Here is a 136,317-nt window from a genome sequence, read left to right on the forward strand (position 1 = left end):
CAGAATTACAATGTCATCGGCGAACCTCAAAGTTTTTATTTCTTCTCCATGGATTTTAATACCTACTCCGAATTTTTCTTTTGTTTCCTTTACTGCTTGCTCAATATACAGATTGAATGACATTGGGGAGAGGCTACAACCCTGTCTCACTCCCTTCACAACCACTACTTCCCTTTCATGTCCCTCGACTCTTATAACTGCCATCTGGTTTCTGTACAAATTGCAAATAGCCTTTTGCTCCCTGTATTTTACCCTTGCCACCTTTAGAATTTTAAAGAGAGTATTCCAGTCAACATTGTCCAAAGCTTTCTCTAAGTCTACAAATGCTAGAAACGTAGGTTTGCCTTTCCTTAATCTTTCTTCTAAGAAAAGTCGTAAGGTCAGTATTGTCTCACGTGTTCCAATATTTCTATGGAATCCAAACTGATCTTCCCCGAGGTCGGCTTCAACCAGTTTTTCCATTCATCTGTAAAGAATTCGTGTTAGTATTTTGTAGCTGTGACTTATTAAACTGATAGTTCGGTAATTTTCACATCTGTCAACACCTGCTTTCTTTGGGATTGGAATTATTATATTCTTCTTGCTCACGAGATGGTAGAGTTTTGTGAGGCCTGGCTCTCCCAAGGCTGTCATTATTTCTAATGGAATGTTGTCTATTCCCGGGGCCTTGTTTCGACTTAGGTCTTTCAGTGCTCTGTCAAACTGTTCACGCAGTATCATATCTCCCATTTCATCTTCATCTACATCTACAGTCACTTCCATTTCCATAATATTGTCCTCAAGTACATCGCCCTTGTATAGACCCTCTATGTACTCCTTCCACCTTTCTGTTTTCCCTTCCATGGTTAGAACTGGGTTTACATCTGAGCTCTTGATATTCATACAAGTGGTTCTCTGTTCTCCAAAGGTCTCTTTCATTTTCCTGTAGGCAGTATCTATCTTACCTCTAGTGAGATAAGCCTCTACATCCTTACATTTGTCCTCTAGCCATTCCTGCTTAGCCATTTTGCACTTCCTGTCGATCTCATTTTTGATACGTTTGTATTCCTTTTTGCCTGCTTCATTTACTGCATTTTTATATTTTCTCCTTTCATCAATTAAATTCAATATTTCTTCTGTTACCCAAGGATTTCTACCAGCCCTCGTCTTTTTACCTACTTGATCCTCTGCTGCCTTCAATACTTCATCCCTCAGAGCTACCCATTCTTCTTCTACTGTACTTCTTTCCCCCACTGCTGTCAATTTTTCCCTTATGCTCTTCCTGAAACTCTGTTCAACCTCTGGTTTAGTTGGTTTACCCAGGTCCCATCTCCTTAAATTCCCACCTTTTTGCAGTTTCTTCTGTTTTAATCTACATTACATAACCAATAGATTGTGGTCAGAGTCCACATCTGCCACTGGAAATGTCTTACAATTTAAAACCTCGTTCCTAAATCTCTGTCTTACCTTTATATAATCTATCTGATACCTTTTAGGATCTCTGGGATTCTTCCATGTATACAACCTTCTTTTATGATTCTTGAACCAAGTGTTAGCTATGATTAAGTTATGCTCTGTACAAAATTGTACCAGACAGCTTCCTCTTTCATTTCTTACCCCCAATCCATATTCACCTACTATGTTTCCTTCTCTCCCTTTTCCTACTCTCGAATTCCAGTCACCCACGACTGTTAAATTTTCGTCTCCCTTCACTACCTGAATAATTTCTTTTATCTCATCATACATTTAATCAATTTCTTCGTCATCTGCAGAGCTAGTTGGCATATAAACTTGTAATACTTAAGCAATAGCATGCCTAAAATGATTGTCTTCGTAAGTATTACTCTGAATCGTGTTCAACCGATGATGTGTGAAGTTTAATTTTTTTTCTAAGCCAAATTCTTTTAGATTTTGTTATTATTCCTTAGTAGTTTACTTACTTAACTTAGCCTCCTATTCCTGCAAGTTTCTAAAAAATGCATATGCAGGGGGAACTGCATATACCGTGGGCGTGGGGGGGGGGGGGGAATGGCATACGGGGGGGGGGGATGGCAACTGTGGGGGCGAGTGGCATACGGGGGGCGAGTGGCATACGGGAGGGGGGGGGAAATGGCATACGGGGGGTGAAATGGCATACGGGGGGGTGAAATGGCATACGGGGGGGTGAAATGGCATATGGGGGGGTGAAATGGCATACGGGGGGAAATGGCATGGGGGGGAAATGGCATACAGGGGTTGGCATACGGGGGGGGGGGGAATGGCACACGGGTGGGGGGAAATGGCATACGGGTGGGGGGAAATGGCATACGGGTGGGGGGAAATGGCATACGGGTGGGGGGAAATGGCATACAGGGGGCGGGGAATGGCATACAGGGGGCGGGGAATGGCATACAGGGGGCGGGGAATGGCATACAGGGGGCGGGGAATGGCATACAGGGGGGGGAATGGCATACAGGGGGGGGAATGGCATACAGGGTGGGGGAATGGCATACAGGGGGGGAATGGCATACAGGGGGGGGAATGGCATACAGGGGGGGAATGGCATACAGGGGGGCGGAATGGCATACAGGGGAGGAATGGCATACAGGGGGGGGAATGGCATACAGGGGGGGGAATGGCATACAGGGGGAATGGCATACAGGGGGGAATGGCATACAGGGGGGGTATGGCGTACAGTGGGGGGGGGGGGAATGGCATACGGGGGGGAATGGCATACGGGGGGGGAATGGCATACAGGGGGAAAATCGCATATGGGAGAAAAAGGAAGCCACAGAATGCATCCAGGAATCTAACAGTTCCTCTAAAGCAGCAGTTCCCAATCTTTCTCTTACTGTTACACCTGAATGCAATCAGACATTAGCTAGTACCTCCACACTCCTCTGCCTATCCCACCCAACCCTGACTCCCCTACATTATCACCTACCTAAACTGTTGAATGAAATACTTTTCTTGGAACACTTATTTTTAAAATGTTGAAAGACGGATACTCTGTGTGTGTGTGTGTGTGTGTGTGTGTGAGAGTGAGAGTGAGAGAGAGAGAGAGAGAGAGAGAGAGAGAGAGAAATATGTGGTGCATCCTAACTACTACTACTCAGGTAGACCTCTCCATTGTGGCACTTGTTTGACATGCACACTGCAACCCCATTTAAACTCAACCAAATTAAAATGTGTGCTCTGTACTTATTGTTTGTAATTCACTTGACTTCTGCACTCCTTACTTCTGAATTGGCAAAAATTGGTATACTTCAGGTTGTGAATGCTTTGCGTCTGACCACAGCTGCTAATAGTAGTAGTAGTAGTAGTAGTAGTAGTAGTAGTAGTAGTAACAACATGCATGTAACTACAGTAGCCTTTATGTAGTTACTGTTGTGTCGTGCTGTCAGTTATTTCATTTATTTGTTTTGAAGCAAGTAATGAAGCAGTGTATGGACTACTCCAGGCACTATCTACAACTTGGAGACGATATTTTCTTGAGAAATGTAGCATTTGTTACGTGTACTTCTCAATTTTATGATGAGCGATGTATGGAACAAAGAACAACAGGTGTGTCTAGTGGGTGGACTATGTGAGGAACCTGTAATCTCTATCCCATTTATGCTACTATTAGAGAAAAAGAAATTATTGATAAATTTTTGTTGTTGTGGTCTTCAGTGCAAAGACTAGTTTGATGCAGCTCTCCATGCTACTCTATCCTTTGCAAGCCTCTTCATCTCCAAGTAACTACTGCACCCAACATCCTTCTGAATCCGCTTAGTGTATTTGTCTCTTGGTCTCCCTCTACAATTTTTACCGTCCACGCTTACCTCCAGCACTAAATTGGCGATCCCTTGATATCTCAGAAAGAGTCCTACCAACTGGTCCTTTCTTCTAGTCAAGTTGTGCCACAAACTCCTCTTCTCCCCAGTTCTATTCAGTACCTCCTCATTAGGTACGTGATCTACTCATCTACCCTTCAGCATTCTTCTGTAGCACCACATTTCAAAGGCTACTATTCTCTTCTTGTCTAAACTGTTTATCGTCCATGTTTCACATCCATGGATGGCTACACTCCATACAAATACTTTCAGAAAAGACTCTATGTTAACAAACTTCTCTCCTTCAGGAAAGCTTTCATTGCCACTGCCATTGTACATTTTATATCCTCTCTATATCAACCATCATCAGTTATTTTGCTCCCCAAATTGCAAAACTGATCTACTACTTTAAGTGTCTCGTTTCCTAATCTACTTACCTCAGCATGACCTGACTTAATTTGACTGCATTCCATTATCATTTTGCTTTTGTTGATACTGATCTTGTATCCTCCTTTAAAGATATTGTCTATTCCATTCAACTCTTCTCCCAAACCCTTTGCTGTCTGACAGAATTACAATGTCATCGGCAAATCTCAAAGTTTCTATTTCTTCTCCCTAGATTTTAATACCTACTCCGAATTTTTCTTTGGTTTCCTTTACTGCTTGTTCAGTGTACATATTGAATAACATCAGGGAGGGATAGGTTACAACCCTGTATCACTCGGTTCTCAACCATTACTGCCCTTTTGTGCCCCCCCTCAAGTCTTGTAACACTGCCTTCTGGTTTCTGTACAAATTGTAAATAGCCTTTCACTCCCTGCATTTTACCCCTGCCAACTTCAGAATTTGAAAGAGCATTCCAGTCAACATTGTTAAAAACTTAAAGAAAGTCTACAAATGCTATGAACATAGGTTTGTCTTTCCTTAACCTAGTTTCTAAGATAGGGTCAGTACTACATCAGGTGTCCCTCCGCCACACACCGTTGGGTGACTTGCGGAGTATAAATGTAGATGTAGATGTAGATGTAGGTGTTCCTACATTCCTGCGGAATCCATACTGATCTTCCCAGAGGTGAGCTGCTACCAGTTTTTCCATTCACCTGTAAAGAATTTGTGTTAGTATTTTACAACTGTGACTTATTAAGCTGATAATTTTCACACCTGTCAGCACCTGCTTTCTTTTGAATCGGAATTTTTGTTTTTTTTTTTTGTTTTGGTTTTAGGGCGCAAAACTGCTGCGGTCATTAGCGCCCAGCCCGTGACTTAGGAAACAGTAAAAAAACGAAATTGAAAACCAGCAGCAATGGGAACAAAGTCATAAAATTGGAGAAACTAAAAGCAGAAGGAATGCTTAAAAATCCACTACAGAAAGGGGTTGGTTGTCCCCAAAAAAGGCTTCAAATGACTGACGTCATTTCACTGTCACTAATAAACTGGAGAACGCGGTTGGCTGAGCGCGTGTCATCCGCTAAAATCGACGATAAATCAGGCGATAGCTGTAGACGGGAGCGTAACGGATTAAAATAGGGGCATTCAATTAAAAGGTGTCTTACCGTCCACAGCTGAGAGAATTGGGGACAGAGTGGGGGAGGATCGCCGCTTAAAAGATGTCGATGGCTAAAAAGACAGTGCCCTATCCGGAGTCTGGCTAAAATTACCTCCTCCCGACGACGCGTTCGGGAGGAAGAGGTCCAAGCGCAAGGAAGGGCTTTCACTTCCCGCAATTTATTATGGGGAAGTGTTGACCAATGCGCATGCCATAAATGAGCAACTTTTCGACATAAACCGCTCCATAGATCGGTAAAGGGAAGCGACTGAATAGCTGGCCGAGGAAGAGAGACTGCAGCCTTGGCCGCTATATCGGCCGCCTCATTCCCACAGATACCAGCGTGTCCCGGGAGCCAGAGGAACGCCACCGAGACGCCCCCCAGGTGGAGCAAGCGCAGACAGTCCTGAATCCGGTGGACCAGAGGGTGCACAGGGTAAAGAGCTTGGAGACTGAGGAGAGAGCTGAGAGAATCTGAGCAGATGACGTACTGTATCCGCCGATGGCGGCGGATGTAGTGGGCAGCCTGGAGAACAGCGTAAAGCTCCGCAGTATACACCGGACACTGGTCGGGAAGCCGAAATTGATTTGGGGTGTCGCCAACAATATAGGCACTCCCTACACCTAACGATGTTTTCGAGCCGTCGGTGTAAATAAATGTGGCGTCCGTCATTTGTGCACATGGAGCAGCAAATGCCCGACGATAAACAAGTGTAGGGGTACCATCCTTGGGAAATCGACAAAGGTCATGGAGCAGGCAGATCCGGGGACGGAGCCAAGGCGGTGCTGTACCCCAAGTTGTCAAGAAGGTTTTATGAAAGCGGAAGGAAAGAGAATGGAGCAGTTGACGGAAGCGGACTCCCGGGGGTAGTAGGGAGGAGGAGCGGCCTGCATACTTTACATCAAAGGAGGCGTCGAAAAAAAGGTCATGGGCCGGATTAGCAGGCATGGAAGATAGATGGATAGCGTAACGACTTAGAAGGACTGCTCGCCGATTGGACAACGGAGGTTCAGCAGTCTCAGCATAAAGGCTTTCCACAGGGCTAGTGTAAAAAGCTCCAGACACTAAACGTAATCCACGGTGGTGGATAGAGTCGAGACGCCGAAGAACAGACGGCCGAGCAGAGGAGTAGACTATGCTTCCATAATCCAATTTCGAGCGCACTAAGGCGCGATAGAGGCGGAGAAGGACCACTCGGTCCGCTCCCCAGGAGGTACCATTCAGGACACGGAGGGTGTTAAGCGATCGCAGACAGCGAGCCGAAAGATAGGAAACGTGGGAGGACCAGCACAGTTTTCTGTCAAACATAAGACCCAAGAATTTAGCGACGTCTGAAAACGGAAGGTGGACGGGTCCTAGATGTAAGGAGAGCGGAAGAAACTCCTTACGTCGCCAAAAATTAACACAAACGGTCTTACTGGGAGAGAAACGGAAGCCTGTTTCGATGCTCCAAGAGTGGAGGCGATCGAGACATCCTTGAAGACGGCGTTCAAGAAGGCTGGTCCGTTGAGAGCTGTAGTAGATCGCAAAATCATCCACAAAGAGGGAGCCCGAGACATCAGGAAGGAGACAATCCATAATTGGATTTATAGCGATGGCAAACAGTACAACACTCAGCACGGAGCCCTGGGGTAGCCCGTTTTCTTGGGAGAAAGTGCGGGAGAGGGTAGTGTTCACCCGCACCCTAAATGTGCGCTCTGCCATAAATTCGCGAGGAAAAAGGTGCAGCCGACCCCGAAATCCCCAAGAGAACAGTGTGCGGAGGATGCCTGTCCTCCAACAGGTATCGTATGCTCTCTCCAGATCAAAAAATATTGCTACCGTTTGGCGTTTCCGGAGAAAATTGTTCATGATAGAAGTGGAGAGAGCAACAAGATGGTCAACTGCAGAACGATGCTTTCGGAATCCGCATTGGGCAGGTGTTAAAAGACTGCGGGATTCCAGCCACCACGCTAAACGGTAATTCACCATACGCTCCAAAACCTTACAGACACTACTCGTGAGAGAAATGGGGCGATAGCTAGAGGGGAGATGTTTGTCCTTTCCAGGTTTCGGAACAGGAACGACGATAGCTTCCCGCCATCGTCTGGGAAAAGTACTGTCGGTCCAAATTCGATTATAAAGACGAAGGAGGTAACGCAGACTATGGGTTGATAAATGCAGCAACATTTGGACGTGGATACCATCCGGTCCTGGGGCGGAGGAGCGAGAAGAAGAGAGTGCATGTTGGAGTTCCCGCAAGGAGAAAAAAGTATTGTAGCTTTCGCGATTTTGAGAGGAGAAAGCAAGATGTCGCACTTCCGCTGCACGTTTCTTCGGGAGAAACGCTGGCGGGTAATTTGAAGAGCTCGAAATCTCGGCAAAGTGCTGACCCAACGAGTTAGAAATTGCGACGGGGTCCACTAAAGTGTCATGCGCGAAAGTGAGCCCAGAGACCGGGGAGAAACTAGGCGCGCCTGAGAACCGTCGAAGCCGACTCCAAACTTCCGAGGAGGGAGTGAAGGTGTTAAATGAGCTAATAAAGAATTTCCAGCTTGCCTTCTTGCTATCGCGGATGACACGACGGCATCGCGCTCGGAGCTGCTTATAGCGGATACAGTTGGCCAAAGTAGGATGGTGGCGGAAAACGCGGAGAGCACGTCGCCGCTCACGTAGTGCATCACGGCATGCCTCGTTCCACCAAGGAACTGGGGGGCGCCGGGGCAATTCGGAGGTGCGTGGTATTGAATGTTCCGCAGCTGCAAGAATAACGTCGGTAATATGTGTGACCTCATCGTCGACGCTGGGAAAGGGACGGTTATCGAATGTCGCTAGAGACGAAAAAAGTGTCCAATCGGCTTGGGCAAACTTCCAGCGTCGCGGGCGCATATATGGCTGTTGAGGGTGCAGTCTAAGGACACATGGAAAGTCGTCACTCGAGTGTGTATCATCAAGGACGAACCATTCGAAGCGCCGAGCTAGCGGAACAGTACCGACCGCAAGGTCCAAATGAGATAAATTTGTCGTGGAGGCAGACAAAAACGTAGGGACCCCAGTGTTGAGGCAAACTAGATCTGCTTGGTGGAAGACGTCTAGCAATAGTGAGCCACGTGGACAAGGATGTGGAGATCCCCAAAGCGGGTGGTGGGCATTGAAGTCCCCAACCAGCAAATATGGGGGTGGAAGCTGACCAAGAAGATGAAGGAGATCAGCTCGTGCCATTGGTGTGGACGATGGAATGTATACAGTACAAAGAGAGAACGTGTATCCGGAAAGGGAAAGACGGACGGCGACAGCTTGGAAGGAAGTGTTTAAATGGATTGGGTGATAATGGAGAGTTTCATGGAGAAGAATCATGAGTCCTCCATGTGCTGGAGTGCCTTCAACAGAGGGGAGATCATATCGGACGGACTGAAAATGAGGGAGAACAAAGCGGTCGTGGGGACGCAGCTTTGTTTCCTGAAGACAGAAGATGACCGGCGAGTAGGATTGTAAGAGGATCGACAATTCATCCCGATTAGCTCGAATACTGCGGATATTCCAGTGGATAATGGACATAGGGTGAACAGAAAATGGAGGAATGTGACCAACGTCGCTGTCAACTCAACGACTGCTCTGAGCTTGCGACCGACAGCATGGAATGGCAGTCAGCCGAAGGCAGAAGATCCTGATCCATAGGTTGGTCAGGAGCAGCTCCTGCCACCAGCGACCGGCCGGTTGATCGGCCGCCAGCAGTGCGCCTCGGCGACACAGAAGACGGCCGAGGGCGACTTCCGCCAGGTGGTGCTGTAGATGGGACACGCCTTGGCGGAGAAGGAGAGGAAGTGGGTTTCTTTGTAGCCTTCTTCGAAGTATGATGTTTAGAGGAAGGAGGAACCGATGGTTGGGAAGTTGCCGTACGTAAAAACTCTTCACGAGTATGCTCTTTTTTCGAAGACTTGGCGTCCGACTTTTGGGCTCGAGATTTAGCAGAACCCGACGAAGGGTGAGCCATAGAGTGGGCAGGCGAAAGTGGTGAGGTTGAACGGGCGATCTTTGCGCTGGCCGATCTGACGACCGTGGTACTAAAGGTGAGGTCGCAAGTCTGGGTGGCCGCCTCCTTTGTTGGCCGATGAGAAGCAAGGACAGCGCTGTATTTTCCTTTCTGAGGCACGGTGGGCTGTCGACTGGCGAATAATTTTCGAGCAGCAAAGGTCGACACCTTTTCCTTCACTCTTATTTCCTGGATGAGTTTTTCGTCCTTAAAAACGGGGCAATCTCGAGAGGAAGCAGCGTGGTCACCCATACAGTTGATGCAGCGAGGGGATGGAGGTGGACAAGCACCCTCATGGGCATCCTTGCCACACGTAACACATTTGGCCGGATTGGAACAGGACTGGCTGGTGTGATTGAACCGCTTGCATCGATAGCAACGCGTAGGGTTTGGGACGTAAGGGCGAACGGAAATTATCTCATAGCCTGCTTTGATTTTCGATGGGAGTTGAACTTTGTCAAATGTCAAGAAGACAGTGCGGGTTGGAATGATGTTCGTGTCAACCCTTTTCATAACTCTATGAACAGCCGTTACGCCCTGGTCAGACAGGTAATGCTGAATTTCTTCATCAGACAATCCATCGAGGGAGCGTGTATAAACGACTCCGCGCGAGGAATTTAAGGTACGGTGCGGTTCCACCCGGACAGGGAAGGTGTGGAGCAGAGAAGTACGCAGCAATTTTTGTGCCTGGAGGGCACTGTGTGTTTCTAACAACAGGGTGCCATTCCGTAATCTGGAACAAGACTTTACTGGACCTGCAATTGCGTCGACACCTTTCTGAATAATGAAAGGGTTGACCGTGGAGAAGTCGTGACCTTCGTCAGACCGAGAAACAACAAGGAACTGTGGCAACGATGGAAGAACCGTCTGTGGCTGAGACTCAGTGAACTTACGTTTGTGAGCAGACATAGTGGAAGGTGAGGAAACCATTGCGGAAGAATCCCCCATGATTACCGGCGTCTCCGATGGCGCGCTCCTCCCTTGTGGGGGCCCTCACTGAGGGCACACCCGCCTTAGGTGATTGTTCACACCTCAGGTCACACCTCCCGACAAACGGATGGAGGGACCAATCGGCACTTTCGGAAGGTATCAGCTCGGGTAATCACCCCTCCCTGGGCCTGGCCGTTACCAAGGGGTACGTACATGTCCTACCTGTCTACCCGGGGCGGGGAATTACGCGTTACCCCGTCACCGGCTACGCATGGAAGTGCGTGGGTCGGCCTCCAGACACGCACAGGGAGGAAAAAAGAGAAAGGAAAAGGAAAGAAGAGAGGTCTCAAACGCCGCAGCGGAGAAAAGGGTAGAGAGAAGAGGTAAGGAAAAGAGAAGGACAAGGAAGGATGAAGACTTACAAGTAAGGAAGGTGAAGAATGTAGTATATTTACAAGCGTCCGTCTCCGGACGTAGGCACAAACCAGAACCCCAGAAGGGGAGAAAGGGAAAGAAAGAGCCAGAGGTGGGGGGGGGGGGGGGGGGCGAAGATGGGGGATGGGGAAGGATGCGGAAAGGGAAGGTATGCAGCCGGGAAAGGAAGGAAGGCCACATCAGCTCGGGGTCCCGTGCTCGCTACGCACGTATCCACACAAGAGTTGTGGATCCCCTGGGGAAAGAATCGGGATTATTACATTCTTCTTGAAATCTGAGGGTATTTCACATGTCTCATACATCTTGCTCACAAGATGGAAGAGTTTGGTCATGGCTGGCTCTCCCAAGGCTATCAGTAGATCTAACAAATGTTTCTACTCCTGGGGCCTTGTTTCCACTTAGGTCTTTCAGTCAAATTACAAGTAGTATCGTATCTCCCATCTCATCTTCATCCTCTTCCATTTCCATAATATTGCCCTCAAGTACATTGCCCTTGTATAGACCCTCTATATACCCCTTCCACCTTTCTGCTTCCCCACCTTTGTTTAGGACTGGCTTACCATCCGAGTTCGTTATGTTCATACAAGTGGTTCACTTTTCTCCAAAGGTCTCCAATTTTCTGTAGGCAGTATCTATCTTACCCCTGGTGATAGATGCTTCTACATCCTTAAATTTGTCCTGTAGCCATTCCTACTTAGCCATTTTACACTTCCTGTCGATCTCATTTTTGAGAGTTTTGTATTTCTTTTTGCCTGCTTCATTTACTGCATTTTTATATTTTCTCCTCTCATCAATTAAATTCAATACCTCTTGTGTTACCCGAGGATTTCTACTAACCCTCGTCTTTTTACCTGCTTGATTCTCTGCTGCCTTCATTATTTCATCCCTCAAAGCTACCCATTCTTCTTCTACTGTACTTCTTTCCCCCTTTCTTGTCAGTCGTTCCCTATTGCTCCCTCTGAAACTCCCTACAACCTCTAGTTCTTATCCAGGTCCCCTTTCCTTAAATTCCTACCTTTCTGCAGTTTTAATCTACAGTTCAAACCAATAAACTGTGATTAGAGACCACATCTACCCCTGGAAATGTCTTACACTTTCAAACCTGGTTCCTAAATCGCTGTCTTACCATTTTATAATCTATCTGAAACCTTCCAGTGTCTCCAGGTCTCTTCCACTTAGACAACTTCCTTTCATGATTCTGAAACCAAGTGTTAGTTATGATTAAGTTATGCTCTGTGCAAAATTCTACCAGGCCACTTCCTCTTTCATTCCTTACTCCCAGTCCATATTCACCCACTACTTTCCTTCTCTTCCTTTTCCTACTATCGAATTCCAGTTCCCCACGACTATTAGATTTTCACCTCCATTAACTATTTGAATCATTTCCTTTATCTCATCGTACATTTCTTCAATCTCTTCATCGGTAGAGCTAGTCGGCATATAAACTTTTACAACTGTGGTAGGCATGGGCTTTGTGTCGCTCTTGGCTACAATAATGTGTTCTCTATGCTATTTGTAATAGCTTATCCATGTTCCTATTTTCTTTACTCATTATTGAACCTACTCCTTTATTACTCCTATTTGATATTTTATTTATCACCCTATATGCACCTGACCAGAAGTCTTGTTCCTCCTGCCACTGAACTTCAATAATTCCCACTATATCCAACTTTAACCTTTCCATTTCCCTTTTCAAATTTTCCAACCTACCTGTCCAATTAAGGGATCTGAAATTCCACACACTGATACGTAGAACATCAGTTTTGTTTCTCCTGATAATGACGTCGTCATGAGTAGTCCCCACCCAGAGATCCAAATGGGGGACTATTTTACCTCCGGAATATTTTACCCACAAGGATGCCATCATCATTTAAACTACAATAAAGCTGCATGCCCTCGGAAAAAATTACAGCTGTAGTTTCCCCTTGCTTTCAGTCATTCGGAGTACCAGCACAGCAAGGCTGTTTTGGTTGATGTTACAAGGCCAGATCAGTCAATCATTCAGACTGTTGGCCCTGCAACTACTGAAAGGGCTGCTGCCCCTCTTCAGGAACCACACGTTTGTGTGGCCTCTCAACAGATACCCCTCTATTGTGGTTGCACCTATGGTACAGCTATTTGCATCCCTGAGGCATGCAAGCATCCCCACCAACAGCTAAGTTATACAATCAAAATTGCGGTAATAGCAATGAAGTAACATAGTTTCGTGACAGACAGAATCGAATCATTTAAATTTTACCTCTCAGAAGATTTAATTTTACCCCTCAGGTGGTTAATTACCCCCAGGTTGGGAACTACGGCTGTACAGTATTCCACAACCAGATGCCTTGGCCGCTATGCCTGTGCCGCTTTCATTGAACACTGATACTGTTCTCTATTATCTATTGACCGCATCAATTCTGAGGCGATTGCATGTCATAAGCTTTAGGTAGCTTTTTATTTTATTTTTTTAATTTTTTCCAAAAACGGCGAGGTGTGGAGCCAGAATATCTTAAAGAGTCCTCCATTTTAGGTTGCACACATGTGAGGCGAATCAACTGGCCGTGCCTGGGGCTTTCCCTACAAAAGAATTTCCTCAGCGTGCTCACAGCTGCAACCATGCAAGAGTATGACCATGTGACAGTAAGCACTGTTAGAGAAGTGTGTTTCACAGGGAGGCCCTTACAGCACTTTCAGCCTAGTGCCTGACAGGAGTTTCCTGGAGCAGTATGATGCAGTTCCCAAAAGAACTTCTAACAAAGCGCCTTTAAAGATTTCTGAGCACATCAAGTACAAAACTTGCAGTTTATAAGCAAATTTATCAGCAGCTGATTGTGTAGCCTAGTAGGATTGAAATTATTAAGTCGTGTATTCGAATCACTGCCAGCAAGCTTCTTATTACCATTTTTGAATTGCATATTTACTAACAGGCAGAAATGTTATTTAACAAAGACTGTAGCACAATTTAAGGAATCAATTTTCATTATTGGTAGTATGAAAGTAAAATTTGGAACCGACGTGTGAAATGCCTTTTAAGGCACACACACTAGGCCAACGAACCGCAGCCAGCTGCTTGGTTGGCCGAGATTTATTTAGTGTGTACGGGTGGCAAATCAACCAGCCAGATACAATATTAGTGTCAGTTGGTCTCATACCATTGATGATAATACACGAGACTGCTTAGCCTTTGGCTCGGGTTCGATCCTTACTACCGTCCCATCTCGAAGTTTTGTATCACTCCCTCATTCAGTTTTCTGAAGGAAAACGGAGCACATGATTGGTGACATGGTCTGGCAGGCTGCTTGAACTTGCGCGCACGACGGCATGATTGGCGAATATCAACATTAATTAATTTGGAGACTTATTCAATTCTTTTTTTAACAATTATTTCTCAGCACAACAGACCTTGCAACTTTTCGGGTTCATATTAATACCGTTAAATTTCTAGAAATAAAAAGTGTTCTATTTCCTATTTGATTTTTCACATTTTTGTGCAAAATTTTGATGTGCTGTGAATATTTGCGTTTTCATGCTGTTTCAGGAGAAATACTTGAAAATAACTCTGCTACAATTTTTGAGTAACTCATTTTTATCTTATGAACATTTACATACTTTATTCACCATTTTAAACTTCCGCAAAGGAAATGTTTGACACTTAACATAGTAGTGGCATAAAATGAATAATGAAGGAGAGAACCAAAAGTTAAACAAGGAAATTAGTTTTTCACAAAAGATCTCAGTCTTATTTTAGAGTGTACACACATGACCTGCCAAATATGAGCCAAATCTGTTGGCCATGTTTCACGCCTCCACTTGTTAGCATTGAATAATGCCACCTTGAAAAGGGCAAGACAATTAAATAGTTGAGCACCGCAAATGGGAAAACCTTGTAAAGCTTTGCAACTAGTAATTAAATATATGATTATCTCCCTAAGGCATACGAGTCTAGGACAGGACTAACATGAAATTAACCTAAATAAAACCTTTTAAAAGAAAATCAAGAACACTGTTGGTGAAAAGTGTTAGCAAAATACTTGAAACAGAATTATTTGACATAACTAGTGTTAACATGGTATTTTAAAACAAACTGTATTCTATAGGTTTGTAATGATGTATCCTTGTAATTTAAGAGAATAAGCCCATCCCATCATATATGATCCATGGCAAATAGAGATTATTTGCTTCCCAGTTTGTCACACAGTTTCAATATGTCGCACACCATTCAAAGCAGTGTACACACGCAGAGAATAAAACAACTCATTCTCAAGGTAAATATAACACCTCTTTATTTATAATGTACAGAAAGTTCTGTTTGAAAATTATAAATTATTTAGTACACACACACACACACACACACACACACACACACACACACACACACACACACACACACGACTGCCAACTCCAGCATCTCGGGCCGGAATGCTTTTTCTGGTTTTGGTGGAAAGGTAAACATTAGTTTTACAGGAATGTTTGGCTCCAGATTTGGTGGAGGGTTGATAAGGAGTTTTGAGGGTTAGGGCAAGTTGAAAAGGTCAGCTAGGTGGGGTTTAGCTGCTATGAATGGTGGATGAAGAGGAACGCTGTGGGTACGATACAGGTTGGTTGGTGGTGTTCGGAGGCAGCAGTAGGATGTCAGCAGGCTGGATAATTTATGGAGGTGGTGCCTGGACTGCTCCTCCAGGTGCTGGAGAGCAAGGTATTCAATTTCAGAGATATGAGTAGGGATTGCAGAGTAGTAGTATCTTGTGAAGGAAGCAGAGGTTGTTCTGGGATGCCTGTGCCATGGAGATGTGTTTTTGCAGTACCAGGTTTGTGAGGGACAGGGATTGATGGAATCTGAAAAAGTATAGGTCATCGTGAAAGAAGGGATGGGATCAAGAGAAAGGAATCTTTACAGTTAGACCATTTGGGGGTAATTCCATGGTTTAGACAGCATTTGAGAAACAGGATGTGGGACTGCGTTATGGCCAGGAAAACTGATACTTTACTGAACTGGTGCAGGAAGATGGAGCAAGGGTCCATTGTTGCAGGAATAGTGCAAAGGAAATGGGAATGACTCAGATATGTGCATAATAGGTGTTGGTGGCCACTAGAGGAGCTATATAAGTGATAAGATGTGTAGAAATGAAGAAATGAATAAAAAACACAGAGAGGCAAGCAGAAACATGCACAGATATGCACAGATATGTGAAACCACGTAAAACTATGGACAAACACGTTCGTGACAAAGAACGATTAGGTATGGGAGTGTGTTTGTGCGTGCTACGGTAAGCTAAGAGAGATGGACAGGGGATAGGTTAGGTCAAGGATCAGAAGAGTTCATGTGGTATGGACAGGTACTGAAAACAAAACTTTAAAGTACACCAGAATGAGGGCTGAAGTGGGATCAATAGGAATACATGTAATCATAACAATCTGAGGAAAGAATCTGGAGCATGAGATGCTGCATTAACACTCCACGCGATCATGAAGTCTGTTTTGTACGTGGTCAGTCATTGAAAGTGTGGCTCAGTAGATGCAGTTTGAAAGGTGGTAAATAAACATGGGAAAGAGGAGAAAGAACGGACACTGAGAATAATAATACTATAGAGAAGAGTAAGAAAGGAAAATATCACAGGGTTGTAGAATGGAAGAAAGCTGTTCATCAAAAATTTAGGAAAAGACAGATTGCTACTTACCATAAAGACACGTCAAGATGCGAACACACACACACACACACACACACACACACACACACACACACACACACACACACAAAATTGCTATACTCTCTGCAAACCATTGAAGTGTATGGCAGAGGCTATGTCCCATTATACCTGTTACCAGGCTCTCTTCCCATTTCATTCACGCACAGAGCACAGAAAACTAGCTGTTTAAATGCCTGTGTGTGTGCTGTAATTGATCTAATTTTGCTCTCGTGATTCTTACGGCAACAATACACAGGGAGCTGTTGAATAGTCCTACTTATCATTTAAAGCCGGTTCTTGAAACTTTGTAAATATCCTTTCTAGGGATAGTTTACATCTATCCTCAGGAGGCTCCACAAGTTCAGTTTCTGCATTTCTGTGACGCACCCACATATCAAACAAACCCCTGACCATCCATGCTCCCCTTCTCTGTATACACTGAATATCACCTGTTACTCCTATTTGATACAGGTCTCGTAAACTTTACCAGTATTCTAGGATGGGTTGCAAGAGTTATTTTTAAGCAATCTTCTTTGTAGATCAATTTTATTTCTCCAATATTCTACAAATAAACAAAAGTCTACTACCTGCTCTACCCAGGAATGAGTCTGTATGATTATTCCATCTCACATCCAGATGAACTGTTACACCAAGGTGTTCGTACAAGCTGATTGGTACCAACTCTATATTGTAGTCATAGGATATTGTGTATTTCTTATTTTGTGAAGAGCACAATTTTACATTTCTGGCCATTTAAAGCATATTGCCAATTTATGCACCACTTTGAAATCTTATCCAGATCCGACAATATTTATGCAGCTCTTTTCAGACAGTATTTCATTACAGATAACTGCCATATGCAAAAGGTGTGAGGTTATTATTAATACTGTCCACAATGTCATAAATTTACAACATGAACAGCAAGGGTACACCCCCCCCCCCCCCGCCCCTCCCATCTTTCGATGAGTCTCCATGCAAGATGACATGCTGCGTCCTCACTAAGTACTGTTTGGTAGTTTGGTACTTAATATTGAAATGAAGTACGATACAGCATGTATTTGAAATCACTCTGCACTGTGATTACCACAATGGGACCAGGGTTTATACGCGGACAAGGAAAAAAAAATTCCCAGATTTCCCAGTTAAAATTACACTTTCTCCTGGGTGAAAATACACTTTTTCCGTGTTAAGTGACAGTATACTTTTCCTTGGAACTGTAAAACTTATCAGTCCTTTGAATGGTTATGGTTTTATACACTGGTGTAGTACTTCTCGGCTCTTTAGAAAACCAAACTCAGCTTTTTAAAAAAAAAAGTTTTGGAAAGATCTTTGATGTGCAGCAACATGTATGCTGCATATCTTCGTATCACGAAAGTCTAAATTCTACCGCACGCCGCATGTTACTTTCCGAAGCATTGAAATCAAGATTGCAATGCGATTTGTAGCCAGTCATAGCTAATGTCACGTGATCTCGCCAGCCGATGACAGAGGACATTCGAGCATAGGACAAATGATGTAGTCAGCCAATAGTGTTATCTCTGTTAAGTTGGGCGTGCACACAAATAGGAAATGTTAATGATTTAAATTATTATATATACTGTTACTACAAGAGAAGCTAAGCTTTCACATATAATGTTGTCTTATGAGTGTATTACAATTTAAGATATATCACACAAACGTGGCAGTAAACTTTTTAATAACGACATAAATGTCTGATCTTCTGGGCTCGAAATTTTTCTAAATGTTTGTACTCTAAGACTTGATTTTTAAACAAGAGTCAAACGCTCTGTGATTTAAGTAATTCGTCGTACGTTCTCACACACAGTTCATCTTACGTAAAAGGAAATTTACTTTGAAAATAACGGTTTTCAAATAAGCATTCGCAATATTTTCCCGCGACCTGTTAGAATTAGGTTCGTTTCAGTAGTTACCAGAGAGTGCCAGATAACAGGCATCACCGCGTTTGCGCAGCTACTAGGATGCTGGAAGCGCGTATTTTCGTAGGTGTAAGACATTAAAAGATCATACATTATGTCATGAAAGAAACAAGACATCAGAGGATAGTCCAAGAGCATCGGAATTTTGTGGACCATACTAAAATGCGTAATTCGGCTTAAAGTGCACATTCGTACGTGCAGATTTGGATGTAAATTTTCTTGGAGTACCAGTACTGTATTATCTAATGTTTGGTCCTTCATTATGGCATAATGTCATATGTGCTAGAAATGAAAACATGCACTTTTGAAATGCAGCGAGCAGTTGAAACTATCCAATAGTGTGGAATGAAACACTTTGTTTCAAATAAATTGACTGCCTCATCGGAAAAGATTAATAAAAGCCAAATTTCTTTAGCAAATTGACAAAAAAAATGGCTCTGAGCACAATGGGACTTAACATCTATGGTCATCAGTCCCCTAGAACTTCGAACTACTTAAACCTAACTAACCTAAGGACATCACACACATCCATGCCTGAGGCAGGATTCGAACCTGCAACCATAGCGGTCACGCGGTTCCAGACTGAAGCGCCTAGAACCGCACGGCCACACCGGCCGGCAAATCGACAGAAATAACTTCATTGTTCTGCGAGGTGATTAATATTTGGCCGTCAGAAAGGTTGAAATAAAATAAAATCTGAAACTAATAACATATTTTAGCCTTTCGTACTCGTGTCAGTGCAGTGTATTTTAATTCACTTGATAGCTCCCGGCCACAGAAATCCATTTTTTTTTTTTCACTTGACACGACAGCAATAAACGAAGAGGAAACAGCAAAATCACTTAATGTAAATGCCGGTCATGTGGAGGTTATCCACTTTCCAACTAACTCAGACTGCTCTGTGCATCAGAAAAAAAAACTCGCAATCAATATTGGATGGGATGATTTGTAAGCGGGAGAACAAGAACTCTTCAGAAAATTTGCATTCTTTATTGCCTATAGCTACTAACTTGATTTTTTGTGTGACATAAAATTAAATATAAGATACATGAAACCAGTAGAAGAGACAAGCAAGACAGTACACATTTCTTCAGTCCGTAAGTCCTAGCATTTTTTCTCTCCAACCTTGTTACAGCTATACATGGCGTGCTTTCCTTTCTGGGAAAGGAAGCTATTACCTCATCAAAGGTCGTCAAATGTTTTGCTACATGGAAAAAAGAAATGTCGTCGTCTAATACTGAAAAAGCTGTTAGTACAAACAGTACCCAAGACTGGTGTGGTTTTTCGACCTGATTATGTGTATTTTGTCACTGTCTGCTAGATAAAATGATATAGGCCTGTCTAATATTGCAGCTACTGTAACACACACCAAATAAACGAGACTGTTTTGGCACAAATTGTCATTTTTATAACACGAGAAAATATAATTCACAAAGTACCAATATCAAATGCCTATTAGGCGTACTACAAGCAAAAAGTTTTATGTTCGGAAATAGTTTCACATTTCATTCATGCGCTCCAGCTTCTCAAGCATGAGATCGAAAAGTAGTAGTATTAAATTTTCATATAAATTTGGAATCATGTTATTCTTCCATAATTTGTGTGATGTCCCCGTTTCTGCTCCTTCCTCGTTCAACCAAACAATCTTGTTATCACTAATTCTGTAACTTACTCTCTGGTTAACTTCGCTAGCCCTGCCGCAATCAATGGTTTAGTTAACCCGCGTTTATTCTCCGGTTAGGCGTTATTACGTGTTCATACAACGCGTTTTCCACGCTACTCAGGCGGCTGCTACCGGGGACAAGTACAACTGGTCCTTACTAGTGTAGCGCTCTGGCCAAAAATTTTCTGTCAAAATTTAATTTTCTTGGATACACCAAGAAGAAAATACGTAATATTTCTTACCTATGATTCCTGTTAGTCGTTTATTTCCACTCTGGTAGTCTGAATCTATGGATTTCGCTGGCAATTATAACAACACTGATCATTCGCAAACAAAGTCAACCACATAAACAAACACTGTTTGCCATTCACCCGTTCAGCTTTATTCCGCTCAGCTCGTAGCCCCATCCCCTTCTGCCTGCAGGAAAGTTTATTTGTAGATGCGACGGGATTCCCCTGGCAGATACATGACTTACACTATACACCCATTCAAAATTCAACTTATGATTCATTCAGAAATAAACTTAGAATATGTTCTAAAATGTTCAAAAACTAACAGGGATGCGTTTCAAAATCATATGAATAATCAACAGACTAACGTGCGCTGGATACTAGGCACTTTGTGAAACAAGGTTTTTTCCTCAAGAAAATGAATTTGGCGGCCCCTTCCCATTTCCCTGAAATTTCCACCCGGGGTAGATACCCCAGTTTGCCCCCAGTTAATCTGGCAACTTGCACGCGCCAGTAAAATTTTTCCGGGTAGCATTTTGCTGCAGCATCAGCTGCTGCTTCTTAGAGCGCTGACAGTCACATTTCTGTAGCCAGAAGCGGGAGAAGGTACTACACATGCGCGACTCAGCTGCGGGTGCGCATGAGCCCGCCCTGCTCAAACGAATCTAAAGTACACAGTTGTGACGTCACGCTTATCGGAGACCGAGTCAATTTGTTGTTATGAAGCACTGAAAATCTTCCTAAGGCCTTTAACAAATTTTGCTGTTGGCAGATGCTTGTACGAGCACTGTGTTTAGTTGTTGTATATAGCGCATTTCCTTTGGAACTTAAGTTTTATTTTCGTTTGTTTGTTTGTTTGTTTGTTTGTTTGTCCCCCCCCCCCCCTCTCTCTCTCTCTCTCTCTCTCTCTCTCTCTCTCTCTCTAGTTCATGTTTTATTGCTGCAGTATTATTCTGCAGTAGTGGGATACATAATATCCTTTGTTAGAATATTGTTTATTACCAGTCAAAATTACAAAAAATTTAACTGAAAGCTAAAACGAAAAAATTCCCGGAATTCCAAAAAATTCTCGGATTTATCCTAGTTTTCTCCTGGATGAAAAAATTCCCGGGTTTTTCCCACATCTCCCGGGTTGTAGATACCCTGTGGCACTGATGCAGAAACTGTAATAGATCTTTAGAACAGAAAAAAGCTTTGGATGCACAAATATACATATCTTGTGCAACAAAGACTGTTTTTCTGTTCTAAATACAACATGTATTGTCGTGCAGGTTTCAAGTTTGTGCGAGAGCATAATAATGTCTAGCAAAATAAGGCTAATAGAAAACTGGGATGTATATTCCAATTAAAATATGGCTTGGGGTGTAGTGCTCACTTAATAACATTTCACTCAGCATGTCATATTTCAGAGTCCAGAACAAGTGAATGTACAATTTTATAAAGCATGATGAAGGCTTCAGAGAATTAATTTATATCAAAGACATAATAGGCATCCACTGTCACTCCAGTTTAAATAGCAGGACAATACACACTCAACAGTCAAACTGGGGTTCAGATGGCGAGCCCACTTAAGCGCCATCTCTACAAGCAACTGACAGTGACAACTAGCTTCTCTGTCCAAATTTTGGGTATAAAACGACGAATCTGATGATGAACCTCCTTCCCCAATCAAGGTATCTCCACTGTAACACAGTATTCTGCACTACCAAGAAATAGGTAGCAATCTTTTCAATAAAAATCAACTGATGCTGAATGAAGCTGGACATTCGTTTTGTTTTGTTTTCAGGCCCAAAACAAACTAAGGTCATACACGCGCATGTCAGAACCTTAGAAAACAAAAACAAAAAAAAACAGGAGTTAAAAGTGACAACATGTTAAGCCCAATCAATGGAAGGAAAGAAAGCTAAGAATGACTTCCTCTTTGAGAAAGAGCTGGACATCTAGAGGACTGCACCCAGTTCTCAGAAACAAGTGGAGTAAGATTTGCTCAGCTGGATGTGTTCTAAAAATTTTTCATGTTCTATGGTGACACACATCAAATCAAAACTAACAGCTATGCCAAAATCATTTATGAAAAACTGAAGATAAGATCAAAGCTGAAGCCACACAGTGTTTGGCAATCACAGACAGGGGTGAAGCTTCACAAAAGTTATTCAGGTACACTGAGGTGCCAAGTCATGGGATACCTCCTAGTACCATGTCTGACCTTTTGCATAGCATAATGCAGCAACTCTTTGTGACATGGACAGAATCATCATGCCTCTATAGCCATCCATAACTGCAAAAGTGTTGCCAATGTAGAATTTTGTGCATAAATTGACTTCTTGATTATGTTCCACAAGTGCTCAATGGGATTCAAGCTGGGTGATATGGGTGGGCAAATCATTTGCTCAAATGGTCCAGAATGCTCTCCAAACCAATAGCGAACTATTTTAGCCCAGTGATAATGGTGCTCTGCCATGTACAAAAATTCCAACGTTATTTGGGAACATGAATTCCATGAATGGATGCCAGTGGTATACAAGTAGATGAACATAATTTCCATTCAATGATCGATTCAGTTGGACTATAGGACCCAGTCCATTCTATGTAAACACCACCTACACCAATATGGGGCTACCACCAGCTTCCACAATGCTTTGTTGACAACTTGGGTCCATGGCCTCATGGGGTCTGCATCACACTAACTCTACCATTACCAACTGAAATCGGGACTCGTCTGACCAGGCCAGGGTTTTCCTGTCACTTAGGATACAACCAATATTGTAACAAGCCCAGGAAAAGCACTGCAGGCAATGTCATACTGTTAGCAAAGGCACTCACATTACTCGTCTACTGCCATTGGTAATTAACACCAAATTTCACCAAACTGTCCTACTGGATATGTTCATCACAAGTCAGACACTGATTTCTGCAGATATTTTAGGCAGTGTTGCTTGTCTGTTAGGAATGACAGCTCTATGCAAACACTGCTACTGCATGGTGTATACGCGGACAAGGAAAACAAATTCCAGGATTTCTCCCGGATTTCCCGGTTAAAAATACACTTTCACCCAGGTGCAAACATACCTTTTCCCTGTTAACTGACAGTATACTTTATCTCTGAACTGTATAACTTATCAGTCCTTTGAATGGTTATGGTTTTCTACACAGGCGAAGAATTTCCCAGCACTTTAGAAACCTAAACACAAGGAAAAAACACGTTTTGGAAAGATCTTTGACATGCAGCAACATGTATGCTGCATATTTTCGTATTACAAAAGTATGAATTCGAATTCCACGAAACACCACATCTTACTTTCCGAAGCACTGAAATCGAGATTGTGATGCACTTTTGTAAGCCAGTCATACCTCATGTCACATGATCTCGCCACCCGATGATAGCGGGTATTCCAAGCTTAGGACACGTGATGTAGTCAGCCAATAGCAACATCACTGTTAAGTAGTGCGAACACACAAACAGAAAAAGTTGATGGTTTAAATTAATATACATAGTGTTGCTACACAAAAAGCAAAGCTTTCACATATAATAATGGTTAGTAAAATTAATACGCTGCAAGAGAAGCTAAGCTTTCACATATAACGTCTTTTATGGGCGTATTACAATTTAAGATATATCACACAAACGTGGCAGTAAAATTTTTAATAACGACAAATGTCTGATCTTCTAGGCTCGAAATTCATCTAAATGGCTCGTCATCAAAGAGTTGATTCTTAAATGATAGTCAAACGCTCTGTGATTTAAGAAATTCATCGTACATTCTCACACATAGTTCAACTTGCGTAAAAGAAAATTTACTTTGATGGTAACACTTTTCAAACCACCATTCGGAATATTTTCCTGCGACCTGTTAGAAATTGGTTCGTTTTTACAGTTGCCAGAGAGCGCCAGATGACAGGCGGCACCGCGCTTGCGCTGCTACGATTTCGTAGGGAGCCCATATGTTCATACGTGTAAAACATTAAAAGATCTTACATTAAGTCATAAAAGAAACAAGACATCAGAGAAAACTCCAAGAGCATCGGAATTTCGTGACCCATACTAAAATGTGCACATTTAAAGTGCACATTCGTTATGTCCAGAATCCCAGTGAAGTAGGCCACAACCTGATATTAAGTTTTCAATGTGGTTTTCAGAATGTAAATATTCTTGGAGTACCAGTACTGTGTTCTCATGTTTGGTTCTTTATTGTGACAATGCCATATGTGCTAGAACTTGAAAACTTGCACTTGAAATGCAGCGAACAGTGTGGGAATTAAGCACTTCGTTTAGAATATATTGTCTGTCTCAGAGGAAAAGATTAATAAAAGAAAATTTATTTAGCAAACCGACCAAATTAACTTCATTGTTCTGCAAGGTAATTAATGCTTGACTGTCAAAGGTGGAAATAAAATCTGCAACTAATAACACATATTAGCCTCCCGTAATTATGTAAATGTATTTTAATTCACTCGATAGCTCCTGGCCACAGTAATCTGTTTTGTTTTCATTTGATGCGAGAGCAGTAAACAAAGAGGAAACAGCAAAATCACTGAATGTAAACACGGGTCACATGGAAACTACCCACTTCCCCACAATAACTCAAGACTGCTCTGAGCATCAGTCCCGGATCTATGATATTTCTGAACCACTCCCTTGAGCATTTGAGATATGACGTCAAAAATTAAAAACCCGAATTTTCAAAAATATGTTCATTTTGTAGCGCGCATCTTTTTGAAGAGTCTTATGCATAAAACATACATGTTCGAAGAAATGTAAGACATGTTATATGATCGTAAGTGTGTCAAAGTGCAGTGACACACCTCTTCACACAGCATTCTCCTATGGCACGTCACTGTATTTCGCTCTGTGGAATCTAAACGTGTGTATTTTGTAATCAATGCCATCAAACCATATTCGTAACAGTGGAAATTGAAATGTCCTGTGGTGCCTCTCCTGCTTACAGTCGGCCAGTTTGACATCTAAAAAAAAAACAGGAAAGAGAGAGAGAGAGAGAGAGAGAGAGGGAGAGAGAGAGAGAGAGAGAGAGAGGGAGAGAGAAACTCTTCAGAATACACTCCTGGAAATTGAAATAAGAACACCGTGAATTCATTGTCCCAGGAAGGGGAAACTTTATTGACACATTCCTGGGGTCAGATACATCACATGATCACACTGACAGAACCACAGGCACATAGACACAGGCAACAGAGCATGCACAATGTCGGCACTAGTACAGTGTATATCCACCTTTTGCAGCAATGCAGGCTGCTATTCTCCCATGGAGACGATCGTAGAGATGCTGGATGTAGTCCTGTGGAACGGCTTGCCATGCCATTTCCACCTGGCGCCTCAGTTGGACCAGCGTTCGTGCTGGACGTGCAGACCGCGTGAGACGACTCTTCATCCAGTCCCAAACATGCTCAATGGGGGACAGATCCGGAGATCTTGCTGGCCAGGGTAGTTGACTTACACCTTCTAGAGCACGTTGGGTGGCACGGGATACATGCGGATGTGCATTGTCCTGTTGGAACAGCAAGTTCCTTTGCCGGTCTAGGAATGGTAGAACGATGGGTTCGATGACGGTTTGGATGTACCGTGCACTATTTAGTGTCCCCTCGACGATCACCAGTGGTGTACGGCCAGTGTAGGAGATCGCTCCCCACACCATGATGCCGGGTGTTGGCTCTGTGTGCCTCGGTCGTATGCAGTCCTGATTTTGGCGCTCACCTGCACGGCGCCAAACACGCATACGACCATCATTGGCACCAAGGCAGAAGCGATTCTCATCGCTGAAGACGACACGTCTCCATTCGTCCCTCCATTCACGCCTGTCGCGACACCACTGGAGGCGGGCTGCACGATGTTGGGGCGTGAGCGGAAGACGGCCTAACGGTGTGCGGGACCGTAGCCCAGCTTCATGGAGACGGTTGCGAATGGTCCTCGCCGATACCCCAGGAGCAACAGTGTCCCTAATTTGCTGGGAAGTGGCGGTGCGGTCCCATACGGCACTGCGTAGGATCCTACGGTCTTGGCGTGCATCCGTGCGTCGCTGCGGTCCGGATCCAGGTCGACGGGCACGTGCACCTTCCGCCGACCACTGGCGACAACATCGATGTACTGTGGAGACCTCACGCCCCACGTGTTGAGCAATTAGGCGGTACGTCCACCCGGCCTCCCGCATGCCCACTATACGCCCTCGCTCAAAGTCCGTCAACTGCACATACGGTTCACGTCCACGCTGTCGCGGCATGCTACCAGTGTTAAAGACTGCGATGGAGCTCCGTATGCCACGGCAAACTGGCTGACACTGACGGCGGCGGTGCACAAATGCTGCGCAGCTAGCGCCATTCGACGGCCAACACCGCAGTTCCTGGTGTGTCCGCTGTGCCGTGCGTGTGATCATTGCTTGTACAGCCCTCTCACAGTGTCCGGAGCAAGTATGGTGGGTCTGACACACCGGTGTCAATGTGTTCTTTTTTCCATTTCCAGGAGTGTATTTGCACTCTTTATTCCCCATCAGCTAACAACGTGCAGCTTTGTGCGACAAAATTAAATATAGGTTACATAAACCTAGTAAAGACACGAGACAAGCAAGACAATGCACATTTCTTCAATCCTTAGCTCCTAGAATTTTTTTCTCTCTAATCTTGCTACAGCTTTACCTGGCGGGCTTTCCTTTTATTACCTCATGGAAGTTCGTCAAACGTTTTGCTACAGGAAAAATCGAAACGTCGTTGTCTAACACTGAAAAAGCTGTTAATACAAATAGGACCCAAGACTGGTGTGGTTTCGCGATCCGATTTCACCTGTTTAGTCACTGTCTGCTAGATAAAACAAGAGGCTTTTCTAATACCGCAACAATTTCAACACACACCAAATAAACGAGACTGTTTTGTCACAAACAGTCTTTTTTGTACCGACAGAATATAATTCACAAAGTACCAATATCAAATGCCTATTACGCCCTACTACAAGCAAAAAGCTTTATGTTAGGAAATAGTTTCACACTTCATTCATACACTCCAGTTTCTCAAGCATGAGATCGATAAGTAGTAGTACGAAATTTTTATACAACCTTGGAATCATCATATTGTTCCATAATTTGTGTGATGTCCCCGGTTCTTGTTATCACTAATTCTGTAACTATTTATGCCAATGTCAAAGCTTATTCGCAGGTTAACTTCACTAACTGCCAGAATCACCGGTTTAGTTACTCGCAATTATTCTCCGGTTAGGCGTTGTTACATGTTGGTACAACAAGTTTTCTGTGCTTCTTTCAGAATAGAACTTTAAACGGCTGCTAGCCGGGGACTGTTCAACGGGCCCTTACTAGTATTTTCTGTCAAAATTTCATTTTCTTGGATACACTAAGAAGGTAACACGTAGTCTTTCTTACCTCTTATTCGTTTATTTCCACTCCTGTAGTCTGAATCTATGGATTTCGCTATTAATTATAATAAAGCTCATCATTCACAAACCCAATCAACCACACAATCGGACAGCGTTTGGCATTCATCCGTTCGACCTTACTCCACTCAGCTCGTATAGCCCCTTTTGATTGTAGGAAAGTTTGTTTCCACATGCGACAAGGATTCCCCTGACAGAGACAACCAACAGCCACATTTCTGTAGCCAGAAACGGGAGAACATACTACTAAACTGCGCGTGCGCATGATCCCATTCTTAACTGCTAAAACAAATCTAATGTAAACAGTTGTGACGTCACGCTCATCAGAGGCAATTTGTTGTTACGAAGCAGTGCATAGTCTTCCTAAAGACTTTGAAACATTTTGCTGTTGGCAGACGCTTGTATGAGCACTTTGTTTTTTGCTTATGTGGCACATTTCCTTTGCAATTTAAGTTTTATTTTCATTTTTTGTCTCGTTCATGTTTTATTTCTGCAGTAGCGGGAAACAGTAATATCCTTTGTTAGAGTATCTATTCTTACCAGTCAAAATTACAAAAATTTAACTGAAAATGAAAACAAAGAAAAATTCCCGGAATTCTAAAAAAATTCTCGGGTTTTCCCGGTTTTCTCCCGGATGAAAAAATTCCCGGGTTTTACCCGGATCTCCCGGTTCGTATACACGCTGTACTATCTGTCGTTAAGTAAAGACAGATACATTGTCCATGGTGAGAGAGGCAATGCCTGAAATTTGGTATTCTTGGCACAGTCTTGACACTGTGGATCTTGGAATACTGAATTCCCTAATTATTTCTGAAATGCAGTGCCCCATATGTCTAGCTCCAACTACCCTTTTTCGTTCAATGTCTGTTCATTCCCATTGTGTGGTCAATCATGTCCGACACCTATTCACATGAATCACTTGAGTACAAATGACAGCTCCATCAATGCACTATTCTTTTATACCTTGTCATGATACTACTTCCATCTGCATATGTGCATATCACTGTCACAACTTGTCTCTTAAATGAATGTCTTGTGAAGAAACCAATATACTTTTATCTTGACTCCTTCCCCAGGATCCATAACAAGCAGAAATTATCCAAGGGCATTCTTTCAAATTTATATCTGAATGATAATTCTACCTACACTCCCAGACATCAGCCTCAGCCTGATGCTATGCTCAAAAATGATCTGGCCTTTTTTCAGTGAATTTAAAAAGTGTTTTATCCATACCAATAACTCATTATTGACAACAGCATTTGTGTATTTGACTGATTACTTGTCTACACAGAACAAACCAGACAAGTACAGGGTGACACACGGGAGACAGACGGTTTTGAACTGCATAGTACTGAGGGCGCGGTGGTGGGAGATGGTCATAGTGGGGATAGTTCTGATCGACACAAGACGCCATTTCATTTACTCAGTCACTTTGGAGCAGTGGGACTTGCAATGTCTAATGTTTGTCCATGACATTTCGTGGAAACTGGTGAGTCTATTATTGCTACGCAGCAATTGTTTCGTACGCGGTTTAATGTCTGTCGACATGGAGCTGTTCCGAGCCATAACACAATCCTCAGATGGGTGGAAAACTTCATATCAACTGGAAACATGCTGGATAAGACGCATTCTGGCCCGAGACACAGAGTAACGACACCAGAAAATGTTGAAAGGGTAAGGCAAGCTGCAGTCAGAAGCCCAGGACGGTCAGCTAGACGTCATGCTAGTGAGTTACGAATCAATCATGAATCAGTTAGACGAATTTTGCATAAAAAAATTAAAATTCCATCCCCACAAAATGCTCATTGTCCAACAACTTAACGAAACTGATTTTGCTGTACGAGAAGACTTCGCTTACAGAATGCAAGTGATTTTGGGATCGAATGAAAATGAAATTTTATTGATGAGCGATGAAGCTCATTTTCATTTAAACGGGACTGTGAATAAGCAAAACATACATTACTGGGATCCAGAGTATCCACATCTTATCCACCAGCATCATCTACACTCAGAAAAAGTAACAGTCTGGTGTGCTCTTGGCTCTGTTGGCATTATTGGACCTTATTTTTTTGAAGACAATGGGGCCACAGTTACTATTAATTCAGTTCGTTACATTTGTATGCTTGAAACATTCTTGAAACCAGAACTACGAAGACGAAGAATCCCTTTAAAACGTATTTGGTTCCAGCAGGATGGGGCAACATCGCACATCGCAAACACTTCAATGACAGTTCTTAGACACACGCTTCCTGGCCGGATTATCTCACGTTTTGGCAATGTTGCCTGGCCTCCCAGGTCTCCCGACTTGGCAGTATGTTACTTTTTTTTCTGTGGGTGTACCTTAAGAACTGTGTCTATAACCACAAACCACAAAATTTGGACAAGTTGAAGAATGAAATCATTCAAGAAATTGCTGCCATCCCTGCAGAGATTTTAGTCTATGTGATGGAGGATTTTGAGAAGAGACTTGAGTCCTGCATTTGAAATGATAGACATCACCTTGACAACATTTTTCACAAATAACTTTGTAAACTAAAATGGCAAATGATGAGCTTTGATTTTGTGTGAATAAACATGCATTAATTTCAAATTTGGCTGAGTATTATTTCATTAAAAACCGCCTGTCTCCCGTGTGTCGCCCTGTATGTAATTAAGAGGTTTATTGTGTGCGATTCTAATACTGGTCATATTCTTGGATTTGAAGTATACGCCAGAAAAAGAATTGAGGTGGGTAAATGTAATGCTGTTTATGTGGATACGTTTTGTAGTTTGCCATTAGTTTTATTTTATTTTATGGCAAAATAAAACTGAAGTTTTATGATCATGCATGTCTAATCTGAAGGAGCTGTCAAAAGAAAATGTTTCATTGAAACTCAGAGGCATCAGGTGTGTCAATAAGAAATAAGCTGCTTTGTCCGAAGGCAAGCAGGCAGGAAACACACACACACACACACACACACACACACACACACACACACACACACACACACAGCAACTCTGTATGCCAGAATGCTTGACTTTTTTATGCAAAAGCCAATTATGTGTGAAGTTGCTCAAGAACGCAACTCTCACATTCTTTTAAGAATATTATACCCACAGAATAAAAAAAAGATGAAAAAGAAACCCTAAAGTTTTTTATCTTTTTTAGAGTATATTGGCCTTTAAGACCTATCAATCGTAGGTGTACCACTTACCACTTGAAATAATGACAAATGGCTGGTTTTCTAAACCTGGATGTTTTGGAAGGGACTTGACCTCACAGTGTTAAAAAAAACAGCCATTATAAAAATTTTAAACAGCCAAATGTGGCAAAACGGTTAGTACTCTGAAAACTTTTACTGTGGCTGTAAACCAAACCTAGATAAACTTCACAGTTGTCTATTGATCTTCCTTTAAAATAAATTTTAATATGATACAATGGGTGAATCACAAATAATGGCAGAAATAAAGGTAACCAATCACTCACCATACAGTTCAGACACTGAATTGTCAATTAGCAATGTTCAATGTGTCCATCCTTTACACACTTCCCAAAATACACTGACCTAACCACTCAGGACTCCACATAGTAGTTGATTACTTTGCTCTAATCAAAAGAACCTCTGTCCTCATTGGCCAATATCTGCAACCTAGTTTCCCCACTGGCTCTTAATCATCCCCACCCCATTAACACCTCAAAGCCTTTTCATCACTGATAGCACTACTTCCATACAAACGAACATCCCATTCCCACAGCCTTCTACTGTCCAATACTACTTCTCCTGATATCCAACAAACCCCAAAACATCCACCTGAGTTCTTGTGCACCTGACCAGCTATACCCTTACCCATACCCACTGTTCCTTTGAGGAAAGCTCCACAAACAAATCTGTGGCATGACCATAGGCACCTGCATGGCACACACTAGTACCAACATGTTTATGGGCTATCTTGAGGAATCTTACCTTGCTATCGAAGGTCCTAAAACCCCTCTCCTCATTCATATTCACTACTGGCTTTGTGATCTAGTCGCAGTTCCAAAAAACTATATCCTTATTCCCAATTTAGTCTGCAAATGATATGTGTGTGTGTGTGTGTGTGTGTGTGTGTGTGTGTGTGTGTGTGTGTGTGTGTGTGTGTGTGGATGGATATGTGTGTGTGTGCGCGCGCACCTGTCCTTTTTTCCCCCCTAAGGTAAGTCTTTCCGCTCCTGGGATTAGAATGACTCCTTACCCTCTCCCTTAAAACCCACATCCTTTCGTCTTTCCCTCTCCTTCCCTCTTTCCTGATGAGGCAACAGTTTGTTGCGAAAGCTTGAATTTTGTGTGTGTGTTTGTGTGTCTATCGACCTGCCAGCGCTTTCGTTCGGTAAGTCACATCATCTTTGTTTTTAGATATATTTTTCCCACTTGGAATGTTTCCCTATATAAACAAAGATGATGTGACTTACCAAACGAAAGCGCTGGCAGGTCGATAGACACACAAACATACACACAAAATTCAAGCTTTCGCAGCAAACTGTTGCCTCATCAGGAAAGAGGGAAGGAGAGGGAAAGACGAAAGGATGTGGGTTTTAAGGGAGAGGGTAAGGAGTCATTCCAATCCCGGGAGCGGAAAGACTTACCTTAGGGGAAAAAAGGACCGGTATACACTCGCATGCGCGCGCGCGCGCCCACACACACACACACACACACACACACACACACACACACACACACATATATAGACACAAGCAGACATTTGTAAAGGCAAAGATTTTGGGCAGAGATGTCAGTCGAGGCGGAAGTACAGAGGCAAAGATGTTGTTGAAAGACAGGTGAGGTATGAGCGGCGGCAACTTGAAATTAGCAGAGGTTGAGGCCTGGCGGATAACGAGAAGAGAGAATATACTCAAGGGCAAGTTCCCATCTCCGGAGTTCTGACAGGTTGGTGTTAGTGGGAAGTATCCAGATAACCCGGACTATGTAACACTGTGCCAAGATGTGCTGGCCATACACCAAGGCATGTTTAGCATGGCTGTGTCTTTACCCGCCAGTTGTTGCGCAAGGCGTGTGACCTTGAAACGAGTTCCACTGGCTGCCGCTAGGGCTCAGAGGATCGCGCTCAAGTTTTAACTGAGCGCGATCCGCTGCTAAAAAGCATTTCCGGTGCGGCGCCGCCCTTCCGGCGTGCGCTGATTGGCTGTCTGCGCTCTTATCAGCGGCCACAACTGCTGGGGGCCCAGTCTCGCTCGTGAGGCAACAGCATGCTCATTCGACTCGAGGCAGCCGCACAGTACACACAGCCATGCCTTACCGCAGCAGCAGCAGCAGCAGCAGCAGCAGAAGATACAGAAGGAGAATGAGATTACCAGTTTACAAGAATGTAGATACATTTGATCTTACACCAAAGCCAACAGGACAACAGCAACTAATTGGAGGACCAATAACTTTCGTAGGATGTAAGATTAATTTTTCTTGCACAACTACAGAGGTTATGAGTGGTAATTCGTGGTTGACAATTGCTATACTACGAGGAGGTGATTCACCACTTGGAGGACTTGAGAGCTATAATGAGAGATATTATAGTATTTCGTACATTTTCTATTGGTGTAATTCCAAACAAGAGTTATGGTACCTGTGTTGTAACAACAGATAAACCATTTTCAATGTATACTAAGAACAGGAGGAAGATTAACGCGAATGAGAGACTTAATGTATGGTCTAAAATAAGTGGTGCTTTAGAAGGAGTAATAGATGTACAAGATGTTATTGTATATTACCATGCTTAATACCTCATTACCAACAAACACTGTCTGCCTGTGTCCATTCATGCGAATGGACAGTTTATTGTTGGTCATTCCCACATAGAAAGCTTCACAGTGTAGGCAGGTCAGTTGGTAAATCACGTGGGTGCTTTAATACGTGGCTCTGCCTTTGGTCGTGTACACCTTCCGGGTTACAGGACTGGAGTAGGTGGTGGTGGGAGGGTGCATGGGACAGGTTTTACACCAGGGGCGGTTACAAGGGTAGGAGCCAGAGGGTAGGGAAGGTGGTATGGGGATTTCATAGGGATGAACTAAGAGGTTACGAAGGTTAGGTGGACGGCGGAAAGACACTCTTGGTGGAGTGGGGAGGATTTCATGAAGGATGGATCTCATTGCAGGGCAGGATTTGAGGAAGTCGTATCCCTGCTGGAGAGCCACATTCAGAGTCTGATCCAGTCCCGGAAAGTATCCTGTCACAAGTGGGGCACTTTTGGGGTTCTTCCTTGGGAGGTTCTGGGTTTGAGGAGATGAAGTGGCTCTGGTTATTTGCTTCTGTACCAGGTCGGGAGGGTAGTTGCGGGATGCGAAAGCTGTTTTCAGGTTGTTGGTGTAATGGTTCAGGGATTCCTGACTGGAGCAGATTCGTTTGCCATGAAGACCTAGGCTGTAGGGAAGGGACCGTTTGATGTGGAATGGGTGGCAGCTGTCATAATGGAGGTACTGTTGCTTGTTGGTGGGTTTGATGTGGACGGACGTGTGAAGCTGGCCATTGGACGGATGGAGGTCAACATCAAGTAAAGTGGCATGGGATTTGGAGTAGGACCAGGTGAATCTGATGGAACCAAAGGAGTTGAGGTTGGAGAGGAAATTCTGGAGTTCTTCTTCACTGTGAGTCCAGATCATGAAGATGTCATCAATAAATCTGTACCAAACTTTGGGTTGGCAGGCCTGGGTAACCAAGAAGGCTTCCTCTAAGCAACCCATGAACAGGTTGGCCTACGAGGGGGCCATCCTGGTACCCATGGCTGTTCCCTTTAATTGTTGGTATGTCTGGCCTTCAAAAGTAAAGAAGTTGTGGGTCAGGATGAAGCTGGCTAAGGTAATGAGGAAAGAGGTTTTAGGTAGGGTGGCAGGTGATCGGCGTGAAAGGAAGTGCTCCATCGCAGCGAGACCCTGGACGTGAGGAATATTTGTGTATAAGGAAGTGACATCAATGATTACAAGGATGGTTTCCGGGAGTAACAGATTGGGTAAGGATTCCAGGCATTCGAGAAAGTGGTTGGTGTCTTTGATGAAGGATGGGAGACTGCATGTAATGGGTTGAAGGTGTTGATCTACATAGGCAGAGATATGTTCTGTGGGGGCTTGGTAACCAGCTACAATGGGGCAGCCGGGATGATAGGGTTTGTGGATTTTAGGAAGAAGGTAGATAGTAGGGGTGCGGGGTGTTGGTGGGGTCAGGAGGTTGATGGAGTCAAGTGAAAGGTTTTGTAGGGGGCCTAAGGTTCTGAGGATTCCTTGAAGCTCCGCCTGGACATCAGAAATGGGATTGCCTTGGCAAACTTTGTATGTGGTGTTGTCTGAAAGCTGATGCAGTCACTCAGCCACATACTCCCGACGATCAAGTACCACGGTCGTGGAACCCTTGTCCGCCGGAAGAATGACAATGCATCGGTCAGCCTTCAGATCACGGATAGCTTGGGCTTCAGCAGTGGTGATGTTGGGAGTAGGATTAAGGTTTTTTTAAGAAGGATTGAGAAGCAAGGCTGGAAGTCAGAAATTCCTTCCTTTCACGCCGATCACCTGCCACCCTACCTAAAACCTCTTGCATCATTACCTTAGCCAGCTTCATCCTGACCCACAACTTCTTCACTCTTGAAGGCCAGACATACCAACAATTAAAGGGAACAGCCATGGTTACCAGGATGGCCCCCTCGTAGGCCAACCTGTTCATGGGTCGCTTAGAGGAAGCCTCCCACAGAAGATCCCCAAAAGTGCCCCACTTGTGACAGGATACTTTCTGGGACTGGATCAGACTCCGAATGTGGCTCTCCAGCAGGGATACGACTTCCTCAAATCCTGCCCTGCAATGAGATCCATCCTTCATGAAATCCTCCCCACTCCACCAAGAGTGTCTTTCCGCCGTCCACCTAACCTTCGTAACCTCTTAGTTCATCCCTATGAAATCCCCAAACCACCTTCCCTACCCTCTGGCTCCTACTCTTGTAACCGCCCCTGGTGTAAAACCTGTCCCATGCACCCTCCCACCACCACCTACTCCAGTCCTGTAACCCGGAAGGTGTACACGATCAAAGGCAGAGCCGCGTGTTAAAGCACCCACATGATTTACCAACTGACCTGCCTACACTGTGAAGCTTTCTATGTGGGAATGACCAGCAACAAACTGTCCATTCGCATGAATGGACACAGGCAGACAGTGTTTGTTGGTAATGAGGATCACCCTGTGGCTAAACATGCCTTGGTGCACGGCCAGCACATCTTGGCACAGTGTTACACCGTCCGGGTTATCTGGATACTTCCCACTAACACCAACCTGTCAGAACTCCGGAGATGGGAACTTGCCCTCGAGTATATCCTCTCTTCTCGTTATCCGCCAGGCCTCAACCTCCGCTAATTTCAAGTTGCCGCCGCTCATACCTCACCTGTCTTTCAACAACATCTTTGCCTCTGTACTTCCGCCTCGACTGACATCTCTGCCCAAACTCTCTGCCTTTACAAATGTGCATGTGCGTGCGCGCGCGCGTGAGTGTATACCGGTCTTTTTTTCCCCCTAAGGTAAGTCTTTCTGCTCCCGGGATTGGAATGACTCCTTACCCTCTCCCTTAAAACACACATCTTTTCGTCTTTCCCTCTCCTTCCCTCTTTCCTGATGAAGCAACCGTTGGTTGCTAAAGCTTGAATTTTGTGTGTATGTTTGTTTGTGTGTCTATCAACCTGCCAGCGCTTTCGTATGGTAAGTCACATCATCTTTGTTTTTTTTATGTATATATCCCCCAAATCCTCCAACCACCATAGTAATTAGGTACAGTATCACCCATCACCGAAAAATTTAACCACACATTAGCAGATATTCGACTGGCTGTCGTCAGAAAGCCCAGAAATGACAACCATCCTACCCAAAATCTGTCCCACCCTCCTCAAGTGGTAGTCCCCCTCAATAAATTAAACTGCCTGGCTCACCACTGTACCATAAACACTCTCAAGTCCTTAATAATTGACCATATCCTTGGGGAAGACACAGGTCTAACCCTTGCAGTGTGCTAGAAGTCCAGCACATTCCACCCTAGCAGAAGCCACCTGTAAAACCAGTCATGCATAACAGTTCTGTATAGTTTCCACAGAGCCTTTTCCAAGGGGGCATGACCACTACCAAATGGTGGCCAAAAGCAGAGAACACCTGTCAGTGACATCACACTGTTGAGCACAACACATACTACTTCAATGGCTGCTCTACAAACCATGCCACTTTGGTGTCTGGATACCCCCATTACCACATTCTCTGAATTACGTGGATGGGAATTGTTTTTACGAAGCGTTTGTCCTTCAATTTCACATCTGTGATAGCACTTTGTATTACATAAGTTTGAAGAATGACATGTTCAACAGCTCGGCAACATTCTCTACCTTGTATATGAGCCTGTCAACCATCAAACACCTTAACTCTACAGTGAATGATTACGTTTCTCTCCTCCTGTATTTTTCAAGGTGGTTTACTGTCTCAGTAACAACTTAGTAACACACTACACTATTCACTCATTTCTATAGTGTAATACTGTTGCAAAAAGACTTTTCTGTACAGTAAAATAAAGACAGTAAAATGAAAACAATAGAAAATATTTATTCTTTATAAACCAATAAACTTCAGGTATACGAAAAATCCTGCAGTACAATACAGAGATTTGCTTCATGCATGCTATTTAGTCCATATGTAACTTGGAATTATTAAATGCAAAATATCTGCATATGATTTAAGATATGAGTGGAACAGCTGCAAATCGCCACTACCAAATTAGGTAAATTTAACTGTCCAAATTAGGAAACAGCATTTATACAGTAGCAATTACACAGTTACGATAAGGCAGCATAACTTTTACATTCAAACAATTTTAAATGTTACTCATATAAAACTATATGTCTTTGTAAATCTCTTAACAAAAATTTACACTTACAGTAAACACTATTGTGTGGGATCTACAAACAAGAACTAGTCATTTCTCTGCAACCACAAAATACCCAAAAACCATAATCATGAACCTGACATTTAGGCATAATCACTCTGGAATAAGGTTACAAGAACCTGTAACGGTATGCTATTGCTCCTAGGAGAACAACTGCAACACTGCTGCACGCTATGCCCCAAGTTCGATAAGAAATCTGCAACAAAGTAAAATAAAAATCAGCACAGGTGTGAAAATTCATATTATGTGTGTATTTCTTTTACCCAGCTATTTTTATTGCTACATTAGTTGTTAAAAAGAAAAAAAATGCATGTGTGCACTGGGTTCTAGTACTTTTAAGTATTTACTGAAATTATTTATCGGGAGGGCAGCCTTGTAAGGAAGTGATAAAAAGCAGTTTAGATGAAGAGAACAGAAGCTTTTGAAATATAGTTTTACCAACAAAAGCTGAAGGTTATATGGGGGATGTTAAACACATAATGACTAACACAGGACAGTATTAAAGTGACACAAGCTGAAATAACATGAATATTTGGATCCAGGTGTTCTCTTTTCACCTAACTTTACTTTATATGTTGACAATGTTACAAGCAAATGTCAAAAACTATTTCCAAAACACTACAATAAGCAATACCAGATAAAGTGCTCTTTGAAGAGGATAATGATTTTAGCTCAAACAAAAGATTATCTGCAACAAGGCTGTACTTGCTTTTGAAAAGACAAACAAGAATATGCAATAAATATTCACAAAAAATGAAAAATGCTGATGTGCTTTGCAAGATCCCAAGTGAAATGGTCCTCACTGATGTGGAATACGTCAAATTTTGAACATACTGTCATTTGAAAGTTAATACACTTGTCACAAAACATGTAAATATTCAATATACTGAGACAATTCTTAGGCATCATCAATTAGAAAAAATCACTTCCTAAAATATTTACACTGATTACATTACTACACTGAAGTTTTACAGAAGTCAAATTTTACACTGATGTTATTAATTACATACACGCATTGGTCAGTTCTGCTAGGAAACGTGTCAGTTGAGTAGAAGGAGGTTGCCACCAATAAATCCTATTTGCTCCTCTTAAATTAAACTTTATTAATAGTTAAATTTTTAAAGCTCCTGGTAAGCTATTGAAAATGTATGCTCTTTAATAATGGACACCTTTCTGTAACAAAGTCAGTGGTTTTAAATATTTGTGAGTATTACACTTAATTCTGGTACTGATTTCATGAAGTGAGCCATTACTTTGGTGTGGTGTGTTGGGGCTTATGGGCGCTCAACATCGAGGTCATCAGCACCCGCCATTACTTTGAACGAGATTTTTAATGGCAAATTTCACTGAGAAATAAATACTTTTATTGTAAAGCAATAGTTACTATCCCCAGTTCCTTAAAAAAGTCTGAGCAGGGCATTCGAGAGTTTACACCACTACTAATTCATATTACACATTTTTTGACTGAGAACTAGTTTGGCTCGAGTTCCCACAAAAAATAACTATGTACAACATTATGATACAATAGCAAAGTATGCCAACTTTTTTATTTTTGCATCACCTATGTCTGACAACACCTGTAGTCTGTGGTATCCTCCTCCCAGCTGAACTTATAATAAAAGCTGTAATTTCATGTATCTGACACTATCAAACCCTATCTGCTTGTCATATTTTAGGCATATACTGGGGGGAAATTTCTTACCAGTTCTAATCTGCATATAGGATGTTTTTCGATGTTTGGTTCCTAGCCACTTCTTGTCATTAATGTCAATAAAAATTACATTAACTGATCTTTGTAAGGCTATACATGATTTGCTATTTATAGCAATGTTTGTATCAACTATGAACTAAACAAACGTGGCATCTGCTCATGTTACTGATGAAATGCCATTGATTTGCACACGCAACTAATGAAAATGAGCCTTCCCATGCCAAGTGGTCTAATTTTGGATAAAGCTCCCACAAGACCATCATTGACTTTGATGAATTTTTTTTATGAACTTTCACAATGTTCTCTATGAACACTAATAAAGTTTTACTTTCACTGATTCAGCAATTGCAGTAATATAATCATTTGTTTGACACCATAGTGTAGCTTTTGACAGTGCACCACTGATTGTGAGACATAAAATTTTTTCTTGGCAGAAACTACAGTATTCAGTCTTATTATTTTCTTTGCACTCTCTTACATGGAATAGTAAAAAACCATTTCATGAGAAAATTCCTCATATATAATTTGAAGCAATGCCACTAAAAAAACAGACAGTTTTAAAAATGAAGTTTACCTTTTTGTAACTCTGAAGTGTGTCTATAATATGTCTATAATAAACATGAAACTCTGCATGTGATAACTTACCAACACAAGGCATTTCTACTGCTTCCCAGTACTTTACAAATTGAGAGCAAAGGAAGATTTTTGTAAAAACGCAAAAAATGGGCACTTATAGCCCATTTTTGTTCAAAAAAAGTACTCTGCAAAATGTTTTATAGAATTTTGTAAACCACCTAAACTCTAATGACAAGACAAAAATATAGTGAAACCATGCCTGTACTATGTTGGTACTCCAATCTGACTTTTTATTGAGTTTTTCAATTGTTTAGTAGTGCCTGGGGAAAGCAAAATCAGAAGTCCTAATGAAATGTAAGTGAGCTTGAATCTGAAAACTCCAAAAAATGCAAAACGTTTTTTAAACATCTCTGAATTGTAAAAGACTTCTCTATTTAAGAAGGAAAGGGCATAAAAAAATCAAATAAGGATAGTGAAGTGTCGGCAGAAGTGCCAACACCGTGTTGTTTGAGGAAGCCAAAATGCACGCTATAAGCTCACGCAGGCTGGCGCGAGGTCTGAAACAGGATACGTAATGAATGCTATAAAGAAAAGTACGTAGCTGCTGGAATACTTAACTTTAATCCACAATTGGTGAACATTGGTCTTGTTGATACAGTATTATCATCTCAATATAACTTGGTGATGGCGCCTTGCTAGGTCGTAGCAATTGACTTAGCTGAAGGCTATGCTAACTATCGTCTCGGCTAATGAGAGCATAATTCTCAGTGAACCTTTCCTAGCAACGTCGGCTGTACAACTGGGCGAGTGCTAGTAAGTCTCTCGAGACCTGCCGTGTGGTGGCGCTCGGTCTGCGATCACTGACAGTGGCGACACGCGGGTCCGACATGTACTAATGGACCGCGGCCGATTTAAAGCTACCACCTAGCAAGTGTGGTGTCTGGCGGTGACACCACAGATAGTTTTGTATAATATGTATACTAAGTTGATCAAATTACTGTAGCTTCACAAGCATGGCAGTTTGCAGCCTGCTATTAAAGAATGTGTGTCCTGGACCAGAAGCTATAGAATCTGCAGTTGCTAGCTATTTCATACTGTATGATTCACAGGAAATAATTGTGTATAAGCAATATGGGACAGTGGAGCTACACAGTCTTTACAAAGTGCTGTCATTACACTGCCAGACATCAAAGTTTGTATCTTAAAGCCCTTAAATTTTATCTAAAGTAAGATGAGTTGATTATCATAATAGATTTTTCTAAAAATTATTCAAGGGAAAGTAGTCAAATATCAACCCCACCATTTGTCTATTTTACCAAAATCAGAAGATGGAATCTACAGATTTTTGCTATGTCAGTGACTGGCATGGCATAAATATTGCTCACGTTTTATCAAGGAGCTGATCAAATACATAAAAACATAGTTTGCTCCGATTTCCCACATCAATTACTTCAGTGGTGGCTCGAGTGTCCAACAAAACTTTCAGAAAGTTTCTCAATTTGTACTACCACAAAAGAGACTACAAAGGCAAAATAATGTACTTTCTTTTTTGATCTACCTATGGAAAGTCACCTTGCTATGGGACTGGAGATACAACAAAGTTATAAGCAGCAAGATCAAGTTTTCAACGGCCAGTTAATAGGCAGATTCTTATGACTGTAGATCTGTTTCTCTTCTGCACTGAAAGCATTAATTAGTTGGTTGGTTTAAGAGGGGAGGAAAAGGGACCAAACTGCTTGGTCATCGGTCCCTTGTCCTGATAAACAATTCCACAAGGGAAAGAATAAAACAAAAGACACGTACAACACAATATCGAAAGGAGGGAAAAACCACAAGAATGAAGGAAGGGAACAAACACTAAAAGGAACAAAAGAGGACACGAAAACGGAGGCGCAAGAAATTAAAACAAGAAAGCAGATTACCGTGGCTGGCCGATCACGTAAATATAAAGGAGAAGCCAGCCACTGGCTGGCAACACATTAAAACCTCCAACCTAACAGCAGAAGGGGAGAGAAAATAAAGGAACAAATGACAAGCACTAAAACCTATATAGAAGGATAAACTCATCCCTAATGCATAAAATCTTAAACAAGATCAACCGTTAAGGTGTTGTCTGCTAAAATTAACTGTAACAAGTCCGGTAAACAAAGTTTATGATGCAGGGCAGCCAAAGAAGGACAGCTTAAAAGTATGTGGGCCACTGTCAACCGCACGCCGCACCAGCTCTGAGGTGGATCTTCACGGTGCAGGAGATAGGCGTGGGACGCCAAAACGTGGCCAATGCGGAGCCGCCAGAGAACCAAAGGGCCTCTGTGAGAGGCCCACATAGAGCACTTCCACACATTCATAGTTTCCTTAATGGCACGCTGTTTATTGTGAGTACTGAGATTATGCCATGCCACCTCCCAAAGCTGAATAACCTTGCAGTGTGATAATGAATGCTGGTCGATAATGGGGATGTCTATCTCCAGAAGCGGTTTCCGTGTAGCCTGTTTGGCCAGCCTCTCAGCAAGTTCATTTCCTGGAAATCCGACGTGATCTGGGGTCCACACAAACACCACTGAATGGCTGGATCGTTCTAGGGCATAGACGGACTCCTGGATGGTCGCTACCAAAGTATGGCGAGGTAGCACTGGTAAATAGCTTGGAGGCTACTCAAGCAGTCAGTTCAGAGAAGAAATGACTCACCAGGGCATCAGCAGAGATACTCAAGAGCACGAGAATGGCCGCCAGCTCTGCAGTGATAACACTGCAGCCATCTGGCAAGGAGTGCTGTTCACGATGTCCTCTATGAACATACACGAAGCCAATGTGATCAGCCAGTGAGCCATTGGTGTAAACAACTTCATTGCCCCGGTACATGTCAAGAATCGAGAGGAAGTGACAGCAGAGAGCCGCAGGGTTTACTGAGCCCTTAGGGCCATGGGAAAGGTCCAGACAAAGCTTCGGCCTAGGTTTACCTCATGGAAGTGTACGTGAATGGACCTCAAGTAGAGGTGGTGAAGGGGAGGACTCCAGTCCAGACAGAAGGGACCGGATGCGAACTGCAATCTGAAGCCCTGACCTGGGCTGCCGAGGCGGGAGTTGAATCGGCATGGTTGGGAAAAGGAGACGGTAATTTGGATGCTCAGGATACCTAAGAATGTGTGCAACGTAACTGGCGAGCTGAAGAGCTCCCACTCTGTAAATGGGGCATTATAGGGTTTACTGTGGCAAGCAGTGAACGAAAGGACTTTCCCTTCCATCCGCCGTTTGAGGGTGCGAAAGGCTGGGCGGTAGTTCTCAGACACAGAGGCTCGAGCAAAGTGCTCTGCTATTGCGTTGGCAGATAATACACCATGTATGTTAACAACATGGGCACCTGTAGGGGTCTGGTAACCAAAAACACATCTGATCTATGTCCAGACTTGGGAAGGTGATGTATGACACCCAATGGTTGAGACATACCTCTCCCAACACTCCTGTTTCTGTCTTTTTATAAGCTGGCGAATGCACGCATGGAGTCGTTTAAAAGCTGTTACGTGCTCCAGAGAAGGGTGCCGTTTATGTCACTGTAGAGCCAGCCTATGCTCTTTAATGGCCTCAGCAATTTCCGGCGACCACCAAGGCACTGTCTTTCGCCGGGTGCACCCTGAGGAACAAGGGACTGAGTTTTCCGCCGCAGACGCGATCGTTCTAGTGACCCTCTCAACCACTACATCGATGGTATCTTGTGGGGGAGATTTAATGATGACAGCAGAGGTGAAAGCTTCCCAGTCTGCCTTGTTTAAAGCCCATCTGGGTAGGTGGCCATGAGCATGACGCCGGGGGAGTGACAAGAAGATGAGGAAGTGGTCACTACCACACGAGTTGTCATGGGCACTCCAGTGGACAGATGAGAGAAGTTCTGGGCTGCAAAGTTATAAATCAATGGCCAAGTAAGTACCATGAGCCACACTTAAATGTGTGGGGGCCCCTGTATTTAAGAGGCAGAGGTCAAGCTGAGACAGTACATTTTTGACACCTCTAACTCTGCCAGTAAGCTTGGTACCACCCCACAAGGGGTTATGGGCCTTAAAATCTCCCAGAAGTAGGAAAGGTTTAGGAAGTTGATGAATCAGTGCAGCCAGTAAGTTCACGGGTACTGCACCATCTGGAGGACAATATACATTGCAGACAGTTATTTCCTGTGTCATCCTTATCCTGATAGCCACAGCTTCAGGAGGAGTTTGAAGGGGCTCAGGTTCACTAGATACCGAGTTCAGGATATACACAAACTCCACCTGACACACTATTATATTTGCTACAGTTCTTGTAATATCCTCTATAGCCGCAGAGGGCAGGGGTCTGCATTGTTGGGAACCTAGTTTCCTGGAGGGCAATGCATAAAGCAGGTGTGAAGCTTAACATTTGGCGTAGCTCAGTCAGGTGGTGAAAAAACCGCAGCAATTCCACTCGAAGATGACATTATCGTGAGGCTGGGAAAGCATGAAGCACTCAAGGAGGCATATTACATTGCAGGGACACCTGCTGCCACCAATTGAGTACCGTTCTATCAACATCCTTTGTGTCTGAGGGTCCAGCGAGATCTAGGTCCTCATGGGACACTACAATCTCCACCTAACCCTCAGACACAGAGCTTGTAGGTAGTGGTGGTATTGGTGCCACCATATGTCTGGGTTCTTCAGAAATCATCTTCTTTTAGGGTTTCTCTCGCTGCTCCTTTGGTTTTTGCTAGCTGGGAGGGCTTCACTCTCACCTGACTCGCTGCTTCAGCCACTGGCAGGAGTCCACTTTGCCACTGGTAGGAACCTTGGAAGGGAGTGACCAAGGGACCCCTTTCTAGCGAGAAGATCTGTAGAAAATTTACCCTTCTCCGACTAAGAAGTGGGGACTGATGTCCCTGATGGTTGGTGTGGTGAGAGGGGGGGGGGGGGGGGGGGGGTGCTTCTCCCGAAATAGGTGGTGCAGGAGCAACAGGGAGGGAAGTGCCCCCAACCATCAAGGGGCCCAGTGTAGTCTTATGGCGCCGAGGGCTGACTGGAATTGGTGCAACGGATGGGGCTGGAAACAGTATTAGAAGTGGTGTAAGATAATGTCATGTGCATGGGATGGAGCCTTTCAAATTTCCTTTTAGACTCAGTGTAGGTCAGTCGGTCCAGGGTCTTTTATTCCAAGATTTTCCTCTCTTTCTGTAAAATCCTGCATTCTGGTGAGTAAGGTGAATGATGCTCTCCGCAGCTGACACAGATTGGAAGCAGGGCACATGGAGTATTGGGATGCCAAGGACATCCACAATTTCAGCAGGTGACGCTGGAAGTACAGCGGGAAGGACTTCCAGCACTTAAAGCACCAAATCATGGGAGGGATATACGGTATGACATCACATTGGTATACCATCACCTTGACCTTCTCGGGTAATGTGTCACCCTCAAAGGCCAAGATGAAGGCACTGGTGGCTACCGGATTATCGTTTGAACCCCTATGTACGTGCCAGATGAAATGAACACCTCGCCACTAAATTGGTGCTCAGCTCAGACTGCAAAAGAAGGTCCATGTGGAATATAATATCCTGGACCATATTTAAGTTCTTATGGGGCATGATAGTAACAGAAACATCCCCCAACTAGTCACAAGCAAGTAATTTCCGTGACTGAGCAGAGGATGCTGTTTTTATCAAGACTGACCCTGACCACATTTTGGACAATCCCTCCAGCCCCCCAACTTGTCCCGTAAATGCTCTACAGAAAACTGAGGCTTCATTGACACAAAGGATTCCCCATCAGCTCTCGTACATACTAGGTACCAGGGCAAATAAGATTCGCTGCCATCGTTAGCCTGGCGTTCCTCCCATGGTGTGGCCAGGGAGGGAAATGATTTGGGGGTCATACTTCCGTGCGTTAAATTGAGCCCTTGAATGCTTAGACTGCTGGTGGTTGAGATGATGTACTACACTTCATGGCATGTGATCCACCCTGATGCCACACACTCTGACCAGGGGCCCCTCCCACGGGCACCACCCAGCCACAGCAAAGACCACCTGGCAGGATGGTCATTGCTGGGAGTCCCAATGCCCCAGAGTGACTGGCATCTACTCCTTGGCATACATGGGGAGTTAACAGTGCGGGCATCAGCAGAGTGATCCCAGTGTGGTCAGGGAGCTACAATCAACACAGTACATGGCAGCCACATCATGACGGACTGGGTACCATGCTGGATATGAAGTGCAAAAGAAGTCCACGGTCATCGACGGCACAGAAAATGATACTGCATATTGGATGGGGAAAACGCACCCAGGAAGGTGTCCTCGCCCAAGAGATGGAGAATGAGCAGAACAACAAAGCCACAATGATAAAGGATGTGGAAGGTCTCAGTGCAGCATGGACGCGAAGCACCATGTAAGGTGCCTTCCCCAATTGGCTCGCTCTTCGGGAATGCCATCACATAAAGGCCGAAACGTGTGCGACTCCTTTTAGTCGCTTCTTACTACAGGCAGGAATACCTCAGGCCTATTCTAATCCCTAGACCCAAAGGGTGGAAAAGCATTAATTCCATTAAAGTGGCTTTCATCAGAAATTGAAGAAAATAAATCACCACAAGAAAAGAGGTTTAAACATGGATATACTCGTGCAGGAACTTCAGATGATCTCCATGTTTTGCCAACTGATTGAACATCAATTCAGGTGGGCAGAGTTTGAAAGGATTCATCCTCTTTTTCTGGGCAAAATTAGTGTGACAGTGGAGTGAGTATATTTACACAAGACCTCAAGCCAGAACAATATCATATATTTCTTTATCTCCATTCTCACACAAAGCCTTAACTTCAGCATATTTCAACCAAAAATAGAAGTAGAAATCTACATAAAATCTACTACTTATCTGGAATAATCAATTGTTATTTTAAAAATAACAAAAGATATATTGTTTAAACTATACAAAGTAATGGCAGTACTAACACTGCTGTGTGGAAATGGTGTACACTTACTAAATGATACATCAAAAGCATAGAAAGTTCAGAAATAATTCTTATTTATGTGTCTATAGCTGGTGTAAACTTTTTAGTCAGTCTTCTCCTGCATAGACTGTTTCTTTTATTTTTGAAAAAAGTCTTATTTCAATATTCAACAACTAATTCGTTTCACCTCCTAGAATGTTACGATCAAGCTACAGCGTGACAATTATTGAACTATATGAAATAAAATAGTCTTAACTTATTAACGGTTTTCATTAGGATGTTCAAACTGCACGGTTGGCCGTGGGGCATGATGGGAATTAGTATAAGCCATATGGTTTGGTTTATATATGAAGTCCACTTTCATTTGAATAGGCTTGTCAATAAGCAAAATTGGCATATTTGGGAGACAGAGATTCTGTATTTCACAATCAAGAAGTCTGTTCATCCTTGACTGTGCGATGTTCAGTCACAGAATAATCAGTGTGATTTCCCTTGATGGCACAGTGGCTACCGAATGGTATGTGAAGCTTTTTGAAGACTATTTCATTCCCATTATCCCAACTGAGCCTGATTTTGACAAGATGTGCTTCATGCAAGATGGAGTTCGATCCCATCAAAGCAGGAGAACGTTTGGTATTCTGGAGGAGCACTTTGGGGACGCACTCTGGCTCTGGGGTACCCAGAGGCCACTGGCATGCGCATCAATTGGTCACCATGTTCTCCAGACCTGAACACATGCAACTTCTTTTTGTGGGTCTATATTAAGGAAAAGGTGTACACAAATAACCCCAAAACCATTGCTGAGCTGAGTCATTTAGGAGGTCATCGATAGCACTGATGTTCCGACACTTCAACAGATCATGCAGAGTTTCACGATTTGTTTGTGCGACATTATCGTCAATGATGGCAGGCCCATCAAACATGTCAGACATTTAGATGTTGAATAAAGTGAAGGCAGGCCATACTAAGAAATTTCAGTTTTTTTTATTCATACAGTTCAATAATTGTTACACTGTACATTTTGATGGTAGTTTGAAAAAGTCTAAGGACAGAATATAAAGAAATGACTTACTTCAGAGGAACTTTTTTTATATTTCAGTGTGGTCACCCTGTACATTAACATACTTGGTCCAGCAATGTTCCACTGCCTAGAGGCCATCCCGGAAATTAGATTCCTCCAGGCCTTCAAAGTACCTGTCAATTCTAGCTGTCAGTTACTTCATTTTAAAAGAATCTCTATCCAGCAAAGAAAATTTTGAGCTTGTTGGGGAAAAAGACTGAAGTCTTAAGGAGCCAAATGAGGTGAATACAACACATATGGCAACAATTCATATCTTCGTTCATGTATTTTTGCCAAGGTAATGATGCTTGTGTGTGAGTGCACAATATCTTGAAACCTGAATTTCTTCCTTGCCAAATCTGGCATTTTTGTGTATCTTTTGCTGTTGTTGGTGCAGGAGGTTAGAGTGGAATTGTCTCAAAATTGTTTAACAAGTGGGAAGATGACCGATCACCAGAGTATCTTATGCATCCTAGAAAACGACACCACAACCTTTGCAGTTCATTGTGTTGCTTTTGCTTTCTCTGATGGTGGTGGTCCAAAGGATGACCCTTTATTACACAGTAACCTCACTACGCTAGCACTGACATGGTTTTTTTTTTTTTTTTTTTTTTTTGCGCAAAACTGCTATGGTCATTAGCGCCCGGTCCGTGACTTAGGAAACAGTAAAAACCGAAAATGGAAACAGACAGAAATGGGAACGAAAATGAAAAAATCAGAGAAACTAAAAGCAGAAGGAAGGCTTAAAAAACCACTACAGAAAGGGGTTGGTTGTCCCCAAAAAAAGCTTCAAATGACAGACGTCATCTCACTGGCACTAATAAACTCGAGAACGCGATCGGCCGAGTGCGTGTCATCTGCTAAAATGGACGATATATCAGGCGACAGCTGTAGATGAACGCGTAACGGAGTAAAATAGGGGCACTCAATTAAAAGGTGTCTTACCGTCCACGGCTGAGAGCAGTGGGGACACAGTGGGGGAGGATCGCCACTTAAAAGATGTCTATGGCTACAAAGACAGTGCCCTATCCGGAGTCTAGCTAAAATTACCTCCTCCCGACAATGCATTCGGGAGGAAGAAGTCCAAGCACAAGGAAGAGCTTTCACGTCCCGCAATTTATTATGGGGAAGTGTCGACCAATGTGCGTGCCATAAAAGAACAACTCGACGACATAAAACGCTCCGTAGATCTGTGAAGGGAATCGATTGAATAGCTGGCCAAAGATGATAGACTGCAGCCTTGGCCGCTATATCGGCCGCCTCATTTCCACAGATACCAACGTGTCCCGGGATCCAGAGGAACGCCACCGAGATGCCCCCCAGGTGGAGCAGGTGCAGACAGTCCTGAATCCGGTGGACCAGAGGGTGGACAGGGTAAAGAGCTTGGAGACTGAGGAGAGAGCTGAGAGAATCTGAGCAGATAACATACTGTACCCACTGATGGCGGCAGATGTATTGGACAGCCTGGAGAACAGCGTAAAGCTCCGCAGTATAAATCGAACACTGGTCGGGAAGCCAAAATTGATTTCGGGTGTCGCTAACAATATAGGCACTCCCTACACCTAACGATGTTTTCGAGCCATCAGTGTAAATAAATGTGGCTTCCTTCATTTGTGCACATGGAGCAGCAAATGCCCGACGATAAACAAGTGAAGGGGTACCATCCTTGGGAAATTGACAAAGGTCACGGAGCAGGCAGATCCGGGGACGGAGCCAAGGCGGTGCTGTACCCCAAGTTGTCAAGAAGGTTTTAGGAAAGCGGAAAGAAAGAGAATGGAGCAGTTGACGGAAGCGGACTCCCGGTGGTAGTAGGGAGGAGGGGCGGCCTGCATACCCTACATCAAAGCAGGCGACGAAAAAAATGTCATGGGCTGTATTAGCAGGCATGGAAGACAGATGGCTAGCATAACGACTCAGAAGGACTGCTCGCCGATTGGACAGCGGAGGTTCAGCAGTTTCAGCATAAAGGCTTTCCACAGGGCTAGTGTAAAAAGCTCCAGACACTAAACGTAATCCACGGTGGTGGATAGAGTCGAGACGACGAAGAATAGACGGCCGAGCAGAGGAGTAGACTATGCTTCCATAGTCCAATTTCGAGTGCACTAAGGTGCGATAGAGGCGGAGAAGGACCACTCGGTCCGATCCCCAGGAGGTACCATTCAGGACACGGAGGGTGTTGAGAGATCGCAGACAGCGAGCCGAAAGATAGGAAATGTGGGAGGACCAGCACAGTTTTCTGTCAAACATAAGACCCAAGAATTTAGCAACGTCCGAAAACGGAAGGTTGACAGGTCCTAGATGTAAGGAGGGAGGAAGAAACTCCTTACGTCACCAAAAATTAACACAAACGGTCTTACTGGGAGAAAAACAGAAGCCGGTTTCGATGCTCCAAGAGTGGAGGCGATCGAGACATCCTTGAAGACGTCTTTCAAGAAGGCTGGTCCGTTTAGAGCTGTAGTAGATCGCAAAATCATCCACAAAGAGGGAGCCCGAGACATCAGGAAGGAGACAATCCATAACTGGATTTATGGCAATGGCAAACAGTACAACACTTAGCACAGAGTCCTGGGGTAGCCCATTTTCTGGGGAGAAAGTACGGGAGAGAATAGTGTTCGCCCGCACTCTAAATGTGCGCTCTGCCATAAATTCGCAAAGAAAAAGGGGCAGCCGACCCCGAAATCCCCAAGAGAACAGTGTGCGGAGGATGACTGTCCTCCAACAGGTATCGTATGCTCTCTCCAGATCAAAAAATATTGCTACTGTTTGGTGTTTCCAGAGAAAATTGTTCATGATATAAGTGGAGAGAGCAACAAGATGGTCAACTGCAGAACAATGCTTTCGGAAACCGCATTGGGCAGGTGTTAAAAGACTGCGGGACTACAGCCACCAAGCTAAACGGCAATTCACCATACGCTCCAAAACCTTACATACACTACTCGTGAGAGAAATGGGGCAATAGCTAGAGGGGAGATGTTTGTCCTTTCCAGGTTTCGGAACAGTAACGACGATAGCTTCCTGCCATTGTCTGGGAAAAGTACTGTCGGTCCAAATTCGATAACAAGGGCGAAGGAGGTAACGCAAACTATGGGTTGATAAATGCAGCAACATTTGGATGTGGATACCATCCGGTCCTGGGGCGGAGGAGCGAGAAGAAGAGAGGGCATGTTGGAGTTCCCGCATGGAGAAAACAGTATTATAGCTTTCGCGATTTTGAGAGAAGAAAGCAAGAGGTTGCACTTCCGCTGCAAGTTTCTTTGGGAGAAACGCTGGCGGGTAATTTGAAGAGCTCGAAATCCCAGAAAAGTGTTGACCCAATGAGTTAGAAATTGTGATGGGGTCCACTAATGTATCATGCGCGACAGTGAGCCCAGAGACCGGGGAGAAACTAGGCGCGCCAGATAACCGTCGAATCCGACTCCAAACTTCCGAGGAGGGAGTGAAGGTGTTAAATGAGCTAGTAAAGAATTTCCAGCTTGCCTTCTTGCTATTGGGGATGACACGACGGCATCGTGCACGGAACTGCTTATAGCGGATACAGGTGGCCAAGGTAGGATGGTGGCGGAAAACGCGAAGAGCACATCACCACTCACGTATTGCGTCACGGCATGCCTCATTCCACCAAGGAACTGGGGGGGCGCCGGGGCAATTTGGAGGTGCGTGGTATTGAACGTTCCGCAGCTGTAAGAATAATGTCTGTATTATGTGTGACCTCATCGTCGACACTAGGAAAGTGACGGTCATCGAATGTCACTAGAGACAAAAAAAGTGTCCAATCGGCTTGGGCAAACTTCCAGCATCGCGGGCGCATATATGGGAGTTGAGGCTGCAGTCTAAGGACACATGGAAAGTGGTCACTGGAGTGTGTATCATCAAGGGCGAACCATTCGAAACGCCGAGCTAGTGGAACAGTACCGACCGAAGGGTCCAAATGAGAGAAATTTGTCGTGGAGGCAGACAAAAATGTAGGGACCCCAGTGCTGAGGCAAACTAGATCCGCTTGGTGGAAGACATCTAGCAATAGTGAGCCACGTGGACAAGGATGTGGAGATCCCCAAAGCAGGTGGTGGGCATTGAAGTCCCCAACCAGCAAATAGGGGGGTGAAAGCTGACCAAGAAGATGAAGGAGATCGGCTCGTGCCATTGGTGTGGACGATGGAATGTATACAGTACAAAGAGAAAAGGTATATCCAGAAAGGAAAAGATGGACAGCGACAGCTTGGAAGGAAGTGTTTAAGGGGATTGGGTGATAATGGAGAGTATCATGGAGAAGAAGCAAGAGTCCTCCATGGGCTGGAGTGCCTTCAACGGAGGGGAGATCAAATCGGACGGACTGAAAAATGGGGGAGAACAAAGCGGTCATGGGGACGCAGCTTTGTTTCCTGAAGACATAAGATGACCAGTGAGTAGGATCGTAAGAGGATCGACAATTCATCCCGATTGGCTCGAATGCTGCGGAGATTCCAGTGGATAATGGACATAGGGTGAACAGAAAATGGAGGAATGTGACCAAGGTTGTCGTCAACTCAACGACTGCTCAGAGCTTGCGACCGACAGCATGGAATGGCATTCAGCCGAAGGCAGAAGATCCTGATCCGTAGGTTGTTCAGGAGCAGCTACTGCCACCAGCGATCAGCCGGTTGATCGGCCGCCAGCAGTGCGCCTCGACAACACAGAAGACGGCGATTTCCACCAGGTGGTGCTGTAGATGAGACACACCTTGGCGGAGAAGGAGATGAACTGGGTTTCTTACTAGCCTTCTTGGTAACATGATGTTTAGATGGAGGAGGAACCGATGGTTGTGAAGTTGGGGTATGTAAAAAATCTTCACGAGTATGCTCTTTTTCGAAGTCTTGGTGTCTGACTTTTGGGCTCGAGATTTAGCAGAACCCCATGAAGGGTGAGCCATAGAGTGATCAGGCGAAAGTGGTGAGGTTGAACGGGCGATCTTTGCGCTGGCCGATCTGACGACCGTGGCACTAAAGGTGAGGTCGCAAGTCTGCGTGGCTGCCTGCTTTGTTGGCTGAGGAGAAGGAAGTTCAGTGCTGTATTTTCCTGTCTGAGGCACAGTGGGCTGTCGTCTGGCGAATAATTTTCGAGCAGCGAAGGTCGACACCTTTTCCTTCACTCTGATTTCCTGAATGAGCTTTTCGTCTTTAAAAATGGGGCAATCTCGAGAGGAAGCAGTGTGGTCACCCATACAGTTGATGCAATGAGGGGATGGAGGTGGACAAGCACCCTCATGGGCATCCTTGCCACACGTAACACATTTGGCCGGATTGGAACAGGACTGGCTGGTGTGACTGAACCGCTGACACCGATAGCAATGCGTAGGGTTTGGGACGTAAGGGCGAACGGAAATTATCTCATAGCCTGCTTTGATTTTCGATGGGAGTTGAACTTTGTCAAATGTCAAGAAGACAGTGCGGGTTAGAATAATGTTCGTGTCAACCCTTTTCATAACTCTATGAACAGCCGTTACGCCCTGGTCAGACAGGTAGTGCTGAATTTCTTTGTCAGACAATCCGTCGAAGGAGCGTGTATAAACGACTCCACGTGAGGAATTTAAAGTGCGGTGCACTTCAACCCGGACAAGGAACGTGTGGAGCAGTGAAGTACACAGCAATTTTGGTGCCTGGAGGGCACCGACTGTTTCTAACAACAAGGTGCCATTCCGTAATCTGGAACAAGACTTTACAGTACCTGCAATTGCGTCGACACCTTTCTGAATAATGAAAGGGTTGACTGTGGAGAAGTCGTGACCTTCGTCAGACCGAGAAACAACAAGGAACTGTGGCAACGATGGAAGAACTGTCTGTGGCTGAGACTAAGTGAATTTACGCTTGTGAGCAGACATAGTGGAAGATGAGGAAACCATTGCAGAAGAATCCCTCATGATTACCGGCGTATCCGATGGCGCGCTCCTCCCTTGTGGGGGCCCTCTCTGAGGGCACTCCCGCCTTAGGTGATTGTTCACACCTCAGGTAATCGTCCCTCCCTGGGCCTGGCCGGTACCAGGGGGTACATACGTGTCCTACCTGTCTACCCAGGGCAGGGAATTACGCGTTACCCCGTCACCGGCTACACACGAAAATGCGTGGGTCGGCCCTCAGACACGCACAGGGAGGAAGAAAGAGAAAGGGAAAAACAAAGAAAGGGAAAGGAAAGAAGAGAAGTCTGAAATGCCGCAGCGGAGAAAAGGGTAAAGAGAAGAGGTAAGGAAAAGAGAAGGACAAAGGAAGGATGAAGACACAAGCAGAGAAGGCGAAGAATGAATTACATTTACGAGCGTCCGTCTCCGGACGTAGGCACAAACCATACTCCCAGAGGGGGAGAAAGGGAAGGAAAGAGCCAGTGGTGAGGGGAGGGGGGGGGGCGAAGATGGGGGATAGGGAAGGATGTGGAAAAGGAAGGTATGCAGCCCGGAAAGGAAGGAGGGCCACATTAGCTCGGGGTCCTGTGCTCGCTAAGCACGTATCCACAAAAGAGTTGTGGACCCCCTGGGGGGGACATATGGTGGTGACTACGGCAGCTTTTCAAACTAACGTCATACATTGAAAATTCTTATGCTTACTGCATGTTATATTACATGCAATATTGATAGCATCCTTAATAAAGGTTCACACAACCATAGCAGGTATGGACGCAACCATCCCAGAGGTAAAGACAGTATGTAAAACAGGATAAGTGAAAGCCTTATGGGGGTTATGCCATTACACTATCATACATAATATTTTGAAATATGTTAGCAAAGCTATTGAACTGAAATCTCGCACAGTGTAATCAGCATCTTACAATCTAAATATGATGCACATCGACCAACCAATTAGGCATGCTACTGTACACAGTGGTACCCCCTATTTTATGTTTCCGTGTGGTCCAGACTTAAAAAACGCAAAATTTAGGAAAATGCTGAGTTGAAGAAAATGTTAAACCCCAAAAATACGAAGAAAAACGCATGTAATTGGCATATATGATTTGAAATCACAATCTCCTCCAATACCTTGTATAGAATCTAAGTGAAGGAAATTAAATACAGAACAATGTTTTTACAATCATTTGTGGTGATGAATTTCATCAGTTATTAAAGACTCAGATGTGATATAACAAGTAAAAACTCACTAAAAAATTGAAATCGGTATCTGGGTACATGGTAATCTAGCTGTTTTCCTCACACAGAAAAAGCAAAAACTGATGAACATGTTGAATTAAACCAAGAACATCACAGCAGCTAAGTGGATAAACCATAAGCATAAATGCGGACATCTGATTAATGACAAACTTTGTCACTATTGCTGTTACTGTTTAATGCTATTCTTACAAGCTACACTTCACAAGCTCACCACCATTAAAGTGTTATTTTAGGCTTGATGAGAGAAAAATAGTTTGCTTCCCCCATTGATGTTACAAGCTTATTAGAAGTCAGCTCAGTGAACTTCAGTACACTGAGTAAAGTTTGAAATAGAGCTCAGGTGCTACAGTTTCACTTCATGCACTATCACTGCTGCCCATCTTTACAGCCTACAGTGTGTGGTGCAAAGTATGTACCCCATATGATTGTACTTTTGACAATAAGCGTATGTGTGGTATTGAGTCAAATGCTTTTTGGAAATCAAGAAATACTGCATCTTAACATCTTGCCTCGAGCCAAAGCTTTCTGTATGTCATGTGAGAAAAATATGAATTGGGTTAACAGCCTTGACATACAACCTGAATTTATTTGGAAATTGTGAAATGTCATTTGACAATATTCTGCTGTGGTAGGCATTGAAGGTACAACACATTATTCTCTTGACAGCCAAACGTATTTTATTCAGCATGTTTCTACTTATGGCCCTATGCTTTGTTTAACAACTATTATGCAGTAATCTGTTTCTTTGGAAGTGTCTTTACAGTGACTGTTTACCTCAGAGGTTTCTCCCCTTATGAACTGTTCTACTGGGCACACATCTATCCAGTGCATGGTCAACTATTCTTTTAAACTGAGCTATAGTTCCTCCACTGCTCCTACTCTGTGCTGAAAGTTTCAAGTTGCTCACTGCGATAAGACACTAATGTTTTTATCTAATTTCCTGAACATATAAATATCTTTCTGGTTGTTTTAGTTGTCCTTTGCACTTTAGTAATCATTGTTGCCACAACTGTGTCATGGTCATTGATACCAGTTTCGATGTGGACATCCTCAAAGAGGTCAGGTCTATTTGTTGCCATTCGATCCAATGTATTACCATCATTACTTGGCTTCCTAACTACCTGTTCGAGCTAGTTTTCCAAATATATACAAAATGCAGTTAAATTTTCTCTTAACTTCTCATTGCTATCAATTTCTGGTTTCAACCAGCTTTCTGTACCTACAATTATGTGAGCCTCACTGCTTTTCAGGAGCAGTTCAAACTCTGGGACTTTGTTGAAAATGCTTCAGCAATTTACCATTAGGATTCTCACCTGGGGGAGCCATTTCTTTCGATCTTACACTGATACTTCTGCGTTTCCCACAGCTATCATTATCTGGACTGAATGGAGAGTCACTTAATTTAAATAAACCTTGTGTCCACCACACACAGTCAGCTACATGAGTAGTAACATCTGATGGGTAGTGCACACCTGACCTATTTATGGGGACCCCACAGCTCTCAACCCTATGAAGTCCAGGATGTCACAGCCTAACTTATCACAGAACCTTTGAAGTCTCTGGTTCAGGACTTCCACTCAACTCAGAACAAAGGGCCATGATCCATTCTGGAGACAACACTGCAAACTGTGAGCTTCCTTTAAACTCAACACACAAGGCTGGTCTTCTCAACTTTCTCTGGCATTTGCTGAAATGATACAAGATAGATTGATTGATTGATTGATTGACTGATTACCGTATTTACTCGAATTTAAGCCGCACTCGAATCTAAGCCGCACCTGAAAAATGAGACTCGAAATCGAGGAAAAAAATTTTCTTGAATCTAAGCCGCACCTGAAATCTGAGACTCTAAATTCAAGGGGAGAGAAAAGTTTTAGGCCACACTTCCAAATCGAAACAAAGTTGGTCCATTGCAATATGAGACACAATTTAGGTTGAATGAACGACGATACAGCTGTAGTAGTTTGGTTCGAGTCATAAGCTTAGCAGTTAAGCTTTACCAGGTAGCCGTTGTTATGCGTCAGGCGCTCCGTCCGTATTTATACAGGTACCCTTCCTTTTTCACATGCTTCATCTGGTTTGAATTGATCGCTTATTTTTCTTTGATCTGACAAGTGCAGTTCTCTTTGTTATAGGTGTTTCCGTCACTCAAAGCTGAAAATGCATTACTGTACTGTGTCATGCATTGTTTGTCGCATTCCGAAAATGAGGGTTTACGGCCTGTCGCCGCTTGCAGCATGGCTTGCTTTTGTGCACGCTACTGCCACTTACAATTAAAAAAAAACAAAGTGAGAAATCGTCTCATTAGCGAAACAATGGCAAGAGACTGCTGTTCGTTGCTACTTACACTGCTGCTTTCTTTGATAATGATCAACAAGAACCAAATAATAGACTGCGTATGATAGAAGATGTTCTGAACGAGAATTTAGCGAAAATTTTTTCCGTTTGAAAATCTTTGCAGACGCCTCTTTAGTACATTACATTATGCACAGAAATTAGAGTCATCTTAGATTTAAAAATCTAGTCAATTGCCATGCTTCATTTCTGACTATCACTATTAGGCATAAGAATAGGATTTAAATGAGATAGCAGCAAACACGAAAGAATACATGGCAAAATGTTTATATTCGTATTATTCTTATGGTGAAGAGAATACTGCATGTGATTCAAAACTCATAAAAGTTCCTATTAGCAACCATTTCTTCTCACAGTTAGGAAAAAATTCAGAAAGCAGAGTTGGCCATATTGACAAATATCCCAAACAGTCTTGCCAGTCGGATTTTCGTAGTACATTGAAATGCTGCTACGTTCGAAGAGGAACAATACGGAATTTGTATTTACTTCGTTGGATAATGTATGAAAATGCAGTGGTCGAAACTCGGGGCGGAGAAAAAAAAGCTCGTCTTCCACCTTTTTTTTATTTATTTACTGACGCAGAGGTTTTGGTGCCAGTATTTGGCTTTGTGCCTGTGAAGCATGTCTGTGTAGCGCTACATATATTCGACAACAGAAGTTAGTTGTGGCGGCACCTACCAACATTTTTCAGAACTTCCGCTTACTTTGCACTCGATTCTAAGCCGCAGGCGGTTTTTTGGATTACAAAAACCGGAAAAAAAGTGCGGCTTAGATTAGAGTAAATACGGTAATTGAGAGGGGTTATGGAACCCAATGGCGAGGCTATCAGTTCCGCGATGTGAGTCACAGAAAAAAGAGGGTCTACTAAATGTGGATGGATCCACTCACAGGGGTCAGATTATAAAATAAGGAACATTGAACATGCACAGTCAAGGCATAAAAGGTGAGACCAAATCTACGAACTGGAAAAAAGGGGAGCAGTCATGGGGTCACAGACCGAGAAGAGTCCTAACCACAACCAACCTGTCCCTGCTCCAAGACTAAAGGAGAACCTTATGTCTGGAAATAAAAACCACTTTCGCCGAGGAAACCGAGGACCAGTTCACCCATCCATGGATCGTCTGCTAATATTAAATTTAAGGAATCAGGAAGACAAAACACATAGGGCCGAAAGAAGGAGACATTCCACCAATATGTGAGATATTGTCAGTCTGGTGCCACAATCACATTGTGGGGGTGGATCGTTACGTAGGAGAAAACAATTGATGAACCGGATGACCAATGTGTAAACGGCATAAAACAGTCGACTACTCCTGAGACAAGCAGAAGGAATAGTGCCAAACTGCAGTAGAGACTCCTTGATTGCGCGGAGTTTATTACTATGAGCAGTAGTACTCCAGATGGCACTGCTCTTTTGGGCAAAGAGATTTGACATAGATCCACATATCCGCAGCTGGAATCATGAAAGGAAATGGGGCTAAGCTAAGTATCTGCTTCTCTAGCCAAACCGTCAGTTAGTTCATTCCCTGGGATGCCCACATGACTTGGAACCCAGAGAAAGACGACTGAACAGGCGGTATGCTCAAGGGCACAGAGGTCATTGATAGCAGAGACCAAAGGGTGATGAGAGTAGCACCAGTCAATACCATGCAGGCTGCTCATGGAGTCTGAACAAATTAAAATACTGTGGAGGGAGGCTGGTTGATTGGTTGGTTGGTTTAAAAGAGGAGGGAAGGGACCAAACTACAATGCCAACAGTCCCTTGTTCCTAATAAAACAATGCCACAAGTTTGAGAATAAAACGGATGAGACATAACACAAAACGGTAAGAAAGGAAAAACCACAAGAACAAAGGAAAGGCAACGAACCCTAAAAGGAACAAAAGAGGACAAGAAAACACCAGAAATCCTAGAAACGCAAGAGAGTAAAACAAGAAAGCAGATTACAGTGGCTGGCCGATCACGAGAATAAAAAGGAGAAGCCAGACACACTGAGAAACATTAAAACTTGCACCCTAATAGCACTAGGGTGGAGGACACAGAGGGACAAAGGACATGCACTAAAACCTACATAGAAGTATAAAACCCACTCTCACGGATAAAACTTAAAACTAGAACTGCTGCTGAGGCATCGTCGCCCAACATCGAAGGTAGGGAGCTGGGAAAGTTAAAAGTCCGTCCAAGAGCGGCTAAAAGTGGGCAGTCCAGCAAGAGGTGGACAACTGTTATTTGGGAGTCACAGCAACACAGAGGTGGGCCCTCACGACAGAGTAGGTGACTATGCTTTAGCCATGTGTGGCCAATGCGGAGCCAGCAGAGGGTAACTGATTCCCTGCATGAGGACCACATGGAACACTTCCAAACATTCGTCATTTCCTTAATGATATGCAGCTTGTTGTGCATACTGTTATGCCATTCCGTCTCCCAAAGCCTGAAAACCCTGCGGCATAAGACAGAACGCAGGTCAGATTCAGAGACAACCATCTCCAGAAGCGGTTTCCGTGTCGCCTGTTTGGTCAACCTGTCGGTTTGTTGGTTTGTGGGATTAAAGGGACCAGACTGCAACGGTCATCGGTCCCTTTGTCCAAAAAATTAAAACCACCCAAAGGGAATAAAAACGAACAGCAGGAAAGACATCAGACGACACGGGACAAGAAATATGCCGACAGATCAGACAAAACAAATTAAAATCACACAGAGTGTGACGGTGGTTGGCCGACCATAGAGAAAAATCGGAGGCCAAAAGCCAGAATCAACACTAAAAAACCGAAACACTCAGATTAAATGATAATGCCCGAATAAAACGTTAAACTAAGCCAGCCATAGCAGGGTTATCAGTTAAAAGAGCAGGGAGCGTGTCAGGCAGTGCGAACGTCTGTCTGAGCACAGCTAAAAGCGGACACTCCAAGAAAATGTGGACCACAGATAAAATGGAGCCGCAGCGACATAGAGGTGGGTCCTCACAGCGCAGTAAGTGGCCGTGGGTCATCCGTGTGTGCCCAATGCGCAGTCGGCATAGGACGACAGACTCCTTGCGAGAGACGCGCAAGGAGGAGTGCCACACAGTCGTCGTCTCCTTGACGGCACGGAGTTTGTTACGGGTTGTCAGACCGCGCCATTCATCGTCCCAGAGCGAGATAACTTTGTGGCGTAAGACCGCCCTCAGATCAGTCTCCGGAAGGCCAATGTCTAGAGTGGGTTCACTGGTGGCCTGTTTGGCCAGGCGGTCAACACGTTCATTGCCCGGGATACCGACATGACCGGGGGTCCACACAAAGACCACAGAGCGGCCGCAACGGGCAAGAGTATGCAGGGACTCATGGATAGCCATCACCAGACGATGAACGAGGGAAACACTGGTCGAGAGCTCGTAAACCGCTCAGGGAATCGCTACAGATAACGAAGGACTCACCTGAGCAGGAGCGGATATACTCTAGGGCACGAAAGATGGCAACCAGCTCAGCAGTGTTAACGCTGCAGCCATCCTGCAAGGAACGTTGTTCGGAATGGTCCCCTACAGTTAGCGCATACCCGACACGACCAGCAACCATCGAACCGTCAGTGTAAACAATGCCAGAGCCCTGATACGTGGCCAGGATGGAATAAAAGCGGCGGCAGAAGGCATCTGGAGGGACGGAGTCCTTCGGGTCCAGTGCCAAGTCGAGCCGAAGGCAAGGGCGAGGAACACACCATGGGGGAGTACGCAAAGTGGCCCGGAAAGGAGGTGGAACAGTGAAAACCCTAAGCCCGGAGAGAAGCTCTTTGACACGGACCGCGATCGTACAACCAGACCGGGGCCGACGTTCTGGCAGATGGACGACAGATTGCGGGAACAGGAGACGATAGTTTGGATGCCCGGGCAAGCTAAAAACATGGGCAGCATAAGCGGCCAGCAAACGTTGGCGCCGTAACCGCAGGGAAGGACACCTGCCTCCACTAGTACGCTGTCCACAGGGCTGGTGCGGAAGGCACCAGTGGCAAGTCGTATCCCGCTGTGTAGTATTGGGTCCAGTACCCGCAACGCAGATGGGGAAGCGGAGCCATAAGCCAGGCTCCCATAATCCAGACGGGACTGGATTAATGCCTGGTAGAGCCGTAACAAGGTAGATCGGTCGGCGCCCCAGCTGGTGTGGCTCAAGCATCGCAGAGCATTGAGATGCCGCCAACACGCCTGTTTAAGCTGCTGAATATGAGGCAGCCAAGTCAACCGGGCATCAAAAAGTACACCCAAAAACCTGTGGGTCTCCACCACAGCAAGAAGTTCGCCGTCAAGATAAAGCCGCGGTGCAGGATGGACCGTTCGGCGCCGGCAGAAATGCATAACGCGGGTCTTGGCAGCCGAAAACTGAAAACCACGCGCTACAGCCCAAGACTGCGCCTTGTGGATTGCAACCTGTAGCTGACATTCAGCAGCTGCAATGCCAATAGAGCTATAGTAAAGGCAGAAGTCGTCAGCATACAGGGAAGCGGAGACAGAATTGCCCACGGCCGCAGCGAGCCCGTTAATGGCTATTAAAAACAGGCAGACACTTAAAACAGAACCCTGTGGCACACCGTTCTTCTGGACATGGGAGGAACTATATGAGGCCGCGACTTGCACGCAGAAGGTACTATACGACAGAAAATTGCGGATAAAAAGCGGCAGAGGACCCCGAAGACCCCATCCATGAAGCGTAGAAAGGATGTGATGACGCCATGTTGTATCGTACGCCTTCCGCATGTCGAAAAAGACAGTGACCAGGTGCTGACGGCGGGCAAAGGCAGTACAGATGGCAGACTCCAGGCTCACCAGATTGTCGGTTGCGGAGCGGCCTTTACGGAACCCACCCTGAGACGGAGCCAGAAGGCCCCGAGACTCCAGTACCCAATTCAAGCGCCGGCTCACCATCCGTTCAAGCAACTTGCAAAGAACGTTGGTGAGGCTAATGGGACGGTAGCTGTCCACCTCCAGAGGGTTCTTTCCAGGTTTCAAAACGGGGATGACAATGCTTTCCCGCCATTGCGACGGAAACTCCCCCTCGACCCAAAGACGGTTGTAAAGATCGAGGAGGCGCCGCTGGCAGTCCACTGAAAGGTGTTTCAGCATCTGACAGTGGATGCCATCTGGCCCAGGAACGGTATCAGGGCAAGCAGCTAGGGCACTGCGAAATTCCCACTTACTGATTGGAGCATTGTAAGATTCTGGGTGGTGGGTGCGAAACGAAAGGCTCCGACATTCCATCCGCTCTTTAATGGAGCGGAAGGCCAGTGGGGAATTGGAAGAAGCGGAACTAAGAGTAAAATGCTCTGCCAAGCTGTTGGCAATTGAACCAGAGTCTGTACAAACTGCTCCATTCAGTGAGAGCGCAGGGACGCTGACAGGGGTCCGATAGCCATAGAGGCGTCGGATCTTGGCCCAGACCTGCGATAGAGAGACATGGAGGCCAATGGTGGACACATACCGCTCCCAGCACTCCTGCTTGCTCTGGCGGATAAGGCGGCGGGCCCGCGCACGCAGCCGTTTGAAGGTGATGAGGTGTTCAATGCAGGGATGTCGCTTGTGACGCTGTAGCGCCCGCCGGCGATCTTTAATCGCTGCAGCGATCTCAGGCGACCACCAAGGCACAGTCCGCCGCCGAGGGGACCCAGAGGACCGGGGAATGGCAGATTCGGCGGCAGTAACGATGCCGGTTGTGACCGATTGAACCACCGCATCAATGTCATCATTAGAGAGAGGCTCAATAGCGGCAGTGGAGGAGAACAAGTCCCCGTCAGCCTTATTCATAACCCATCTGCTAGGGCGCCCAAAAGAGTGACGCCGTGGTAGTGACAGAAAGATCGGAAAGTGGTCACTACCACACAGGTCGTCATGCACACTCCATTGGACAGACGGTAAAAGGCTAGGGCTACAGATTGAAAGGTCAATGGCGGAGTATGTGCCATGTGCCACACTGAAGTGTGTGAAGGCACCATCATTTAAAATCGAGAGATCGAGCTGCGACAATAAATGCTCAACGGTGGCGCCTCGACCTGTTGCCACTGACCCACCCCACAGAGGGTTATGGGTGTTGAAGTCGTCCAATAGCAAGAAAGGTGGCGGCAATTGGGCTATCAGCGCAGCCAGGACATGCTGCGAGACAGCACCATCCGGTGGAAGGTAAAGACTGCAGACGGTAACAGCCTGTGGCGTCCACACCCGAACAGCGACAGCCTCTAAAGGTGTTTGGAGAGGGACAGACTCGCTGTGCAGAGTGTGAAGGACATAGAGGCAGACGCCACCAGACACCCTTTCATATGCTGCCCGGTTCTTATAATAACCCCGATAGCCAGAGGGCGGGGGTTCGCATTGCTGGAAACCAAGTTTCCTGAAGAGCAATGCAGAAGAAAGGGTGAAGGCTGATAAGTTGGCGGAGTTCAGCTAGATGGTGGAAGAAACCGCTGCAGTTCCACTGGAGGATGGTATTGTCCATTGCAGAGAAAGGCGTGACGGGACTGGGAAGGCAGATTACGCCGCTGGGTCACCTGCTGCCTCCGATGGAGCACCCGTGCAAGTGCTATCCATTGCGTCTGAGGGATCGGTGAGATCGAGGTCCTCAGCGGACGCAAGGATCTCCACCTCATCCTCAGACGCAGAGCTTTTAGGTAGCGGTGGAGTAGGTGCCACCGCAGGTGTCTTGGACTTACGGGTCTTCAAAGTCGTTTTCTCTCGCTGTTCCTTTGGTTGCCGTTGTTGAGAGGGCTTATCGGAGTCAGTCTCAGGGACCGAAGAGGATCGCGAAGCCCGTCGACCAGCGACCTGTGGCTTCTTCAGCCACTGGTTGGTGTCTGCTGTGCCGCTGGTAGGAACCTGGGAAGGGAGTGACCCACGGGATCCCTTCCGAGCGAGAGAAGCCGAAGAAGACTTACGCTTCTCTGGCTTAGAAGTGGGGACTGGTGTCCCCGGTGGTTTAGTGGGTGCTGCTCCCGAGGTAGATGGTGTGGGAGCAACAGCGAGAGAAGGGGCCCCCATCATCAAGGGGGCAGGTGAGGTCCTCTGACTCTGAGAGCTGACTGTATATCTTGCAGCTGAAGGAGCTGGAGCAGGAGTGACAGTAGAGGCATAAGATGACATCATGCGCACGGGATGTAGCTGTTCAAATTTCCGCTTAGCCTCAGTGTAAGTCAGTCGGTCCAGGGTCTTATATTCCATGATTTTGCGTTCTTTCTGTAAGATACTGCAGTCCGGCAAGCAAGGGGAATGAGGCTCTCCACAGTTGACACAGATGGGAGACGGAGCACATGGAGTGTCGGGATGAGATGGGCATCCACAATCTCGACATGTGAGGCTAGAAGTACAGCGAGAGGACATGTGACCGAACTTCCAGCACTTAAAGCACCGCATCGGGGGAGGGATATAGGGTTTGACGTCACACCGGTAGACCATCACCTTGACCTTCTCTGGTAAGGTATCACCTTCGAAGGCCAAGATGAAGACACCGGTAGCTACCTGATTGTCCCTCGGACCCCGATGAACACGCCGGACGAAATGTACACCTCGGCGCTCTAAATTGGCGCGCAGCTCGTCATCAGACTGCAAAAGGAGGTCCCTATGGAAAATAACACCCTGGACCATATTTAAACTCTTATGTGGGGTGATGGTAACGTGAACATCCCCCAACTCGTCACAAGCAAGTAACCTGCGTGACTGGGCAGAGGATGCCGTTTTTATCAAAACTGACCCAGAGCGCATTTTGGACAAGCCCTCCACCTCCCCAAACTTGTCCTCTAAATGCTCTACAAAGAACTGAGGCTTCACGGATAGAAACGAGTCACCATCAGCTCTGGTACAGACGAGATACCTGGGCGAATACAAGTCACTGTCATTCATTGCCTTTCGTTCCTCCCATGGAGTGGCCAGGGATGGGAATGATTTGGGGTCAAACGTTAGCTTTAAAATGAGCCCTCGAACGCTTAGAGACTGCTGGTGGCTGGCCGCCAGCGAGAGATGATGTACCACGCTTCATTGGGGGTCATCCGCCCTGATGCCACCTACTCTGACCAAGGGCCCTCCCCACGGGCGCCACCCAGCCGCAGCAATAGCCACCTGGCAGGATGGCCATTGCCGGGAGTCCTGATGCCCCAGGGAGATGGGCATCTACTCCTTGGCATACGTTGGGAGTTAACGGTGCAGGCATCAGTAGAGCGATCCCTGTGTTGTCAGGGGGCTACAACCAACAGGGTACATGGAGGCCCCACCACAACGGACTGGCTACCGTGCTGGATCTTAGGTGCAAAAACGTCCAAGGTCGTCGTCGCAGTTAAAAGCAACACTGCAGAGTGCAGCGTGGTAATCGCACCCAGGGACGTATCCTAGCCCAAGAGATGGAAAACGAGCGGGACACCATTGCAACGACGAAAAAGCCGGCTAAAGGTCTCAATACACGACGGATACAGTGCACCATGTAAGGCGCCCTTCCCCAATTGGCTTGCTCTTCGGAATAATTTAGAAAGATGGAGGTCAAACCCGAGAGGGGACCATCACAGAAGGCCGAAACATTTGAGACTTCTTTTAGTCGCCTCTTACGACAGGCAGGAATACCGCGGGCCTATTCTAACCCCCGAACCCGCAGGGGGGGGACAGCGAAGAGCTGCACGGTTAACGGAGTACTTAGGGCCACATGAAAGGTCCAGACGAATCTGTGGCCGAGGCGTACACCCTGGAGGCGTACGTGATCTGACCACAAGTAAAGGTGGTAAAGGGAAGGACTCCAGTTCTGAGAGAAGGGACCAAACACAAATCATTAGCCCCAACCTGGGCCGCCGATGCGGGAGTTGGACTGCCGCAGGCGGGAAAACGAGACGATAATTCGGATGCTCAGGACAACTACGAATGTGTGTAACGTAACTGGGGAGCAATTGTGCATGTCTGATCTGCAATGGAGGGACCCAAGCCTCCACCAGTATGCTAGTCACCAGACTCGTCCTAAAAGCTCCTGTCGTTAGTTGAACCCCCCAGTGCACAGGGTTGAGTAAATGCAACAATGAGGGTGCTGCCAAACCGTAGCCCACACTCCCATAGCCAATTCGGGATTGGACAAGGGCTCTGTAGAGACGCAGCAGCGCAGAGCGATCGGCACCCCAGCTGGTGTTGCTCAGGCAACGGAGGGAATTGAGGTACTGCCAGCACTTCTACGTAAGCTGATGAAGTTGAGGTAGCCAAGTCAATCAAGAGTCGAAAACCAGTCCTAAGAATCTATAGGTACAGTTCTGGGTCCGGATGAACAGTACGACACCGACAGAAGTGCACGACACACGACTTTGCAGCTGAAAACTAAAAGACGTAGGCTAGAGCCCATGACTGTGCCTTGTGGGTGGCTCCCTGTAGGCGACACTATGCAACACCACTACTGGAGCAGCAGTACGAAATGCAGAAGTCGTCTGCATACAGAGAAGGTGAGACGGAGGGCTTGACAGCTTCTGCTAGATCGTTAATGGACAGTAAAAATAGAGAGAGACTCGATACAGAGTCCTGCGGGACTCCATTCTCCTGGATATGGATGAAACTATGGGAGGCACCAACTTGGACATGGAAAGTACAAAGTGACAAAGTTTTGGATAAAAATTGGGAGCGGGCCACAGAGACCCTACTCATACAATGTGGCAAGGTTATGATGTCGTCAGGTCATGTTGTATGTTTGACGTAAGTCAAAAAAGATGGCAACCAGGTGTTGCTGTCTGGAAAAGGCTGTTCAGATGGCAGACTTGAGGGACAGATTCTTGTCAGTGGTAGAGCAACCCTGGCAGAAGCCGCCCTAACATGGAACCAGTAGGCCACGTGACTCCTGGACCCGACCCAACCCAACCATCGACATACCATACGTTCCAGCAGCTTACAAAGAATGTTGGTGAGGCTGATGGGCCGATAGCTATCCACATCAAACAGGTTTTTACAGGGTTTGAGCACCGGAATGATGCAGCTCTTCCATCATTTCAATGGAAAGATGCCATTGCACCAGATCTGGTTGAAGACAAAGAGGAGATGTCACTTGTAGTCAGATGAAAGCTGTTTAATCATCTGGCTCTGGATCCGATCACGCCCAGGAGCTGTGTGGGGGCAATGTGCAAGGACACTGAGGAGCTCCCACACTGTAAATGGGGTGTTATATGATTCATTGTGGCATGTAGTGAATGAGAGGACATTCCCTTCCAGCCACCGTTTGAGAGTGCGAAAGGCTGGGGGTAATTCTCCGACACAGAGGCTCGAGCGAAGTGCTCACCAAAGTGCTCGGCAATCGCATTTGCATCGGTAGGTAACATGCCATTTATGGTAACACCAGGAACATGTGCTAAGGTGTGGTACCAAAAAAATGTTTGATCTTTGCTCAGACTTGGGATGGCGACGTATGGCACCCAATGGCTGAGACGTATCTCTCTCAACACTCCTGCTTCTGTCGTTTGGTAATTGCTTCAGTGACTTCCGGCAACCACCACTGGACTGCCTTTACACCTCAGGCACCTTAAAGAGGGAGGGATCGCGCTTTCTGCCACAGAAACAACCGTTCTAATCACCTGCTCAACCATCACACCAATGTTACCGTGTGGGGGAGATTCAATGCCGACAGCAGAGGTTGAAGTTTCCCAGTCCGCACTGTTTAAAGCCCATCTGGGTAGGCATCCTTGGGCCTGACACTGGGTCAGTGACAGGAAGATGGGGGATGTGGTCACTACCACACAAGTTGTCATGTGCTCTCCAGTGGATAGATGGGAGAAGTCCTGGGATGTGAACTGAAAAATCAATGGCCAAGTAACTACAACGAGCCACACTGAAATGCGTGGCAGCCCCAATTTTTATGAGGTAGAGGTCGAACTGAGACAGTAAAGTTTCGACATCTCTACATCGACCAGTAACAGTACCACCCCACAAGGGGTTATGGGTGTTAAAATCTCCCAAAGTAAGAAAGGTTTAGGGACTTGATCAATCAGTGCAGCTAATACAGTCAGGGGTACTGCACCATCTGGAGGAAGATATACATAGCAGACATATTTCTGAGTCATCCACTTTCTGACAGCCACAGCTTCAAGAGGGGTTTGAAGGGGCACAGTTTCACTATGACAGTTTCGAACATAAACGCAAACTCCAACTGACACTCGATTACAGTCGTTATGGTTCCAGTAATATCCCTTATAGCCGCAGAGGGCAGGGGTCCGCATTGCCGGGAACCAGGTTTCCTGGAGATCCTGGAGAGCAATGAAGATATCAGGTCAGGTTTAACAGTCGCCGTAAATCATGCAGGCAGTGGAAAAAACCACCGCAATTCTACTGGAGGATGACGTCATAGTGAGACTGGGAAGGCATGGAACATTCAATGAGGTAGTTTATGACTCAGAGTCACCTGCTGCCACCGACTTATTGCCTGAGCAGTCTATGTCCACTGTGTGTGATGGTCTGGCAAGATTTAGGTCCTCGACAGACACCAGAATCTCCAGGTCCTCAGCAGACGCCAAACACTCCACCCCATCCTCAGATATACAGCTTGTTGGTAGTGGTGGTGTGGGTGCCACTGCAATTTCCTTGGTCTTAGGGGTTTTCTTTTTGGATTTCTCTTGTGCTCCTTGGGTTTCCCTAGTTCAGTCTGGGACTGAGGACGAGCGTGAAGCACTACAACCAGCTGCTTTTGGGCTCTTCAGCCACTGGCGGGTGTCATTTTTCACACAAACAGAAACCTGCGAAGGGAGAGACCCAAGGGACCCCTTCCTAGCGAGAGAAGCCAAAGACGACTTGCACTACTCTGGCTTAGAAGTGGGGAAGGACGCCCCCGACGGTTGGGGGGGGGGGGGGGGGGGGGTGTAGTCTTCCAGATCAGAGGTGACTGGGGTTGTCTGAGTTGATGGTGCCAGAAAAGCTGTAGCGGCAGCATAAGACTGGCGTACACACACAATGCAATCCAGCCTGATAGGTAGCATATGTTTCATAGATTTCTGTTCTTCGTAATGTCGCTACTATATCTAAGACTGGATTGTGTTTGTTTGACAGGACAATCACAGTTGGCAATGCATGCATTTTTTTCTATTACAATTTACTTCTGAGCTCTAATCATGAGCTTTTTGACTTCAAATTAAAGTACTGACTAGGAAACAATCCCACTGTGCAGAAACCAACAAGAGTCAAGCAGTAACTGCAAAATTTGATCCAACATGAAGTCTAAAGTGCCTCAATTAGAATCCAGAAATCAATTTTAATGGAAAACAACAATGACATTGTCAACAGCTAGTGAGTTCCTTGTCCACTGGTATACATACCATTACTATTTTCTGTTTTGTCACAGCAAATTTTGGACTTACATTTTCCAGTGATAAGGTATGGCAATAAATTATCAGATAGACGTTTATCTTCTTCACCACTACGGGGAGTCACATCCATCACTGTCTCAGCAGTGCACAACTTACTAATAGTAAATACCTGCTGCCTGATAAAGGAAAACAATCGATACAGTTTGTTGAATTAGGACTGAAAGGTGATTTCTAAGAAACTTACCCTCGATCCTCTTGCAGTCTTTTCTGTACTCTTATTCTGCCCCAACATTTTCTTATAGAGGCTTTTCTCTTGCTTTGTGTCACGTTTAATTACATCCAAAAGGCGCTGCACTTCCTGCTTTATCACCTTTGATTCAGGTTCCAACTGACTTGCATTTCGCAAGACTGATAACGCTGCTGTTGTATCTCCTTTTGCAGCTAGGATCTGAAATGTAAATTATTGAACATTGTATTCAAGCTTTCATATCTTTGTTTCTCATCAGAATATACTCAAGCAAAGAAGAATAAGTTGGGCCGGACATGTACAGAGAATGCCAGAAACTAAGCATTACGAAATCATTATAAGAAAGCTCTAAGGGAGAAGAAGACGTAGATCCACTAAAGGGAGCTTGAAGAAATGGAGGATGATTTCAAAGCAATGAGAGTCACGACTTGGAAAAGGAAATTGATTTACAGAAGAAAGGGCGCAGGTAACAAAGCAGGCCAAGTTTCTACAAGGACTGTAGCGCCTACCAGTAAGTAAGTTATTCATATTCACAACTGCGAATGTATTTCATGGAATACTGTTCAAATTGAAAATGTTACCCAGCCAAATTGTAGCAATATTTTCAAATACTTTGACCAGGCACATAACAGTACAACTGGCCTATACCTTTCTGTGGTTTTTCATCTTTTATAAAAACAATAAGAGGCATACATACATATTCTTATAATATTTTCTATTTCTGTTGCTTTTATTGGAGAGGGAAAAGAGTGCACACAGTGCATACTGAAACATTAAAGATTCTGTGTCATTTCTGAGAAGTATCTATTCAATTCACTGTATCTCATATGCAGTTCCTGTTACTTTCACATTTATACTCAATGTTATGTCTCTGATTATTTTTCTTTTTCTCCTGTCTTGTCATTGCAATGGCCCACACACTTTTTTTTGATCTTATCACTACCAAGACAGTATTAATGTAAGAGAAGAATACTTAAGCATTTCTCTCTCTCTCTCTCTCTCTCTCTCTCTCTCTCTCTCTCTCTGTCTGTCTGTCTGTCTGTCTGTCTGTCTGTTTTTCCAATCACACAATGAAATCCGGAAAGATTCTATCAGTGATACGTTGTAGCAAGAGGAGTGTAAATGTACTGCCAAAACTGGAGCAGACTGACCAACCCTGATTCAAAGTCAATTATTCACAAAGGAATTACAGACATTGGCTGCAAGTTGGCACAAATTTAAATTAATGGGGAAGTTCAAAATTTGTGCCAGACCAGGATTCAAACCCTGGTCTCCTGCTCGCTAGGCAGACACATTGACCACTGCACTATCCGAACTCTGTGGTCATTGCTAGTGCACGGACCACCCTAGCATGTCTCCTGTCACACCCAAATTCTCAACTTATCCACACACTACTAATGTAGTCTAGTAAGCAGGAGACCTGGGTTCGAACCTCAGTGCAGCACAAATTTTTAATTTGCCCACTGATTTGAATCAATACTCACCAGTAGCCAATATCTGTAATTCCTTTGTATCTCAATTCGTAGTGGCTGCTGGATCAAAATGGTGTGTGTTCTTTCAGACATGTTCAAAAGAACAGACACCTCATATATCAAAATCATTTGCACTTCAGCTTAAACTGATTTATGATTAAATTTCCGAGAGACATTTAATTCTCATCTTTATCTATAATAATGTTGGAAGCTGAAGAAATGAATTAAAATTTGTGCCACGGCCGCAACTCGAACCTGGGTCTTCTTGTTTACTAGGTAATAGTGACAATTTAAGAGGGAAATAAACGGTAGATATGAACTGAAGTTTGTGTTGGGGAGGGCACTCAACTTGAGTAGTTTGTGCAGCAATGTTGACCATAATGCTGTGGTGGTGTAGCAGTCAGCATTTCTGCCTAGCAAGTAAGAAGACTGGGGTTCGAGTCCCGGCTGCGGCACAAATTTTAATCCCTTTCTTCAGCCTCCAACATTATTGTAGAAACTTATTTACTCCGTTTATAGTAAGTACGTCATCTACATCTACATCAATATGGAGAGAGATTATAAAACAGTACATGCGCATTTATTGAAGGAAGGAGAAACACATGAGTGATTAGAATACTAGGAGTTTGAAACAACTCATACGATTAAAACCATGTGGCAGACAGGAAACTAAGCCTGTAGCTTCACCTTTCGGAGAAATGCTGTTACAGACAGCTATCTCAGCACGAATTATGATCCACCGTAACAGCTTCAATTCTGACAGGAGTCCTCCCCTACCTTACAAACTTCACAGAAGCTCTCCTGCGCACCATTATGGTACTAGCCCTCCAGGAACAAACGCACCAGCCGAACAAACCTACCAGCCACAATTTTAATACATCAGGAAGTTTCAGCAACTGTGTGCACACTGCCGCAGAGTGAAAGATCCATTGCAGACTACATGGTAACTAAGCAATGACAGCATACTTCAACAATAAGTTCCGTAGTACTTTTTTTGAAAGAGAGAGAATTTTAAACATTTTAACGATGAAAGCCAAATGTGCCAATTGGTACAAAACTGTATTTGAGCTCTGGCCATATTGTGCAAAATCCTGTGTGGGAATAGATCTTTTTCACAACCAAATGTTCCCACAAAACAATGTACTTCAACTTTTCCTATACCTAACAAAGCTTTCACCTCACACTAAGTCATATGCCAGTCATCTTATCCCAAAAATAGTGTCAATAGTTTTTGGAGTAACAACTCATTTTAGGATAACCTTCACAAAATTCATCACCAACAGAAGAATGACCACAGTAAAATTCTGTAACGTTATTGTGAACACTGCATTCTTCAACTGGTTCCCTTCTTTCCCCTATTAGGGCACCCAAGTCAAAACTATAGAACACAAACACAGAGACAAGAGAAACGACTACATGTCAGTACCAATGGACAGAATAGGAGGCAGCTAAACATGGCATGTGGAAAAAGGGCTAAAAAAACCATACAAAAATGGAGATCCAAAACTAAAAATTGAATGGCCTTCACCATATTGCTTCGGCGGATAAAAAGTAAAACGCGGTCAACAGCCTGCGCCTCATTCGCTAAAACAGCTCATAAATCAGTTAGCAAACCCAAGCTGGAAAGTAAAAAAAGGGCATTCCTGCAGGAAGTGGTGGACAGTTAAAATTTGGGAGCAATACATACAAAGTGGTGGGGCAGCACCACTGAGCAAATGGTGATGGCTAAAAAGGCAGTGCCCAATATGCAGCCGAGTTAAAATCATCTCCTCCCGGCGGGAGGGCCAAGAGGTGGTCGGTCATCAAAGGTGCCGGGAGAGGCTTAATAAGCTGAAGCTTATTCCTGTGAAGGGAGGGTCATTGGCGATGCCTAAGGGACACCACCCCCTGACAGACTGCAATGCAGAGATCACAGGAGGGAATAGAGGTACTCGCGAGCTGAGGTACGAGGACTGCAGCCTTGGCAGCAGCGTCAGCAACCTCGTTTCCTGGCAGACCGACATGACCAGGGACCCACAGAAACATGACATTGGCTCCACTACAAGTGAGCAAGTGACAATTTTCCTGGACCTGCTGCAGTAAGGGATGAGCAGTGTACAGCACATGGAGCAGAGGACACAATTGGAAAGGCTGTGTCACCAGATGTACTCCGTGGCCTAATACAAGGCGAAAAGCTCGGCTGTAAATACTGAGGAGTGTGCCGGAAGCCGATATCGAAAGACATGGGTGCCAATGATGAAGGAACACCCGACCCCATGGTCAGTCCAAGAGCCATCAGTGTATACAAAGGTGCTATCGCTAAGTTCAATGCGAAGGTTGTAAAGCTGAAAGAGATAGACCGAGACTGGAGTAGTGTCCTTAGGAAGTGAATGAAGGCCAAGGTTCACATGTGCTGCTTCATGAAGCCAAGGTGGTGAAGGGTTCACATCCACTGGGAAAGCTGCAGGTAGCTTGAAGTTAAGCCAAAGTAGCAAGTGGCAAAAGCGGACTCTAGGAGGTAAAAGAGAAGAGGGACGAGCCCCACACTGACGATCTAAGGAATCATCATCAAAGAAGGAGACATAGTAGGAGTGGCCACGCATGGCAGAAAAACGGCATGCATACTTGCTGAGGAGAAAGTCATGGCAGTAGGACAGTGGTAGTTCTGCAGCTTCAGCATACAGACTCTCAACTGGGCTGATGTAAAAGGTGCCCCTGGCCAAACACATGCCATGATGATGGACAGTGTTGAGATGGCACAAAAGGGATGGGTGTGCAGATGCATAAACAAAGCATCCACAGTCAAGTTTTGAATGGACAAGGGACCGGTACAAACGGAGGAGGGTGGTTGAAGACAGGTAAGAGACATGGGAGGACCAAGAGTTTCCTATTGAGCATGAGCCGCAGGAATTTCGTAGTGTCAACGAACAGAAGGCCAACAGTCCCATTCCCTGTTATGGCAGGGTATAATGCTTATGTAAAACAAATCTGTACGTCAATGAAGTTTGGACAGTTTATTTCTATACTTCTTCACATTTACATACTTTAGCACATATAAGCAACAAATAATCATGCGTAATGTATAGTTAAAACAAGATTATCTCCCATTCAATTCAAGCACACTTTACAATACTTCACACAAGAAATGCACAACATTTTTAGGTTACACCTACAGTATACCACCAAATGTGGAGTTTGGCTAACAAGTACAGAGAAATTTGTATGACAAATTTCTTTATGAAATCAAACAATGGAAAATCCAGGCTGGAATAATGCAATACTATGAAAAGGATGGATTGCTACTCACCTCTCCTCCTCTCCCACACATTATTAATCCATAATTTCATACCAGCCTCTTCCCTCCAATCCTTGTGATCTATGTGAGCAACAACACCTGGCTGTATTTCAGAAAATTCTGGCATTGCTTTGCCCTTGAAAAGATCACTAGATCAAGTGTAGTACTGTCAGCACAACACGAAAGGACAACAGTGTAGTGCATTTTTTCATGCCCACTTTGTTTTTATAGTTACAATTTTAGCACCTTTCATGGGAACTGCTCTGTTACTTGGCATATCAAATACCAGAGGAGTTTTGTCCATATTCACTATATGGCTTCTTTCCACACTGGTTTTCTTTCAATATTGAAAAATACAGCATGGAGAGATAATTTCTCTCTTCATACTGAAAGTAAGGGGAAACTACTGCCATAATGTTTCCCGAGGGCATACAGCTTTACTGTATGGTTAAATGATGATGGCGTCCTCTTGGGTAAAATATTCCGGAGGTAAAATAGTCCCTCTATTCGGATCTCCGGGCAGGGGAGGACGTCATTATACAGAGGAAGGAAACTGCCGTTCTACGTTTTGGAATGTGGAATGTCAGATCCCTTAATCGGGTAGGTAGGTTAGAAAATTAAAAAAGGGAAATGGATAGATTAAACTTGGATATTGCAGGAATTAGTGAAGTTCGGTGGCACGAGGAACAAGACTTCTGGTCATGTGAATACAGGGTTAAAAATACAAAATCAAATAGGTAAAATACAGGAGTAGGTTTAATAATAAATTTTAAACAAATAGGAGTGCTACGAACAGCACAGTGAACGCATTATTGTAGCCAAGATAGACACGAAGCCCACACCTACCTCAGTAGTACAAGTTTATATGCTAACTAGCTCTGCAGATGAAGAGACTGAAGAAATGTATGATGAGATAAAAGAAATTATTCAGATAGTGAAGGGAGGCAAAAATTTAATAGTCATGGGGGAATGGAATTCCGATAGTAGGAAAAGGAAGAGAAGGAAAAGTAGTAGGCGAATATGGAATGAAGGTTAAGGAATGAAAGAGGAAGCCATCTGGTAGAATTTTGCACAGAGCATAAATTACTCATAGCTAACACTTAAGAATCATGGTTGGTTGAATTAAAAGAGGGGGAAAGGGACCAAACTACGAGGTCATCAGTCCCTTGTTCCACATAAAACAATGCCACAAGTGTGAGAATAAAATAAATGAGACTGACAACTGAAAACGAAATGAAAGGAAAAATCAGAAAAATCACAAGAACGGTGAAGGGCAACAAACATGTAAATGAACAAAAGGGGACAAGAAAACCACTGAAATGCAAGAAACTGGATGAAGAGATTAAAACAATCCAGATTACCATGGCTGGCTGGCCATGAGAATAAAAATGGAGAAGCCAGCCACTCTGCAACACATTAAAACCTCCACCCTAGAGGCACAGAGGGACAAAGGACATGCACTAAAACTTAGATCAAATGATAAAACCCACCCTCACAAAGAAAACATAAAACTAAATCAGCCAATGAGGCGTTGTCAGGTAAAATTAGCAGCAACGAGTCCAGTAACCCAAGATCTCGTCGCTGGACAGTCAAAGTGGGAAGTGCACCAGAATATGGGCTACTGTCAACCAGGCACCGCACCGCACTCAGGTCTTCACGGCGCAGGAGGTAACTGTGGGTCGCCCAAGCATGGCCAATGTGGAGCTGGCAAAGGACAACTGATTCCCTGCAAGAGGCCAACATGAAAGACTTCCACACCTTTTTAGTCTCCTTAATGACACACAGTTTGTTGTGTGTACTGTTATGCCAAGAGCACCAGGATTAACTGAGTCCTTAGGGTCATGCGAAAGGTCCAGACGAATCTGCAGCCTAGGTGTACACCATGGAGGTTTATGAGGACAGACATGGATGGGAGATGGTTAAGGGAAGGACTCCAGTTCAGACAGAAGGGATCGCACGCAAACCGCAATCGTTAGCCCTGACCTGGGCCGCTGATGCGGGAGATGAACCGCCATGCGTGGAAAACGAGACGATTCGGATGCACAGGAGAACTAGAAACGTGTGTTACATAACTGGCAAGCAGTTGAGCACGTCGGATCTGCAATGGAGGGACTCCGGCCTCCATCAGGACACTGGTCACTGGACTCATTCTAAAAGCTCCCGACGCTACGTGAACGCCACAGTGGTGCACTGAGTTGAGTATATGCAACACTCAGGGTGCCGCCGAACCATAAACCACACTCCCATAGTCAAGGTGGAATTGAACAAGGGCTTTGTAGAGTAGCAGCAGAGTAGACCGATCTGCAACCCAGTTGGTGTTGCTCAGATAGCGGCAGGCATTGAGGTGCTGCTAGCACTTCCACTTAAGCTGACGAAGGTGAGGTAGCCAAGTCAATCAGGCACTGAAAACCAGTCCTAAAATTCGATATGTCTCCACTAAAGTGAGTGGATCATCATGAAGGAAAAGTTCTGGTTCCGGATGAACAGTATAAAAAATACAGAAGTGCATGATACATGACTTAGCGGCTGAAAGCTGGAAGCCATGGGTGAGAGCCCATAGCTGCGCCTTGGCTATGGCTCCCTGTGGGCACCGTTCAGAAACACCAGTACTGGTGGAGCAGTACAAAACACCGAAGTAATCTGCATACAGAGAGGGTGAGACGGACAGCCCCACAGCTGCTGCTAGACCATTAATGGCCACTAAAAATAGCGATAAACTCAATACAGAGCCCTGCAGGACCCCATTCTCATGGATATGGATGGAACTATGGGACACGAAAAGTATGGGGAGACAGGAAATTCTGGATAAAAATCGGGAGCGGGCCTCTGCGAGCCCACCCATATAATATGGCAAGGATATGGTGTCATACACTTTGCATAGATCAAAAAAGACTGCAACAAGGTGTTGCCAACTGGAAAGGGCTGTTCGGATGGCAGACTCGAGGAACACAATTTTATCAGTGGTAGAGCCCATGGCAGAAGCCACCCAGACATGGAGCCAGTAGGCCACGTGACTCCATGACCCAACCCAACTGCTGACACACCATACGTTCCAGCAGCTTACGAAGAACGCTGGCGAGGCTGATGGGCCGATAGCTATCAACATCAAGTGGGTTTTTACCGGGTTTGAACACCACAACAATGGTGCTCTCCTGCCATTGTGATGGAAAGACGCCATCACACCAGATCCGGTTGAAGACCAAAGGAGATGGCGCTTCTAGTCAGACGAGAGTTGCTTAATTACCTGACTGTGGATCCGATCCGGGGAGTTATAGGGTTCACTATGGCGTGTAGTGAATGAGACGGCTTTCCTTTCCATCCGCTGTTTGAGGGTGCAAAAGGCTGGGGGGTAGTTCTCTGACACAGAGGCTCAAGCATAGTGCGGGGCAATCGCATTTGCATTGGTACATAGCACGCCATTGATGGTAATGCCAGGCACACCTGTTGGGGTGTGGCACCCAATAAGAAGTCTGATCTTTGTCCAGACTTGGGAAGATGATGTACGGCACCCAATGGTCGACATGTACCTCTCCCAACACTCCCGTTTCCGTGGTTTTAGAAGCTGGCGTACACAGGCACGTGTGGCTTACAGGTTATCAGATGCTCTAAGGAAAGGTGTCGCTTATGTCGCTATAGAACTTGCTGACGCTCTGTAATTGCCTTAGCGACTTCCTGCAACAACCGAGTGAGTATCTTTCGTCGGGGGCACCCTAAAGAGCGAGGTACAGCGTTTTCTGCCGCAGAAACGAGTGTGGTAGTCACCTGCTCAACCATCACATCGATGTTACGATGTGGGGGAGAGTCAATGGTGACAGCAGAGACGAAAGTTTCCTAGTCCACCTTGTTTATAGTCCGTCTGGGTAGGTGTCTGTGGGCCTGATGCTGGGGCAGTGACAGGAAGATGGGGAAGTGGTCACTACCACACAGGCCGTCATGTGCTCTCCAGTGGATAGATACGAGAAGTCCTGGGCTGCAAATTGAAAAATCAATGGCCGAGTAATTACCATGAGCTACACTGAAATGCGTGGCAGCCCCAGTATTTAAGAAGCAGAGGTCGATCTGAGGCAGTAGAAATTTCTACCTCGGCCAGTAAGCACAGTGCCATGCCCCAAGGGGTTGTGGGCGTTAAAATCTCCCAAAAGCAGGAAAGGTTTAGGGAGTTGATCAATCAGTGCAGCTGATACATTCAGGGGTACTGCACCATCTGGAGGAAGATATACATTGCAGACAGTTATTTCCTGCATCGTCCATATTCTGACAGCCACAGCTTCAAGAGGGGTTTGAAGGGGCACAGTTTCACTACAGACAGTTTAGAACATAAACGCAAACTCCACTTGACACTATTACAGTCACTACAGTTTCAGTAATATCCCTTATAGCCGCAGAGGGCAGGGGTCCACATTGCCAGGAACCAGGTTTCCTGGAGGGCAATGAAGATATCAGGTGTAAAGCTTAACAGTGCCACAGCTCAGTCAGGTGGTGGAACAAACTGCTGCAATTCTACTGGAGGACGACATCATGAGACTGGAAAGGCATGGAACATTTAATGAGGCAGTTTACACCTCAGGGTCACCTGCTGCCACCAACTTTTTTGCCTATAGGTAGCGGTGGTGTGGGTGCCACTTCAAGTTCCTTGTTCTTAGGAGACTTCTTTTTCGATTTCTCGTGATGTTCCTTGGGTTTCCCTGGCTAGGAGGATTTCACTGAATCAGTCTCCAGGACGGAGGATGAGAGTGAAGCCATACAACCAGCTGCTTTTGGGCTCTTCAGCCACTGGCGGGTATCATCTTTCCCACTAGCAGAAACCTGCCAAGGGAGTGACCCAAGGGACCCCTTCCTAGCGAGAGGAGCCGAAGAAGCCTTACGCTTCTCTGGTTCAGAAGTGGGGATCGAAATCCCCGATGGTTGGGTGGTGGTGCTTCCACAGTAGGTGCTGTGGGAGCAACAGGGAGGAAAGTGCGCCCCCCCCCCCCCCAACATCAAGGGGGCTGGAGCAGCAGCTGTTCTCGTAGGTGCCGCATGTGAGGAGGGAGGTCATAGCCACTGTATATAGGTGCTAAAATTCCCTTTAGCCTCAGTGTAGGTCAGTCGGTCCAGGGTCTTATATTCCATGATTTTCCTCTCTTCCTCCAAAATCCTGCAGTCTGGCAAGCAAGGTGAATGATGCTCTCCACAGTTGACACAGATGGGAGGTGGGGCACATGGAGTATTGGGATGCGTTGGACATCCACAATCTCAACAGGTGGGGCTGGAAGTACAGCGGGAAGACATATGGCTGAATTTCCAGCACTTAAAGCATCGCATCGGGGGAGGGATATATGGCTTGACGTCACAGCGGTAGACCATCACCATGACCTTCCCGGGCAATGTGTCACCCTCGAAGGCCAAGACGAAGGCACAGGTGGCAACCTGGTTACCCCTCTGACCCTGATGCCATGCAGGACAAAATGAACACCTTGCCGCTGTAAATTGGCACACAGCTCCTAGTCCAACTGCAAAAGAAGGTCCCTGTGGAATATAATACCATGGAAATATTTAAGCTCTTACGAGGCATGATGGTAACAGACACTTCCCCCAACTTGCCAGAAATGAGTAATGCCCGTGACTGGGCAGACAATGCCGTTTTTATCAAAACTGACCCAGAGCGCATTTTGGACAAGCCCTCCATCTCTCCAAACTTGTCCTACAAATGCTCCACAAAAAAACTATGGCTACACAGACATGAAAGATTCCCCATCAACTCTTGTACATACGGGGTACTGGGACAAATAAGTTTCACTGCCATCCTTAGCTTGGCATTCCTCCCATGGTGTAGCCAGGGAGAGGAACGACTGGGGGTCATATTTCTTAGAATTAAAGTTAGATTTTGCCTGCTTAGAGACTGCTGGCAGCAGACCATCAGCAAGAGATGACGTACTACGCTTCATGGCGTGTCATCCGCCCTGATGCCACTCACTCCGACCAGGGGCCCTCCCCATGAGTGCCACCCAGCCGCAGCAAAGACCACCTGGCAGGATAGCCATTGCTGGGAGTCCCGAAGCCCCAGGGTGACGGGCATCTACTTCTTAGCCTACATGAGGAGTTAACAGTGCAGGCATCAGCACAGCAATCCCTGTGTGGTCAGAGGGATACAACCAACAGGGTATATGGCGGCCCCACCACAACGGTCTGGATACCATGCTGGATATGAGGTGCAAAGAAGTCCATGATCATCGTCAGCACAGAAAGTGACACTGCACGTGAATGGCAGGACTGCAATGTAACGACAAGAAAGTGGGCTAAGGATCATAATGCACGATGGACACGATGCACCATGTAAGGACCCCTTCCCCACCTGGCTCGCTCTTCGGGAAACCATCGCATAAAGGCCGAAACGTGTGACACTCCGTTTAGTTACCTCTTCCAAAACGCAGGAATACTAGGGCCTATTCTACCCCTCTCCCCCCCCCCTCCCCCACCAAGACCCACAGGGGATAAGAATCATGAAAGAAGGTTGTATACGTAGAAGAGACCTGGAGATACTGGAAGGTTTCAGATAGATTATGTAATGGTAAGGCAGATTTAGAAACAAGGTTGTAAATTTTAACATTTCCTGGGGAAGATGTGGACTGACCACAATCCACTGGTTATGGACTGTAGATTAAAACTGAAGAAACTGCAAAAAGGTGGGAATTTCAGGAGATGGGACCTGGATAAACTGAAAGAACCACAGGTTCACAGAGGGCATTAGGGAACGATTGACAGGAGCAGGGGAAAGAAATACAGTAGAAGAAAAATTGGTAGCTTTGAGAGATGGGATAGTGAAGGTAGCAGGATATCAAGTAGGTAAAAAGATGTGGGCTAGTAGAAATCCTTGGGTAACAGAAGAGATATTTAATTTAGCTAATGAAAGGAGAAACATAAAAATGCAGCAAATGAAGCAGGCAAAAATAAATACAAACATATCAAAAATGATATCGACAGGAAGTGTAAAAAGGCTAAACAGGGATGGCTAGAGGACAAATGTAAGGAATTGGCTCTGTTATATGTGTAGAGGGGCAATCCCTGCTTCTATGAGGAGACTACGAACAGGACTAGTGCGGAAGGCACCGATAGCCAGACGCACCCCACAATGATGGACGGGGTCAAGGAGTTTCGAAGTGGAAGGAGCTGCTGAGCCATAAACCTGACTACCATAATAGAGTCTGGAGAAGACCAGAGCACAGTAATGATGCAGAAGAGTGGAACAGATGTGTGGGCCACGAGGCGGAGAGCATTAAGCATGTAGTCTTTAGGTGGCGAATGTGGGGGAGCCATGTCAGCTTGTTATCAAAAATAAGGCCCAAAAATGGGACTGTGCATCAACATCGAGGAGCTGGTTCCCAAAATAAAGTTCTGGATCAGGCTGTACTGTGGGTCAACGACAAAAAGGCATAACCTGCGTTTTGGAGAGGCATGGACAGTGGCCCACCCAGAGGCCCATCGGATGGCACCTTGGAGCTTGCACTCAGCAGGCACTATTGAGTGGGAGCTGCACAATCTGTCAACATACAATGCCGGGGTAACCAGAGGCCCAACAGAGGTCACAACCCATTTATGGCAATAAGGAAGAGTGTGACACTTAGCACAGAACCCTGTGGGATACCATTCTCCTGAATTGGAGGGGGTGATGAGTGAAGTGCCAACTGGAACCCGGAAGAGCCGGTAAGACAAAAACTCAAGGATAAAAATCTGAAGGGGACCACAGAAACCCCAGTAATGGGGGATAACTAAAATGTGATGGCGCAAAGCCGTATGCCTTATGTAGGTCAAAGAAAACTGCGGCAAGGTGCCGGTGGTGAGTAAAAGCCTGTCCGATGGCTGATTCCAATCTGAGTAAATGGTCAGTTGGAGATCGCCCCGCCCAGAAGCCACACTGTTACGGTGGCTAACGGCCCCAAGATTTGAGTACCCAACGTAATCTGGAGTTGACCACCCTTTCAAGTAGTTTACAAAGCACATTCGTAAGGCTAATGGGATGGTAGCTGTCTAGAGACGTTGTGTTTCTCCTGGGCTTAAGGATGTGGATTACTACAATGTCTCGCCATTGTGACGGAAAAGTACCCGTGAGCCAGATGTGATTGAAAGCCCTGATGAGCTGTTACCTCTGGGGAACACCCAAGTCTTTAATCATCTGGTTGTGAATGGAATCTGGCCCTGTGGCTGTCTCTCATGAAGAACGAAGAGACTGCACCAATTCCCATTCAGTGGAAGTTTCATTACAGGGCCCAACGTGGTGTGGGATGAAATGGAGGGTTTATGTTCAACACTGCATTTCTCCTGGAGAAAGGTAGGAGGGTAGGAAGCGGATGACGATGCCATCAAGAAGTGTGTCGCAAGGTGTTCCGTGAGGACCAATAGATCAGTACACAGAGATCCTTGGAGGTTCAGACCCTGGACAGTTGAATGTTGCTGGCGACCCAGAACACCACAGAGCTTTGCCCAAACCTGCGATGAAGAGGCATACATCCCCAGGGAAGAAACATAGCACTCCCAGCATTCCTTTTTACTCCACTCCGCTTCATAAGGTAACGAGCCTTATCTTGGAGACACTTAAAAGTGAGGAGGTTGGTCTGGGAGGGGTGTCACCTAAATCGCTGCGTCACCCATCGGCGGTCCAGGACAGCGGCTGCAACGTCCTTGGTCCACCACGGTACTGGCCAATGATGAGGGGGCCCTGTGGATAGGGGAACAGCAGTGCCAGCAGCATGAAGAAGAGCGGGAGAGATGCCTTGCAAGACTACATCAATGGAATTTGAGAGGGAGGAGTCACAGCGGGCAGCAGACATGTATAAATGCCAACTGGCCCTGCAGAATACCCCATGTGGGGGCCTGTCTGCCTGGTGGCAGCAGGGGAATGATAGTATCACTGGAAAGTTGTCACTGTCACAAAGATCATCATGGGATGACCAATGAAGGGAAGCCACCACAAGGGCATGGGAGGAGATCGTGAGATTGATAGCAGAGAAGGTGCCATGAGTAGCACTGAAGTGGGTAGGGGAACCATCATTGACGAGACAAATCGAACTACATGATAAGTTGGTCAATTAGGATACCCTGACCCGTTGGAGTGACACCCCTGCCCCCTCCCCCACAGTGGATGGTGGGCACTGAATAGTGACACTGGCGATACAAGGAGTAGAAACAGGGGCGGAGTTGCTGGGGTAAGGTAGATAGTGCAACATAAGCAAGTGGCTGACCTGGAGGGAAGAAGACATTGCAAAGGGTGATTGCCGAAGTCATTTGCACTCTAAACGCTATCACTTTCAAGCTGGCAGGTAGGGGGATTCAGTCACTAAGGACATCAGAGCAAACCAAAGTGCAGAACAACCCCACCAGATGCTATCCCAGGGCCAGCATGGTTCCGACAGAACACCCAATAACCACGGAAAGTTGGAGAGTTGTCATCACAGAAATGAGTTTCTTGGAGAACAAGACAGAACGCAGAATAAAAGGAGATAAGACCTTGCATTTCTGGTAGGTGACAACACTATCCATGATCGTGTGGCACAAGTCAAAGGTGGGCATGAAGGAGCCAAGGAGGAGGTCAGGCCACTGTGTCAGTAGTTGTCATTGACAACGATGGGGTGAAATCCATAAATAAGATGTCAGACTCAGGAGGGGAACTGGCACCTCGTCATGGGATTTATGTTTTTCTTCTGCTCTTACTGAGGTGGAAGAGGGCAGGACATAAGTGGGAGTACAGGCATCTGCAAGATCGGGGACCAAAAGAGAGTGGACGACCTTGTGGCGCACAGAAGGTGCACCTTGTGGCCGAGACAATCTTCTGGCCTGAGACACGCCAGTAGAGGGCTCATGGGAAGGAGCCCGATCACCAGCAGATGCCGAAGAGGGGAGGGGGAGCGACTCTGTGACAAGAGGTCATGGGAAGTGCAGGGATGGTGGAGGGGAGAGTGGGGTGCGGCTGGGGTAAGGACGAGAGAGGAGGTGGAGGAGGAGGAAAGGTAGTAACAGAGGTAAAAGTTGAAGATAGTGACACCGGATGGAGTCACTCATACTTTTGGCGCACCTCAGTGTAAGACAGGCGATCCAGAGACTTGTATTCTTGTATCCTAGGCGGCGGAACACAAGGGCTTCCCTCATGGACTGGCTGGCCAGTCACCACACTAAGGGTCCACTGTACAGCGGGAAGACATACGCCCAAAATGCAAGCACCAAAAGCACCGCATACATGGAGTGATGTACATCGTCACTTCACATCTGTGTAGCACATAACCTTACCTTCTCTGGGAGGGTAACACCCTCTAAAGTCAGAATGAAGGCACCAGTATCTGTGTGGTTGCCTTTGCGACCCTTCCGCATACATCTAACAAAATGAACGCTACGCCGCTCCAGATTAGCCCTGAGCTCCTCATCAGTTTGCATAACGAGGTCCATATGAAAAACGACACCCTGGACCATATTCAGAGACAGGTGAGGAGTGATAGATACTGGGAAGTTGCCAAGATGATCACAGGCACAAAGAGCTGTGGATTGGGTGGCAGAAGAAGCTTCGATCAACATGGAGCCCGACCACATCTTACTAATAGACTCCATTCCACCAAACTTGTCCTCTATATTTTCCACGAAAAACAATGCTTTGTGGCGATGCAAGTGTCCCCATCAGTCCTAGTACAGATGAAGTAACAGGGGAGGGGTTTCAGCCCAGGAAGGCGAGCCTGGCCCTCCTCCCATGGGGTAGCCAGGGAAGGGAAGGCTGCCAGGTCATACAAGGCAGCATTTAACGATCCGTCACCATTCTAAGATATGGCCGTGTGAGAACAGCCAGATTTTTGCAGCTTGATACGCTTCATGCACCAAGCATCCGCCCTGATACCACCCACTCTGACCAGGGTCTCTCCCCGTGAGTGCCACCTAGCCACAGCAAGGGACGTCTGGCATGGGAGTTCCGATGCTCCAAGAAGAGAAGCAAACACTGCTTGGCATACACAGGGAGGGAACAGCTCAGGTATCAGTTTGATCCCTGTGTTGCCAGGGGGCTCAGCAATATGGGTACATAACAGCACCACCATACGGACTGGCTGCACATGGTGGTGACCAAGCAGGGTGGAAGGGGGACTACAATTGGGAAGGGAGAGGGGAAGGGAGGGGGGGGGAGAGGAATCCACACTGTAAATGCTAGGGAAGGATTTCTTCCCCATAAGGCTCTCACTAAAATCAGGAAATTTTGAAGTGGAGGTCAACCCTCAAGGTGGAACCGAAATGCCAAAAGGGTGAAAAAACAGGCAAAAGGAACAAAATTGCAACCAATACATGGAACCAGGGGAATAGCCAGGTTGACAAATCAGAACCCCAAGAGAGGGGAAGGAGGTGGCAATGGGGAAGGAGCGGGGATGGGGAGGGAGGGGGCAGGGAGAAGGAAATGCAGCTAGGGAATGAAGAATGGGCTGCAATAGCTCGGGACCCAGTGTGCACCACGCACGAACTCTCAAAAGAACCGCGAGCACCCTGAGGGTTCTATACAAGGGTGATGTACTTTAGGGCAATATTATGGAAATGGGAGAGGATGCAGTTCAAGATGAAATGGGAGACATGATACTGCGTGAAGAATTTGACAGAGCACTAAAAGACCTCAGAACAAGGCACCGGGAACAGACAACATTCCATTAGACCACTGATAGCCTTGGGAGAGCCAGCCCTGACAAAATCCTACCATCTAGTGAGCAAGATGTGTGTGAGAGGTGAAATACCCTCAGACTTCAAGAAGAATATAATAATTCCAATCCCAAAGAAAGCAGATGTTGACAGATTTAAAAATTACCGAACTATCAACTTAACCAGTCACAGCTGCAAAATACTGACGTGAATTCTTTACAGACGAATTGAAAAATTGGCAGAAGCCGACCTTGTGGAAGATCAATTCGGATTCTGTAGAAATGTTGGAACACGTGAGGCAATACTGACCCTACGACTTATCTTAGAAGAAAGATTAAGGAAAGGCAAACCTACGTTTCTAGCATTTGTAGACTTGGAGAAAGCTTCTGACAATGTTGACTGGAATACTCTCTTTCAAATTCTGAAGGTGGCAGGGGTAAAATACAGGGAGCAAACTGCTATTTACAATTTGTACAGAAACCAAATTGCAGTTATAAGAGTCAAAGAGCATGGCAGGGAAGCACTGGTTGGGAGGGGAGTGAGAGGGTTGTGGCCTATCCCTGATGTTATTCATTCTGTATATTGCGCAAGCAGTAAAGGAAATAAAAGAAAAATTCAGTGTAGGAATTAAAATCCATGGAGAAGCAATAAAAAACTGTGAGGTTTGCTGATGACATTGTAATTTTGTTACAGACAGCAAAGGACCTGGAGGAGCAGTTGAACAGAATGGACACTGTCTTGAAAGGAGGATGTAAGATGAACATCAACAAAAGCAAAATGACTATAATGGAATGTAGTCTATTTAAATTAGCTGATGCTGAGGGAATTAGATTAGGAAATGAGAAACTTGTAGTAGATGAGTTTTGCTATTAGGGGAGCAAATTAATGTAGACTGGCAATAGCAAGAAAATCTTTTTCTGAAGAGAAATTTGTTAACATCAAGTATAGATTTAAGTGTGGAGTGTGGCGATGTATGGATGTGAAACATGGATGATAAATAGTTTAGACAAGAAGAGAATAGAAGCTTTCGAGATGTGGTGCTACAGAAGAATGCTGAAGGTTTAGATGGGTAGCCCACATGACTAATACGGAGGTACTGAATAGAACTGGGGGGAAGAGGAATTTGTGGCACAACTTGACTAGAAGAAGGGATTGGCTGATAGGACATGTTCTGAGGTGTCAAGGGATCACCTATTTAGTACTGTAGGGAAGCATGGAGGGTAAAAATCGTAGAGGGAGACCAAGAGATGAATACACCATGCAGATTCAGAAGGATGTAGGGTGCATTAGTTACTTTGAGGTGATGATGAGACTTGCAAAGGATAGAGTCGCATGGAAAGTTGCATCAAACCAGTCTCTAGACTAAAGACAAAGACGACGACCACGACCACCACCACCACCACCACCACCACCACCACCACCACCACTAGTAGACTCTCCTTTACAACTGTTCAACCCAACTATGTGGAAACCTGGTTTCTGAAAGGGAGATACATGGCTATACACAGCCAACATAAGGTGCAGGAGCAGGAGAAATATTAAGTGGTTATAATTAAACTGACTGTGTTCCACGTGCTGAAGTGCAGGCTTTACACGGTCTGTTCAAAAACTACCAGAACATTCATGATTTTGTGCCAATGGCATGTTGGACCCAAATGTGGTTGGCATACCTGTGTTTAACGTGTAACTGCCAGAAGTTTCATTGTTTTATGTCTGTTAGCTATTGTTCAGTGTTTTATGGAGTAGAACGTTGTGTCGCACAATTCGTGAATTTTGAGATGGCAGAGTTAGAGGAGCAATGCTTCTGCATGAAATTTTGGGTGAAGCTCAAGAAAATATTTACAGACACACACCAAATGATGCAGGAAGCCTACGGTGATGAGTGCGTAAGTCATACTTTGAGCTACGAATGGTTCACACTGTTTAAAAATGGCCAGAAGGAAGTTAAAGATAATCCTCTTTCAGGATGCCCTTCGATGTCTACCGACAATGCTCATGTTACAAACGTCAACGAAACTGTGCATCCCAATCGAAGACAGACTGACAGATTACGGAAGAATGTAACTTTCAGTTGGATCATGTCATGAAATCCTGATACAGCAACTTGGAATGCATCGTGTTGCCGCCAAGTTCGCCCCACAGCTCAAGTCAAGACCAGAAAGACCTTTGCCTCAATATATGAAGAGCTTTTGGTTGTGCAAATGAGAACAAGATGTTCCTTAAGAGAATCATAATTGGTGATGAGAGTTGGGTCTACAGTTATGATGTTGAGACCCAGATATAGTCTTCACAATGGATAGGGAAAGATACTTAAAGAGAAAAAAAAAAAGGCTCATCAGGTCATGTAAAATGTCAAAGCCATAAAGCCATGATGATAGTTTTCTTTGACTTTGAAGGATTAATTCATTATGAATTCGTGCCAGAGGGACAAACTGTTAATCAATGGTACTATCAGGATGCTTTCCAACGCCTGCAATAAAATGTGAGAAGGATATGGCCTGAAATGTGGTGAGACAATTCATGGCTCTTGCATTGCAATAAAGCACCCGCAAATTCATTCCTGTTAAAGAATATGATCAAGAAATTTGAAGAAATAGGTGAATTAGGTGGGAGCAGGGACAGCATTCCCATGACAGTTGTTGAGGTTGCTGTAGCTATAGCCACCTGTGTAGCACATGCCTCCAATTCTAAAGCCAGTGCTTGAGCTGTCTCGTGGGCATTACCTTTCCCTTGCTTGGTCAACAGTACAAAGATTTTGTGGTGCATTTTACACTGGTATCCCTAAAAGATTCAGAATGTGCTCCAAATGAAACACCAAAATAGGCTACACCACCTCGACTTCCCCTTTGTCTTTTGGCATGCGTGGAAATGCATGGCACGACCGGCGAACATTCTTTGGACAGTTGCGGCATATCTTGCTCTACATGGTGCCTTGAACACAGAACTGTTGCATATGGATTTCTGCTCCGCCAAATATCATGCAGGAACATCCACTGCACTCAGTTTATGTGACTGTGCGCTGTCGTTTCACAAGCTGCTCCATTTTTCTTTAAGGAGATGACACCTCGTGGGCCCCACATCACATGTAGTTAATTTCAAAATGTGTGGCCTTCCATATCGCCTGTGCATTCATGTGCCTTCTGGTCATCAAGGATTCTGTGTATCAGGGATGTATTTGGACTACTACTGATCTGAAGGCTCAGGATATGATGCTCTGATTACACCAGATATGCTGCAAGCAACTGTCAACTATACTGGGTTATGGATGCAGCAGGTTGCTGGGTTAGGAAATGACACTGAACGTATCTTTTAACTTGCCACCATGTCCTAATAAATATTCCAGAACCACGGCTCTCTCATGTTTGATCATTCCACTTCTCTTCCGCACCTACACCAAATTCTAACAACTTATAGCACCATATTTTCACCTGGAAGCAGAAAGTGGAACTATTTCCATCCCAGTACACTCCATGAGCACACTGACTGATGAACATAGCTACAATGTTTCCAGAATGAGATTTCACTCTGCAGCGGAGTGTGCGCTGATATGAAACTTCCTGGCAGATTAAATCTGTGTGCTCGACCGAGACTAACTCTGTCGGGCACACAGTTTTAATCCGCCAGGAAGTTTCATAGCTACAATGTTTCATCATCCTGCTATGTATACAGCCCACACTGCAGCACTCTGTTTAACTGTAACTACTTGGTATGATAGTGATATTCCGACGTCAATTTGGAACCTGCTTTAAACAACTAGATTCATCTGCAAAGTACCTCTTTATTTTGATTCTAGATATAATACATAAACTGAATTTTTTGCTTACTTTAAGATATGTGTTAAAATTATTACACAATTTCTTACATTAATAACTTGCAAACATTAGACACTGGGAACAGCTCACTCTTATTACCACTTAACTTTTTTTTTTTAGAAAATCAGCACTGATTGCACACATGGAAGAGTCTGAGGCATTGGAAGGCTATGGATATATTATTTAATGATAATGCATTTTAAAACCAAATTATAAACTGCAAAACATTTGCATGAGCAGATGTGAACTGATCATAATTTATTAGTTATGAAATGCAGCTTGAAGATGACGAAATCACAGAAAGGTAAGAGACTAAAAAGATGGGACCAGGATAAGTTTCAAAGGAAGCATTAATCAAAACTGACTGATATATTTGAAAGGAATACAGTGAAAGATGACTGGAAACCTTTGAGAAACTAAATAATGAAAGCAACATAGAAACAACCAGACAAAATGGTATGGTGCAGCAGGAACCCTTGAATAAAACATGAAGTATAAATGAATTTAGAAGTAAAGGAGACCACTTGCTGAGTAGATGAAGCATTGAGTCATCGACAGGCACACACTAAAGGGAATGAAAACTAGCTAGCATTCATATTTCAGAAAAAAATACTTTCATAGGGCTAGCATGTGCTCTTGCATTTTTTTACTCAACCTGTTTACTTTTCAGTGAGTGGTCTCCTTTACTTCTAAATTATTTACAGTCTGCCAAAAATTTCTTTACTATCAACATGTGGTATGAAATTTATCAAAAAGAAAATTGACTTGAAGTAACTATAAAATTGTAAGGCTGGGCAGTACATATCTTAAGGAGGTGAAATTCTATCTACTGTCAACAGACATAGTTCAAAAATCGTCCTAGCTTTCAGAATTTTTAGTACTTTAATCAGGAACAAAAAGGGATAGCTGGATAAAGTTAGAAAGGAGGTCAGCTCACTCAGATCTAGGAATGTGGGGATTCACATGCTGTGAGGATGAACAGGAAGTGATGTGATACTGCAGGAAGGAACCGACAAGAGCGTTGAAAGACCTATGTCAGAATGAGGCAACAGAAGTGGACAACATTCAGTGTTATTAAGATCCTTGAGGAAATCTTCCACAAAAAACTGTTCCATCCAATATGCGAGATATGTGGAACTGGTAAAATAGTATCAGACATTTCTGAGATTGTAATGAGCCCAATGCCAAAGAATGCAGGAGCTGACATGTGAACATTACCAAGCTATCATTGTGATAAACCACACTTACAAAATAAAAAATTGTATACAGAAGACCCAAAGAGCTGGGAGGAGACAAAGTGGATGAATACTGGGGCAAACGGCCAAGTAACCCGGACAGCAGGTTGTGAGAACTAAGGAAATTCAAAGATCTGTCCATCCTTCCCAAACCTACCAGCCTTCTGCCCCTGATGAGGGAACTAACGGTTCTGAATGCTAGAAACGGTTTTTCACTTTATGCATCCGAAGGAAGTACTAGAATTTCACACTCTGAAAGTTAATACTTCCTTTTAATTCTATATTTTTCTCAAATGAATGTTTTTTCTGATGTGATACAATTAGTTGGTATAAATTCCTGGCCAAGCAAAGTCTACTAGTATAAAACACAGGTCTTAATTTGAGAAAGAAATTTCTGAGAATGCATGTTTCGAGTACAGAGCATTGTATAGCAGTGAGACATGGACTGTGGGAAAATTGGAACAGAAGAGAATAGAATCATTTGAGATGTGGTGCTACAGAGGAATACTAAAAATAAGCTAGACTGATAAGGTAAGAAATGAGGAGGTTCTCCGGAGAATCGGCGAGGATAGAAATGTATGGAAAACACTGACAAGAAGAAGGGCCAGGATAATAGGACATCTGTTAATATATCAGAGTAACTTCCATGGTTCTAGAGGAAGCTGAAGAGGGTAAAAACTGTAGTGGAAAACAATGACGGATACATTCATGGAACAATTGAGGACGTATGTTACAAGTGCTTCTCCGAGATAAAAGGACTGGTACACAAGAGAAATTCATGGCGGGCTGCATCAGACCAGTCGCAAGACTATATTAACTGTAACAGTATTCTGACACTCCACATGATAGTTCAGACCATATTTAGTTTAATAACATGGATATATAGCTCCTCTGTTCTATAGAAACAACAAAGTTTTTAATTTAAAAATTTCTATTGGGCAAGAGTTGGCTCCAAGTTCATTGGTTGGTTGGGTGGAGAAGGGACCAAACTGTGTGGTCATCAGTCCCTCCGACCTTATATTAACTACAACCGATAAAATCCCACATTAAAAGAGGGAACTACAATATCCATAAAATTATAAACTATTGACAGGGAAGGAAGGAAAAGTTGGAAGAAGAGGTGCGGGAAAGAAAGTGACTAATGACAGTTGTAGGAAGCAGCACAGGTAACAAGAGAAATGCTCAAGACATCAGACCCCATAAGGAAAGGAGTGAGAAGGCAGAGGGCTGAGGTGAACCACCAAGCCCAGTTGAAGCCAATCCAGTCTGGGCGAAGGGGGCAGCAAGAGGGACTGCCATCCCCTCCACTCACCGATAAGGTGGTAGGTCCCTCCCTTAAATAAAGTGATAAAAACCTCAATCATGAATAAAATGTGAAACAAGATCTGCCGTTGAGGCATTGTCAGCCAACACCAGGGGTAGCAAGTCTGGAAAGCTAAAAGTCTGTCGCACGGTAGTTAAGTTGGGGCAGTCCAATATGATGTGAGCCACAGTCAACATCGATCCACAATCACAGAGGAGATAACCGTGAGTCAACCAAGTATGGCCGATGCGGAGCCGGCATAGGACAACAGAGGCGTTACAAGTGGCCCAAGAGGAGGACCGCCACGGAGTTGTAGAATCCTTAATCACCCTGAGCTTGTTCAGCGAAGAAAGAGTGTGCCATTCTGCATCCCACAGGCCTAAAACCTGACGATGGAATGCAGAGTGAAGGTCTATTTCTGGAATGCCAATAGCAAGAGATGGCCTAGTTGTAGCTAACTTAGCCAGTCGATCGGCAAGTTCAATGCCAGGAATCCCAACATGGCCTGGGGTTCAAATGAAAACCACGGAGCATCCACGTTGAGCAAGGAGAGAAAGGGAGTCCTGGATAACAATGAGCAGCGGGTGGCGAGGGAAGCACTGGCCGATAGCGTGCAAACCACTCAGTCAGTCACTACAGATAGTGAAGGATAATCCTGAGCAGGAACGGATGTGGTCCAGTGCGCTCAAGATTGCTACCAATTCTGCAGTAAAAACACTACAGCCATTGGGGAAGGAATGAAGTTCTGTGCGTCGCGCATAGCTGTAAGCAAAACCAGTGCGGGCAGCAACCATGGAGCCATCAGTACAAATCACTGCTGAACCCTGGAATGAACTGCGTAGACAGTAGAATTGGTGGCGAAGAGCCATCAAAGGGACAGAAACCTTTGAATCAATTGAGAGATCAAGACAGAGCAGTGGCCGAGAGACGCACTAAGGATGGGTACATGTGTGAGCAGAGAAGAGAAGCAGTAAAGGGAATTGCTGGAGCTCAGAAAAGAGCGACTGAATGCGGACAGCAATGGTAAGCCCACATCGTGGCCACCACTGTGGCAGGGCGATCTCCATGTCTGGATAAAGGAGATCATAATTAGGGTGCAGCGAATGCGAAGTGCATAAGATATCAGCTGTTGTTGGCGCAAAACTCACAGTGGTGAAATCCCTGCCTCTGCGAGAAGGCTAAGTATGGGGCTAGTCCGGAAGGCACCAGACACACGTTGGACCCCACAGTGGTGGATGGTGTCTAGGACCTGCAGCGTCGAAGGCGGCGCAGAACCATAGACAGGACTTCCATAGTCTAAATGAGACTGGACCAATGCTTGATACTATCGCAGGAGAACAGAGCGGTCTGCACCCAAGGCGGTATTGCACAGACACCTGAGAACATTGAGACGGGACCAGCACGTCCTCTTCAGCTGGCGAAGATGAGGGAGCCATGTCAACCTGGCATTGAATACCAGACCCAAGAAGCGATGGGTGTCCACTACCTCGAGGGGCTGGCCATCGAGGAACAGTTCTGGTTGGGTATGGCCTGTATAGCGACGGCAGAAATGCATGACATGTCTTGGCTACCGAAAACTGGACGCCATGGGAGAGAGCCCATGAGTGCGCCCGGCAGATTGCCCCCTGCAGATGGCATTCTGCAGGGCCCATTACGGAGGAAGCAAGGTAGATACAAAAATCGTCAGCACACAAAGAGCGGGACACTGTCGGCCCAACAGCTGTCACCAAACCATTAAGGAGGGACACTCAGCACAGAACCCTGTAGAACCCCTTTTCTCGCCGATGGGGAGTGCTGTGGGAGCAGCTAACTTGGACCCGAGAAGAGCGACAAAAAAGGATGTTAAGGATAAAAATGGGCAGAGCGCCACGAAGGCCCCATTCGTGAAGGGTGGTGAGAATGTTGTGGTACCAGGTGGTGTCATAGTCTTTATGCACATCAAAGAAGACTGCAAGAAGGTGTTGCCAATGGGCAAAAGCCGACCGGATAGCAGACTCCAGGTGCACCAAGTCATCCACCGTAGAGCAGCTATAGCGAAAACCACTTTGAGTCGATGACAAAAGGTCGCAGGATTCAAGGATTCAAATCAGCCGCCGACTGACTCGCCATGCGTTCACGGAGCTAGCAGAGGGTGGTAATAAGGCTAATTGGACAGTAGCTATCCAACTGAGGCAGCAGCTTCCCTGGCTTCAACACTGGAACAACAAAGCTTTCCTGCCACTGGGTAGGAAAGACTCCCTCACTCTACATATGGTTGAAGAGGGACAGTATACGATGGTGGCCAGCCACCGATAAGTGTTGGAACATTTGGTTATGTATCCAATTTGGTCCAGAAGCCATGTCAGGACAAAGGGTGAGGGCACTGGCGAATTCACACTCGCTGAATGGAGCATTATATGGCTCCAAGCAGCGAGAAACAAAAGACAAAGGCAGTCGTTCTGAGCACTCTTTCAGGAGAAGGAACATGGGCGGATACTGAGCCAATGTCTAAGCTTGAGCAAAGTGTTGAGCAAAATTTTCTGCTACATAGTCTGCATTGGTAAGGGCAACACCAGGCAGAGAAATTCCTGCAACCCCAGTGGGAGGAGGGTGGCAAAAAATTCACCTGAGTTTCACCAAGACTTGTGAAGAGAGGGTGTGTGGTCCTATGGCAGCTACATATCGTTCCCAGCAAATCTGTTTCTGAAAATTGATTAGGTAGTGGGCCCAGGTGCAGAGTCGTTTAAAGACCAGAAGAAGAGCAGTAGAAGGGTGCTGCTTGAAGTGTTTAACACGGCAGCGGTCTTATGGCCGCAGCAATTTCCGGAGTCCACCAAGGGACCATCTTCCGGCATGGGGAAGATGAGGGAGAAGAGATTGCTGAAACAGATGATGAAATGATGGCAGCAGTCAAAATCTGAGTAAATTCATCAACACTGTTGTGTGGCAATACAGGGGGGATGGGAGCAGTGGAGAAGGAACCCCAATCAGCCTTAGATATGGCCCACCTGGGAGGGTGACAGAGTGAGAGAGACTAAAGGAAGGTCAAAACAATCTGATAATGGTCGCTGTCACATAAGTCACTGTAGACTCCCCGCTGAATGGAGGGAAGAATGCCAGGACTGCAGATGGAGAGGTCAATGGTAGAGAAAGAGCTGTGCGCCACACTAAAGTGTGTGGGAGTGCCTGTGTTTAGCAAACAGAGGTCAAGCCCTGCCAGAACAGCTTCAACTGTCCTGCCTAGGGCAGTAGTTTTATGACTACCCCAAAGAGGGTTGTGGGCATTAAAGTCCCCTAATAGCAGGAAGGGCGAAGGGAGTTCTTGAAGGGTGGTGAGGGCATGGGATGTGGGCGGCCTGTCAGATGAGAAGTAGAGATTACGGACTGTGATTGGAGCGGCCAGATGGATCCTGACAGAAATGGCTTCCAGAGTGATAAGGAGAGGAACCCATTTATTAACAGTGTCCTTGCAGGCCAAGGTGCAAACACCACCAGAAGCTCGCAAAGGGCCAATTCGGTTCCGACAAAGCTTGGAACCCACGAAGGGCAGGTGAGTAAGAACTGACAAAATGGGTCTCCTGGAGCACAATACAAGCGGCAGAGTAGAAGGAAAGAAGGGCCGCAACTCTGGAAGGTGACACAAATGCCCATTACAATTCCACTGGAGGATTCTCAAGCTGGAGTCCAAAGGGGAAGCAAAGGGACCGGAGTCGGTCACGCCGCCTAGTCGCCATCCATCACTGATAAGGATGGGGGTAATATCCATATAGGTGGAGTCAGACTGTTGGTTCATTGACTGGGGGAGGGGGAAGCTGGACATCAGGGGGTACCGGAGGGGCCTTGCCCTTCTTGTGTTTCTGCTGCTTCTCTTGGGAAGGAAGATATGGGCAGACTTCAGCGAGGGCGAGCACGGAATTACACCGGGCAATCTTGGCGCCCACCGGTCATGGATCATGCTGCCAATGTGGAGTCTTAGATCACTTTTCAAGGGGGTGCCGGGTAGAGGAGTCGTGAGAGGGAGCTCCAGTACCGGTGGCCACCGAAGGAGGGGAGCACTTCTCTGGCAGGGAAGGGGAGCAGCACCCAAAGGGGTGGGTATGGGTACTGACGGGGAGGGGGAGAGGGAGAGGGGGGAGGAGACTGAAGGCATGGGGCAAATGGGGTGGGGCTGGGAAGAGGAGGGGGTAGGAGGGGGAATGGATGTAACGGAAGCGAAAGTAGAAGACAGACACGGGATGGAGCCATTCATACTTTTGACAAGCCTCAGTGTAGGTGAGCCGATCTAAGGTTTTGTACTCTTGAATCCTTTCTTTCACAAACACCGGGCATACAGGCGAGCGTGGAGAATGCTGCCGATGACAATTTACACACACTGGTGGGGGAGCACAGGCACTCCCCTCATGGAGGGGGCACCCACAGTCATCACAGAGAGGATCAGTGGTGCAGTGGGAAGACGTGTCCAAACCGTAAGCATTTAAAGCATCTCATCGGTGGTGGAATATAAGGTTTTACATCACACCAATACACCATTACCTTGACGTTCTCTGGGAGGACATCCCCTCGAAGGCCAGGATATAGGCGCCTGTAACGGTGCCATTGTTTGGAGGGTCTCGCTGCACACGGTGGATAAAAACGAACCCCTCACCACTCACTCAAGGTTAGCACGGAGCTCCTCATCAGTTTGGAGAAGAAGATCTCTGTGGAATATAATACCCTGTACTGAGTTCACACAGATTGGTGGAGCGTGAGACTGGGATGTCACTGAGACGGTCACAAGCACGCAAGGCGTCAGATTGGGCAGCAGAAGATGTCTTTATGAGCAAAGCACCAGACTGCATTTTACTCACCGATTCCACTTCGCCATACTTATCTTCAATCATCTCCATGAAAAGCAAACGCTTGGTTGTGGCAAAACTCCCACCATATGTCCTGGTACAAACCAGGTACTGAGGGAATGGTTTCAACCCCAGCCGGCCAGCTTGACCCTCCTTCCAATGGGGTGGCCAGGGAGGGGAAGGCCGAAGGATCAGGAGGAGGAGTGTCACGTCTGCTACCGCTCTTAGAGACAGACACAGAATAGTCAGGATGGTGAAGCTTTTGTCACTTCATACGCAAGGCATCCACCCGTGTACTACCCACTCCGATCAGGGGCTCGTCCCGTGGGCGCCACCCAGCCACAGCAAGGGTCGTCTGGAACGGTGGCCATGCCAGGAGTTCTGGTGCCCCAAAGTGATGAGTGTCAACTCCTGGGCATACATGAGACTTTAACAGCTGAGTTACTAGCACTGTGATCCCTGTGGTTTCAGGGGTCTCAGCCAAGTGGGTACTTAACAGTCCCACCAGACAGACTCGCTACCGTGCTGGTGACTTAGCAGGAGGGGGGACCAGGGTGCAAAGAGAAAGGGGAGGGGAAAGGGAGAGGAACCTGCACCATGGATGCTAGGTAGGGAGTTCATCCCCAAATGGCTCACACTGAATGGAAAATTTTGGGAATGGAGGTCAAACCCCAAGGAGACCAAAAACGCCAAAAAGGAGAGGGAAACAGCAAACAAAACAATAGCCAGGACAGCCAGGCAGACATAAATAAGTCCACTAAGAGGGAAAGGAGGGGGCAGGGACAAAGGTGTAAGGAGAGGGAGGGAGAGGAACACTGATGGTAATGCAGCCTGGAAAGGAAAGGAGACTGCAATAGCTTGGGGTCCCGTGCGCGCCACACACGTACCCAAAAAAGGACTGTGGGCCTCCTGGGGGGAGTTGAGGCAATCTGTTACTTCAAACATCTTTGCAATTTTCTTTAGTGTAGGATGTTATGAACTATCCCTTTTACGAAACACTAGTTTTCCAAATGGAAAATTAGTTTCATCTCTACAAATCAAAATTAAAGCTATTTCAGGAGAAACAAACCTTTTATTTCACAAGAAAAACAATAAATAAATAAATAAATAAATTTGATACTAACCTTTCCTTTTCTAAAAAGAGCTTTAACATTTTGAGGCTGGCAACGAAGAACATTATCTACCGATTTCAGGGCAGCATCATATGCCTTTATCTTCATCTGTGCTGCAGCCAAGTTATTGAATACCTTCAACCTATCTTCTAGTAGTTCTTGCAACTGTTTTTCCGCATCCTACAAATATTTGGAAACAAATCAGTGCATAATTACTTGATGAAGCAGGAAATTAACTAATGTTCATTACTGTACTTTTAAAAATTGAATGATTACCTCGGAAATTTCTTTCTTCTCAATAGAGAATCCACCTTCAGCTTCATCCAGAAACTCTATGGCTCGCCTGTAACTCTGTATAGCAAATGAGTATTCTTGCCTGGAAAACCACCAGTTTCCTCGTTCGCGTTTTTTATCGCTAAAATGAAATACGTATAATACATATTGAGATATTAACTGAAAAACACTGTAATTAGTTACCACCACATTCAACCAAATTTTAAAATCATGTACAAAGTACACAATCACAAATCCTTACCCTATTTCTCTGCGTTGGGCAATGGAAAGAGATTCTAGGTCGGGTTCGCCTTCGGCACTCAGTAATTCAATTGTGTACATAAGCTTCGCATCTGGTGGAATATCTGGTGAGCGGCCTAAATTCCCATAAGCAAACCGTGGGCCAACTTCCAGCAAAGCAACTTCACCCACATTCATAAGAGGTAGAGCCAAATCAATTCCCTGTATGACCTGCATATGGGAAAGGTTTCAAAATGAGAAGCCTTGGCAAGAAAACGAGTCCTAGATGAAAGTGCACTTCAGTGTAACAACTTTTCTGTTGCATGCTGCTGTTGGTAACAGTTAATGTGATGAATGATGGGAAATGAACATGATGAATCTTAAGTTTGGTGTGGGTCTCCGGTTGCACTGCTCCTCTGTAATTTCCAACAATTCATAAAAAGAGTTAGCTGGTATTTGTTTTAACCAATACCTCTAAAATATTGACAGACTAAGAAAAGGAAGGGCAATATTTGTGAAAAACCAGATAGGATTGAACAATTCTCATTGGTTACTGTATACTATCACCTGTTTGGCTACAAATGGTAATCAGGTACCAATGGCAGCTAACAAGGGAAACACTGTGGCATACCATAAGTGCACTTTGGCAAGTCATAATATTATTGTGTGTTTCAGCGATGCAATCACAATGAAGTTCAGCCGAGTACTTACCTCAACATCACCAATTTGTATTTTGAGATTTTCAAACTTTTCTACTAGCGTTCCATCTTCAAGGCGCCCCTCTAAATTTATTTCACATATATGTAAATTTTGTGGCCTATACTCATTTTCTGCTTTTTTAATGATCTGTAAGAGATAAAAGATTATCAAATCAATCTTTGCATATCACACACACACACACACACACACACACACACACACACGCACACACACACACACACACACAAAGTAACCAAGTTTATGAAATTAATGATATATAAAAATCTAGGTAAGAGGTATGTTTATGAAATTGTTCTGGTGGTAATGTTTACTTTTACACACAATTCCACATAAATAAAGCTCTAATAAACAACAAAACTGCTCACAAGCTTTTGATGAATATCTGCATGATTTAATTTTTGCTCTACAGTAGAAAGTAAGTTCGAAAACTAATCGGCAATGTCCAAACTCCTTTTTACATGCCTGTCAACCTGCTCAATACTCAAATGTAAGGTGAGTATTTGCTTATTCCCATTACTGGTAAAACCTAGTCATGCTTCATACAAAAATAAGGTATGAAAATGAAAAAAAACGCACAATGACTGGGAGAACGTTAATATTTGTGAAGCAATGTACTCGTTCTACCCCATAGTACGATATTCTGATGGTTCACTGAACACTGACATAACTAATCCATTGCTAGCTGAGTCTATGGAACAATGAAATTTCATTTAAAATTAACTAGAATCTTGTAATCACCAGTCATTCCATGCAATAAAATCACATTTGAGAATGAGCTGCAAGGCTGCCAGTATATAAAGACAAACACAAACATTGTTTTACACACTTAGGAAAAAATGTCAAGGAGGACACACAATGAAACTTCACAGGTTGAGAGGATATGTGATATTTTAATGTTTACAAAACCATGTCAAATTTAGAAAGACTTTGGAGTATGAGTTCGTTCGTTTGTTTTAGGGTGCAAAAACTACAGTCATAAGTGCCCAAGTCGTAACCTTAGACCATCAAGAAGCAAAAGAACTTAAAAGAAAATATCCATTAAGCCCAATCGACAGACGGCAAGAGAGCTAAGAACACAGAAAATATGCTGTAGAAGCAGCGGAGGTCTGGAACCAAAGATTAAATTTCCATTGCCATATTGCTACGATAGATAAAAAGTAAAAGGCGATCGACAGCCCGCGCATCTTTCACTAAAACACCTGATAAATCAGATGGCACAAATACATGAGAATGTGAGTGGTTAAAGAAAGGGCATTTGGTCAGGAAATGGCGAACTGTCAAAGATTGTGACAATGAGCACAAAGTGGTCGGGGGATCGCCACGAATGACAATGGCTAAAATAACAGTGTCCAATACGCAGCATAGCTAAATTGATCTCCTCGTGGTGAGATGGCCAAGATTATGTTGGCCAAGCTGCTGGGAGAGTTCTAATTCCCCACAGCTTGTTTCTCTGAAGAGAAGATCAGTGGTGATACCGAAGTGACACCACCTGCCAACAGATGGCTACATGGAGATCATCCAAAGAAATGGAAGAAATAGCGGACCAAGGTAGGAGGACTGCAGCCTTGGCAGCACCATCAGCAGCCTCATTTCCTGTCAGACCAATGAGACCAAGAACCCACAAACATTCTGGTGGCCCCCTCAAGAGTGAGCATGTCTAAGATTTCTTGGACCCATTGCACTAAGTGATGGACTGCGTACAGCACACAGAGGCTCTGAAAGACACAGGGAATTGGAGCAGATGACAATTGAAAAGCCTGCATCTCCAGATTTACTGCATGGCCTGATACAGGGTGTAGAGCTCTACCGTACCAAAAATCATCAGTGCAAATGATGAAAGCACAATCAACACCACGGTCAGTCCGAGAGCCATCAGTGTACACAAAAGTCGAGAAACTTACAGTGATAGACTGAATATGGAATAATTTCCTTAGGAAGGAAACGAAATCCAATGTGAACACAGGCAATCACACAAAGCCAAAGTGGTGAAGGGTTTACACCAACCGTGGAAGGTGCAGGTAGTGTGAGGTCAAGCTGCTGGAGCAATAGTCGAAAGCGAACTCCAGGAGGTAACAGAAGAGGGGCGCACTCCATACTGGCAGTCAAAGGAGTCCTCAAAGGAGGAGGCATTGGAGGGTTGGCTGTACATGTCACACAAACAGCATGTGTATCTGCTGAATAGAACACATCACGCCGGTATGACAGCAGTAGTTCAGCAGCAGCTCCTGCATGGAAACCAGGCTAGTGTAAAAGATGCCAGTGTAAAAGACACCAGTGGCTGTATGGATTCCACAATGGTAGATACTTAGACAGCATTAAGATCGACATATGCATAAACAAAACACCCATAGTCTAGTTTCGAATGGACAAGGGATCAGTACACGCGGAAGAGGGTGGTCTGATCCGCTCCAGAGGAAGTACTGCTTAGGATACACAGCACACTGAGGGACCAGGCACAGCAGGCAGCAAATACATGGAGGACCAAGAAAGTTTCCTATCAAGCACAGTCCCAGGACTTTTGTAGTTTCAGTGAACCAAGAGCAACAGGCTCAAGATGTAAAGATGGTGGAAGAAACCCACTGCACCACCAGAAATTCATACAAACGGTTTTGCCAGTGTAAAAGCAAAAGCCACTGTTGATACTCCATGAGTAAAGACTACCAGGACATTGCTGAAGACACCACTCAAGGAGACAAGTCCAAGGAGCAATGCAATAGACTGCAAAGTTGTCAACGAAAAGGGAGCCAGAGGACAACTTCGTCTTTCAAAAATTTCTGAAGGAAACGGGGCAGGCAGCCTCAAAACTGCATTTTTTTTTAGGACGCAAAACTGCTATTGTCATTAGCGCCCGGTCCGTGACTTAGGAAACAGTAAAAAACGAAAATGGAAACCAGCAGCAATGGGAACGAAACTCAAAAAATTGGAGAAACTAAAAGCAGAAGGAAAGCTTAAAAATCCACTTGTCACCAAAAAAAGCTTCAAATGACTGACATCTCACTGGCACTAATAAACTCGAGAACGCGATCGGCCAAGCGCGTGTCATCTGCGAAAATGTATGATATATCAGGCGACAGCTGTAGACGGGCGCATAACGGAGTAAAATAGGGGCACTCGATTAAAAGGTGTCTTACCGTCCACAGCTGAGAGCAGTGGGGACACAGTGGGGGAGGATCGCCGCTTAAAAGATGTCGATGGCTAAAAAGACAGTGCCCTATCCGGAGTCTAGTTAAAATTATCTCCTCCCGACGACGCGTTCGGGAGGAACAGGTCCAAGCACAGGGAAGAGCTTTCACGTCCCGCAATTTATTATGGGGAAGTGTCGACCAATGTGCGTACCATAAAAGAACAACACGATGACATAAAACGCTCCGTAGATCGGCGAAGGGAATTGATCGAATAGCTGGCCGAAGAAGAGAGACTGCAGCCTTGGCCGCTATATCGGCCGCCTCACTTCCACAGATACCAACGGGTCCCGGGAGCCAGAGGAACGCCCCCAGGTGGAGCAAGCGCAGACAGTCCTGAATCCGGTGGACCAGAGGGTGCACAGGGTAGAGTGCTTGGAGACTGAGGAGAGAGAGCTGAGATAATCTGAACAGATAACATACTGTACCCACTGATGGCAGCGGATGTATTGGACAGCCTGGAGAACAGCGTAAAGCTCCGCAGTATACACCGAACACTGGTCGGGAAGCCGAAATTGATTTGGGGTGTTGCCAACAATATAGGCACTCCCTACACCTAACAATGTTTTCGAGCCATCAGTGTGAATAAATGTGGCTTTCTTCATTTGTGCACATAGAGAAGCAAATGCCCGACAAACAAGTGAAGGGGTACCATCCTTGGGAAATCGACAAAGGTCACGGAGCAGGCAGATCCGGGGACGGAGCCAAGGCGGTGCTGTACCCCAAGTTGTCAAGAAGGTTTTAGGAAAGTGGAAAGAAAGAGAATGGAGCAGTTGACGGAAGCGGACTCCCAGTGGTAGTAGGGAGGAAGGGCGGCTTGCATCCCCTACATCCAAGGAGGCGTCGAAAAAAAATGTCATGGGCTGGATTAGCAGGCATGGAAGACAGATGGCTAGCATAACGACTCAGAAGGACTGCTCGCCGATTGGACAGCAGAGGTTCAGCAGTCTCAGCATGAAGGCTTTCCACAGGGCTGGTGTAAAAAGCTCCAGACACTAAACGTAATCCGCGGTGGTGGATAGAGTCAAGACGGCGAAGAATAGACGGCCGAGCAGAGGAGTAGACTATGCTTCCATAGCCCAATTTCGAGCGCACTAAGGCGCGATAGAGTTGGAGAAGGATCACTCGGTCTCCTCCCCAGGAGGTATCATTCAGGACACGGAGTGTGTTGAGGGATCGCAGACAGCGAGCCGAAAGATAGGAAACGTTGGAGGACCAGCACAGTTTTCTGTCAAACATAAGACCCAAGAATTTAGCGACGTCCGAAAATGGAAGGTTGACAGGTCCTAGATGTAAGGAGGGTGGAAGAAACACCTTACGTTGCCAAAAATTAACACAAACGGTCTTACTGGGAGAAAAACGGAAGCCGGTTTTGATGCTCCAAGAGTGGAGGCGATCGAGACATCCTTGAAGACGTCGTTCAAGAAGGCTGGTCCGTTTAGAGCTGTAGTAGATCGCAAAATCGTCCACAAAGAGGGAGCCCGAGACATCAGGAAGGAGACAATCCATAATTGGATTTATGGCAATGGCAAACAGTACAACACTTAGCACAGAGTCCTGGGGTAGCCCATTTTCTGGGGAGAAAGTACGGGAGAGAGTAGTGTTCACCCGCACTCTAAATGTGCGCTCTGCCATAAATTCGCAAAGAAAAAGGGGCAGCCGACCCCGAAATCCCCAAGAGAACAGTGTGCGGAGAATGCCTGTCCTCCAACAGGTATCGTATGCTCTCTCCAGATCAAAAAATATTGCTACTGTTTGGTGTTTCCAGAGAAAATTGTTCATGATATAAGTGGAGAGAGCAACAAGATGGTCAACTGCAGAACAATGCTTTCGGAAACCGCATTGGGCAGGTGTTAAAAGACTGCGGGACTACAGCCACCAAGCTAAACGGCAATTCACCATACGCTCCAAAACCTTACATACACTACTCGTGAGAGAAATGGGGCAATAGCTAGAGGGGAGATGTTTGTCCTTTCCAGGTTTCGGAACAGTAACGACGATAGCTTCCTGCCATTGTCTAGGAAAAGTACTGTCGGTCCAAATTCGATAACAAGGGCGAAGGAGGTAACGCAGACTATGGGTTGATAAATGCAGCAACATTTGGATGTGGATACCATCCGGTCCTGGGGCGGAGGAGCGAGAAGAAGAGAGGGCATGTTGGAGTTCCCGCATGGAGAAAACAGTATTATAGCTTTCGCGATTTTGAGAGAAGAAAGCAAGAGGCAGCACTTCCGCTGCAAGTTTCTTTGGGAGAAACGCTGGCGGGTAATTTGAAGAGCTCGAAATCTCAGAAAAGTGTTGACCCAATGAGTTACAAATTGCGACGGGGTCCACTAATGTATCATGCGCGACAGTGAGCCCAGAGACCGGGGAGAAACTAGGCGCGCCAGATAACCGTCGAATCTGACTCCAAACTTCCGAGGAGGGAGTGAAGGTGTTAAATGAGCTAGTAAAGAATTTCCAGCTTGCCTTCTTGCTATTGGGGATGACACGACGGCATTGCGCATGGAACTGCTTATAGCGGATACAGTTGGCCAAAGTAGGATGGTGGCAGAAAACGCGTCGCCGCTCACGTATTGCGTCATGGCATGCCTCGTTCCACCAAGGAACTGGGGGGCGCCGGGGCAATTCGGAGGTGCGTGGTATTGAACGTTCCGCAGCTGTAAGAATAACGTCTGTAATATGTGTGACTTCATCGTCGACGCTAGGAAAGTGACGGTCATCGAATGTCGCTAGAGACGAAAAAGGTGTCCAATCGGCTTGAGCAAACTTCCAGCGTCGCGGGCGCATATATGGCAGTTGAGGCTGCAGTCTAAGGACACATGGAAAGTGGTCACTCAAGTGTGTATCATCAAGGGCGAACCATTCGAAGCGCCAAGCTAGCGGAACAGTACCGACCGAAAGGTCCAAATGAGAGAAATTTGTCGTGGAAGCAGACAAAAATGTAGGGACCCCAGTGTTGAAGCAAACTAGATCCGCTTGGTGGAAGACGTCTAGCAATAGTGAGCCACGTGGACAAGGATGTGGAGATCCCCAAAGCGGGTGGTGGGCATTGAAGTCCTCAACCAGCAAATAGGGGGGTGGAAGCTGACCAAGAAGATGAAGGAGATCAACTCGTGCCATTGGTGTGGACGATGGAATGTATACAATACAAAGAGAAAAGGTATATCCAGAAAGGGAAAGACGGACAGCGACAGCTTGGAAGGAAGTGTTTAAGGGGATTGGGTGATAACGGAGAGTATCATGGAGAAGAATCATGAGTCCTCCATGGGCTGGAGTGCCTTCAACAGAGGGGAGATCAAATCGGACGGACTGAAAAATGGGGGAGAACAAAGCGGTCATGGGGACACAGCTGTGTTTCCTGAAGACATAAGATGACCGGTGAGTAGGATCGTAAGAGGATCGACAATTCATCCCGATTGGCTCGAATGCCGCGGAGATTCCAGTGGATAATGGACATAGGGTGAACAGAAAATGGAGGAATGTGACCAAGGTTGCCGTCAACTGCTCAGAGATTGCGACCGACAGCATGGAATGGCATTCAGCCAAAGGCAGAAGATCCTGATCCATAGGTTGTTCAGGAGCAGCTCCTGCCACCAGCGATCGGCCGGTTGATCGGCCGCCAGCTTTGCGCCTCGGCGACACAGAAGACGGCTGAGGGCGATTTCCGCCAGGTGGTGCTGTAGATGAGACACGCCTTGGCGGAGAAGGAGATGAACTGGGTTTCTTATTAGCCTTCTTGGTAACATGATGTTTAGATGAAGGAGGAACCGATGGTTGTGAAGTTGGGGTACGTAAAAAATCTTCACGAGTATGCTCTTTTTCGAAGTCTTGGTGTCTGACTTTTGGGCTCGAGATTTAGCAGAACCCAATGAAGGGTGAGCCATAGAGTGATCAGGTGAAAGTGGTGAGGTTGAACGGGCGATCTTTGCGCTGGCCGATCTGACGACCGTGGCACTAAAGGTGTGGTCGCAAGTCTGCGTGGCTGCCTGCTTTGTTGGCAGAGGAGAAGGAAGGGCAGTGCTGTATTTTCCTGTCTGAGGCACAGTGGGCTGTCGACTGGCGAATAATTTTCGAGCAGCGAAGGTCGACACCTTTTCCTTGACTCTGATTTCCTGAATGAGCTTTTCGTCTTTAAAAATGGAGCAATCTCGAGAGGAAGCAGCGTGGTCACCCATACAGTTGATGCAACGAGGGGATGGAGGTGGACAAGCACCCTCATGGGCATCCTTGCCACACGTAGCACATTTGGCTGGATTGGAACAGGACTGGCTGATGTGACTGAACCGCTGACACCGATAGCAACGCGTAGGGTTTGGGACGTAAGGGCGAACGGAAATTATCTCATAGCCTGCTTTGATTTTCGATGGGAGTTGAACTTTGTCAAATGTCAAGAAGACAGTGCGGGTTAGAATAATGTTCGTGTCAACCCTTTTCATAACTCTATGAACAGCCGTTACGCCCTGATCAGACAGATAGTGCTGAATTTCTTCGTCAGACAATCCGTCGAGGGAGCGTGTATAAACGACTCCACGTGAGGAATTTAAAGTGCGGTGCGCTTCAACCCGGACAAGGAAGGTGTGAAGCAATGAAGTACACAGCAATTTTGGTGCCTGGAGGGCACCGACTGTTTCTAACAACAAGGTGCCATTCCGTAATCTGGAACAAGACTTTACAGGACCTGCAATTGCGTCGACACCTTTCTGAATAATGAAAGGGTTGACCGTGGAGAAGTCGTGACCTTCGTCAGACCGAGAAACAACAAGGAACTGTGGCAACGATGGAAGAACTGTCTGTGGCTGAGACTCAGTGAACTTACGCTTGTGAGCAGACATAGTGGAAGATGAGGAAACCATTGCGGAAGAATCCCCATGATTACCGGCGTCTCCGATGGCGCGCTCCTCCCTTGTGGGGGCCCTCTCTGAAGGCACTCCCGCCTTAGGTGATTGTTCACACCTCCTACAGGGAGGAAGAGAGAGAAAGGGAAAAACAAAGAAAGGGAAAGGAAAGAAGAGAGGTCTGAAATGCCGCAGCGGAGAAAAGGATAAAGAGAAGAGGTAAGGAAAAGAGAAGGATGAAGACACAAGCAGAGAAGGCAAAGAATGGGTTACATTTACGAGCGTCCGTCTCCGGACGTAGGCACAAACCATACTCCCAGTGGGGGAGAAAGGGAAGGAAAGAGCCAGAGGTTAGGGGAGGGGGGCGAAGATGGGGGATAGGGAAGGATGCGGAAAAGGATGGTATGCAGCCCGAAAAGGAAGGAGGGCCACATTAGCTCGGGGTCCCGTGCTCACTATGCACGTATCCACAAAAGAGTTGTGAACCCCCCTGGGGGGGGAAGGGGGGGGAGGGGGGTTGGAAGAGCAGTTGAACGGAATGGACAGTGTCTTGAAAGGAGGGTATAAGATGAACATCAACAAAAGCAAAACTAGGATAATGGAATGTAGTCTAAGTCGGGTGATTCTGAGGGAATTAGATTAGGAAATGAGACACTTATAGTAGTAAAGGCGTTTTGCTATTTGGGGAGCAAAATAACTGATGATGGTCGAAGTAGAGAGAATATAAAATGTAGACTGGCAATGGCAAGGAAAGCGTTTCTGAAGAAGAGAAATTTGTTAACATCGAGTATAGATTTAAGTGTCAGGAAGTCATTTCTGAAAGTATTTGTATGAAGTGTAGCCATGTATGGAAGTGAAACATGGACGGTAAATAGTTTAGACAAGAAGAGAATAGAAGCTTTCGAAATGTGGTGCTACAGAAGAATGCTGAAGATTAGATGGGTAGATCACATAACTAATGAGGAGGTATTGAATAGAATTGGGGAGAAGAGGAGCTTGTGGCACAACTTGACTAGAAGAAGGGATCGGTTGGTAGGACATGTTCTGAGACATCGAGGGATCACCAATTTAGTAATGGAGGGCAGTGTGGAGGGTAAAAATCGTAGAGGGAGATCAAGAGATGAATACACTAAGCAGATTCAGAAGGATGTAGGCTGCAGTAGGTACTGGGAGATGAAGAAGCTTGCACAGGATAGAGTAGCATGGAGAGCTGCATCAAACCAGTTTCAGGACTGAAGACAACAACAACAACAACAACAACAACAACAACAACAACAACAACAACAACAACAACAACCATCTACCCACATGCGGTTGTACATATGAAGGAGGAAGTGCTTGACTGTGAGAGAAAAGTGCTGCAACATCTAAATGTGAACACTGTCAAGCCCTCGGGTGGAAGATTGGGATGTAGTGAGAGCATGATGTAGCTCCCTCAGAGTATAGGCAACCTTGTAGCACTCACTATTCTGAGAGAGAAGGGTATCACCTGAGCTGCCTCCACTTGTTTCCAAGGAAGGTAGGGTGACAGTGGTTGGAGCTTGGAAACTCCGCAAAATAGCTTCCCAAGGTACTGGACAGTTGTAGGATCCACAATGACAACACCTGCTACGGTCAGGCTGGAAATCAGGGAATGGACCTTTGTCCCAGAGACCCAACAGAGGTAGTGGTGATGGTGGTGGTTGGTTTGTGGTGTCCTCAATTGCGCAGTCATTAGCACCCGCACCATGTCCCAAATTTTACACAGTCCAATCTAGCCAGTGTCACAAATGATGATAATGATGATGACAACACAAACACCCAGTCCCCAGGCAGAGAAAATCCCGAACCCAGCCGAGAATTGTAGCTGGGATCCCGTGATCCAGAGGCAGCAACACTAGCCACTAGACAACGAGGTTCGGACAACCGATTGAGGTTGCCCTGCACTAAGGAAGAGAGTGGAACTGTTAAAAGAACTAGTAAATGAAATTCAGCTAAGTTTTTTGCCATCACAAAGAATGTGACAACACTGTACACAACTGTTTATAACAAACACAGTTCGCCATCACAGAACAAACACGGTTAAAAATGTAGAGAGCATGTCTCCACGCATGAATCTCGTTATGGCGCACCTGTCCACCAGGGGACTGCAACATAGCAGAGTAATGATGAAATGTGAGGTATGGAATGTTCAGCAGCAGTAAGGATAACATTTGTGAGGTACACTACCTGGTCATCACAACTGGGAAAATGTTCATCGAAGGAGGGAGGAATAAAGCCTCTAGTCGACCTCCGAAAGCTGCCAACTGAGGTTACATGTAGGTGGGGTATGAATCAGCAAACAGGTAGTACACAGGAAAAGGTCACTCGAGTACGCGCCTGAACGAACCGCTGAAGACGACGAACAAGCTGGGCTGTGCAGAACAAGAGGACCAAATAAGAATAGGTGTGTACTGAGTCAGAAAGGAATGTGGGTGCTCCAGGGTTTAAGACAAATGAAGCTGAACTGACTGAAGGTCAGCCAAGAGGGCACCTATTTGAAAGATTCTGAAAAGTCCCAAATGGAATGGTGTGCATTCAAGTCACCAAGCAGCAAAAAGCAGTGAGGGAGTTAACGAATAAGCTGAAGGAAGTCCACTCTGGTGATACTGAATGACAGAAGGATGTAGATGTTGCAAAGAGACAAGGTGAATTGAGAAAAGATAATGCAAACCGCAACAGTTTGCATTTAAGTGTTCAGTGAGCTTGTTTGGCTATTAAAAACATCCCGGGAGAGCAGCATGACTCGCCCATGACATGGAATGCCATCCTCAGGGGGAAGGTCACAGTGGACTGGAAGGAAACGCGAGAGATCAAAGTGGTCGCGAGGACACAATTTTGTTTCTTGGTGGCAGAGAACAAGTGGACACTGTGACATCAAGAGCAGCTTTAATTCCTCCTTGTTGGACCTAATGATATGAATGTTGCATTTGAGGAGAGTCATAACGAGGACTGGGGGGAAGGGAAAAAATGAAGGTTCTACATCTACATACATACTCCGCAATCCTCCATATGGTGCATGGCGGAGGGTACCTTGTACCACAACTAGCATCTTCTCTCCCTCTTCCACTCCCAAACAGAACGAGGGAAAAATGACTGCCTATATGCCTCTGTACGAGCCCTAATCTCTCTTATCTTTGTGGTCTTTCCGCGAAATTTAAGTTGGCGGCAGTAAAATTGTACTGTACTCAGCCTCAAATGCTGTTCCTCAGTAGCGACTCATGAAAAGAACGCCTCCTTTCCTCTAGAGACTCCCACCCGAGTTCCTGAAACATTCCCGTAACACTCGCGTGATGATCAAACCTACCAGTAATAAATCTAGCAGCCCACCTCTGAATTGCTTCTATGTCCTCCCTCAATCCGACCTCACAGGGATCCCAAATGCTAAGTCACGCTTAGTCACCTAGGTGGCTGCTGAGTGCCAGCCTTCGAAGACTCATTTCTACAGGGAGTGGAATCTGCAAGATCCTGTTCCATGAGATCTACAGAGCCATCAGCATTCTCACTGTGTTGGCCTGCGGAATCCAGTGCAGAAAAACAGTGGGCGGTCCGCACCAGCGAAGTGAGGTCGGCCACATAAGGGTATCATGCAGCAACACTGTTGACGAGGATCTCGCTGTGAGGGCAGGAAAGGACCATTAGCCGCTGATTTCTTAGAGCCTTTGTGGTTGGTAGATGAAGACTCAGATGTTTAGTGGATGGAGGGATGTAAAAAGTATTTGTAGGAGTATTTCTGTTACCCTTTTTGGCCTACCGATTGCATACCAGGTGATTTCACAGTCCGAGCCGAAGATTTGGTGGCTTGTTGCACAGGTGGAGGAGGCATGGATGCTACCGTGATAATGGGTGAACTTACAACTGCAGTGCTGAATTTGAGGTTACAAGTCCACATGGCCACGTCCTCCATCAGGTGAGGTTTAGGCCGAATGGTACTATAAGCACCAGATGGTAAAACACAGGGCTTTCAACTAGCCAACAATTTGTGAGCGAGAGGGTAGGGTACTTTTTCCTTCACCCAGCTCTCCTAGACAGCCAGCTAATCAAGATACACCAGACATTCTCGGGATGAAGCTGCATGGTTGCATCAAAATTTTTCCATTACTGATATAGCAGGGAGGAGGAAGTGGGCAATCCCCTCATAAGCATCCTTGTTTCGACAGGACATGCGACTGTGGTTGTAACATTGACACTGGTTAGCAGCACATTGGGTTTGGAATGTACAGTCGAACTGTGATGACTTCATAGCCTGTTTTGATCTTTGATGGAAGCACTACTCTGTCAAACTTGATAAAAGTGCAGGTTGACACTAAGGTTGCATCAAAACTTTTCATTATCCCACGGAATGCAATGAAACCCTGATCAGAGTCAAGTTTGGATTTCTCTCAGACCACTGAGCAGCCTCGTATAACTTTTACCATGCAAAGTGTTCAGCATTCGGTGGGGCTGGGAGATTCTTTGATCTCTAGCCCTATTCCGTTTACGTTTAGTAGACGTAGACTGAGATGGTGACTGGCTCATTGCAAGAAAATTCTCCATAACTGATAGCATCTCCAATAGCGTGCTCCTTCCAACTTTGTGGCCGCCCTCAGACGGGGCTCACCCATCTTAGGTGGTTGTTCACACCTCCCAAACTCCTGATGGGGGACCAATTGGCAATTTGGAAAGGTAATAACTCACGCAATCACCCCATCCTCAGTCTGGCCTGCACCAGGGAGTACATATGAATCCTGCCTTTCAGTCAACCTGGAGTTGGGAATTACGCATTACTCAGTCACCTGTTATGCTTCAAACACATGAACCAGCCTTCAGGAGAGCACAGGTAGAAAGAAAAAACAAAGAGGAACCGCAAATGCTAAAGCAGAGGAAGGGTAAAAGATGGAGAATGAATAAAGAAAGTAAAAGTAGTTGGACTGTTCTGATGTCAGCTAAAAGCTCAGAACAATGACCCAAAAATATCCCAGACATGTTCCCCAAGGGACAGGAAAAAATAATAGGAGGAGGACAGACATGCAACACAGAAAGGGAAAATATGCTGGAAAGGTTGGGGCCCTGTAGTACCCATGCACAATCTCACCAAAGAGTGGTGAGCTCTGTGGGGGAATGACCTCATTTATCAGTATGAAATTGCACCTCCTCTGGTGTGGATACACACACCAACTAAACCACTGGATTTGGATATCTAACCAGGTCACAACCATAATCACCAACAGTGCTCATCTGTCTTAGTATGGAACAACAATTAATCACTGAACACAATGCGACACCATTCATCAGCAATCCACCCTTCCCAGTCATGGCTTCTGGTTCTGCAACTGGTTATGGAATTTCTCAATTTTTAAAATAATAGGCCATCTACTGGACCAATGTGGTAAAACAAAACCAAGAAATCAGGTTACCTTCCGTTCAGAAGGCCGTTTCACACAGCGACTGTTATTGACTTGCAAATAATAGATTTCAGCTATCAATCATCCTTTTCAAATTTTATTGGCAGATCTAGATTTCAGCTAGAAACTAGCCATTCGCAATGCACTATCATTTTTGATCAGTGTATGTAATGCCTGTTGGTCGGGCTTCATCCACAGTTCATTCAATACAACTCAATGAACTGTGGATGAAGCCCGACCAACAGGCATTAGGTGCATTGATCGAAATCTATAGTGCATTGAGAATGGCTAGTTTCTAGCTGAAATCTTTATCTGCAAATAAAATTTGCAAAGGACAATTGATAGCTGAAATCTATTATTTACAAAACCAATAAATGATATTTAAATTATTAATTAATATGACTAGTACAAAATTTTCTTCTTCTGTGTTGAGATTATGAGTACCAATTTCAAGGTTCTTTTAAAGTAAAGATGTTTATATTTATCACTTCCTCTGATCTAAACATTTTAACAGGATATCAAGATAGTGAATGAACAAGAAGTAGTCTCCTCTGGTACGAATGATGTAGATTTTGCATCTGCAAAGGAAGAATTACATTCCCTGAATCCCCAACTATTAAGGTGGTTGTTGGTCCTGTTAAGTAGCAGTGGTCAGCTAAGTCAAATTACAAAGTGCATACCTTAAGAAAGCACAGAAAATTTATTGAACATGCGCATGATAACACCTGAGCAAAACTAATTACCCACTTCAATTAAAAAGAAAATTTGGAGTTTTAGCAACTTTTGAGCAATTTTTATCAAATGTCAATTCAGTTGTTGAATTATGTACTCCTACAATGGAATGGTGTAAATTTTAAGTTATACCAGTGCCCCCATGTAATAAAAATATTCTTTAGTGCATTACATCTGCATAAAAACACACAATGGACGAAGCAAAAGAAAAGTGAACCAAAAATGGCACATGTTTAAACTGCAGAGTCATTCTCGGAAGTAAATGAGTGTTCCTGCCACAGTGCCAACAAGAGACACTATTATTATAATAGCTGCAGGAGAAAAAGTGGTGAAAGTGAAAAGATACATGATACAAAGTACTGAAGAACCTTTAACCATGTATGACAAAGAACATTCAGTGTTGGAAGATCAACATTTTATGCAGCATGATTTAAGTGGGTGGTTCCAAATCCCCCTCAGTAAGTCCATTTGTGTGAACATTCCGCATATTTTGCATTTTACATGGTAACTTTGAAGAACCTACTTAATTCAGTGAACTGTGACACCCTGGTTGACTGTGTGAAATTGTTTGCTGTATGTGTTGCAAGGTGAGAGACCTCTTCGCTTCAGTAATGTATGGCTGTGTGAACAACTTTTTTATATAAAATGAAATACAACTGATGCAACGCAAGTCAATTAACCTCCACATATCAACTAATAGACTCCCTTAAGTATCTCTCAACTTCAGGAACAATTACTGAAATGCAAAATAAATAGGTCAAACTGGTATAAGTTGCCAGTTACCAGCTAACAAAATGTTATTGCTAGCACTACTGCTACTGTTGTTTTCCCAGTGAAAATCTAAAATCTTACCATCTCCCAAAATTTGCGAGCAAATTTTGCCACTATATATTTCTCATACCTCTGTTACCTCAGATACTTCTTTACCAATAGTTACTTTTGTGTTTTCTCTCTCTCCCTCCCCCCCCCCCCTCTCTCTCTCCTGTCCCCTTTTCATCACAAAAGTGCACAACTTCCCAAGCAAAGAGGGGGATCTATAGCAGATTCCTTGCACAATTAGGCAATGTGTGGATTCAAGAATGCCCATGCGTGCATGCGCTCTTTCCACAAATATTTGTGCATGCCCTTTTATTTCCACACGAGGAGAGAAGCATCATGTGGACATACTTTTATGTCCTTTTCCTGAGAGCACCACAAATATGTCACTGGTATGAGCAGTAGAAACTTATTTTTACAGCTTTCCCACATTTATAAAATAGCCCACCAATGCACCATTCTTCTACAGAAACAATATGGTCTGCCCACATTTCCTCATCCAAAAAGTGGATATTCATGCCAACAAAGTTGACACTCTGCACAGTGATTTATGGGAATGACCATAAATAGAAAATGCCAGTCGCTCCCTCCAACAACCTCGCTGAGTGTCAACCCACTTTGTGTGAGCAGTACTTCACAGCAGGATCCAGGGCTATTACAAGCCCCAGACACACAACCTCTGAATGCAACTTAGAATTAACATACTCAAGAACTTCGCGGACATCAAATTTACCACAAGAACGCACCAACCTCCAAATATGCTGTCCAAATATAACACCACATGTTGTCATTATATCTAAAAAGTCCAGTAGCTACTGAACATTTCACATGACAAATTTTTCATATAAATTTGCAGAAACACTTGTATTCCAGAAACATGAACATTTGACACACAAAATTAACAATTATATTCAATGAAGTAGTACTTACAGCAACATACACATGATTCTGCAATTGCACTGACACTGTGTCTTAGCATATAATTACACTACAACCATTCCGTAACCCTATAAATTTTATTTGTTTATATTAGCTAGTTATTACGTGCGTTTATTCGATTCTTTCTTGCTAGGCCTACTTCATTCTTCACTTATGTACAATACCACATGCCAATTACTGTGTTGTATTTACTTATTATTCCAGTACCACATACAACGTCCAGCCACCCTTCTGCCAATCACTCCACGACACTGAAGCTAAACAAATTAAAAAAAAAAACAAAATTTCCACCAAGGTAAGGATTTCCCACAAACCTATTACAAGGCTGTCAAAAATTTCTATTAATAAACAACAAAGCTGATCTTCCATAACCAAACTTTTCTTCTGAGCTATCACTCACACATGTAGTCATAATTTTTAATTTAAGCAATATGTAGCATAAAGAGTAAATTGCACTGATACACACAGACATTTCTTCCATTATCTGAATCACTACAACAAAATGAAAGGAATTCTCTTTTGTGCAGACAGAATACATTTACTAAGAATTTACCAGAATTTTTAGGTTTCAATGTGAATCAATCATCAACCTACAGTTTACAGGCAATACTAATGAAACACTATAATGACAGTAACTCAATGACAAAGTTTCTAATACTCTCCTGTGGAGGAAAAATAATGCGGGATGATTTCAGAATGATTTAAGTTAGCAAACAGAAGGTTATGGCTTTGATCTCTTCCTCTTTTCTGGTCAACACTATACATTTCATGCTGCAATCAGTATTCACGTATTAGTCTGCCATTTCTACAATATCCCTTTCACTGTCCCTCACTTAAAGAGTTCATTTTCAAACTTGGAAGTAGGATTTTTCAGTTTGCACAGGAAGTCAGATTTTTAATGTTTCTCAATACAGATGATATAAAACATCACCAAAGCTTGGCTTCATATTAAAACTTATTACCACTCATATAAGGTCTTTCCTTCCTTTCTGCCAATTATGTGAGGCACCAGGGCAGAAACATTATGTACTGAACAAACCTGTTTTCTGGGTACCAATAATTCAATTTTTATATTATATTAACAACCCACAGCTCATACAGTAATTTAGTTTGAGAGACTAAAACATCCCAATGCCAGTTACTTTACCATTTCTTACTGCGGAAACCATAATTAGTATAGTGTCCAAAGTATTGTAAAATCTCTGACTGCTTAGTATAGCAACCTGGTGCATTGCTTGCATATACTTACACAAGCATTACAGTTTCTACACACAAATGTCGTTAACTTACACAGCTTTTGCAAAAATGTATCAGCAGTAGTTTTAAACCATCACCTCTTCATAACTTATAAATTATTAGCACTAACTATAATGTTTACACAGACATGTAAATAATTTTTAAGAAATATCATCATGAATGTTTGGCAAATATCAGTTTTACTTGACATTAACTGCAAAAGACTCCTCAAAGAAATATTACATACCTTCTTCTTAAGATGTCCACTGCCCAAAATATCCAACCATTCATCTTCGGTTTCATCGTTTGATACTGGTAATTCAGATCTTTTCTCAGTGTTCTCATCTGTCTCCTCTTGTTTACCAGATGTGTCTAATTTTAAGTCTTCTTGATTCTCTCCTAGATGTGTGTTTCCAACTACTGCAGGTGATTCAGTTTGCTTTTTCTCTTCCACAGAATCTCCTCCTTCACTTTTATTCAAAACAGAATGCTTGTCCTCAAACTCAATTTGTTGCTTTCTTTCCACAGGGTCCATTTTATCACCTTCATGTGAAACAAATTTTAGATGTTTTTCAGTTTCTGAAATTTCATCACTTTCAGTCTTTGTTTGTATCTCGGACCTTTCATTAGATATAAAAGAATTATTACTATTCTCACTACTCTCTTTCACATTTTCATTCTCAGATTTCTGTTCACTCGGACCTAAAGACTCTCTTTGATGCACATTCTTACTGTTACTTGACCACTGATCATCAAATCTGAGATATGCATTTTCACCGAGTGTGCGTGAATTATCATTTGATTTAAAGTCTTCAGTGTCAGTCTTATTAATTTGAGGACTTACTTTCAGTACATCCATGTTGGTTTGTAAATTAGTATTATCCGAGTCCTTTGCTACCTCATCTCCGAGCATTGAATCACTTGTTTTGTCCAGGGCAGCGATGCTTTCATCATTTGACTGTGGAAAGGTAGATCTGTTAATACCATCACGATTTTCTTCGGCATTGGTTTCCGTTGCTGTTTGTCCATTCTCTGGCGCAATTTTGCTCGATGTTTTATTACGCCCATTTTCCCCAATGTCCACACTACCTGAACCATCTTGGCCACTGACATTAAAAGCAGAATTGTCTGTCCTTTCAGTAACACTTAAGTCTTCATTTTCACTTGCTTCGCTGGGCTTCCCAACATTTGTATTGGCAGCTAATAACCCTTCCTCTGTTGGTACGTTCGTTCTGCTTTCATGAAGAATAAATTGATTAACGTCGGTCGCTGGAGGCAGAAATTGATCCTTCCTCACGCCCCCACCGAAAAGAAAATCCTCTGGCTGGTGTTCAATGTGCTTGTCTCCCATAAAACCAAGCTGTTCACTGCTACGTAAATTTTCCATCATTCCCAATTCGGCATGTTGCTGTGGTTTAGAATGTTCCGCTGAACTCGACACGAATCTGTCGGTATGAATGTGATCGCCACTTTCCATATCTGTGCGACAAATTAAAAAAATATATATATATGAACATGCATTACTAACGCAACGTACAATTTGCGCAGTTAGGTTTAGTACTTTTAATTTGAAGATAAATAACCACCCCATTGGTGAAGCAATAACTTAAAACAACACATATCTTCAGCGACTTAATTGCTTTCCGTTCGTAATTCATAAAATTGGATATTAAACATTTCTTTTTAAAATTACAGAAACTATAAAAAAGCCGGACGAATTAACCAAACATCCTATGACATTCGCAACAGGAATATGAATCATACTATACAAACCAGGAGTTAGATAATCACTAATTATTCGGTGCAACCGCGTCGCCAGATAACGCTATACACAATTTCGGTGAGTACTTCAGGCACTACTGTCAACCACAAACTTCTACGAAACAGAACCCGTAACACGCCGCATTACTCACAAACATTCTTAACCGGGAGGTGATTGGCAAAACTTTACAGTTCCCAAAGATATTATTTTCGCGATTCCAAAGTTACGATAGTCGAAGAGGATAGGCCATGAAAAATCATATTTGAATACATAAAGAAATGATAGGGTCACATTACGAGGTTATGCTTGTAATGGGTTAAATACTGGTTAACTCTTTAAGGCTACAGTAGGAACAAAACGTTTCTTTCTATGCAAAACAAATATCTACTCAACGGTCAAATTTCACCTGATTAATATCAGCAACATTTGTGTTTAACTGGGATTATATGCGCGTAACTAAAAACTATTCCATTTTGGATGCAAGAGGTATGAGACAGGCTAAACACCATCATATTTCAAAAAGAATATAACAATTCCAATTTCAGAGAATGCAGGTGCTGACAGATGTGAATATTACCAAACTACAGTACCACTCTAATGAGTCATGATTTCAAAATACTGACGAGAATTATTTCCAGAAGAATGGGAAAACTGGTTGAAGATGACCTTTGGGAAGTTCGTATCCGAAAAAAGACAATACTGACCCTACGATTTGTTTCAGAATATAGAGTAAAGAAAGGCAACCCTACATCTAGAGAAAACTTCTGACAATATTCAACTTCTGAAGGCGTGAGGGGCAAAATACAGAAAGTGAAATGGTATTTACAACTTTACCTAAACAAGACTCCAGTTAAAAGACTCGAAGGGCATGAAAGGGAAGCAATCGTTGAGAGAGCAGCAAAGGGAAGCAAAGAAGAATTTGGGGAAGAAATTAACGTTCAGGGAGAAGAAATAAAAACCTATAGATTTGCCAGTGACATCATAATTACGGCAAAGGGCTTATAACAAGAATTAATGGAATGGACGGAGTCTTGAAACTGGAATGCTTGTTTACTTGTTTGTTTGCTGTCCATATAAGAATCAGTCTTCGGAATTTGTCATAGATATTACTTCACATATACAAAGGTTTAGTTAACATACTTAAGTGCACACAGTGATATAAGTAGTGAAAGTCAGAAATTACCTTTTTTTGTTCCAAAAACTAACTAATGGTATATACACTGTTTTACAGATAGTTTACAACTTGAAATATAAATGCATACATTGATATAGTGTGTGAAGATCAGAAATTATCATTTTTGTGTTGTAAAAACAAACTTATGCTATATGTACTGTTAAAGGGATATTTCAACTTGAAATCTTCCACTGAATTTTTTTCCCTATTAATGAACGATTAAGTTTATTCTTTAAATGGTTTCAATTAGTTGTCTTGAGGCCAGATGGAAGTCTTATATACAAGATGGTTCCTATTGTAGGTGGACTATGATCTGCAGCATTTTTGTACATGCAAGAGGTATGAGACAGGCTAAACACCATCATATTTCAAAAAGAATATAACAATTCCAATTTCAGAGAATGCAGGTGCTGACAGATGTGAATATTACCAAACTACAGTACCACTCTAATGAGTCATGATTTCAAAATACTGACGAGAATTATTTCCAGAAGAATGGGAAAACTGGTTGAAGATGACCTTTGGGAAGTTCGTATCCGAAAAAAGACAATACTGACCCTACGATTTGTTTCAGAATATAGAGTAAAGAAAGGCAACCCTACATCTAGAGAAAACTTCTGACAATATTCAACTTCTGAAGGCGTGAGGGGCAAAATACAGAAAGTGAAATGGTATTTACAACTTTACCTAAACAAGACTCCAGTTAAAAGACTCGAAGGGCATGAAAGGGAAGCAATCGTTGAGAGAGCAGCAAAGGGAAGCAAAGAAGAATTTGGGGAAGAAATTAACGTTCAGGGAGAAGAAATAAAAACCTATAGATTTGCCAGTGACATCATAATTACGGCAAAGGGCTTATAACAAGAATTAATGGAATGGACGGAGTCTTGAAACTGGAATGCTTGTTTACTTGTTTGTTTGCTGTCCATATAAGAATCAGTCTTCGGAATTTGTCATAGATATTACTTCACATATACAAAGGTTTAGTTAACATACTTAAGTGCACACAGTGATATAAGTAGTGAAAGTCAGAAATTACCTTTTTTTGTTCCAAAAACTAACTAATGGTATATACACTGTTTTACAGATAGTTTACAACTTGAAATATAAATGCATACATTGATATAGTGTGTGAAGATCAGAAATTATCATTTTTGTGTTGTAAAAACAAACTTATGCTATATGTACTGTTAAAGGGATATTTCAACTTGAAATCTTCCACTGAATTTTTTTCCCTATTAATGAACGATTAAGTTTATTCTTTAAATGGTTTCAATTAGTTGTCTTGAGGCCAGATGGAAGTCTTATATACAAGATGGTTCCTATTGTAGGTGGACTATGATCTGCAGCATTTTTGTACATGCAATTCGGTGAAAGATTTCCCTTTACCATGGATTGTCCCTACATACATTACTGTTTGTTGCCTTATATTCTGGATTTTGTTTCACAAATATTATTGCATGCAGGACGTACACAGAGTAGATGGTTAGTATTTCATTTTTTCTGAATATTCCTCTCTTCTGTTTACCTTGGCTACCACTCTTCCCGTTTTTTTTTTTTTTTTTTTTTTTTTTTTAGTCTGAAGAGCCTGATTGTATAGACAGCTGGTGCCCTGCCACGTATCTTAATAACATACTGATGATGTAGACGTATCACTCTGAAGTACATTTGTGTCAAGCTACCATGATCTAGGAACGCTGAGACCCTTTTCAGTAGGTATGTATTTGTACTCATTTTCTTACAGATATGGTCTATATGTTCTTTCCATGACAGGCGTTCCTCAACAATTATACCCGAAAATTTGTATATGTTTGTGTAGCCAAGGGCCAATGGAGGTGTAAATAGAATTCTGTTTATGTTCTGATTATAGCTAGGTATAAATTGTATTGTCACTGTCTTCTCTTTATTTACGAGTAGCTTATTTGCAGTAAGATAACTTAACAGAAATTTATAATTTATTTCCCTACTGTTTGTAGTAGTTTGCATATCACAGCCCCAGCTGACAAAAGATGTGTCATTAGCATAGGTTTTGCAGTTTTGGGGTTCACATAAATCGTTAATGTGCACAAGAAACAGGAAAGGCCCCAATATACTTCCTTGGGGCACACCACTTTGAAGTATCTTGTGAGTTAATTAGGTTGCTACCAGCTCTTCACATCTTTTATAAGTTAGCTTGACACACTTTTTCCTGTCTTCCAAATAGCAGGTAAGTAGTTGTAAGACTAACTCTCTCATCCCACATTCATCTAACTACTGCAATAGAAGGTATGATTCATGGTATCAAAAGCTCTACTCATATCCAGGAAGGTACCTGTTACCTTATCTCCATTTGGCATGTTTAATATTTGATGTATATACATTGCTAATGCTTTTCTAAAACCTTACTGTAGATTGGTAAACAGATAATGTTTGATGAACTATGCCTCAAGTTCATTTAATATTACTTTCTCTAATAATTTCCTAAGCTCTGAAGATAATGATATTGGCCTATAGTTTTTCATGTCAGTTTTTATTCCCTTCTTATACACCGGTAAGATTTCAGTGATTTTTTAAAGCACAGGAAATTCTCCATGGCAGAGGGAAATATTTATTAGATGTATCCAAGGGTCACTAATTCTCCTCTGCATCCCATCAGGGGCAGCTTAATGTCACCCCAGCCACAAAACATTTTAGCTTGTAGTTTTGAAATGATTGTTAGGAACTCCATCTCAGTAATGCCATGGATGTAAAAAGATTGGCTAGTTTTTGTAACATTTAAATTTGGTGCCCAGTCATGTGTTTCATTTGTACCACCTGTAATAAACATATGTAAGAATTTCTCACACGCTTCTTTTGAATAATTTCTTATACCGTTATTTTCTTTTAATGTTACACTCGTGTGTTCATGAGATTGCTGTTTCCCACATTCTTTATTATTTTCCAGGCTGTTTTACTAACACAGGTTGAGTTGCTTATTCGATAGGCATATTTATAAGCTTTAATGTTAGTCAAGGAATCTCTGTATTTTTTCTGAGCAGCTTGTATTTTGTTAAAAAGTATTGTAATTTAGTATCTCTAAAGAGTCTGAACATCCTTTGCGCTCTCTTTCAGTTCAATGATTTCCGGGGAGAAATTCTCAGCTTTGTGATTAATAACTTTGATTACTTATTTTACTAAATGACATGTTTCATTGAAAGTTTTATTGAATAGTTTATACAAATTATCCCATCTATCATTCACATTTGTTGCATTGGAAGCTGGTTCCCATTTTTCATTGCCTAGTGCCCTCTTAAGTTTATTATAATTAAATTTTCTTTAATACATAAATGTGTCACTTTTAGTTGTATCTACATTCTCTACACCAGTTTCCATAGTCAGGGCTGTGTGGTTAGATACGAGGTCTGCTCAATAAATTCTGGAACATTGCCCACAAATTTTTTCTGTGCTTGCCTTTTTCTTACTGTGCATGGTCTCCTTCAAAATATCTCATCCACAATTGATACACTACTCCCAATTCTGTTTTAGCTTCTGGAAGCAGCCTTGGTACACCTTCTGCTGGGTCTCGCAAAGCGCCGTCTGCGAATTTTCTTTTATCCCGTCTACCGTTGCAAATCTTCGTCCTTTCAATGTCTCGACATCATAACCGTAGACCCATGTCTCAGCACCAGTTATGATTCTTTTAAGGAACATCTCGTTCTCATCTGATCGATCCAAAAGCTCTTCACATAATGCAAGTCGAAGGTCTTTCTGCTCTTGAGCCATGACCCTTGGTACAAACTTGGCGGCAACACAGTGCATTCGATGATGCTGTGTCAGAATTTCATGAGATGATCCAACTGAAATGTTACATGCTTCTGCAATCGCTCGGACTGTCAGTCGTCGATTGGTACACACACTTTAGTTGAAGTTCCTGGCATGAACGTCCTCAGTACCTGGCGAAGGGCGTCCTGAACGAGGGTCATCTTTAACTTTCGTCTGGAAAATTTTAAACAGTGTGAACCATACATAGCACATTGTATGACCTTCGCACTCATCACTCTAGGCTTCCTGTATCATTTGGTGTGTCTCTGTAAATGTTTTTTTTTTAGTTTTAAGGAAAATTTAATTGGTCCTCTAACTCTATCATCTCGAAATTCACAGACTGTACAACACAACATTCTACTCAATACAGCACTGAACAAAAACTAACTGACATATGAAACTTCCAGAAGTTACTCAATAAACACAGGGATATACAGGGATGCCAACCACATTTCGCATCAACACAGCACTGGTGCGAAATTACGAATGATCCAGAATTTTCTGAACAGACCTCGTATGTCGTTTCCTATGATGGTTATGTTTATGTTCTCCTTTAATATGTCTGTGATAATGTGGTCAATGCATGTCTGTCTTTCTACAGCAATTCTTGTAGGTTCTGAGTTTATGTGATAATAATTATAACACTGTAATAAGACGTCACAATGCAAATAATTATTGCCACTATTTAAAGAATCTATGATGGTGTCTGTAACAAACATCACATGTTCTTTATTTATTTATTTATTTATTTATTTATGCATTTATTTTACCTGGCAAGATTAGGGCCTTCAGGCCCTCTCTTACACCTAACCAGGCATACTCAGATTCAACAAATTTCAGTTTCTACAGAACATTAAGGACATATTACATGTTATACAGTATTAATGTTAAGAAAAAAAATAGAGATTATAAACGTAGTACAATGATAATTATAACAATCAAAAATTAATTATAACAATCAAGAATAATAATAATAGTAATAATAATAATAATAATAATGACTATGTATATGAAAGTAAACATATTTTTCTTTTATGAATGTCAGTCCTATTGCTAGTTGGGAATTTTCTCGTTATATTCTTGCAGCTTGTGAGTTATTCTCATCAAGCAGAGACATAAGACGATAGAATGGGGTGAAAGAGATATAGAAGAGGTAGATAGGTTAGAGGAAGAGAAATAGAATGGTAAAATTCGAAGCTATGATGGAGAGGAGAAAGAAAGAGATGAGAGGGGCCCAACAATGGTGGCTATACCGTCCCTAATATGTAAGTCTTGAGTTCACTCTTGAATGTTGAGTGGTTCCGGATAAGACGCAGATCACAGGGGAGCGCGTTCCATAGTCGTATGGCTGAGATGGAGAATGACATGGAGAAAGATTTTGTGTTATGTAAAGGTACAGCCAAGATGCTAGACGTATCCGATCTGGTATTGCGGTTGTGGAATGATGATAGGTGTTTAATGTGAGAAGATAAGTATTGGGGGCACCAGTGGCTAAGAAATCGATGAAGTAAGCACATCGTGTGGAGATCGCGTGCCTTATGTGGGCGTATCCAACCTAGCTGGGAGTATGAAGGACTGATATGATCATACAACCGTATATTGCATACGTATCTAACGCAAGCGTTCATCACTAGCTCGAGGCGTCTCGAATTTTCACTATTTGTGCCGTGTTGAACCACATCACAGTAGTAAAGATTAGGCAAGACTAGTGTTTGGACTAATTTTTGTTTAACATGGGTTGGAAATATTTTTCTAAATTTCTGAATTGCATGTAGGGAGGAGAGCGATTTCCGGCAAGCTGTAACTGTTTGTTCTTCCCAGTTTAGGTGTTCATCCAAGATTATTCCAAGGTCTTTTACTGTTTTTTGGTATGGTAGTTGGGTACCATTGAGGTGTATTTGAGGGACTGTTTCGTGAAAGTGCCGACTGATTAACTTTGGATGAGATATAAGTATGACCTGGGATTTCTTGGGGTTTAGTTTCAGACCTAGGTTCTGTGCCCATCGAGAAACAGAGCAAAGATCCGCGTTCATACTCGCTACTGCGTCAGCAATGTTCTTGGGGCTTGCACTTATGTACAGTTGGATGTCGTCGGCATATAGATGGTAGTTGCAGGAGTGAATCACTGAAGAAATATCATTAATGTACAGTGAGAAGAGTAATGGACCAAGGACGGAGCCTTGGGGAACTCCAGAGCGCACGTTTTTCCATGATGACTTTTCCGACCCACAAATGACTTGTTGACTTCTGTTTTTGAGGTAGCTGTCGAACCAGTGTATTGCGCTGTTTGAGAAATTCAGCTGCTTCATTTTAATTAGTAATATATCAAAGTCAACTGTATCAAAAGCCTTGCTAAAGTCAAGCAGTGTTAGGATGGTAGCTTCACGTCTGTCCATAGCATGTTTAATGTCATCAGTTACTTTGATTAATGCAGTTGCTGTACTATGGTGCTTTCGAAAGCCTGACTGATATTTGTCATGGATGTTATGAGTTTTGAGGTAATCCGTCAGCTGTTCATGGACGATGTATTCTAGGGCTTTAGATATTGCAGGTAGTATGCTGATCGGCCTGTAGTCACCTGGCGACTTAGGGTTGTCAGTCTTGGGTATAGGTTGAATTAAACTTTGCTTCCACTCAGTAGGATATGTACTACTGACAAGAGACAGGTTGAAGATGTCTGTGATAACTGGAGTAATAGTGTCTACGACGTTCTTGATCATGCCAATGCTCACTCCATCATTTCCTACTGCCTCTGAAGAGATTCTCGTAATTGCCTTGTGTACTGTGCCGGTAGTGACATGTTTTAGGAAAAACTTGTCTCTCGAGAGATTGATATCTTGGGGCTGGTAATTTGTCGCTGCGTGGCAGTTTACAGCTGTTGAGAAGAAATCGTTTAATTCTTCTGCAGACGCTTGATAAACAGCGTCAGATCTTCGCTTCCCTATACCGAAACTGCGCAGCTTTTTCCACAGTGCAGCAGGTTTTGATATGCCGCATACGACAGAGCGGGCATGTCTGATTTTGGCATTCCTCACGCTCTGCTTGGTTCTATTTCGGAGTTTCCTATAAGCTTCGTACGCCTCGGGAGTTGGGTTACGCTTGAAGGCCCTATGTGCAGCATCACGTTTATTCATTAACTGGCGTAATGCAGTGGTGAGCCACGGAGCGGGAGCTCTCTTTACCTTGACAGTGCGTTGAGGAGCATGTTTATCATACAGTGCAATGATTTTGCGACATAATTCCCGAATTTTTCCGTCTAAAGTCGGTTCATTGCTTATATCATACCAAGGGATGTCTGAGCAATCCTTTTGAAGAGCATCATGGTTAACATTTTTTAGGTTTCTGTAGGTTACCAGGTGAGATTTTTCTTTGGTAGTATGCACTGAGTAATTTAAGAATATCACGTCATGAGCAGAGAGTCCTGGAGCGGATGTCTGATTGGCGCGAATTATTTTATCTGGTCGCTTTGTTGCGATTATATCTATGAGTGTATGGCTGTGTGGCGTGTGATGAGTTGGGTCCAGCGGTGTTAAACTCATATCATTGGAGCGGAACAGTCTCCTTAGTTTTTCTGCAGAGGGAGATTTTAACTGTAAGTCGATGTTTGTGTCGCCCATAATGATTATGTGTTCATACAGTGTCGTGACTGATGTCTTCTGCAGTAGGTCTTCCAGACAGTTGGAAAATTCTTCAGTACTGCTTCCAGGTGACCTATACAGAGCTGCTATAATTAGGCTTTTGTTCCCTAGTTTTGAATTTATTGCTGCAACTCAAGTACCATTTCTTTACTCAGATCATCAATCCACTTGACTTTTTCACATGCTATATCATTTCTGCTATAAATGCCTATCCCTCAACCTTTATGTGTCCTTCTAAAGTACAAGATTATGAGTTCATAATTTCTTAGCCTGTATCCATATGCTTCCTCTTTCTTGCAAACTAATTCACTCGCTATGAAGAAATTTGGTTTTGATCCATTTAGGTGAATGTCCAAGTGAACATTCTGGTATGTAAGGATTAAATTTTTACGTTTTTCTATAAAAAAAAGCATTCCTATCACCTTTGTGATCAGTAATTTTGTTTATGTCGTCTTTCTCTGCGATGGTTTTGCTTATTTTCTCATATAGAAGTTTCTTGCCTTCGAAATTTAGATGCAACCCATGTTTGATATGTAGGAATTTGTTCATTTTACCCATATCCACTATTCTACATTTTCCAAACGAAGCACACATCGGTTTAATTTTGATGTCCGTTTTTCGTGTCTCCTTCTTGACTCACGAATTGTATGTTAGGTCATGCCTGTGATGTAGCCGCATAACTACTGTTTTTCTAGATTTGTTAACTTCTAAGAACTTTTCCAGCCTTGCTAAGCATTTTTGTGCCCTGTTTCTTGCACCAGCCATATACACGACATATTCATCTTTCATTTCTTCCTGCAGGTCGACCTCGGTAACATTTATGATTCTTTCACCTGGTTTCACTATTCCCATTGTTTGGAAATCTTTGTTACTGTCTTCTAAAATACTCGCCATATTTCTGCCATGGTTGTCTGATAAGAAAATAACACTGTGCCGTTTTCGTGACTGATTCTTGGTTCAGTTGTCACTGTGTTTCGCTGTTGTTTCTTTTGCTCCACCGCTGCATTGTTTACGAAGTTCATTGCCATCACACTTCGCACTTTCACACTACCACTTCTTTCAGTACTAATTGCAATTTCACTACCATCCATAAATGTACGCAAGTTTCGTACCGATAACGGTTCAGAAAACTTTTTTGGCGTAATTTTTTTCATATTCATATTCATATTTGGAACAGTTTGGCTATCACGAAAAAGTACACGCGATGTTCGTGACGGCTCACACTTTTGAGATGTAAGCTTTTTTCATATCACTCATTAGAACGTTAACTGTCAGTTGAAGACTACTTACAAAATCATTTAAAGATTCCATTTCATCACTAGAATCCATGCACACTCTGTTTTTGCCAGTATAATTTTCACTTTTTTTGTTGTGAAGACACCGTGTGTCTGTACATGCTGCATTTCGTCACCTTAATTACACATTTGTCATCCTTAACTTTGGTTTCAACATTAACAAGAGCAAAACGACAGTGGAATATAGTCGAATTAAAACATGTTATTCTGACAGAATTAAATTAGAAAATGAGATACAGAAAGTAGTAGATAAGTTTTGGCGTTTGAGCACAAAATAATTGATTTTAGTCAAAGTAGAGAGTATATAAAATGCAGACATGGATACAGATTGCAGTAGTTATCCAGAGAGGCTTGCACAGGATAGACTAATGTAGAGAGCTGCATCAAACCAACATTCAGCCTTGAGACCACAACAACAAAATGTATCAAAATCTTCTGCCTCTGAGGGGCAAATTCCTGCATCTACATCTAGAGTCTGCAAATCACCATTAAATCGGTAACTGAGACTTTTTCATTTATTTAATTTATTTACTTTTTACGTCATTTCAGGCTAAGTAATGATGATTATGTATTTTTTTATTCTTTCAGCCTTCTCCAAAATTCTTTCATTTCCTTAGAATGAGCACTTTTCTTCTCGTTTAACCATTTGACTCCAATTGTATTTCTATCTACAGCTACATCTACATCTACATCCATACTCCGCAAGCCACCTGACGGTGTGTGGCGGAGGGTACCCTGAGTAGCTCTATCGGTTCTCCCTTCTATTCCAATCTCGTATTGTTTTCTCTCCATGGCTGATACATCGTGGGAAATCTTTTATATATACCAGAAACAATACCGCAGCTAGCACTGTTCCTTGAGGGGCCCAATATATTGTGGCTCCAATATATGTTTCTTAATGTACTTTGAACCACTAAAGACATGTGTGCTATCTACTGACTGTACTTTTCTAAATATGAATGAAACCATTTGTTAACCAATCCCCTTACTCCTAGTGCCTCTAACTTGCGCAACAGTTTCTGGTGGCTGACTGTCAAACATCTTCAACAGGTCTAGGAAAAGGTCAGTTACATAGCTGTTCACATCTAGTGCTTCTCAAACTGTTTCTGTCAATTGTGCTATTGCAGATTCTGTGCCTCTGCCAGGCCTGAAAGCATACTGGTCTTTGCAGAGGAGGTTGAATTAGCTTAGATAGCTCATAAGCCTGCTTTTCATTATTGTCTCTATCACTTTGGAAAAGGACGACAATAGGACTATTGGTATGTAGTTTTCAATATTTTCTACATTATCTTTCTTGTGAACTGGTAAAATTTTTGCATGCTTCAGATAGTCAGGAAAGCTACCAGTTTTGAAGTATTCATTTATGATTTCTGTTAGTGGAACTTTGATACCATTTATGCATTTTTCAGCACACACACACACTTGGATTTCATCTAAACCTGTTGAGTTTTTGGTCTTTAATTGCCTTACAACATTCCTTACATCCTCCTCAGTGGTTGGAAGCAATACCATTGAGTTAGCTATATGCTTCTTTGTTGGTTGATTAACACGTTTTGGAAAATTTTTCTGTAACTTTGTTGCAATGCTGCTGTCTGAATTAAGACTGAACCGCTTCCTATCTTTCTCTTCATGAAAATCTTTGAATTTCTTGATCTCTTGTCTGATTTTGTCTTTGTTGAAGAAGATCTGTTCAATCTGCATTTGTTCTTAATTCTTTTTGTCTTGCGTCTCTAAATAATTTCTGTTTATGTTTCTCCTGTTTTGTGAGAATGTGTTGATCATTTTCTCTAGATGTCCACAGAGTTTAACATATCATTTACTGATATTTTATGGAAGAATGGGTATACTTCCCGATTTGGTCTCAAAACCAAATTGCCATCTTTGTTCATGGCTGGACCTAATATTTTTCATAACATATTTCTTTCATTCTTAGCTAAACCTTCTAATACTGTTTTGCATCCAGTTAAAGTAGTACATCCAACTCATAAACGACTTCGGGTTTTACAACTGTATTAGAATGGCTTCTTGTAGGGAGGTAATGGTTGAACCGAAAGGGTAGGATAGGTTAGGGTAGGTTAGGCAAGAAATCTTTTTTATTGTACAGATTTCTCACTTTCATGTACACCCTTTTTTTTCAATTCTAACTGTAATTGGAACGTTTTCAGTTTTTATGTTTTATTTTCACCCAAATAATTAAAAATGTTTGTTTTCTTGATGTTGCCACACGTGGTTTTCAAATTTTGTAGTGAGTTACTTTCACTAGTCATGTATTTTGTATTTTCAAAAGATACTTGCAGACATACCGGTTCAGCTATGTCCTTCAGTAGATCTCTTTGCAATCTTTGCAGTTCCATCTATTATTACAAGATTGTCTGCAAAGGTCAAACAATTTGTTTCTTCTTTTGATCCACCCAGCCTAATGAAATTATTAACTTTCTGTTTTTCTTCTTCTATTTTCCATTCTATTATAATTTTTTTCTGGCACACAACTGGATAACAGTGACAAACCATCTCCTTGTTTGACTCTTTCTATAATTTAGAAGGAACTGTAAGTTATTCCAAGTAATTTAACTTAAGTTACTGTGTTTGTAAGATTTTGTTCAGTTATTTCCAGAGTTGCTCTGTCTACTACAATTTCATTCAATGTTTTGAGGAGAGAATCTCTGTCCATTGAATCATACACTTTTACAAAGTCAATAAAAGTGAGCACTATTTTTATTTGATATTTTTGTATGCCTAATTATTTGATTAAGATTTAGAATTTGCTCTGAACAGAGCTGCTACTTCTAAATCCAACTTGATTGTTTATCTAACAGAAGATTTAATATGTCCAGAAGACCTTTCGATAAAATGTTGTATTCTAAGAGAATTTACTCTGTAATTACTGATATCATTTTTGCCCCATTTTGACTGAAGTGTACGCATCCATAGGTTAGTGGTCAGCACAGATGGCTGGCATGTAGAGGAGACAGGTTTGGTTCTTGGTACTGTCGAGAATTTTTCTTTGGTGGGAGAACTGGTACTGTACTCAGTCTCATGACACCAATTGTGGAACTACCTGACCAAGTAGTAGCGGCTCCATAGTCTGGAAAGTTTACACAACAGCTTGGAAAAGCATTATGCTGAACACATGCCCTTATGCTGCATCCACATAATATTGCAAGGCAGAGGATGAGACGTTGGTTGGTAGCATCCATTGGGGGGTTTTCACAGCCTGGTTAGGATCACTTGTTTCTATGAAGTGGATGAATTAACTCAATCTTCTTGTTCTCTGGATTTGTTCTAGTATCCCAGAACTCCACTAGCTTTCAGGAATGCAGCTGTGAGGCCATCTTCAGCTGGGGTTTTGTTTTAATTGTTCGATCTAACTTTAAACCATACCAGTAATTGGCGGTCTTGAATGGAATTCCGCTTGTTTGGTCAGTCTGAACAGCTTAGTTGCTTTTTCCAACTATTCCACCAGTAGCTTACAGTCTTCTTCTTTGCGAAATCCTAGTTTTTCACTTTCTCACCTGAAGCACAGTGATTGTGGAATGTATCCAGACATACAGTTCTTGATTGTTTTCTAATAGTCTGTTGTACTATATTTTTTAAAGTATTCTTTTATATTTTGAAGTTGCTCCTTTCCAAAGTTACTCTTCTGTGCCCTAATAATTTTATCAGTTTGCTAGCCCAGAAACTTCGTTGACTGGAAGAAGGGTCAAAATAACTAAACATACATCTCGGCTTATCTGTAGATACTCGACAATTTCTGAGACAATGATGGTAAAGTTTTCAATATAATTTTGATACCTTTTACCAGGCAATAAGTTCAGTGGTAGCCTTGGCATGGTTGATAGTGTCATGGCTTCATATTTTAACAATTTAGGTTTGGAACTCAATTGTTGTTTTCTTTTTTTTCTTTCTCATTTATCTACCGATGTCTGTAGATGGTTACTACATGAATGTTTCTATCATTTTAGGAAATAAAATGGAATTATATTAATTATCAGTGGCGGCCGGTGAGGCATTTCATTGGTGGTGCTAAAAAAACTTAGTTTGGTATCATTGAACGTATTACGGAGTTTTGTCGATAATTCATACATTTCACAAGATATTATTCGAAACAAAACGTGTAGAGAAACGAAATAAACACTTATTACAACAGCGCCCTTTTTATGCACAGTAGGATATATGTATTCAGAGAGAGTGAGAGAGAGAGAGAGAGAAAGAGACAGAGACAGACTTTAGCTATCTTTTTTGCATGTTTGCATGAGATATAAAACATAACACTACCGTTAGAGATCAGGCCTGAACTACCACGTAACGACACCACCGACCTCATCTAACAATTGCGCTCTAGCCATTACCAAAAGATTTATGTGCTCCGCTTTGCTCTGAGTTGTGCTTGCTCGTTGTTTCCTTTTCTTATTTTGGAATGAGAGCAGAGAACAATCTTGCTCTATCACAGGGTTCGAATATGATTCTCACAACACCAGAGGAATCAACGATCCATATGTACATTATTACATCGGTTCTGCCTTCCCAGGACGACAGAACACGGACATAGGGTGCCAGCCCTGTGAGAGGGAGGCGTAACTTGTCCCCCCCCCCACACACCGCCCTTCTCCCCTCGACAGCCAGAACTCCTTGTTTGTTTTACGTTCACGACCGACTACCACAAAAGCGTCTGCTACAACATGAGTGTCAGTACAAGGAATAATATAGCATGTATAAATTATCCGAACTTGTAATCTTGATTTTGGGGAGCGAATTTAATCAAATTAGCAACATTTAAAACTAAAAGCATTGTGTTCACCAAAAACAACAACTCCGTGACTTTGAGAAGATAGCTTCAAGATAATTAGTAGGGATGGTATTGTAAATCCATTCGTCACTCCTTCTTGTTGGCAATAAATCTGTCATCTCAGATTGAAATTTTACACACGAACGACTTTCCACGGGATAGTATCCCTAAGGAACTCATTCTTCTTTCAACGTGTTTCGTAGGAATGTTTTAATTCTCTTGAGCATTGAAAAGCACCGCTCAGCTTCTGATTTCGAGATAGGCTTCGTGATTAGCAGTTTCAAAACTTTAATAGTCTCGTCGACGAATGTGTCACGACGTTCATCCTCTAGAATCAGCGAAATAAATGCAACTGCTCTCAACTCAGGCCTAGCATAGAAGACCTGAAGCTATCAGTCACTTCCTGTCCTTGATTCTGTGTGGACATGATGTGTGTGTATCAATCAGCTATGGGTATTTGAGCAAAAGTTTTTTTGCAATATATCTTCTGAAAAGGGAGGCAGTTTCTTTCATTTCTAAATTTTTCGTCCTGAAAATAATACATGGATGCACCGCAGCCTGTGATCTTTGGATACAACTGCGACATCTGTTATGACTGTATTATACTGCATTCTTGATCATGGCGATGAATAGCGCTTCCTTTTCTTCAAGAAAGAAGAGGTAAATATCACTCTGTTCAAAGGATAGTTAATACATTAATCAGTTTAGTCTGTGTCAGTGGTAATCGTAGCGAGAGATTGTGGAGGTGCGAACTTAGAAAAGTGAACTGGTGCTCGCGAAAGTATCCGCCAGCCACACACCTCGAAATAATCCACATTATGCACTCCTCCCTTATGGCACCAGTTCTTAAATACCAGTATAGTGGTCGCCTAGGATAATAAAGTTTTAGGACAGTGAAGGGCGGGAAAAAATAATTTCATATCAAACAGCAAAAAAATTGAGCAAATGAGGAGAAAAAAATGAAAAATTGTTAAAATTAAAGAATCAAATTGTTTTCAAAAGCATACAGAACAGTTACTTAATAAGTTTTTACTTAGTTTGACGAAAGTAAACACATTTATTCTACCTACCTCAAAACTAAAGCAGCTGCTACTGAGTTATTATTTATTTATTAACCTTACAGAGTGACCCACCACCTTGGTAACTATAGTAGGACGTTTGCTACTACAAATTAGACAATTTTTAGAATTTTAGTACTTAGTATTTAGTATTTTGTTTTTTATATAATTAAAAAGAAAAAGAAAATAAAAAACACAAGTTACATGAAGTACAATTGGGAATGGTAACAAACTTTACTATATTCTTAAGAAGAAAATAATAAGGAAAGGAAAGATTTAGATACCAAAAAAGGTCCCTTTACCTAGCTACTTCAAGTGGAAGGGCTTCGGTAAACACTTACAGTCTGTCTCACCTGAATTCACCTATTCTCTTCTACTATAGGTACTACTACACAGGGTGTTTCCGTAAAAGCATGCAAAAATTTAACAGAACATAATGATGCTCCACTGAACAATTTGAGGTAGAGAACCTGAGGTGTACTTTATTATTTACATTAGTTACAGTTAAATGCAAATACCATAATTGACACAATGAACATACCATTTGTACCGTAGCTTACAAAATGTGCTGAAACAGACAGCCATCAACATCAATGCAAGGATGACAAGATTCTGACGCACCCTGACAGGCAGCTACAATTCTGGCAACTAATTCCATGTCCATATCCACTAGGGTCTCATACATAAGTGACTTTAGATTTTCCCATAGGAAATAATCAAGGGGATACAGGTCAGGTGACCTCGCAGGCCATGGAATAGGACCTCATCTTCCAATCCAGCAACCAGGAAATACAGAACTGAAATGGTTGCGGACATCCACACTAAAGTGATGCGGTGCACCGCATGTCGTATCCATATCCTCTCACAGACAGCCAAGGATACGTTCTCCAACATCTCAGGTAGAACTCTTTGCACGAACCTCAGGTACAGAGACGGCCAAGTAGAACATATGGCCAAATGAGATTGTCACCTAGAATTCCGGATTATGCCTGTTAGGAAATAGTTCCCTGTACAGCCTTTCAGCACCGAGAGCATTGCAACATTCTTCCCCATACACAAGGTGCATGTCGGTGAGTTCTGCGAAACTGTATCAGTACTACTCGTATAATACTGTACATCTCTGAATAGTGAATAGGTCTGTGATTGATTCATAGCACGTTCTGTCATGCAACAGTGTGAATACGATACAACAGATCCCCCTCATGGACAAGTAAAATAAACAAAACCTACATCATCGCTTCCTAGTAATCACACTCGTCCTCACTATTTCCTTACAGGAAATAAAGAATGTACATGTAAATAAACACCACTGTGCATGTAAACCTGTACGCATGATACTTGTAAATAAGGGAACTGGTTAACATCACAGCCCCGGGAATTTTGTGAGACAGCCATTCACCACCTTGTGCCACAGTGGGACAAGCGTCTCAACAGCCAGGGTCAATACTTCCAACATACAGGCACTGGTTTCTTTAATTATGCCTCCAGCTGGTTTCTTTTTGAACGCCTCTTATAAAAAAATTGAAACAGAATCAAAACATATTGTTTATGTGAGTATTAATAGTATTTTTACTTTTATAGAAAAGTAAGGTAAGTACCAAATATTTGCGAAAGATTCTAAAACGCAGTGGGTGACTGAAATGCTGAGGGTGTTTTCTTGGTTATTCAAAAAATGTTCAAATGTGTGTGAAATCTTATGGGACTTAACTGCTAAGGTCATCACTCCCTAAGCTTACACACTACTAAACCTAAATTATCCTAAGGACAAACACACACACCCGTGCCCAAAGGGAGGACTATAACCCCGCCGGGACCAGCTGTACAGTCCATGACTGCAGCGCCTTAGACTGCTCGGCTAAACCTGCATGGCTCTTGCTTATTGCAATCAAGAAACTAAGACATGAGAACAAATAACTTTATCCTTTAATTATAAATATTTGGAAATATTTAAGAACAAGGACTTAGAATTGCCCAATCTGGGATTCTGACATTGAACAAGAGCTTTTGCTCGGCAGCTTTTTCA

The 136,317-nt window shown here is 44.0% G+C and overlaps 1 protein-coding gene across 2 annotated transcripts; it reads right to left on the reverse strand.

Annotated features, from left to right (window-relative positions):
• Positions 1-37,149: 37,149 nt before the first annotated feature.
• LOC126259864 (uncharacterized) lies at positions 37,150-118,753 on the reverse strand. 2 transcript variants are annotated; one of them, XM_049956922.1, is made up of 8 exons: positions 118,578-118,753; positions 117,052-118,283; positions 99,651-99,785; positions 98,962-99,170; positions 98,703-98,841; positions 98,439-98,606; positions 69,768-69,971; positions 37,150-37,706 (listed from the first exon to the last, which is right to left on the reverse strand). In XM_049956922.1, the coding sequence occupies exons 2-8, from the start codon at positions 118,279-118,281 to the stop codon at positions 37,620-37,622; spliced, it is 2,172 nt and encodes a 723-aa protein (XP_049812879.1). In that variant the 5' UTR covers positions 118,282-118,283; positions 118,578-118,753; the 3' UTR covers positions 37,150-37,619. The 2 variants fall into 2 exon arrangements, with proteins under 2 accessions (XP_049812879.1, XP_049812880.1); XM_049956923.1 differs by having other exon boundaries at positions 118,596-118,749.
• Between the last annotated feature and the right edge of the window lie 17,564 nt (positions 118,754-136,317).

Source organism: Schistocerca nitens, chromosome 5, assembly GCF_023898315.1.
Source record: "Schistocerca nitens isolate TAMUIC-IGC-003100 chromosome 5, iqSchNite1.1, whole genome shotgun sequence".
Lineage (NCBI taxonomy): Eukaryota > Metazoa > Arthropoda > Insecta > Orthoptera > Acrididae > Schistocerca > Schistocerca nitens.

Excerpts from the sequence above, each read along its gene's own strand:
- LOC126259864 (XM_049956922.1), bottom strand. The coding sequence starts at position 118,281 with ATGGAAAGTGGCGATCACATTCATACCGACAGATTCGTGTCGAGTTCA. Across the intron at positions 99,171-99,650 it reads TACAAATTGGTGATGTTGAG|GTCATACAGGGAATTGATTT; the intron begins GTAAGTACTCGG and ends TCCCATATGCAG. Across the intron at positions 69,972-98,438 it reads CTCTTTTTAGAAAAGGAAAG|ATCCTAGCTGCAAAAGGAGA; the intron begins GTTAGTATCAAA and ends TTTACATTTCAG.